The sequence below is a fragment of the Dromiciops gliroides genome, chromosome 3, assembly GCF_019393635.1.
Source record: "Dromiciops gliroides isolate mDroGli1 chromosome 3, mDroGli1.pri, whole genome shotgun sequence".
Classification (NCBI taxonomy): Eukaryota; Metazoa; Chordata; class Mammalia; order Microbiotheria; family Microbiotheriidae; genus Dromiciops; species Dromiciops gliroides.
Window position 1 is genome coordinate 641,967,786 of NC_057863.1, and position 103,720 is coordinate 642,071,505.

At 47.6% G+C, this 103,720-nt stretch overlaps 6 protein-coding genes across 16 annotated transcripts; all 6 read right to left on the reverse strand.

Moving 5' to 3' along the window:
* Nucleotides 1-2,292: 2,292 nt before the first annotated feature.
* UPK1A (uroplakin 1A) lies at nucleotides 2,293-5,185 on the reverse strand. The gene is given in 7 exon segments (XM_043998728.1): nucleotides 2,293-2,337; nucleotides 2,554-2,637; nucleotides 3,321-3,500; nucleotides 3,706-3,813; nucleotides 4,577-4,651; nucleotides 4,906-5,145; nucleotides 5,147-5,185. Coding segments are annotated over 7 exon segments (771 nt in total).
* An 8,782-nt stretch (nucleotides 5,186-13,967) lies between these two features.
* On the reverse strand, nucleotides 13,968-31,521 carry NPHS1 (NPHS1 adhesion molecule, nephrin). Its single transcript, XM_043996506.1, has 29 exons — nucleotides 31,449-31,521; nucleotides 31,158-31,361; nucleotides 30,241-30,363; nucleotides 29,859-29,987; nucleotides 28,100-28,181; nucleotides 27,910-28,013; nucleotides 27,541-27,668; nucleotides 27,272-27,440; nucleotides 26,495-26,652; nucleotides 26,189-26,333; nucleotides 25,169-25,293; nucleotides 24,420-24,624; nucleotides 24,043-24,172; nucleotides 23,738-23,910; nucleotides 23,332-23,472; nucleotides 22,897-23,037; nucleotides 22,686-22,807; nucleotides 22,116-22,281; nucleotides 21,724-21,880; nucleotides 21,173-21,324; nucleotides 20,108-20,219; nucleotides 19,836-20,017; nucleotides 18,078-18,128; nucleotides 15,855-15,977; nucleotides 15,668-15,695; nucleotides 15,470-15,539; nucleotides 14,500-14,593; nucleotides 14,241-14,356; nucleotides 13,968-14,102 (listed from the first exon to the last, which is right to left on the reverse strand). The coding sequence occupies exons 1-29, from the start codon at nucleotides 31,519-31,521 to the stop codon at nucleotides 13,968-13,970; spliced, it is 3,738 nt and encodes a 1,245-aa protein (XP_043852441.1).
* Nucleotides 31,522-39,857: 8,336 nt separating this feature from the next.
* Nucleotides 39,858-42,373, reverse strand: LOC122749176 (cytochrome c oxidase subunit 6B1). 2 transcript variants are annotated; one of them, XM_043995393.1, is made up of 4 exons: nucleotides 42,227-42,373; nucleotides 40,969-41,082; nucleotides 40,441-40,541; nucleotides 39,858-40,053 (listed from the first exon to the last, which is right to left on the reverse strand). In XM_043995393.1, the coding sequence occupies exons 2-4, from the start codon at nucleotides 41,072-41,074 to the stop codon at nucleotides 40,000-40,002; spliced, it is 261 nt and encodes an 86-aa protein (XP_043851328.1). In that variant the 5' UTR covers nucleotides 41,075-41,082; nucleotides 42,227-42,373; the 3' UTR covers nucleotides 39,858-39,999. The 2 variants fall into 2 exon arrangements, with proteins under 2 accessions (XP_043851328.1, XP_043851327.1); XM_043995392.1 differs by having other exon boundaries at nucleotides 40,969-41,087.
* A 13,203-nt stretch (nucleotides 42,374-55,576) lies between these two features.
* On the reverse strand, nucleotides 55,577-58,946 carry ETV2 (ETS variant transcription factor 2). The gene is made up of 7 exons (XM_043998421.1): nucleotides 58,925-58,946; nucleotides 58,448-58,561; nucleotides 58,225-58,317; nucleotides 57,633-57,719; nucleotides 56,731-57,105; nucleotides 56,171-56,283; nucleotides 55,577-56,028 (listed from the first exon to the last, which is right to left on the reverse strand). Exons 2-7 carry the CDS (start codon nucleotides 58,527-58,529, stop codon nucleotides 55,870-55,872), a joined length of 909 nt encoding a protein of 302 aa, XP_043854356.1. The 5' UTR covers nucleotides 58,530-58,561; nucleotides 58,925-58,946; the 3' UTR covers nucleotides 55,577-55,869.
* Nucleotides 58,947-60,791: 1,845 nt separating this feature from the next.
* On the reverse strand, nucleotides 60,792-64,657 carry RBM42 (RNA binding motif protein 42). Of its 6 annotated transcripts, none has more exons than XM_043998673.1 (10): nucleotides 64,474-64,657; nucleotides 63,658-63,772; nucleotides 63,425-63,512; nucleotides 63,261-63,338; nucleotides 62,659-62,721; nucleotides 62,391-62,542; nucleotides 61,710-62,045; nucleotides 61,359-61,476; nucleotides 61,069-61,263; nucleotides 60,792-60,985 (listed from the first exon to the last, which is right to left on the reverse strand). In XM_043998673.1, the coding sequence occupies exons 1-10, from the start codon at nucleotides 64,599-64,601 to the stop codon at nucleotides 60,873-60,875; spliced, it is 1,386 nt and encodes a 461-aa protein (XP_043854608.1). In that variant the 5' UTR covers nucleotides 64,602-64,657; the 3' UTR covers nucleotides 60,792-60,872. The 6 variants fall into 6 exon arrangements, with proteins under 6 accessions (XP_043854608.1, XP_043854607.1, XP_043854606.1 ...); XM_043998672.1 differs by having other exon boundaries at nucleotides 62,391-62,545; XM_043998671.1 differs by having other exon boundaries at nucleotides 62,659-62,724.
* Nucleotides 64,658-65,035: 378 nt separating this feature from the next.
* HAUS5 (HAUS augmin like complex subunit 5) lies at nucleotides 65,036-87,679 on the reverse strand. Of its 5 annotated transcripts, none has more exons than XM_043990517.1 (18): nucleotides 87,543-87,679; nucleotides 84,072-84,134; nucleotides 83,521-83,964; nucleotides 83,055-83,160; nucleotides 82,799-82,958; nucleotides 82,645-82,714; nucleotides 82,469-82,548; nucleotides 82,313-82,370; nucleotides 82,081-82,196; nucleotides 81,938-81,998; nucleotides 81,641-81,774; nucleotides 81,361-81,523; nucleotides 81,206-81,286; nucleotides 80,967-81,112; nucleotides 80,706-80,817; nucleotides 80,473-80,605; nucleotides 67,334-67,466; nucleotides 65,036-67,200 (listed from the first exon to the last, which is right to left on the reverse strand). In XM_043990517.1, the coding sequence occupies exons 4-18, from the start codon at nucleotides 83,098-83,100 to the stop codon at nucleotides 67,089-67,091; spliced, it is 1,605 nt and encodes a 534-aa protein (XP_043846452.1). In that variant the 5' UTR covers nucleotides 83,101-83,160; nucleotides 83,521-83,964; nucleotides 84,072-84,134; nucleotides 87,543-87,679; the 3' UTR covers nucleotides 65,036-67,088. The 5 variants fall into 5 exon arrangements, with proteins under 5 accessions (XP_043846452.1, XP_043846453.1, XP_043846455.1 ...); XM_043990518.1 differs by having other exon boundaries at nucleotides 83,055-83,163; XM_043990519.1 differs by lacking the exons at nucleotides 65,036-67,200; nucleotides 67,334-67,466 and adding exons at nucleotides 75,346-75,443; nucleotides 78,893-78,915.
* Between the last annotated feature and the right edge of the window lie 16,041 nt (nucleotides 87,680-103,720).

Here is a 103,720-nt window from a genome sequence, read left to right on the forward strand (position 1 = left end):
CAGGGCTCTTTCCAGTGCACCTAGCTGCCTCTCCTGGTGGGCCTTACTTCCACAGTCCCAAGGGCCTCTCTCCCAAGTTTAGCAGATGTCGCGGGAGGGAAAGTCCCGTTAACCCGAGGACAGCAGGGACAGTATGAATTCTGAGTCTTCCGGTCGTACAGAAGATCCCCAAGGCCTGGCTAGTGGGAAAGACTGGAATTCAGAGCTCTTCCAGACCTTGCAGCGCCCCCCCCCATTGTTTAGCAAGGGTTAATAGCGCGTATCCAGGGCAGAGACCCTCCCTGCCTCTGCCTGCCTGCGGTCTCTGCGGCCACGTGCTGGCCCGAGAAGCCACCGCCCCCCCAACTTCACCTGCGAGGACGGGGCGCGGACACCCTGCCACTCTCCTTTCCTGCTGCTTGAACCCAGCTCATGCTGGCTCTATAGTCTCCTTCCGCAGCGTCATCTTCACCGCACCGGGCACATTTGGGGGGCCATAAGGAGGGGGCAGTGGAGCGAGGCCGAGAGCCGGGACTTTGGTCGGGAAAGTGGAGTGAAAGCACCCCCAACAGCCATCTCAGGGCCACCCCTGAATCCGTGACTTCTGGCCCAGCTTATTCCCACGTGGTTTGGTCAGGGGCCGGACTGCGCATCTCGGTGTGATGGGGGGACACCCCTCCCGTTAATGACCTATGTGCATAGAGCTGTTTTGAGGCTCGGATGAGACAAGGGGCGCATGATTAGGAAGAGCCTGGATGTAGAAGCTTGGATCAGTTACCTAGGCTGGAGCTGCAGCCAGGTTCGGCTGCCTTCCCGTCCTCGGTCCGAGCCTTCTGGCGTGAGCAGGCTATTCTTGGAAGAAGGGATTTGGGTAACTAGGGCTGCCTTGAAGATGGGATTTACCCACTTGGCTCATCCTTTCCTTTTTCTTCTCTTTGCCCTCCAGCCTCCCCAGCAGTTCTCCCCCGAGGAATCTGCCGGTCTCTGGGCTTTGACATGAGTCAAACGTTTCAGCCTTTTGAGCTGCGTCCTCGGAAATTCCTCTGGAAAATATTGAACCCCATACCAGCCACCCTGGGTTTCAAAAGGAAGGAAGGAAGGAAGGAAGGAAGGAAGGAAGGAAGGAAGGAAGGAAGGAAGGAAGGAAGGAAGGAAGGAAGGAAGGAAGGAAGGAAGGAAGGAAGGAAGGAAGGAAGGAAGGAAGGAAGGAAGGAAGGAAGGAAGAAAAGAAAGAAAGGAAGAAAGGAAGGAAAGAAAGAAAGAAAAGAAAGGAAGGAAGGAAAGAAAAGAAAAAAACTTGCCAAGCTATTTAACCAACCAACTCAATTCCAATCTAATGAGATATAATGAAACCAATCATGATTAGTGAAAGGTCATCTCCCATGTGTCTATCAGCGGGTCATCTGGTTACCCTTTGCCTGAGTTAAATTCCTGTAACTCCCACCTTCTTTGCTGAGGGACGATTCTGAGCTTATTCCAGAAAACGGGGAGATCTGTTTTGAGTGTACGGTTTCTTATTTCAACTCCTCTCTTTTAGGACCCCCTTTCCCCATTGCATAAGTTCTGAGCAGCAATGAATGTACTGCGCTCCCCGCCACACACACACACACACACACACACACACACACACACACACACACACACACACACACACTGGGTACCTAGCCATGACTGACTCTCTCACCTCTGCTCCATTTCCCCTTCTCCCTTACTTCATCTGGTGTGCAGCACCAGTGGGCTCTCCTAACGGGATCAAGGAACAGGCAAACCTGTTTTGCCTGTTAAGGGTGGGTGGAAATAGCCAACTTAGAACAAGATTTCGTTCAGCCCCACTCTCAGGCATGAACATTGGCTGAGAAGGGAATGTGACCAAACTGGAGCCTGAGAAGGAAGTACAAAGGGATGAGGGCAAAGATGAAACTACCACTCCCTTTCCCCTTGCCCTGGACTGCCTGCTCTCCAACCCGGAAGGCTCCGTCCAGAACAAACCAGCTCAGAATGAGAAAAAAGAATCTTTTATTTGACACAAGATATGTGCAGGCAGACAAGGAAAGACTTTACAACTGTTAGTGGGGAACTAGGACTGCCTGGGGTGGAGGAAGAAAGGGAATATAATAGAATCAAAGAGCAGGGAGAGGAAAGGGTAAGTAATTTTGGAGAGGAAAAGAAGAAAAATGGGAAAAGCAAATGTGTAAGAAGGTCTGGGGGGAGCTTTCTTTCCAATGGACCCATGAAACCATCTGTGGGGCAAGGGTAGGCCCAGCATGAGGAGAAGCTTCTTCTGGAAAAGATGGATAGGCTTCTGCGAGGGTCTCAGAGGATGGTGTAGTAGTACATGGCCAACAACAACACAGGGAGCTGAGGAAGGAGAGAGGAGTATACCCATATAATCATTCTCTTGCTCTACCCAGGCCCTTAGACTAGAGGGGTGAGGGGAATCTTCTGCCAGGCTATTGAGTTAATGTAAATGGGGAAATAAGATTAATTCGAACTTCCCCCAATTTCATAAGCACCCCCTCCCAGCACCCTTTGCTATGGGTTTTTGCCTTCCCAGATCTTGGCTTCATCTCTCACCGTCCACATAAGGATGGCAAATCCAAACCAAGAGATACCCCAGGTGTAGCTATCAATGGCATGGCCAATATGTTCAAAGCAGCCCTGCAGGGGAAAGGTACACAGATGGAGAGGTTGGGTTAAGCAATGGTGGGGTGTATTCATAACAGCTAAGAATTAGAAATCAAAGGGATGCTCATCAGTTGAGGAATGGCCAAACAAGCTGTGGTATATGATGGTGATGGAATAATATTGTGCTATAAGAAATGACAAACACGATGATTTCAGAAAAACCTGGAGTTACATGAACTTATGCAAAGTGAAGTGAACAGAACTAGGAGAACAGCAATATTGTTTGATGAAGAACTGTGAAAGACTTAGCTATTCTCAGCAATTCCGTGATCCATGACAATCCCAAAGGACTAATAATGAAACATACTGTGCCTCCCAGAGAAAGAACTGATATTGTTTGAATACAGACTGAAGCATGTTATTTTTTACCTTCCTTCTTTCATTCTTTTCCTTTTATTTGAGTCTTGTACAAAATGACTAACATGGAAATGTTTTACATGATTACATATGTATAACCTATATCTAATTGCTAAACATCTCAGGGAGAGGGAGGGATAACATTTGGAACTTAAAACAAAAAAATGTTAAAAAATTGTTTTGATGTAATTGGGGGAAATTATATGCATACACACATATATAGATATATATGGATATGTATAAATTGGGTGATTAGGGAAAAAAGCAGTAGTCTGATGAAAGGCAAGGTCTGGTGGTACCTTGGTGAAGAGGTAGTCTTGGTAGCCAAGTCGACATCCCTCCTCACTGAGAGGGTTGAAGTTGGCGTCCCTCTGGCAACACAGTGGGGGCCACGGAAACTCCACCTCTGACGTGGCCTCTCGGAAGGCTGACGTGAAGTTCACCCAGTCCAGGGGCCCCGAGGTACCACAGCATTGTTGCTAGAAAGACAGGCCGGGGAGAAGGTGAGGAGAAAATGGTGTAGAGTGAAACTCCTTTTACATAGAACCCAGTATCTGGCTGTCTTGGCTCTGGGTTTCTCTCCTTAGCTCCTGATTGTCTTCACCAACCTAAATGTCTGTGGTTAATATCTCTCTATGGATCCTGCCCATCTCACTGTCTTTGGGAGCCCAAGAACACCCTCACCTCAATCATGACTCGGTCCCAGAAACGAGTCAGCTCCTGGCCCTGGCTTGTGGGGGCATTGTAATATGTCAGCATCTGCTTGGTGATAAGTGCTGGGTTTGACACCATCTGTAGTAAAGAGAAAGAGTCAGAAGAGAGGATGGGTTCTTCCCTAGAACCAAGAGGTGAAAAGTCCTTCAGGGAGATAATGCCAACCCTTCTCCCACTCTCTGCCACCCTAGCCTTCCAAGCCTCTCTAGGGGAGTTCTTTTTTTTAATTAATTAATTTTTTTGAATAGAATTATATTTTCCAAAATATATGTAAAAAACAAATTTTGACATCAATTTTTTAAAACTTTGTGTTCCAACTTCTCTTCCTCCCTCCCTTCCCACCCCCCACCCACAAGAACTCAAGCAATTCAAAATAAGCTATACATGAGTAGTTATGGAAAACATTCCCACATTAGCTAGGTTGTGAGAGAAAACAGTCAAAAACCAAAACTTCAGATTAAGGAATTGTCAAAAACAAACAACAAAAATTTTTTTTTAATTGTTTCCATCTGTTTTCAGATACTATCAGTTCTTTCTTTGCAGATGGATTGCAATTTGCATAAGTTCTAGGGGAGTTCTTAACACTTTATGTCCTGTACCCCCTTGGGCAGTCTGGTGAAACCTTCAGACCCCTTCCTGCCCCAGAATCATGTTCTTAAATGCATAAAATAAAATCCAGAGGATTACTGTGGAAACCACTTTTATTGCAATAATTACTAAAATCTTTTGAAATGCAAGTTCACAGACTCTGGGTTAAGAATCCTTGCTTTGGTCCCATATCCCTCCACAAGCATCCTCTGCCACCTTGCCTGAACCCCTTAACTCCCCCGGGGGTGCTCACATAGTCTCTGTGGGTATATGATGTGATGCACGAGGCACATTCAAACACATAGACAATCAGCATCAATACCAGGTACTAGAGAGGAAAGAGAAGAGGGTCAAATAGGAAGGGGGCAGGATCCATGGTGGTGCAGGGTCGGGGAGGGTGGCTTAGGATCATGGTGGGATGATTTGGTTTAAAAGGGAATGGAAAGGAGTTGTTCATTGGGGTTCAATCAGGAAATTGTGGCTCCCAGGATTTTGGAAATAATCCAGTTGGGAGAGATGGGAAGAACCCAGCTAAAGGTCACTTCTGCTGTCACCCATTTCCCTATCCACCCCACCCCTGACCGTGAGAATCATTCCTCTGCTGTAGCACAGGACTGCTCCTATGCCAAAACTGGCAACCACGAAGAGGGAGAAGCCGGTGAAAATCGCGATCCAGGCCCCCGCGAAGACGTCATCCTTGCCAGAGACCCCGAGCAGAGGGTAGACCCGGTACTGATCCGCCGTCACCCAAACAGTCTCCGCAAACAGCGCCAGGCCTGACAGCTGGACCAAGAGACCAGTCAGGGTGGGGCACACACAGCCTCCTACCCCCTTTGGTACCCTTTAGCCCAGCTTCAAACATCTTTCACCCAGGACAATCTCCTCGCTTCTGCCAGCACCTTGCAGCCCTCCACACCCATTAACTTAAAGCAATTCAACAATTACTGACCGCAAGCCTCACTGTTGCATAATATTCCCTAATCTCCTTTCCTAATACCCACTGCAAAGCTTTGTATCACCTGCCCTGTTTTCGATATGTTCAGACCACATTTGAGTATATATCCATTCTCCGCACTGATTTCATTGCTCTGATCACATGCAAATTAACCATGCAAAACAACCAAATCAATGTGTTTGTTTTTTTCACTCAACTAATCCTGTTTCCCCATTTTTACACTAATTCAAATCCCCTTGCTAGGGATTTCAGCACTGCTAAATGAGGGGTCTGGGCAGATGGGGGTAGGGCTGAGGGATGGTGTACAATTTCCCCTAAACCCAGCCTCTTACTTCTCATCTTTATGATACCATTTCCCCACTAATGCCTGTGCCCTAGAATTGCCTCTTCTCTTTCCCAGAATCCACTCTTAGATCCCTGTGGCAAACTATGTCTTCAGTTTTCTACCTGAGCCCTATTTCCTCTACCCTAACCCCCTGGGAGAAGAGACCCCCATGGAGGCAAAGGGAACTGGGATATGTTACCAGGATGATGATGTTTCCAAGGACCAGTAAGCCCACCACTGCTGGGGATCCTTTCTCTGCTGCCATGACCCCCTGTAACACAAGTGGAATTCCAAGGACCCTCATTCTCTATTTTGTGGCTCAGCTTCTCCCCAGCTACCCCACCCCCAGTCCTTCCAATCCAGCTGTGTCTGTCCCCACAAACCCAGAACTCAGATATTGATATACGTATGTATGTATATTTCTGTTCACTCTGCTCCCCCTCTGCTCCCTGCTCGCCCTGCTCTTACCTCTTTTTCACTCTGGTGATTGTCAGTCAGTCTTTGCTGGGACCCTACCTAGGGCAGCTTTTTATATCACCCAGAGGAGTATGTGTGTGTGTGACCACACCCTGAATTCCCTTTCCTTTGGACAGATTGGGGCAGAGTGCAGCACATTGGTGGGTTTTCTCAAGCGTCTGGAGAAACTGAAATTCCTGGTGTATCTAAGACAATGGGCACAGGAGAGAGAAGGAGTTAGCTGGAAAGGGGGGTTATGGATGATGGGTGTGGAACTGGGAGAGAAATGGGGCTTAAATTCCAAGGGAGCCAGCTAAAATAAGAAAATCATTTTCAGGGAGAGGGGATCCAAGCAGGGTGCATTGGAGAGAAAAGATGGACCTATTTTTAGGGTTTGTCAAGAAGAAACCATTGGCTTTTGGGGCATTGAGGTGGTAAATTTCTTTCTCATTCCCTCATCCCTCCCCATGAACTTTTCATGGACCTGAAATTCTAGTCTGTGCAGCTTAGCTGAGTGTCTCATTGGGCAGGATCTATGGGAATTCAGTGAAGTGCCATAAGATATAGGAAGAAGGCGGCTCTTGGGGAAGGGGCCAAGCCGGAATGTTGGTGGCTTAGTGGGTGGGCATTATAGTTGACAGTAATGATTAAGAAATGTAGCCAGCCATCCTGGTCCTGACCCACAACATCTCCCCCACTGTTACAGATTCTTGACTAGTGTTCCTGCCTCCAGTCTCTTCACTTTCTAATCCATCCTTCCCATAGCTGCCAAAATAATTTCCCATAAACACAGATCTAACATCTAACATGGCTCTGGTAAAACAAAAACCAAACAAAAACCAAAACCAAACCCAGCTAGTCTCCTATCTTTAGTCCAGGAGAGAATAAAATATACACTCCAATCATGTAGTTAAGGCAGGCCATAATCTGGCTTCAAAATACCTTCCTAATTTAATTTATTTTAATTTATTTTTATTTTCCTTTTTTCTTTTGGGGCAATTGGGGTTAAGTGACTTGCCCAGGGTCACACAGCTAGTAAGTGTCAAGTGTTGGAGCCCGGATTTGAACTCAGGTCCTCCTGAATCCAGGGCCGGTGCTTTATCCACTGTGCCACCTAGCTGCCCCTTAATTTATTTTAATTTAATAATTATTTTATTTATTTTAATGTAATTAATTTAATTCCGTACTTAACAAACACCAAGTAAACGAGTGTTTCCATGTACAAAATAAAATAAAAGATTGAACACAAAAGCACCAGATCTGCACCTCCAAATCTTTTCAGGTGTTCCTCCAAACAATTCACCATATTCTTTTTGTTTTGTGTTTTTTTTGTTTGTTTTTGTTTTGGGGGTTAAGTGACTTGCCCAGGGTCATGCAGCTAGTAAGTGTCAAGTGTCTAAAGCTGTTTGTTGTTGTTGTTGTTGTTGTTTGTTTGTTTGTTTTTGAAAATCTGCAGTGCAGTTATCCGCGTGCGCACACACATGTGTGAGGCAATTAGGGTTAAGTGATTTGCCCAAGGTCACCACCATATTCTTTTCAAAGCTATATTGCTTGTCTGTTTCCTACTAACCCTCCTTCTCTTCTATGCACTTTTTAAAAATGCTTTGGTATTCCTCTTTTCTTTATTTTCCTTTTCCTTCCTTCCTTCTAGTAAGTCTTTTATGACCCCCTCCATCTCTTCCCTCCTAATATCACTTATGCATGACCTGGCAAAACAAATCCCAACATTGGTCATATCCAAAAATATTTGTCTCATTCTACACCTTGAGTTCCTCACCTCATAGTCAGGCAGTGGGAAGCATGGGTCATCATGGGATTGTGGTTCCAGACTTATTTCCCTTCTGCTTTAACCAATTTGGACTAGCAGCTCCCACTCAAACTCCAGGCATCATACAGACTCTCTTCCCTCTACCTAGAATGTACTCACTCATTTCAGCTTTTCAGAATCCTTTTCTTTCTTCCAAGTTAGGCTGCTGCTTCCCTGAGTCTAGCTAGAAAAGTTCTCTTTCCTCAGATATCCATAGGGCTTTCTGTCCAGACATCTCTTTTGCTCTCATCATTCCCTTTGTCTCAGTAGACATGTTATATTGTCTGCTGCCCCAACTCCCTGTAGAATATTACCCTCTTGAGAGCAGGGACCATCATTTTAAAATGTTTGCATCTTTAGCACTGAGTCCAGTGCCTTGCATTTAAGAAAGAGAATAGAAGGAAGTTTAGGAAGGGACACAGACAAACAAGGCAATGTTGCAACTAACTATACTAAATTCAAATAATAATAAATAATAAAATAGTGATGATAGTAAAAATAGCCTGCATTTATGTAGCCCATTAAGGTTTGCAAAGTACTTTACAAATATTAGCTCTGATCTTCTATTACTGTTTTGTTGTTGTTGTTTTGTTTTGTTTTGTTTTGTTTTTGCAGGGCAATGAGGGTTAAGTGACTTGCCCAGGGTCACACAACTAGTAAGTGTCAAGTGTCTGAGGCTGACTTTGAACTCAGGTCCTCCTGAATCCAGGGCCAGTGTGCTATCCACTGTGCCACCTAGCTGCCCCAATACTCACTCATATTCCATTCATTCATTCCCTGGGGGAGGGACATCCTTCGGTTTTCAGTTCTTCATTGCAACAAAGAGAGAGTCTCCTGATGTCCTTCCTTGGGGATTTGGATTCAGTTCAAATCCTACCTCTGGAAGGAGGCCTTTCCTACTAGGTCTTTCTTTCTGATATTACTTTCCATTTGCACTATATATATCGTATGTACAATGTCTGCATGTTGCCTCGCCCTTTAGATTGTGGTCCTTAAAGGCAGGGAGCTTGTTTCCTCCTTTCTTTGTATCACAGGTGCTGAGCTGTTAAGGGCTAAAATTCTAGCTAGTCTGTCTAAAATATCTAATGAGTGGTCGCCAATAAATTATAAGCTTTAGCAAGAGTTAGACTTTTAAGCATTTATTAAGGAGAATAAGAGTTTGGTAAAGAGAGAGAAAAAGGCCTAGATTCCTATCTATTAAAGGAAGAGCACATTTCTAGCTCCGCTCTCCACTAGAGTCCAAAGGAAAGAGCGCGCGAGACTGAGCGCCAGTCTCTTCCTTCCTCCTCCCACTAGCCTGCATCACTTCCTGACTCCTGGTCTTGCCCTCAAAGACCTTTGCTTCATGGGCAGAACTCTTCTACAGTAAGTATCCAGCAGGTGGCGTCATTCCAATCGTTACAGAGCACTATTAGTCACACAGTAGGTACTTAATAAATGCTTGTTGACTGGCCATAAATATTTTTGTACAGATGAGATCTTTTCCTCTTTCTTTTATTTCTTTTTTTAAAAATTTCTTTCTTTCTTTCTTTTTTTTTTTTGCAGGGCAATGAGGGTTCAACAACTTGCTCAGGGTCACACAGCCAGTAAGTGTCAAGTGTCTGAGGCTGGATTTGAACTCAGGTCCTCCTGAATACAGAGCTAGTGCTTTATGCGCTGCACCACCTAGCTGCCCCCTCTTTCTTTTATTTCTTTGGGATATAGGCCTACTAATGGTATCATTTGGTCAAAGTGTATGCACAATCCAGTCACTTTTAGGGTATGGATCCAAACTGCATTCCAGAACGTGTGGAACAACTCACAGCACCACCAGCAGATCATAAGAATTCTAGATTTCATGCTAGAAGATACCCAAGAGGTCACTGAGTCCAACCCCCTTTATATACAGATGAGGAAACTGAGGCACAGAAAAGTTAAGTGACTTGCCCAGAGTCACACAACTAGCAAGTGACTGCAATAGGATATGAACTCAGGACTTCTTGACTATAGGCCCAGAGCTCTATCCACCACACCATACTGCCCCACAATGCCTGCAGTTGTCTCACTACTACCTCACCTATTATCCTGACATAGCCACTGCCAGCTCCCCTGTTAGCCTCCCAGAGTCTCCTGGTAAGCCTCCATGACTGTCCTCCCACTCCTACTTAGTGTCCCCATGCACAGTTTATGTGTCCTTCCACAGCACCTCCTATAATTGTCATTTCCCTTTTTGGCCATCATTGTCAATCTGATGGGTTTGAGAGAGAATCTCAGAGTTGTTTTATTTTCACTTCTCTTTTTCTTAGTGATTTGGAACAATTTTTCATAAGGTTGTTTCTAGCTTGCTTTTCTTCTTTTGAAAACTGCTTGTTCTTATTCTTTCAATCAATCGAGAAACATATAAGTGCCTATTATATGCCAGGTACTGAGATAAGCACTAAAGATACCCCCCCAAAAAAAAAGACAAAAGACAGCCCCTGATCGTAAGGAGTTCCCAATCTAATGGGGGTAGAGAGTATGCAAACAAATGTAGACAGAGGAGCTATGGAGAGGATAAATAGGAAATCATTCACAGTTGGAAGGCACTAGAGTTGAGAGTTTGAGAAAGGTTTGCAGTCAAAGGTGGGATTTTAGTAGGGACTTAAAGGAATCCAGGGAAATCAGCAATAGGAGTTGAGAAGAGAGGTGTTCCAGACATGGAGGGCAGCCCAAGCAAATGAAGAGGCAGGGAGTCTTTCTTGGATACGTTTTTGGGAAAGTCCCTTTGACAGCTGAATGGAGGATAGACTGGAATGGGGAGAGAGTTGAGGCAGCGGCCAGGGCAATAGTCCAGGTGTGAGGGGATGAGGACCTGGATCAAAGTGGGGGCTATGTCAGAGGAGAGGAGGGGGCATATTCAAGAGATGGTGCGGCCAGCCGTGAGGGCCCCGGTGAGATTGTGTGACAATAAATTGGTAGTGAACCCAGTCAGAACACTTGCTTATTTTATCTGCCTTTGTTTAGCAGAACTTGTGTAGGAGGGAGGGTGATGAATAGTGGGAGTGATCCAAGGCTGAGACTTAGTTGTAGTCAGTGATATGGTAAGGGTTCTAGGGATTCAAGAAAGGAGAACAGCTTAGAGTTGAATTGGTTCATCAAAGGGTCAAGATGGGGATAAGAGGAGAGAGTGGTCAATGCAGGGGTGATGGCTTGGGAGAAAATTGAGGGGTCAAGGGATTGGAGATAATGGTTCATGGGAAGTGAGTATATTGAGGAACTGAGTGGTTAAAGTGTTTGAAGGAGGGGCAGCTAGGTGGTGCAGTAGGTAGAGCACCAGCCCTGGAGTCAGGAGGACCTGAGTTCAAATCCGGCCTCAGATACTTAACACTTACTAGCTGTGTGACCCTGGGCAAGTCACTTAACCCCAAATGCCTCACCAAAAAATAAAAAAAATTTTTAAAAAGTGTTTGAAGGAGAGACAGAATCTATGTTAAGTTGGGAAGGAGAGAAAAATGGTAAGCTACGTACTGGATGCATTGAGGAAAGAAAGGGAGTCACCTGGGGCTCTGTAGCTATCAGGACTTTGGGTGGTAGATATAAAGAGCATGAGCCTAAAAGGAAGAGAAGTTCCTGAGTGATGGAGAAATGGGGAGAACCTAAATTGGGAATTGGGGACAAGGAGTATTTCCCCTCCCCCCTCCTTGAACAATGAGCTGAGGGGAATGAATGAAGGTGCAGCCAGGACTGGAAAGGGAGCCAGGGAGTTCTTTATCATCAGCGGGAAGCCAGATTTCAGTAATTGCTAGCAGATAGATGGAGTCTGAAAGAAAAAGATTGAAGAGGAAGAGAAGTTTGCTACCTGTGGAACCGGAATTCCACAGGGTACAGTGGAAGGGTTGGAGTGGGAGGGTGGAGGGGGATGGGAATAAGGAATTGGGGGAGGGGTGGGGAAAGGGGTTTAGATGATGACCTATAGGAACTCAGAATCACTAGGATGATTGGTATGGTGGGCGTGAGAATGTTCAACGAGTGGAGAATGCTACTCCTCTTTCCAAAGGAGGCTGGCGATCAGACCAGAGAACAGTGCTGTGTGAAATGAGAGGCCAGGGCCTCCTGTTCTTCTCTTCCCTCTGAAGGCTGGAGATTAGGCAGGAAATCCTCTGACCATTTATGTATAAGGGGAACTAATCATGTTTGTGAATGAATGGATGAAGTAGAAAGGGAGGGAATTCTGGGATGAAGGAACAGTATGAGCCAAGGTCTAGGGCTGGGACCTGGTTCTTTGGCCTTTTGCTAGGGGCATGGATAAGTGAGAGAGAGAGTGATTTGCATTCTTCTTGTCTCCTCTCCACTAGATTATAAATTCTTGGAGGGCATAGGTTATGTTTTACTCATTTCTGGGGGGCAGGTAGGTGACAATGGATAAAGCACTGGCCCTGGATTCAGGAGGACCTGAGTTCAAATCCGACCTCAGACATTTGATGCTTACTAGCTGTGTGACCCTGGGCAAGTCACTTAACCCCAATTGCCTCACCAAAAAAATTTTTAAAAATTAAATTAAAAAAAAAAGGTTTTACTCATCTCTGTATTCCCAGCTGTGCTTTACCAACAGGAGGTATTCCGTAAATATTCAATTAATTTGTAGAGAGCTTTGAGAATATCATAGAGTTCATATATTAAAATAATCCACTGCTAAGTGGAAGACCTGAGTTCAAATCTTGACCTCAGACATTTACTGCCCACGTGACCCTGGGCAAGTTACTTAACTTTTGTCTGCCTCAGTTTCATCATTTGTAAAATGCAAAAATACAGGACCTCCCTCCCAATACTCATTATTATTATTATAAATATCATTATTGTTATTATAAACCATTAACTTCATGAATGTGATACAAAACTACATTTTCTTAGCTTATGTATTTTATTAGAAAATAAAGATCCTTTGTCCTAAAAACAAACAAACAAAAATACCCCTACAAGTTGCAAGGGCTGGTATTGACCTGTTTTGGTAGAGGGAGTTTTTTTGTACTAGTGAAATCAGGTCATTGTTAAGTTGTTTTTCAATCATGCCCAATTCTCTGTGACCCCATCTGGAGTTTTCTTGGCAAAGACACTGGAGAGGTTTGTCCTTTCCTTCTCCAGCTCATTTTACAGATGGGGAGCTGAGGCAAAAAGGGTGAAGTGACTTGCCCAGGGTCACACAGCTAGTAAGTGTTTGAGGCTGGATTTGAACTCAGGGAGACGAGTCTGGCCTGAGTGCAGTTCAGCACGCTGCACTATGGCGCCACCTAGGGGCTCCTGGTGAAATCACGAGTCCAGTCCTTATTTTCTCTATTTACATAGTACTTTAAATGTATTATTGCATTTGATATTCAAAATACCCCTGGGACATATTGTTCCCATTTTATAGAGCACCACACAGCTAATAAATGTTGCACCTACTAAGTGTCAGAGTCTGGATTTGAACTCAGGTCTCTGTACTCCAAGTCCAGTCTGTCTCTATTTACTGCACCGAAAGGCAGGGAGACCATCTAGGGCCCACCTAGAGTATCAGGCAGTGGAGTGGAGAGGAGAAGGAATGGTTCAAAGTGCTCCAAGGTTTCTAGCCAGGGAGTACGGTAGGATGGGGGTGGATAGTGACAAAAATACTGTAGCTGGAGACCAAAGCTGGCCTGATGGGGAAAATTCTGTGCTGGAAGAGCGACTGCAAAGACTCCAGGGTTTTTGTGGGAGGGGAGATGTGGCCCCGCGGACACCAAGCTAAGATGCCAAGGATGGACCTCAAGCCAAGGCCTCAGCATGAGGCTCCCCTCCCTTTGGGGGGCACCTGACACCTAAGGAAGCTGTGCCCTGGCGTCCTAATCCTGGGTTAGGGGAGATCAGAGAAGGAGCGGGGGTGGGGGACGGCGCTAAGTGACCCCCATTTTTCTGAAGGCTCCCCATCTCTTCTGGATTGCTCAGGAAATCTCAGCAGGTCGCATTTTGGTGCACTTTATTTATTGGACAAGCTTAGCCTGTTTGCAAAGTGGGGGGACCGTTGGCTGTTTCAGACACACCTACTTGCTTGAAGCATCGATTGCTATCTTGAGAGTCAACCCAAGGGCAGCATTTACAGCTTCAAATTACTGGATCTTTAGTGGGTCTCACACCAACTCCCCCTGGAGGTCAAAGGGCAGGTAGTGCTGCCCTCCCCCAGGGTGGTCCTCAGGTACCAGGTCATAAATCCTCCCTGGCTCCTCATATGCTCCGTGGGGCCATTCTCTGTGCTGATAGGTTCCCTGGGAAACAGAGAGAAAAGGGAAAAATGGAGAATGGGGGGGGGGGAAGGGAGGCTGAGGACAAGATCCAGGGGAGTGAGCTCCCCATCAGCCTGACAGGGAAGCAGAGGCTGGGATGGGGGCTCCTAGCGTCCTCACCATTTGTGCTACTTTGTAGGGAGCTTCCCACGCACCAGACAGGGGGTACAGCCTTTCAACTTCATCATACAGGGGTCCGGGACCTGGCACCTCTTCATATTCATGACCCCAGAAACCTGGAATGGGGACATAAATCAGGGGAGTCAGCTGGTTAGGAAGCCCATTGCCCTAATCTGCAGGGTTATTTTACTTGCTTAAGGATCGAAAGAAAGAGGCAGGGGAGAATGGGGAGGGGGGGAAGGATGATCTTTCAATTTACCTCGATAATGGGGTTCCTCTTCAAGTGTTGGGGGTAACTGGGGGGTGAAGTCCTTCATGGCATGGTAATAGGGTTCCATCTCTGCTGAACTCTCCTGTTCCCCCCAAAAAAACCCCACACTCAAACCCCCCCGTTCATCGGTAGTCAGAGTCAGGGGGTCTTAAAGAATACCTTCTTCCCTCTCCACTATCTACTTGGGACCTGTAGAACCTTCCCACCATCCCCCCACTTCAATCTCACTCACCCAGATGGGCCCCGGTGTGTGTGAAGCAGCCGGCTAGATACTTCTTTTCCCCTTTCATTACCCACCCCCTAGACCAGATGCTCCGATTGCTATCCCGGAAGGGATTTGAGAAATTCTTTGACTCAAAGGTGCTGCCTCCTTCCTGAGGCCATTTGCTTTGCTTTTTAAAAGAAAGGCTAGAACAGAGAATTACTCCCTAATAATGGAATTCCAAGCACCAGGGACATGTGGATTGTGGAAAATATTCAGGAGCAGGGAGGCCTTTCCTAAACCCATTCAAATCATAGAGGCAGCTGGGGTGCAGTGGATAGAGAGCCCAGTCAGGAAGACTTGAGTTCCTTTTTCTTTTTTTTTTTTTTTAGTAAGGCAATTGGGGTTAAGTGACTTGCCCAGGGTCACACAGCTAGTAAGCATCAAATGTCTGAGGCTGGATTTGAACTCAGGTCCTCCTGACTCTAGGGCCGGTGCTCTATCCACTTTGCTATCTAGCTGCCCCAAGACTTGCGTTCCAATCCTACCTCTGACACTTTCTAGCTGTGTGACCCTGGGCAAATCATTTCACCTCTGTTTGCCTCAATTTCCCCATAAGTTAAACAGGGAAAACAATAGAACCCACCTCCCAGGGTTGTTGGGAAGATCAAATGAGATTATATTTTTTCAAGTGGAATGTAAATAAATACCAGTTGTTATTACCAAAGTAAGCCAAGGCCTCCCCCCCAGTCTCACCGTAGTACTCGGGGTGTGCCTGCTACTCCATCTGCTCTCTTCATACTCATTCCCAGCTCGAGTCTCAGACCTGACATGGGGGAGAGAAGAGTCTGGCAATCAGCTCCCCTCTCCCTTTGCTCCCACCCTCATCTTTCCCTCCTGCCACCCTCACCCATCTCATTGACCCTCCCCCGCTCCCAGGCTACCCTTCCTTACCCTTCCTCAGTCTTTTCCTCTTTGGCTCCTGGGGGCACAGTGAGAGTAAGGGAATTAGGATTAGCCCATGGCAGGGCATCTTTACAGGGGGGTCTGGGGAACCAGATCAGCGCCCTTCCCTTTGCCTGCAGGGTATCTCAGTCAGCATTCGTCTCTCCTCCCGTTTCCCCTGGAAGGATGTCCTTACCATCTGAGGGCTGCCCACGATGTTTCTGCCTCCAGAGGACATAGCCTATGCAGGAGGCATTGGAGAGAAGGAACAGAACTCCCAGGGCAAAGAGTATGGGAAGCAGGAACCACTGAGGGAATTCTGGGGATAAAAACATAGGCTCCTCAGGACAGGTTTCTCCAGAGAACTCTTCTTCCATTTTCACCATCGTCTGAGAGCAAATCCCTATTCTCTCAGGCTTACCTGGGTTACTTCCATTGCCTCCTAAATGGTCTATACACTCGGTTTTTCTCTCACTGTTATATTCTGCACACTGATGCCCAATTCATCTGACCACATTCACTTTCAGTCATTCATTCAGTATTAGTCATTCAACAAGTATTTACTCAGCACGGAACCATTGGGGATGCAAAGGCAAAAACCAGTCTCTTGCCCTCAATGAGCTTACAATCTAATTGTAAAAGCAACTATCAAAAATAAGGTACAATATAGGGTAAATGAGAGGTGATCTCAGAGAGAAGGTCTCAGGATTGGGGGAGGGAGAAATGGGGGAGGCAGAAATGGGGGACAGGGCACCTGGAAAGGGAAGGGGAGATTTGAGCTTTTTGTTTGTTTGTTTTTGTTTTTTGTTTTGTGTATATGTGTGTGTGTCTGAAGCAATTGGGGTTAAGTGACTTGCCCAGGGTCACACAGATAGTAAGTGTCAAGTGTCTGAGGTCAGATTTGAACTCAGGTCCTCCTGAATCTAGAGTCAATGCTTTATCCACTGCGCCACCTAGCTGCCCCCTTGAGCTTTTATCTTTAAGGAAGTCAGGAGGTGGAGATGAGAAGGGAGGGCATTCCACACACCACTGGGACCAGTGAAAACTGTTGGTGGAATTGGATGGTAGATTGTTTTGTTCAAGGGACAGGGAGGAGGCCAGAATATGCATCTGCAAAGAGTGCTGGATTTGGCAGCAGAGAACCTAGTTCAAATACCAGCAACACCACCTGGGTGACCTGGGATAAATTATTTAGCCTCTCGTGCCTCAGTTTCCTAATCTGCAAAATGAAAGGATTAGACCAGATGACCTCTAAAGTCCTGTTGCTGTCTAAATCCATGCTCCTACCATTCCCGATCAGAAACCTGCCCTGGCTTCCCACTGTGTGCAGGACCAACAATGCCTCTGCCTGGCATTCAAAGTCCTTCTTGATGCAACCCCAGCCTTCCCTTCCAATCTTATCTCCCATCACTGCCCAACATGCACCTCTGCTCCGGTCTGGGGAGTCTCAACAGTGTGGCTATTCCTTCCAACTGAAATATCCTGTCCAGGCAAGTATTACTGAATTTTCTTTGTTTTTGTTTTATTTTCTGCAGGTTAAGTGACTTGCTCAAGGTCACACAGCTAATAAGTGTCAAGCATCTGAGGTCGGATTTGAACTCAGGTCCCCCTGAATCCAGGGCCGGTGCATAGGTATTACTGAATTTTTTAAGCCCTACTCAAGGCTCAGTTCTTTCATGACTACCCCCAAACAATTTACTAGCAGTGGGAGAGATTGTAATGACTGATAATAGGTAATAATAATAACTAGCATTTTATGCAGTCATTTAAGGTTTGCTAAGTGCTTTACAAACATTTCATTTTATTCTCACAACAATACTAGGAGGTGGGTGCTATTATTGTCACCATTTTACAAATGAGGAGACTGAGGAAGACTGAGGCGAAATGACTTGCTCAGGGTCATGCAACTAATAAATATCTGAGATCAGATTTTGACTCCAGGTCCAAGGCTCTATCCACTGCAGCCACCTGGTTACCTAAAGTATAGATTTAGTTTAACACTGGATTATAGTGCTCATTGTTCTGTAGTGTTTGCAAAATACCTCATGTCCATATAAATCTTATCTCCTCACCAGGATGGTAAGATATCCAAAGGCAAAGACTATATCTTGCAACTTTCTCTACCTTTCTCTCAATGCCTTGTACTCAGTAAATATTTGGGAAATTAAATTGTGAAAGAAAGGAGAGCATGGAAGGGCTTCTGAGAGGAGCAGAATGTAGAGAAATAAAGGAAGTTGAGTTGACAGATCAAGGGGATAGCAGGAAGTTTAAGGAGATATGGATGGGGCCATATGGAGGGAGCAGGTAGGTTACAGAAAAGGGTTAAGTGGGTGGTGATAGTAAGAAAGACTTTGTTCCTAGGCAAAACAGAATAATGGCGATTGGTTCATGCTGGTTCAAATAATGAAGAAGGCCTCACCAGGTTCTATAGGGAACTGGTCTTCAGTCTTCTCAGATGACTCTTCGACACCTAGTAAAAGAAAATGAAGGGGTTGGACTAATTCCAGGATATCAGGGTGCCCCGCTGATACTAGCTAACTGTGTCTATCCTTTCCCAGCCCAACCCAGATGAAGATTCTCTGAATGGAGTCGATTTCACAGTTCTTATCAATCGCTAAAGTAGAATTGATGGCCAGCTTCATCTCACTCTTTATTAATCCTTTGTTCAGGGCTAAAATTCTAGCTAGTCTGTCTAAAATATCTAATGAGTGGTCGCCAATAAATTATAAGCTTTAGCAAGAGTTAGACTTTTAAGCATTTATTAAGGAGAATAAGAATTTGGTAAAGAGAGAGAGAAAGGCCTAGATTCCTATCTATTAAAGGGAGAGCACATTTCTAGCTCTGCTCTCCACCAGAGTCCAAAGGAAAGAGCGCGCGAGACCGAGCGCCAGTCTCTTCCTTCCTCCTCCCACTAGCCCGCGTCACTTCCTGACGCCAAAGAAAAGACTCCTGGTCTTGCCCTCAAAGACCTTCGCTTCATGGGCAGAACTCTTCTACAGTAAGTCTCCAGCAGGTGGCGTCATTCCAATCGTTACACCTTGTTGTATTCAACATAGCAGATCCCTTCCCCATTCCTTCTTTCTTTCCTAGCCTTCAGAAACATCACTGGGGCTTCTTCTTCCTCCTTCCCAGGCTGCCCAACCTCTCTGTAAGCCGGGGTCTATCCTCACCCCTCCTTTCTTCCCACTCTTCACTCTCCTAGACTCTTGGCATCTCAGATCTGGATGGGACCTCAGACACCATCCAGTCCAAATGATAGCCAGATGGTAATTCCCTCTGCAGCATAGCTAATGAATGCCCGACCAAGCTCTATTGGGAAGGAGAGCCTACGCCTTTGCACGAGTTTGTCAAGAAGTTCTTTCCTTATGGGTTATCTTTGACCCTCCTCCCTCCCTTGATTCTCCTAGCCAAATGGTGACCAAGTTCTGTTGAGTCCATCTCACCCACAGCCATTCCCTTCCTGTCTCTCCCCAACTACAGGCAGACCCTGATGCCCAGCCAGCTGCGTCCCAGCAGGTCTGGCCTCTCTGACCTCTCTTCTCCTGGCCAGAATCGTCAGTGGCCTCTCGATGGCTTCTAAGGCACCTTCTAGCTCAGAGTCTATCATCTTTCTATCCCTCGTGCATCTATCTGGTCATGTCCAATATCCAAGATCTCCCACAGTGCAGGACCACCTAATCTCCTTGTCTTCTCTCCCATCCCAGCTTTCCGTGCTGTCTCTGCCTCAGTCAAACTAGATCACTCTCTGCTATGAGAACATGGCCTTTCATTTCTGGTCTCCCTGTCTTTGTCCACAGTGCTATGGCATCCTATGCCCAAATGTTCTCTCTCCTCCTTCTGCAGTGGGTAGGACAGGGTTCAAATTTGACCTCAGACACTTCCTAGCTGTGTAACCCTGGATAAGTCACTTAACCTCTGCCTGCCTCAGTTTCCTCAACTGGGGAAAATGGAGATCATAATAACAACTACTCCCCAGAGTTGTTGTGAGGAGCAAATAAGATAATATTTGTCAAGTGCTTAGCACAGGGCCTGGCATGTAGTTGGCTCTGAATAAATGCTTGTTTCCTTCCCCCTTCCCTAGGTGGCAATGACTGCCCAAGGAATGGGAACTGTAATTCCTGCTCTATCCATGGACTCCCTAATGCCTAAATTTCGCTAACACCTTTCCCCCAGGCACCTGCAGTGGTCACCGGGAGCCGGGCTCCTCGATCTGCTAGGTCACTGTCCCCCAAGGCATTGGTGGCCAGCAGAGAGAAATGATACAGGGTGAAAGGTCGAAGACCATGCACAGTGAAGGAAGTGGCTTGAGGTGGGAGGACATCCATATACAGGTATCCTGGTGTCTCTGGTGACTCATACCTAAAGGGATCATGGTAGAGTTTGTAGAGGAGTGGGACACTCAACCTCAGCCTGCTTCCTCCCCTCCTCTCTGCCCACTGTGGCCCCTACCTGACTCGGAATCTCTGTACCAGGCCTCCATCAAAGCCTGCTTTCCATTCCAAGCCCACAGAGTGGTGGGTGATATTCATGACCCTTAGGCCCATTGGAGGGTCCGGGCGACCTGTGGAGGGGAAAGGTGAAAGAAAACCCACCCTCCCTAACCTCCATCTTCCACACATGACATTCATTATATGCCCATTGACCAACCTCAACATATGAAAACTTGAATTTACAAAAGCAACAAATTAAAAGAGGGGTGAGGTGGGAGGGGTCTGAATTGCCTCTTTATAAAATGATTGAGGGGCAGCTAGATGGTGCAGTGGATAGAACACCAGCTCTGGAGTCAGGAGGTCCTGAGTTCAAATCTGGCCTCAGACACTTAACACTTACTAGCTGTGTGACCCTGGGCAAGTCACTTAACCCCAATTGCCTCACCAAAAAAAAAAAAATTATTGAGCCTACTTTTTGCTTCTCTGGAAGGGCCATGGGTATCCTTCAAAGATTAAACTCTCTTAGCTCACTGGAAATAGTTTTTGTGTAGCAAAAATTCAAAACACACCTAAGCCCTCTCCTCAGGAATATGTACACTCTAGGAAGTTAAGGATACATGTAGTCCTTCAGGCTGTGGAACAAGAGATTTCCCTAGAGCAAGAGTGCTAAATAATTTTTAGGTATCATGGACCCTTTTGGTGAAGTTTATGGGCTTCTTTTCAGAATCATGTTTTGTAGGCATAAAATATATAGAATGGCAAAGGAACCCAGTTATGATGAAATAAACATTTTCCCCCATTCAAATTTATGGAGTGGGGGCAGCTAGGTGGCGCAGTGGATAAAGCACGGGCCCTGGATTCAGGAGGACCTGAGTTCAAATCTCGCCTCGGACACTTAACACTTACTAGCTGTGTGACCCTGGGCAAGTCACTTAACCCTCAATGCCCCTCAAAAAAACCCAAAAAAACGAATTCAAGTTTATGGAGCCCCTGCAATCTCTGGAGGTCCATGCACCTCGGGTTAAGAACCCTTGTCCTAGAGGCTCTGCCTTCCCCCCTCCAGGCCTTCCCCCACTAAGCCTACTGATGCTGACGATCTGGATGTGGGTGTGGTCGGTGCCCAGGTTGTTGGTGGCCGTGCAGGTGAAAAGGGCATAGTCTTGGGCAGCCGTGATATTGGCGATGGTGAGGACGCTGCTATGAATTGGTCCCTGGTGATAGGTATGTTCGGTGTATCTGGGAGAAATGGGCGGATGAGTAATGAAGTGAGGTTTGGGGATGGTTGTAGTGGTGGGAATCAGAATAGGCTAGATGCAGACTAGATGGGGTTGAGATCAGGGGATTGAAGGAGTGGCATGAGTTTAGGCCGAGTGGAGTGTGGTGTTAGAGGCAGAAGGGTACAGGGCCAGGATTTGTGGGAAACAGTGTCAGGGAACAGGAATGGGCATGTGGAATTAGGAATTGGGGGTGGGGAGACATCTCCATAGTGAAACATTTATATTTCCAGGGGTCAAGGAGTGGTATGATGAGAGACTGAGATCAAGTCCATGCGGGATTCGGAAGTGTAGGGAAAGCAGAGGACATATAGGGTCAGTGAGTCTCTGGAATCAGTGGGGGGGGGGGGCAGGAGCTGACCTGGGGTCTTGTAGATCCAGAGGAACCCCATTCTTGGCCCAGATGAAGGCAACATTAGGGACACCTCGAGCCCGGCAGTGTAATGTGGCTGAGCTGGACCTGTCCCCGGCGGCAGCCACCTTAGTGAGGGGTTGAGGGTATTCAACCTCAGGAGCAACTTGAAGGAGAGACAATGAAGAGTGGGCATAAGAGGAAGAATTTTGCTATCTAAGGAATTATGGGGCCCAGCTGGGTTTCTCTAAGCGCTACGATTCCAAGGGATCAAAGGGACTTCTGAGGACCACGGAGGTATCAAGTTTAAGGTTCAAGAGGGGAGATTCCAGGGTCAAGATGAGCTTAGGCGGAGGAGTCCATATTGGGGTTCCCCTAGTTTGGGAGGGTCTGTGACGTACATCTTACAATAAGCTGAGTGACCGCCTGGGCAGGGGGAGGTATCCCGTTGTCCACAATGCATTGGTACGGCCCAGCCTGCTCCAAAGTAGCCTTGTGGATCTGCAGACGTCCTGTCAGTCCCTGTGATGTCTGCTCCATGTCCTCCATGCCTTGTTCTTCCTCTCCCTGCAGGGACACAAATCCAGTTGAGGGTCAGAAATCTGATTCACCCGGCCGGGAGGCGCTGATTCTGTCTCCCAGTACCCCCCAGACGCAGCGCTGCCCCAACAGCCTCCCCAACTCCCCCCCCCCCCAGCTCTGCCGAGACGCATAGAACAAGCCTATGGATAACTCCAGGAAAGTCCCTACGATCTCAGAAATGATTCCGGTAAAATCTCTGCAAGGAACTAGGTCGATAAAAATGTCACCCTCTGGGCTGGGCAGGGCAGGGCAGGAGACCCTGTAGGAAAGTCCTGCAGTTGGGGAGTGGGGCACGTTGAGGCGGGGCTCAGGGATGGGTAGCCCAGGAAAAGGAGCCGGGGTGAAGGCCAGCCTGGGGCTGGGGCTGGGGTTGGAGGGGAATCCCTCACCAGTCTCTCCCACCGAAACATGCTTGGAAGGACGGGGCTGGCATCGACCACGCAGAGAATCTCCGCTGACGCCCCTACATCCACCTCCGTAACGTCGGGAATGGCGCGGATGGCGGGGGCATCTGAGAAGGGAGGAGAGGTCAGGGACTCAGGCTCGGTTTGTGTGGAGGGGGAAGGCTGGCCACTCTCAGGCAAGGGGGAGGTCACTCACAGTGGACGTCCAGTCTTACGATGGCTTCGCTGACGCCCTCCGCATTCTGACAGAGCAGCCGGTACTCCCCGCTATCTCCCCTTGTCAAATTCCAAAGCTTCAGGGCCCCTCCGGAGAGGATCCGGTGTCTGGGACCCCCATCTGGAAAGCCAAGGGATGCAACTCTCACAAGAGGGGCGGGCAGCTAGGTGGCACAGTAGATATATCACTGGCCTTGGATTCAGGAGGACGTGAGTTCAAATTCGGCCTCAGACACTTGACACTTACTAGCTGTGTGACCCTGGGCAAGTCACTTAACCCTCATTGCCCCACAGAAAGAAAAGAAGGAAGGAAGAAGGAAAGGAGGAAAGAGAAACAAAAACAAGAGCATGGCCTTCCCCTTCCAGAACCCTGCGGGACCATGCTCCGCCTTGCCCCCTCCCCCCCTTCTGGTACCTGGACTTAGTTTGCTTCCCTGGAAACTCCAATTGAAGAACTCAGGGGCTGGGTTAGCAGACACAGAGATGGGGAGCAGGGCTCCCCCGTGTTCCTGGGTTTCCACTTTGAGGACCTGATCCTCCAGGAACTGGGGAGGGTCTGTGGAGACAGGGAGAGTGATTATTGGGCCCCAGGTGTGGCGGGTGGGTCAGAGCTTGGGGGAGGGGAGGATATTCATCAAGAAACATTAGGCCGTTACTTTGTGCCAGTCGCAGTGCCAAGCATGGCTTGGTTGTAAGGGTCTAGTTCCGGCTCATAGTAAGGTTTACAAACGGGGAGTGTGTGATGGGATCAGGGATGAAGTCGGGTTCTGGGCCCGCCCCCCTCCCCCCTCCCCAGCCTGGTACCCCGGCAGAGCACGCACAAAGCACGCGGAGCCGATAGAAGGCGCTCACGGTCTCTTGAAGCGTGGGGCTGTTAGCCCTGCATGTCACTCTGTTCCCGTGGTCCCCAGAAGACACGTGAAGAGAAACGCTCCCCGATGCCTCAGAGCCCCTGAACCGGGCCGGCCTGTACCTGAAGGCCACCGCTTCGAGCCTGGGAAGGATCGGGACACACGGGGGTAGGGGTGGGGGGCCTGTTAGGGGCCGTGGGGACCATTCTGGGGGCTGGGCTTCTGCTGAGCAGGTCAGTCCCAGGGTGGGGGTGGGCAGTGCAAAGTGACCTCACCTCTCCCCTTCCTTTTCCCAAAACAGGTTGGCTGGAGGGTTACTGCTGAGGCTAACGCAAGTGAGGTTTATGGAGTCTCCGGGGCGCAGGATGGAGGCATTGGCTGTAATCGTCACGTTGATGGGAGGGACTGCAGTAAGAAGGAAAGTTACACGTGTGTGGGATGTCTTAATAGTCCTTGTGCTGCCCCCAAATTTCCACCTATAGGGAATGACCTTTCCAGAAACTTTTATCCAACGCCTCCCCTTTCCTCCAGGGGTGAGTTTCCTAAGCCCCATCCCTTGGAGTCTTCCCTGACCTGGGACCCCTCCCTTCAGGGATGTGAGAGCCCACTCCCATTCAGGGCCTTCTCCAGGAGGATCAAGGCAATGTCTCACACTGCACGTGGAACTTGGTAGAGGCCAAGGCTTGGTCACTGGTGGACTTGCAGTTGGAAGTGGTCTTGCAGGTGTAGACTGCCTGGTTGTCACTGGGGTCCAACTTTAGGATCAACTCTCTGGAGAAGGTGTTGCCCGACTTCTCCACGACACTCCTCGACCTCTGCTCCATTCCTGACTTGGTCTCCACCACAAGCTTCTTATCCTTTTTTTTTTTTTCCCGGGGCAATGGGGGTTAAGTAACTTGCCCAGGGTCACACAGCTAGTAAGTGTCAAGTGTCTGAAGCCAGATTTGAACTCAGGGACTCCTGAATTCAGGGTGGGTGCTTTATCCATTGCGCCACCTAGCTGCCCTGCTTCTTATCCTTTTAATCCATTCCCAGCCCCAGTCCCAGAATCCCTTGGCACTGGACTCCCAGTCTGGGATTTCTCTCCTCCCCTTCCCCACCCCTACAGGTGGGAATTTTGATCTTGACTCCCCATCCACCCTTCCTTCCCAAGATGTTCTGGGTTCAAATTCCTCCCTTTATGCATTTAGCTTCCCCACCCTTAGTAAAGTCCCAGACCCCTGATTCTGACCTCCCAGCACAGACAGACCCAAATTCCTGGGATTTTCTAGCAACCTATTCTAGACACCTGCTCCTCCCCTCTCTCTCACCCTGCTTTATACATCAGCATCCCTGGAAAGGGATTTTCTGCTTTTCAAGAATCTTCAAATACCTTCCCAGGCCCTGAGTTTTTGCACTCACCTTGCACCAGGAGAGGGAGGGCTCTGGGTTGCCCCCAACGGCCAGACATAGAAGACGAACCTGGTTTCCTGCTCTGAAATTTTCCCCCTTAGGGAAACTCTCAATCCATAGTCTCTGGATGGGATCTAGTGGTTGGTGGGGGATGGGAGATGAGCCGTATTTCTTTTCCTCTCCCTGCATTTGAGCCAGGGGGTCTGGGATAGGGTCTCTGGGGGAAATGTCCTCAGGGCATAGCTGGGACTATTGTTTTTGTTTTTGTTTTTGCGGGTCAATGAGGGTTAAGTGACTTACCCAGGGTCACACAGCTAGTAAGTATCAAGTGTCTGAGGTCAAATTTGAACTCAGGTCCTCCTGAATCCAGGGCCAGTGCTTTATCCACTGTGCCACCTAGCTGCACCCTATAGCTGGGACTATTGAAATAGTCTCCTAATTGTTCTCCCCACCTCTAGCCTCTCCCATCTCCAATGTCAAAGGAATATTCAGGTTACACAGGTTACTCCTCTGCTCAAGAAACTTCAGTGATTCCCTATTCCCCTTAGGACAAAACACAAACTCCTCTGTTTAGCATCTGAAGCCCTTCATGGTCTGGCTCAGGCCTCTTTTTCCAGGCCGATGACACATGTCTCTGTGACACACAATCTTCCTTCCACCAAAACTAGCCTGCTCATCAGATGGGGACACACGACACTCCATCTCTGTGCGCCCCCAGACTACACCTCTGTCTCTTGGATGCTCCAGGATCACCTCCTTCAAGAGGCCTTTTTGTATTTTCCCATCTGTTGATGCCCTCCCAGCCCAGTTTTTGTGTATTTATTTTGTGATCTAGCTGGTATTTGCTCATCTGCAGAGATTACAAACCTTGCCCCCACGGAATATAAGCTCACGGAGGGCAGGTCAGGCTCCCTTGCCTACTTATTCCCCCAGCACCTAGCACTCAGCCTGGCACATAAAAGCTTGCTGATTGATTGTGGGTTGTGGAAGGGTGTTCTGTTGGTTTTTTGAGGACCTTTGGGGACTCACATTTCACATTGAGGGTGACTGATTTCTTGAGGGTCTCCTTGGCAAAAGCCTCATTAAAGGCCTCACAGGTCAGCATCAGCCCATTGTCCGCCCGTCTCACGGTGTGGGTCACATTGGACATGGTTACTCGGCCACCATACAGGCTCTGAGGATGGAATCAGAGCCTCAAATCTAGGCATCCCACCCCCCAACCTGGGGACTCAATCCCCCTCTCTACCTTGAAGTGTGGGCCAAGTCTTTGAATCCTGCCCCTCCCCTCCAGGGTCCTGTCTCTTCAGGGGCCTTGCTCCAGCCCTCAAACCTCACATCAGTGACAGTCACATCTGTGGAGATGAGCTCCTGCCACCCCAGCCACCAGCGCAGAAGGACTCCCGGGTTACTAGACTTGGTGAAACAGGAGAAGGACGCAGTCTTGTTCTCTTCTAGGTTTGTGGAACCCAAGATGGTGATGGAGCTGGGGGGGACTGTAAGGAGGTGACGCAGGGAGATGTGAAGATGGTACCAGATAGAGCTAGAACTAGGCTGGGGTGACTGGGGCTTTGCCTCAGGGCACTCAAGTGGGGTATATACTTTGTCTCCACTTTTTCTCGACTCTACTAGCACCCCCAAAGTTCCACTGTCATGGAAGTCGCTCTGCTGCCACCTGCCTTCCCCAACCTCTGAGTTGGGGTACTCATTGACTGTTCCTCTAGAGGAAGGGCTGCTCCTTCTCCAAGTGTGACTGCACCCAAGCATATGGGGCAGAGCCATGCCTTTTATGGAAGAGGAAAGTGACATTTTTCCCACTCATCATGAGGAAGCCTGGTGTCTGTGTGTCTCCCTCTTCAAAGGCTGGTGTCCCCAAGTCTCTTCTCTCTCTGAGGCTTAGTTCCCCAAGGTCTGACCCCCTTAGTCTAATTCACCCTGGGCACAGAATTAGCAGTCATGTTTCTGGCACTGGAATTGGAGTAACTGATCAAGGTGCCTGGGTGGGGTGGGGACAGAGAAAGGGAACAGACTGCTTCAGAACAGAAAGTGACTCCAGGGAGACTGTGTGAAAGGAATTAGGCAGGGGGCAGCTCCCAGGACCCCCAGCATCCTCACAGGTGATATGCAGAGTGATCACGTGTTCTTGGGCCTTGGACACACTGTTCTGGGCCTCACAGCTGAGCTGGGCCCCGTTGTCCTCCGACTGGATGGTCAGAGGCAGGATGCTTCGGGCCAGTGCCTGCTTGTGGTCAGTCTCCCAGACTGTGGAGATCACCTTTCCATTCTGGGGTGGGGACAGGGGATGGCAAGGGAAAAGTGAACCAGGGGATCATGGGACTGAAAGCCCAGATTGCCAAGACCCCTCTGTGGTGTTCCCACCTCACCTTTAGCCACTGCAGGGTAGCCAGAGGGTTTCCCCCTCGGGACACGCAGGACACCTCCAAGTCCTGTCCAGCTTTGGCCTTCCCCTCGAGCTGGCCGGGCCACTCAATGATAGGAGGGCCAGGGGGAACTGGGGATAAAAGACCCAGGGGAGACTCAGCAAAGAGGTTCTCCTCAGCCCTGGAGGTCTTCCAAGAGACCCTGACGTTAGTCCCCTTACCATCCCTCCCTGGTCTCCCATTTCCCCATCTCTGACTGATGATATTGAGACTTCCCATCCAAAAGCATGCTAGACACGCTTGGTGAATAGGGCCTCCCCTGGGGCCCATGGCGCCCTCCCCTTCCCACCAAGCCTTGGGGCCCCAGCTCACACAGAATATTCATAGTGAAAGAAGATTTCAAGGACTTCTTCATAGCTGGGTGGATCACTTCACACACCAGGAGCTTCCCATTGTCAGAGGGCTTGGGAATCACCCTGGGAAGAAAGGGATTTAAATGTGGGCCAGGGAGGGGGACAGACTAGGAGAAAGAATTCAGGTCCTTAGGTATCCAAGTGCATACCTGACTGTGGCCTCCGTGATGACAAATTTCTCCTGGGATCCGGGATTTGTGTAGGGAAAGACGTTAGGAACCAGCCAGTTGTCTGGTTAGCAGAGGAAGGGGGGAGGGGAGAGAGACACATGGGAGCTAGATCAGGAGTGAGGGAGAATGGAGGGCCACCTCTCCCACCCAAACATCCTCTCTCGACTCTCTAGAGATACACACCCACACATGCCTATCTCTATCTTTGGTCCCACTTCTGGGGTTCCCCCCAACAATTAACCCAGTAGTCTGCCAACACCTCTAAGCAGCAGTATCCCCAACCAAAATCAGAGCCTTGACAACCCACACCCCTTCTTCTTGCCTTCCCTATTCCTGTTTTTTTATTTTGTTTTGATTTGTTTTTTAGCGAGGCAATTGAGGTTAAGTGACTTGCCCAGGGTCACACAGCCAGTAAGTGTTAAGTGTGTGAGGCCGGATTTGAACTCAGGTCCTCCTGACTCCAGGGCTGGTGCTCTATCCACTGTGCCGCCTAGCTGCCCCCCTACTCCTGTTAATAGCCCTGCCATCTGCCCAGTCACCAGCCACGGCTCCTCTCTCCACTCCTACCTCCAGTCAATCACAAGACGGTGTTGATTCTATCTCAGCAATATCTCCCTTTCTCCAGACCCGCTACCCCCACGCAGCACAAGCAAGCTCAGGCACTCACGGGTCCTGGCCTGGAATATTCCAACATCCTCCTCCTTTGTGCCTTGGCTCTCCAGTCCCGTCCCCAATTTGAGTCTGTCCAGATCTAATCTAATCCTCTGCTTGAAGATTGCAATGGCTTCCCACCATTGCCCAGAGAATAAAGCTTAACATTGAGTCCAGTTGGCCCCCGCATCCTTCTGAGAGCTGTGCTTCTCAGTGCTCCCATTCAAGTTTTCCTCTGCTCCAGCCAAACGGGCTTCCTTGCCTTCTCTCCTCATCCCTTTCCTTGGAATGCCCTTCTGGGCCAAATCGGCCCGTCTAGTGCCCACCCATCTTTCTTTTTTTTTTTTGAGGGGCAATGGGGGTTAAGTGACTTGCCCAGGGTCACATAGCTAGTAAGCGTCAAGTGTCTGAGGCTGGATTTGAACTCAGGTCCTTCTGAATCCAGGGCCGGTGCTTTATCCACTGCAGCGCCACCTAGCTGCCCCCCATCCATCTTTCAATGTCCAGGTCAAATGGTTGCCTGATCCCTTCCAAATGGAAAGAAGGACACTCATCCTTCTCTGAGCTGCACTTCCACAGTCTGTCTCATTGGCTTATTAGATGGGGAAGGGAACAAACATTTGTCAAGTGCCATCTCTGTACCAGGGCCTGTGCTAAGACTGAGACAAATACTCTTTCATCTCATCATACTTGTGAATGTACCTTTCTTACTATGGAATAAATTGGACAGTAGGGGCTGGTCTCACCACTGAATTAATAGAGGTACTTCCTGGATAAGGAGGTTTCCCATATCAATGGAGGTCCTGGTGTTGGGAGATTCTAACCAGGGTCACTGCCAGGGGACAGAGGGGATTGAATGGCACCTGCTTATAGTTGTAGGAGGCTGTGACTTACTTGCCCGGGCAGACTGGGTCAGGGTGTGTCAGAGGTTAAGCAGGAGGGATGTCATTTAATTCATCTTTGGATTTCCCACAAAGTCCTTCCCTCCCACAGTCTTAGAACAGCAGTCCTTGAATTGGTGACTCTGTAATCATTTAATGGTCTCACCAAAAGCCTCAGATGCTTTCAATCACATACACCCACTCACCCTGGTGAAAAATGATTCCGGCCTCTGGTTTAGAGTCTTGGGAGGTGCAGGTGACCGAATACTCCTCTCCAGCAACCCAGGTGACCAAGCTCCCAGCCTCGGGATTCATCTGTATCACCTTGGGAGGCACTATTGGAGGCACAGGGTCAGAGAGTGGAGAATCGTACCCCAGAATCAGAGATGGTGACCCCAAGACTAGACACCTGCATTCCCAAAACATGGAAAGAATGGGGTGACTAATGTGTGGATCCCCAAGGCTTCCCCCAGAATCTGGCTAACTAGGCTCTTAGGAAGATTGGGGGCTGGAGGCTTATCTCTGGGGGTCCTGGAGGGGTGGAAGGGAGTGCCAAGAACTTGGGTCCCTGAGGGGAAGATCTCATACCTAGCACAGTGACTGAGATTCTAGGGGAGACGAGCTCAGGGCTGGTCTCTGACCGGCTGACTTGACATTCGAACTCTGCATCATCCGTGATGTCACACTTAGAAATGTGGAGGTGAAACTCACCTGGAAGAGAGATGCAGGTACAGGCTTCAACAGCGCAGGGTTGGTTATGGGCCAGAGAGGAATTTACACTCTGCTCTGTGGGCTAAAGTTCAGTTCTCACAGAGTCACAGGGTGGGAAGAGCCTTTGGGGGGCCACCCAGCCCCTAACCAGAAAGGAATCCCTGCCTCCTACGAATGCAGACAAGCAGGTCACCATCCCACCTCTCCTAGGAGATCTTGTGAGGGGGTGTGAGACTTCTGAAGTGACCGATTCCATCTTGAGATAGCTAGAATTATTAGGAAGTGTTTTCCTTATGGTAAGCCTGAGTCTCCTTGAGGGCTGTTCTTTCTTGAGACCTCTCCCCATGGGTGGGCAGCTCTAGGCCTGGAGTCAGGAAGACCTGAGTCCAACTTCAGCCTCAGACACTCACTAACTGTGTGACCCTGGGCAAGTCACTTCACCCTGTTTACCTCAGTTCCTTCATCTGTCAAATGAGCTGGAGAAGGAAATGGCAAACCCACTCCAGTATCTCTGCCAAGAAAACCCTAAGTGGGGGCAGCTAGGTGACACAGTGGATAGAGCACTGGCCCTGGAGTCAGGAGGACCTGAGTTCAAATCCAGCCTCAGACACTTAACACTTACTAGCTGTGTGACCTTAGGCAAGTCACTTAACCCCAACTGCCTCACTAAAAAAAAAAATAAAAATAAAAAAAGGAAAACCTTAAGTGGGGTCACAAAGTCAGACACGACTGAACAACTGCCCGTGGAAAGCTCCTCTTGCTAGTTCAGCCCTTTGAGGCTAAACAGAACTCACCTTGATCAGGGTTTCCTATCATGCTATATCTGGGGAACCCTGGGATCTGAGGATTGGGGCCCAACACGAAACCATCTTTCACCCACTGCACGAGCCCTTGTCGGGCTCGGACGCCACATTTCAGTACAACGTCGTCCCCTGCATTGACCGTCACGTTGTCTGGGAGCAGCCAAAAGTCCTGGTGGGGAGGTGTCTGGAGCCTGACTTTGGGGAAGAGAGAAGGAGTTGGACGAGTGGCCTGGTGTCAGAGGCCGGACACCAGGGAGGTCAGAGGCCAGTGGTCTCTCTTACCTGCCACAAGCAGCTGCAGGAAGATTCCAGTGTGCAGGGCTCCCCTGGATATCAGCCTCAAGGCCCAGAACATCTTTGCTCCCCGACTTCAACCCCTCCCCTGCCCCAACTCAACTTTCTACTTAGGGATGTCTTGGAGATTCAGAGAACAGCCAAACTTTGAGGGTCTCAGAAATCACCTAGTCTAACCCCATCACTTTGTCTGGAGAGTGAATTGCCCTGGCCCAAGGTCCCTGGGTGAGGAGCAGAGCAGGGATTGGAAGGAAGGCCTCCAGTTCCCCAGTCAGGCCTCTTTTCATTGCTCTCTCTCTCTGGCTCTATCCCTCCTTATTTCCTACTGAGATGGGGGCAGAGCCCGGGGCCAGGAATCCCCCGGTGTCAGCACATGCCAGGGACATTCCACAGCCCGGCAACCCCTCCACACCCTGGAATGGCCAGCACTTCCACCAGCCCTGTCTCCCACCCTGCACCCTTTGGGAGACTCAGCCTGGGGTAGTCACCAGGGGACAGAGGAGAAGGCGCTTTGCATGGCACCTACAGATTTCAGTCTGGAGTTAGGCGGTGTCCTGGGCAAGAGGGTTGGAGTTGGCATCAGGAAGATCCGAGTTTAAATTCTACTTCATTGACTACTTGTTTAGTGCCAGGCAAGTCATTTAATGTCTTAAAGATGTCCCAGTCTTTAAAATGGTGACAATGAAAAATAAATAAATAAAAATAAAATAAAATGGTGACAATGAAAAATTAATAAATAAAAATAAAATAAAATAGTGATAATGGGAAATATATAAATAAATGAAATGGAATGGTGACAACAAAAAAATAAAAATAAGACCAAATTGTTACAGTATAGAATATATAAACAAATAAAAATATTATGACAATGAAAAATAAACAAAACAAAATAAAATGGCGACAATGAAAAAATATATAAATAAAATAAAATCGTAACAAGATCTCTTCCTTCATAAGGCTGTTGTGACAGTCAAAGGCAATAATACAAAGAAAGTGCTTTGTAAATCTTAAGTCTTCCTATTTTACAGACGGGGAAACTGAAATCCCAAGAGTCTCTGGCTTCAGAGTCAGGGGACCTCAGTTCAAATCACGATTCTTCTTTTTTTTTTTTTTTTGGTGGGGCAATGAGGGTTAAGTGACTTGCCCAGGGTCACACAGCTAATAAATGTCAAGTGTCTGAGGCCATATTTGAATTCAGGTACTCCTGAATCCAGGGCCGGTATTTTATCCACTGTGCCACCTAGCTGCCCCCTAATCATGATTCTGACACTAACGATCTGTGTGTCTTTAGTCAAGCCATTTGGCGTTCCTTGGCCTCAGTTTCCTTGTATGAAAAATTATGGAATTGGACCCCAGTGGTAGCCCCCTTCTAGCTCTAAATGGATGACCCTAGATCTCATCCTTTCCATTTCCTCCCAGCTCTCTCCAGAAGACACCTTATCTCCTGGGTCCCTTTCCAAGGCTAGTTGCTTCTTCTCTCAAAGTCTGTCATACAAATAGGGTGAGGAGTTGGGCAGCTAGGTGGTGCAGTGGACAGAATGCTGGGCCTGGAGTCAGGAAGATTCATCTTCCTAAGTTCAGATCTAGCCCCAGACATTTCCTAGCTGTGTGACCCTGGGCAAGTCACTTCACTCTGCCTCAGTTTCCCCATCTATAAAATGAGCTGGAGGAGGAAATGGCGAACCACTCCAGTGTCTTTGCCAAGAAAACCCCAAATGGGGTCATGAGGAACTGGACATGACTGAAAACAACTCAAACAACTCAACCTTTTTTTTGTTTTGTTTTGTTTTGTTTTGCTTTTGCAGGACAATGAACTTATTTGAACTCAGGTACTTCTGACTCCAGGGCCGGTGCTCTATCCACTGCGCCACCTAGCTGCCCCTCTTCATCCTTCATTCCTTTTTTTTTTTTTTTTTAGTGAGGCAATTGGGGTTAAGTGACTTGCCCAGGGTCACACAGCTAGTAAGTGGTAAGTGTCTGAGGCCGGATTTGAACTCAGGTACTCCTGACTCCAGGGTCGGTGCTCTATCCACTGCGTCACCTGGCTGCCCCCTTCATCCTTCATTCTTGAAGAAGACCGAGGCTTATAGAAATGGACGCATCATTTCTTACTTAAAGATGGGGAAGAATCAGGGGGCAGCTGGGTGGTGCAGTGGATAAAGCACTGGCCCCAGATTCAGGAGGACCTGAGTTCAAATCTTGCTGCAGACACTCGACACTAGCTGTGTGACCCTGGGCAAGTCATTTAACCCCCAATGCCTCACAACCCCCCCCCAAAAAAACCAACAACAACAAAAAAAACAACAAAAAAGATGAGGAAGAATCGAATCATGGATGGGGAAGAGGGTGGCAGGATTTCAGTATGCAAGGTCAGGGCATGGGTAAACACATGGGTATATATTCAGTCCATGAAGCAAAGTCTCACTGGGAAGGTTTGAGTCTCAGCCCTTCCAGATTTGAGTTTGATTTCCAGATGTAGATGTGTTCTCTTGCCCTCTGTGGGCAGACCTGGATATTACACCTGGGGGTCTGTATTGTTTGGTGGTGTTACCTTTCAAGGAGTGGCTGTGGTTAACTGCCCATCCAGTCTTTCCCTCCGTGTGCCCGATGCACCCCCCACCCCACCCCCATAGCCGTGTGATCACAGAATGACAGGAAGTCAAATTGTAAAGCCCAGATAGAGTTTGCATGCACTCTGTTAAACCAACAAGCAACCTCCGGGACACATAGATGAAGAGGGGCAGCATGGGGGGGGAGACAGAAATCCATGAAGACATAAAAGTGCTTTGAGATCCCCCAGATGAAGGCACAGAGCAGAGGCAGGAAGTTTATTCATACACAGATGAGCTCCTGTGGGAGTCCCCAGGTGTGCTCAGAACCATAGTTTCCTTTGGAAGCTGGGCTAGGAGGAGGAAGATGTGGATTCACAGATTATCAGAGATGGCCCGCCCCTTACAGTATCACAGCATGGGTGATAGGTGGCGCCATAGTGCACAGAGTGCTGGGCCGGGAGTCAAGGAGACTCATCTTCCTGAGTTCAAATCTGGTACTAGCTGTGTGCCCCTGGGTAAGTCATTCAACTCTGTTTGCCTCAGTTTCCTCATCTGTAAAATGAGCTGAAGAAGGAAATGGCAAACCATTTTGATGTGGGCTGGAACTAGGGATCAAATTGATTATGAGTCGTCCCAAAAGAATTACAAGACTCAGTGACTCAGTTTCCCAAGTTTTATTGCAATACTGTGGGTGACCACAGGGAGAGAACCAGAATAGTGGAAAGGTATCTCTCAAATAAGGAAAGGAAAGACAGTTATATTTATAGTATGGATAAATTGATTATCAGTCTCATAATAATAATCTCCACCTAGGGGTGTTTCAGGGGAGGGCTTATCCTAATTTGGAGTTCCTGGGGTCCTAAGCCAACCCCCAGGTGGGTACCTTTTTCAGTGGAGGTGTGTTTTTGGGGTTTACACATCATAAGGTGAATCTGGGGACAAACTTGGCCTTTTCTGCACACATCTCTTTCTGATTCCCATGGCTAGTTTCAAAATAGAATCATTTTTCATTAGAATTTCTATAGGTTGTCTTTTCCCTTTATTGTTATTTTGACCTGACCCGTTCTGGTCCTATGGATGTTGATCACTATGGGTACGAGAACCTAACCTAAGTTATCCATTAACTGGGATCTGACTCCCTTTTAGAGCTCATATCTGAATTAGAGCTTGGGTCTTAGGTTTTTCTATTAACCCTTTTTTGCCTCCTACATCAATTCCAGTATCTCTGGCAAGAAAACTCCAAATGGGGTCACAAAAAGTCAAAGTGACTGAAAATGACTGAACAACATGGCATAGTAGTGGATAGGGTGTTTTGGAGTCCAAATACCTGGGTTCAAATCCTATTGCTGACACTGGCTGGGAGATCCAAGGCCAAATACCTGAGTCTCAGTTTTCTCACTTATAACATACACATGGTATTTGCCTCACCGCATGTTTGCGGTGGGACCAGATGAGAAAATGTTTTTTAAATCCTTTACAAACACACTGGTTATCATCATCATTTAGTCCAGTCTTCCTATTTTACAGATAAGAAAACTGAGGCCAAAAGAGCCAGTGACTTGCCCAGGGTCACAGAGCTAAGTGTCTGAGCCTTTTCCCCTGCCCCATTGGTTAGGGGGATCCAGGAGCCTTAGACCCCTTTTAGTTTGAATGGCCAGCCTTCCTGAAGTCCTGCCCTCTGGTTTCCACTGTCCCCAGGGTTAGAGTATTGTGATAATGCTGGACATGATAATAACATGGTATGGACTGGACAAATCTACTAGAAGTGGGGGGCAGGTTGGTGTAGATGTGTAGATGTGCAGAATTCCAACAAAACTATAGACCAAGAGCAGCTAGGATAAGGAAGGGAAGGAGATGGCTGGGGAGAGGAGCACATGTAAGTGATTGATGATAACAGAACTATGAGCAAAAGCAGACAGAGGAACTATGAGAGCCCAGCATTCTGCAGCTCCAGAGCCCTAAAATCCCAGAGTGCCCCTGCTCATCTTTGACCTTTCCATTCATGTACTTTGGTGTAGCTTGGTAACATCTGCCGATTGCTGCACACCGTCTAGTGGTGAAAGAGGGGTAATCTCAAGTAGTAAGGTCGATACTTTTCGTCCAGACTTCTGGGAAACTTCGCAGTCCAACAAGCATTTGAGGACCTACTATGTGCTGAGCACTGCTAGATGTTGGATTCCAAAGACAAAATGAAAAATAGTGTTTGTTTTCTCCCCCACCCTAATTAGAATGTAAGTGCTTTGGGGGCAGGGACCTTTTGGTTTTTATCTTTAGAACCCCAGCATCTAGCACCATGTCTGAATCAGTCCACCAAGCATGTACGAATGTGCCAGGAATTGGGGATACAAAGGCAAAAAAAAAAAATAACCCCCCACTCTCAAGAAAATGAATTCTAATAGGGAAATATGTCCTTATGTAGATAAATATAGTATAAATGAAAAAGAATAACTAGAACACAAGGGATTTTGGGGCAGGGTACTTCAACTGGGGATCAGGAAAGGCTTCCTGCAGGAAGCAATGATCAAGTAAGTAGCTGAGTCTTGAAGGAGGTGAAGAGAGGGTGTATTCTAGATATGGGGTCAGGCAGGACAGCTAGGTAGCACAGTGGAAGGAGCCCCAGCCCTGGAGTCAGGAAGACCAGAGTTCAAATCTGGCCTCAGACACTTGACAATTTAATAGCTGTGTTACCCTGGGGAAGTCACTTAACCCCAATTGCCTCACCAAAAATTTAAAAAAAAATTAATTAAACAGATATGGGGTCAGAAGATAAAGTTTCCTGTGTGAGGAACAGAGAGATGGCTCTGGATTGAAGAGGAAGGAGAGGAATGTCGAAGGTGCCTGGAAAGACAGCTTGGGGTTAGGTTGTGAAGGGCTTTAAAAACTAAACAGGATTTAGTTTCTTCATCTGTCAAATGAAAAGACTGGACTTAAAGACCTCCATTGTCCTTTCCAGATCCAAATCTGTAACTCTGAGGTTTATCATAGGAACAATAAGGAGCCACTGATGTTCACTGAGTGGGAAAGAAACGTTATCAGAGCTGGGGATGGCAACCGGGTGGAGGATGGATTGGAGAGGAAAGAGATTTGAGGCAGGGAGACGAGTTAGGCCATTGAAATAGTCCAGCCAGAAAGGACCTGATGAGGATCTAAACTAAGGCGGATTCTGGGTGAGTAGAGAGAAGGGGTCTGACATCAGGAATGTGGTACAACATAGCCAACGTGGAAATATTTTACATGACTTCCTATTTACAATGGGCATTGTATTTCTTGACTTCTCAATGGCTGGGGGATGAGTGGGAGGGAGGGAGAGAATTCAGAACTGAAAATAAAAATAAAAAAAAATTATCTAAAGCCAATTTCAATTGCTAAAATAAATGTAGCTGGGCAGCTAGGTGGTGTAGTGGATAAAGCACCAGCCCTGGATTCAGGAGGACCTGAATTCAAATCTGATCTCAGACACTTGACACTAGCTGTGTGACCCTGGGCAAGTCACTTAACCCTCATGGCCCCGCCCAAAAAAGATTTTAATTAACTTTGTGTGTGTGTGTGTATGTATGTGTGTGAGGCAATTGGGGTTAAGTGACTTGCCTAGGGTCACACAGCTAGTAATTGTTAAGTGTCTGAGGTTGGATTTGAACTCAGGTCCTCCTGAACCCAGGGCCAGTGCTCTATCCACTGTGCCACCTAGCTTAATTAACTTTTTAAAAATTAAAATAAATGTAGCAGTAGAAATGACAAGGTTTGGCAACTAGCTGGACATGCAATGTTTAATAAATACTTGATCAAAGGATATAATAATTGTAAAGCATTTGGCACAGTGCCTGGCACTATGGGCTATATGTTAGTTACTGTTATTATTAACCCAGGGAGAGCACTACTTGGCCCCCCAAGAGATCAAAGAATGAAGAAAGGGTCTTCCAGGTACAAAAATATTTATAGCAGCTGTGGTGGCAAAGAACTGGAAACTAAGTGGGTGCCCATCAATGGGGGAACATCATATGCATGTGATGTAAGAAAGGAAGAGGTTTTAGAAACCTGGAAAACTTACACGAACTGATGCAAAATGAAGCGAACAGACCAAGGGTACCCTTAATCCCTCAACAGCAATGCTGTAAAAACAAACAAGTCGGGGCAGCCAGGTGGCACAGTGGATAGAGCACCAGCCTTGGATTCAGGAGGACCTGAGTTCAAATTCGGCCTCAGACCCTTGACACTTACTAGCTGTGTGACCCTGGGCAAGTCACTTAACCCCATTTGCCTCACAAAAAAACCCCAAAAAACAAAAAACCAAACAAGTCAGAAAGACTTAAGAACTTTGGTCAACATTAGGGAAGGAGCCAGGAGACAGGGAGAGACAGATAATTAGAGAGATAGAGAACTATGAGGCACTTAGATATAGGACTTGAGCAGAGGCCTAGGAAACTCATCCAGGGAAGGCAGTTCTAAGAGCCCCAGTCCCCCAAATCCTGCTTCATAAAAGTCCTTCCAAACCTTAAAGCGGCAGCAGAACAATTTGTATATGTAAGCAGAGACCCTCTGGATGAATCACATGTATTTACAGATGGTACAACGGATGCAGCTTGGCTGGAAAGCCTCTGGATTGTTAGAAGCAAAGAATTCATTTACCCTTCTGGGGTAGTTAAAACTGAAATCGAGATGTAAATATCACCAGGATCCTAGGAAAGGGTGTTCAGCGAGCCCTGAAGGCATAAAGCTTGGCATACAACCCTAGGTGTTTGCTACTCAGTCCAGGAGATTCAGGATACAGCCCAGGTCAAAGGGGAGCTCCCTAGAGATGGTGAGGGCCTCCAGAGGCTCCTGTTTGATATGGAGCTGACTGCATCCAGTATAAAATAATAACAGACTTAGAACCTTATAGAGCCTTCAGGTTTACAAAACCTTACCTGAATCCAAGACCAGTGCTTTATCCACTATGCCACCTAGCTGCCCCCTAGAAAGTGTAGTTTTTTTTTTAATTAAACCTAATGCAGAAGCTTCTGTCTTATTTATTTTTTTGGTGAGGCAATTGGGGTTAAGTGACTTGCCTAGGGTCACACAGCTAGTAAGTGTTAAGTGTCTGAAGCTGGATTTGAACTCAGGTCCTCCTGACTCCAGGGCGGGTGCTCTATCCACTGCACCACCTAGCTGCCCCTGAAAGTGTAGTTCTTAGAAATTTAAGCTAAATTCCTTTGAGACCAACTCAGGAGGAGCCCAAGGGTGGATCCGCAGAAACGGAGATGGACTAGTGGAGATTAGCCACACCTAGACTTGACCTGCCTTGTCCTTCAGAGATGGTCCTTTTGCACACTTCCCATTAGGTCACAGGTAAAACTCATTTTAATATGGACCACCTTCAAGTGACGTCAATGGCATTGAATGACGATGACCAATTAAGCTTTGATCAATGTGTAGTGACACGCCTCTCTCAAAAGAAGATAAAAGTCAAGCGCGGAGGCAAATCGTAGCCAGCGCCATCTTGGAACTCACTTTTGTTCTGGAGCTGTGGTGGGTTGGTGAGTGCTCTCTTAGAAATATAGTGCTGGGGGGTTTTTGGCTTGGGTTAAATGCCACATGGTCAACTCCTTACTAACATTTAATAGGATTTAATAAATGCTTAATGCCCCAAACTGGTGCAATGGCCATTCAAATGTGTAAGTAGCAGTATTTTAGAAACCCCCAACTCCAGCTTCATGGGTTCCCGAAGTCTAGGGGGCAAGGTCAGGGAACAAGAAGGGGGCAGGTTGGGGAAGGTGAGTAATGTTTCTTCTCTCCTCATACCCATATACCCTCTCCTCCCTGGTCTGCTGTGGACATTTGTGGACATTTGTGGACACTGAACACTTGCTCGATTCCAATACAGTTTATTTTAACATGATTCAGGTCTCCCAGTGCAAGGGCAGTCAAAGATCACATTCCTCCCACTCGGAAGGAAGAAGGGATCCAGCCCCAGGCATCAGGGTGGGGATGAGGGAGGAAGAGAAAGTGGCTCAGATCTTCCCAGGGAAGGTATCTTCTGCAATGCGATCATCCCAAGAATTCACCTAGAGATGGCAGAAAAACACCAACCTCCTTCAGCCAAGTTTCTCCCTTCTGATCCTATTTATTACAGGTGACACACTCACTGATTTCAGCAGTCCCACCCAAAGGCTTATCCTTCCATCCTACAGGAGAGGGAAAGGCAAGGGAAGGAGAGAGGGGCAGAGGTTTTCTCAGGTCACACAAAGAGCCTCCTGGTTCTGGGACACAATGAGGTCCTGAACTAACCCTCACTCCCTAGGGGATTTGACCCTAAGCAGGGCAAGTTTCTGGATAGAAAGGACGGTCCATAAACTGCAGGGTCATGCTGGCATGCCTGGTGAAGGCAGGCATGCATAAGTGGAAGGCATCCCTCAGCCCCAACCCCAACCAAACCTCCCAGGGTCACGTACCCAGGACGCGGGACAGAGGGACTTGTAGACACGCTTGTACCACTGGCAGACAGATGCGTCACCGCCTCTATCGTTCATGGCCTTCTCACAACGGTGAAAATCTAGGAGGTAAAGGAAGAGGGGCTATGGGGATGGGAGAATGAAGCTGGATCTCAGGCTCTCAGACCCCCCAAAATCAATTTAATTCAACAAGCATGTATTCATGTATTGTCTACCCCGTGCTAGGGCCACAGACAAGTCTTTCCTCTGTGAGCTGACCCCCTGCTGAGAAGCCATTTAAGGGCCAGGAAAGAAGTATCCCTTTAATAAGGCAGGGAATCTTAAGCTTTTTTCTATCACATACCCCTTCTCAGAATAACGTTTTAGATGCACAGAAATAAAATACACAAGGTCATGAAAGAAATTCATATTGAAATACACCTCGCATTGCATTGTTTGCATCGGTATTGTGTTGAAGGTAGCCCAGGTTCAGAGTTCATCCTGGTAGAGCTGGGGAGTGTGTGTTGGGAGGGAGGCCCCTTTACGTACCCAGGTAGTTCTGCCAGCAGTAGCGAGTCTGGTTCTGGTTGGGGAAGCGGCTGTCAAATGGTGCCGTGCGGTAGTTTTGGATCTTGGATTTGATGTCTTCAGACATGGTGGCTCCTGGACTAGAGGAACAGCAAAGGGTCACTCGAAGTCCCCTGAGACCAACAGAACCCCTATCCCTGACCTCACTAGGGTCTATTCTAGTGAGCCCAGAGGCAGCAGGGAGAGAGTGAGAATCCTAGGCTGAGGCCCAATGGGAGTAGGGTCTTGGGGGTACTGAGGCTGCGCTATTGGTAGGATATATAAAGCTGGTTGGTGGTGGTGAGGATGGCTGGGCTGCTATGTGACAGATCCAGGTACAATCAATGGGGGAGGGGCTGAAGGAGAGTGAGTGTCTGGTGTGTGTGTGTGTGGGGGGGGGAGGTGGGGCATTGGGGACAAGGGAATAAGGGAGCTGGGGTGAAGGGCATGGTCCTGACATACCAGTGGGGAGGTGGGGTACCTGGAGCATTCTACATGTGTATGTCATACGGGGGGTGCATGGCAGATCTAGGAATACATGGTCAATTGGCAGAAGTAGAGGCTAGAGGTGCTGAGGCATCTATGGGAGGGGTCTTGAGGAGGGGATGTGCCACAGATAGATGAGTGTAAAAGGTGTTTAACATATATGGAAGTGCTGAGGTTCCAGTACATGGGGGTGCACAGCAGCCAGGCTAGTTTAGAAGGGGGCATGTTTGTTATATACAGGGGTGCTACGGGTGACATAGATGGGGGGTGGGCTATAGGGATCTAGGAGGGTACACGGCACAAAAGCGAGTATAGAAGGTGTGGTGTGTAGCGTCTATGGGGGTCCAGAAACTGACATGGGGGCGCGTGTAGAAGGTGGGGTGCACGGCATATTTGGGGGTGTGCAGCATGTAGGCGAGTGGAAGCAGTTCAGCAGGAGGTATATAGTATACATGGAGTTGCAAGGAATGACATGGGAAGGACTACATAGGGCAGAGAGTGGGGCGCGGGGCATCTGGGGGTGCAAAGCACATAATACAGAAGGTGGGGTACAGGATAGCTACTGGGGCACAAAGGCTGCGACACAGAAGGGAATGAAACATTGATGCGAGTGTAGAAGATGGGGTGCGGGGCATGTTTGGGGGCGCAAAGGCTGCGATATATGGGAGCTTACGCAGCATTCAGATGGGTGGGGTGCGGGGTATCTAAGGGGTTAGGGGGCTCAGCACATCCAGGGAGGGGGTGGGGAAGTCACCTGAGATCGCTTCCGCTGCTGTCCTGTCGCTGTGTCCGCCGCTCCTCCGGACGTCGCAGACTCAATGTGACCCCCAGCACAGCAGGTTCGAGACCGGAAGCGGAAGCGCAGGACCGGGACGCTGAGCGTTCAGGGAGGCGGCGAGGCGAAGACTTCCGGCGAGGCTAGAGCGGCCACGGAGCGAGGTGGGGTGGGGGAGAGCGCTGCGCGCCCCCATTGGTCCAGAGGACCCGCCCGTCGCGTCCCGACGAGCCAATCCGCATCGAGAGCGCCCGGCTACCCGATTTCGCCCCCGCCCCTTCCCTCCTCCCTCCCCACTCTTCCAAGAAGCCTGGTTTTCTTTTCTTTTAGAAATAAGTCAATTTTTTTTTTAACATTCATTGAAAAAACATTTTTAGCTCCAAATTCCCTCTGTCGTGCAACGGATAGAGTGCCAGGAGTCAAGAAGACCTGAGTTCAAATTTGGAGTCAGACACTGCCTAGCTGTATGACCCTGGGCAAGTCACTTCACCCTGTTAGCCTCAGTTTCTTCATCTGTAAAACTAACTGGAGAAAGGGCAATACTCTCCAGTATCTCTCTTACACACACACAAACACACACACACAGAGTTTACTGCTTTCTTTCTAATCTTGACTGCACTGATTTTGTTTGTGCAAAAAACCTTTTAATTTACTGTAATCAAAAGTATCCATTTTACTTTCTGGGATCCTCTCTATCTCTTGTTTGGTTATAAATTCTTCCCTTGTCCATAGAATATGACATGTAAACTATTTCATGCTCCCCTAATTTGCTTATATTTCCCATTGTCTAAATCGTACCCATTTTGACCCTATCTTGGTATATGGTGTGAGATGTTGGTCTATGCCTACTTTCTGTCAAACTGCTTTCCAATTTTTCCAGAAATTTTTGCCATATAGTAAATTCTGCCCTCAAAGCTTGGATCTTTGGGCTTATCAAACATTACATTACTATGGAAAATTACTACTGTGTATCATGTACCTAATCTATTCCACTGATTGATCCACCATGCTGTTTCTTAGCCAGTACCAGTTTGTTTATAGTTTAACTCACTTAACTTTTTTTTTTTTGGTGAGGCAATTGGGGTTAAGTGACTTGCCCAGGGTCACACAGCTAGTAAGTGTTAAGTGTCTGAGGCCTCATTTAAACTCAGGTCCTCCTGACTCCAGGGCGGGTGCTCTATCCACTCTGCCACCTAGCTGCCCCCACTTAACTTCTTTTTTTTTTTTTTGTGAGGCAATTGGGATTAAGTGACTTGCCCAAGGTCACACAGATAGTAAGTATTAAGTGTCTGAGGCCAGATTTGAACTCAGGTCCTCCTGACTCCAGGGCCGGGGCTCTATCCACTCTGCCACCTAGCTGCCACCCCCCCACTTAACTTTTTTAAGAATTTGGGTGCTGTACCACTTGGTGCATATGTTTAGTATTCATGTTACTTCATGGTACCCTTTAGCAAGATGTAGTTTCTTCCCTCATCTCTTTTAATTAGGTCTATCTTTGCTTTTGATTTGTCTGAGATAAGGACTGCTACCCCTGTTTGTTTGTTTGTTTTTTAACTTCAGCTGAAGCATAATATATTCTGCTCCAGCATTTTACCTTTACTTGGTATCTGTTTCAAATATGTTTCTTGTAAACAACATATTGTAGGATTCTGTTTTTTCCCTTGTTTATATTTACCCCCCCATCCCTTCCCACCAGTGTTTTGCTGCTTCTTCTTCTTCTTCTTCTTCTTCTTCTTCTTCTTCTTCTTCTTCTTCTTCTTCTTCTTCTTCTTCTTCTTCTTCTTTGCAGGGCAGTGAGTGTTAAGTGACTTTCCCAGGATCACACAGCTAGTAAATGTCAAGTGTAGATCACCTCCCTTAATCTACCCTCCCTTCCATCATCACCCCACCTTTTACTTTTCCCTTTCCTCTCTTACTTCCCTATCGGGTAAGATAAAATTCTATGCCCAACTGAGTGTGTATGTTATTTCCTTTTTGAGCCAAATCAAGATCAGAGTAAGGTTGAAACAATACTCACCCCTCCCTTCTTTCTCTCTATTGTAAAAGGTCTTTTGTGCCTCTTCATGTGATGTGATTTACCCCATTCTGTCTTCCTTTACTATTCTCCCAGTATAATCCTTTTTATCATTCCTTAAGTGTTTTTGGGGGGGGCGGGGCAATGGGGGTTAAATGACTTGCTCAGGGTCACACAGCTAGTGTCAAGTGTCTGAAGCCAGATTTGAACTCAGGTCCTCCTGAATCCAGGGCTGGTGCTCTATCCACTGCCCACCTAGCTGCCCCAAGTGTTTTTTTTTTTAATATCATCATATTGAAATAAATAAACAGTTCTCAAGAGTTACATGTATCTTCTTCCCATATAGGAATGTAAACATTTAAACCTTATTGAATAACATGTATATTGGCTCAGCCTACTGTGAACAACAAATATTTTAGATCTTTCTTTTATTTGTGTGAAGTATTTTGTAATTGTGTTCATATAGTTCCTGGGTTTGTTTTGGCCTGTGGATTCCCAAGTATTTTATGTTGTCTACAGTTATTTTAAATGGAATTTCCAAGAGCCTGAATTTTCTAATGCTGCATATATCAGCCTGGATTCTGGCCTAGGCCTGCTGGAAACAGTCCCAAGGCAACAGGGTCTGACCTTAGCACAAGTTGGCCTGCATTCTCTTTTTTTGTTTGTTTGTTTGTTTTTGTTTTTGTTTCTGGTGAGGCAATTGGGGTTAAGTGACTTGCCCAGGGTCACACAGCTAGTAAGTGTTAAGTGTCTGAGGCCGGATTTGAATTCAGGTCCTCCTGAATCCAGGGCCAGTGCTCTAACCACTGTGCTACCTAGCTGCCCCCTGCATTCTCTTTTGAAGAAGAGATTAGATGTATTGTGTTTGGGTAGGAGCTCCAAAGTAGCCAATTCAGGCCTGACTTTGGGGAAAATTCAGCAGAGACCTGAGTGGAGTGGTGTAACGATTGGAATGACGCCACCTGCTGGAATGACGCCACCTGCTGGAATGACGCCACCTGCTGGAGACTTACTGTAGAAGAGTTCTGCCCATGAAGCGAAGGTCTTTGAGGGCAAGACCAGGAGTCTTTTCTTTGGTGTCAGGAAGTGACGCGGGCTAGTGGGAGGAGGAAGGAAGAGACTGGCGCTCAGTCTCGCGCTCTTTCCTCTGGACTCGGGTGGAGAGCGGAGCTAGAAATGTGCTCTCCCTTTAAATAGATAGGAATCTAGGCCTTTCTCTTTACCAAATTCTTATTCTCCTTAATAAATGCTTAAAAGTTTAACTCTTGCTAAAGCTTATAATTTATTGGCGACCACTCATTAGATATTTTAGACAGACTAGCTAGAATTTTAGCCCTTAACAGTGGGTTGCTTCCCAAAGGAGGCAGTAAGCCATCTGTCCTTTGAGATTTTCAAGAAGAAGCTGGACGACCACTTGTCCAGGATGTGATTTTAGGGATTCCTTTCCTTATGGGCTGTATTCTAGATGGCCATTGAGGTCAGTCAGTCAATAAGCATTTATTAAGTACTTAGTATGTGCCAAGCACTATACAAAGAAAGGTAAAAGACAGTCCCCTGGGTTCACAGAGTCTGAAACAACTGAAGAACAACAACACAGGCATATGTGTGTGTCTTTGATTTTGTATTGTAAGGGGCTAAAATTCTAGCTAGTCTGTCTAAAAGATCTAATGAGTGGTTGCCAATAAATTATAAGCTTTAGCAAGAGTTTAGACTTTTAAGCATTTATTAAGGAGAATAGGAATTTAGTAAAGAGAGAGAGAGAAAGGCTTAGATTCATCTATCTATCAAAGGGAGAACACATGTTTAGCTCCACTCTGAACCAGAGTCCTCAGGAAAGAGAACGAGAGCACCAGCCTCACCCCCTCTTCCTCCCACAAGCAAACGTCACTTCCTATAGGGGGCAGCTAGGTGGTGCAGTGGATAAAGCACAGGCCCTGGATTCAGGAGGACCTGTGTTCAAATCCAGCCTCAGACACTTGACCCTGGGCAAGTCACTTAACCCTCATTGCCCTGCAAAAAAATAAAAAGAAAGAAAGAAAGAAAGGGAAGGGAACATCTGAAACCTAGAATGTCTTTAGACTGTACCCACTGGGAGGGGTATGTAGCAGATCTGAGAATCAAAGGAATTGAAAGGCCAGATGAGATGAATCTAAACATGTGTTCAATCATTTTCATCATTTCTGACTCTTCATGACCCCATTTGTATTTTCTTGGCAAAGATACTGATTTTTCATTTCCTTCTCCGGATCATTTTACAGATGATGAAACTGAGGAAAATACCTGTGAAGCCACTTGCCCAGAGTCTCACAGCTAGAAAGTATCTGAGGCTGGATTTGAACTCAGGTGTTTCTGACTCCAGGGTTTCATCCACTGTGCCACCTAGTGGCCCGATGTAAACATCGCTTTAGATCTTTTTCGTGGGAAGAAATGCTAAGCTTTATGTTATGGCCTTCCATTTGTTCCTCCCACAAGCATCATTCTGAGTTCTGTGGGGAGGATGTGGGTGCCTACAACTGTTGCGGATTCACAAGATAAGAGGTACATACACTCATAATAAAATTCACATCCACTCTCCAATAGGTAAAGCAATACTTTTCCTAGGAGGAGAAGAGAGTAGGGGGAGGTATGTACCTCTGGGCAAGTGGGTTAGGTTCTGATAAAGAGCAAAGGGGGAAATTGGAAAGAATTCATGGATTGTTACTTAATCCCAGGCCGCATCATCCAGAGTTTGGTACAATGTAAGGACTGAATCTTAGCTTGGTCATTTATGACTTGTATCACCTTTTTTTTTTTTTTTTTTGGTGAGGCAATTGGGGTTAAGTGACTTGCCCAGGGTCACACAGCTAGTGAGTGTCAAGTGTCTGAGGCCAGATTTGAACTCAGGTCCTCCTGACTCCTGGGCCGGTGCTCTATCCACTGCACCACCTAGCTACCCCTATGACTTGTATTTTTGTCCAAATTCCCTAACTTCCTGAGCCTCAGTTTCCTCTTCTGTAAAATGAGATTGTTGAACTAGGCTTCCAAGGTCCCCTCCAGCTCTTATATTTGTGTTCCTCTGTAACCTACATGGCCTTGAACGAATCACTTTAACCTTTCTTGCCTCACTTTCCTCAGTCTGTGTAACGATTGGAATGACGCCACCTGCTGGAGACTTACTGTAGCAAAGCTCCACCATGAGGAGAAAGCCTCTGAGGGCAAGCCATGTGGTCAAGGTCCTTAGTGTCAGGAAGTGACATTTGCTCATGGGTACTGTCTATCAAGGCTACCAGCCAATCAACTTGAAGAGCCTCCCATTTCTGGGAGGAGGACACAAAGTAGGAAGCGGACGCTGGCGGAGGGGTTCTGTCTCTTTGGGTTCCTGACCTTGCCATGGTGGGTCAGATGATAGGGTCTCTTAGAAGTAGCTAGATTTTTACCTTTCTCTCTGATCCTAATGCTCTTTAATAAATACTTAAACATTTAAATACTCTTGCTAAAGCTTATAATTTATTGGTGACCACTCATTAGATTTTAGATAGTATAGCTAGAATTTTACCCCTTACATCTGTAAAACGAAGGGATTAGACTGAATGACCATCTGTATGTCCTGTGTCCTACTTTTTGCTCAGAGGAGAGTTAGTCAAACTCTCTAGTGAGCAGGTAAATAAGAGGAAAGGAGTGAGGTGCATAGTTAGCCAAGAGGACCCTTAAGAGAGCCTGGCCATTACCTACAGAGAGACTCAGCTGAAATAGCAGCTCAGAAAATGATGCTTGGGATGAGGAAAACTCTCTCACTTACTGGGGGAGCCAACCAACTTTGCCTCTTCTACCGCCATCTTGGTCAAGTCGGCTAGAGGAGAACTGAACGGAAAGACTGACTCATTCCTGCCTAATTTTTAAACAATTTAAACACTTCTTTTCCCTCATGCCCCCCTCCCCCACCCCACCCCATCCTCCATCCACAGAGTCTAAGCGAGCCAGCTTGGGTCATCTACCACCTCTGGGCTGTAGTTGTTGGCAACCCCTGAGTCATCCATCTGCTCCATCTGGGGAATGCAAGTCAGTAGATCTGAAGACGGTCACTGTCAGTTGAGGAAAGAAGCCTGTGTTTTTGTTTTTTACAATATTTGATCACTGTCTTTCAATATAATTGGCTTCCTTTGTGATCTTATATATTTTATTTTACTCATTGAAAAACATTATTCTGAAAAGTCAGTCAATAAACATTTATAAAGGGCCTGCTGTGTGTCAGGCATTGTGCTAAGTGCTGGGGACACAAAAAGAGGCAAAGGAAGGACCTTTTCCTCAAGAGACTTACAGTCTAATAGGGGAGATGAGAAGCAAGCAAATATATACAAACAAGCTATAAACAGGATAAATAGGAAATAATTAAAAGAGAAGGCTTTAGAATTAAGAGGGGTTGGGGGGGCGCAGCTAGGTGGCGCAGTGGATAGAGCACCAGCCCTGGAGTCAGGAGGACCTGAGTTCAAATTCGGCCTCAGACACTTAATACTTACTAGCTGTGTGACCCTGGGCAAGTCACTTAACCCCAATTGCATCACTAAAAAAGAGGAGTTGGTGGCAGCTAGATGACGAAGTGGATAGAGCACCAGCCCTGGATTCATGAGGACCTGAGGCTGGATCTCCAGCCTCAGACACTTGACACTTAACTAGCTGTGTGACCTTGGGCAAGTCACTTAACCCCAATTACCCCCCCAAAAAAACCAAAGAATTAAGAGGGGTTGAGAAAAGGGGCCCATAGGCTTCACCAGACTTTCCAAGGGAGTCAGTAACACTGGTTTAGAACCTCAACCAGTTCAGATACGACTAAAGAAAGGTGAGAAGAGTTAAGACCAAGCAACAAGTAATTGGACTAATTAATGAATTTGTAAGACAAATAAGAAAAGTGCACACATATCACCAGACAAGCAAGAGGCTGGTATGTATAGTGCATGCTTTGGATTTAATATTTCTATATGTGGTTGTATGTGTAATATCAGTTCATATCAACAGGGAAGATTTATAAACAAAGACTCATATTAATAATTCTTCACTTGGAAGCAGAGTCAGGAAATAACTATTTTCTTTTTCTTTCTTATTTTTTTGGGAGGCAACTGGGGCTAAGTAACTTGCCCAGGGTCACATAGCTTGTAAGTATCTGAGAACAGATTTGAACTCAAGTCCTTCTGACTCTAGGGCCAGTGCTCTATCCACTGCGCCACCTAGCTGCCCCACACTCATCCAACAATGGACTGGGGGTTGAGTTCCCAATCCTGCTCTAGGAGAGGTCCCTTTTTGTGACTCCTATTGCTTCTTCATGCTGCAAAAGAAGGAAAACCAGATTACATGAGGACAGAGTCAACCACAGGGTGTTTATATAAGAAATGTTAAATCAGAAGAATGTTGTTTTTTTGGTTGGGGCAATGAGAGTTAAGTGACTTGCCTAGGGTCACACAGCTAGTAAGTGTCAAGTGTCTGAGGCCAGATTTGAACTCAGGTCCTCCTGAATCCAGGGCCGGTGCTTTACCCACTGCTCCACCTAGCTGCTCCTGACAAATATATTTTTTTTTTTGCAGGGCAATGGGGGCTAAGTGACTTGCCCAGGGTCACACAGCTACTAAGTGTCAAGTGTCTGAGGCCAGATTTGAACTCAGGTCCTCCTGAATCCAGGGCCAGTGCTTTACCCACTGCTCCACCTAGCTGCCCCTGACAAATGTATTTTTAAAAAATCTTACACAATTAAGTGGAAATAAGGCAGAAACATAGTAGGACCTTTCCTTTCTTCCTGACTGTGATAGGATAAAAGAAGTCACACACCTCCCAGCTTGTCCATTTAGATGCAGGTCCTTTCTCATGATCTTGAAGAAGGAAACTGTACATGTGGTAGACACCAGGTGCTGCCATGGAATGATCATTACTTCTCTCTCCTCCTCTTCATTCTCCAGAGTCCCAAAATTCAAGCTATAGACTACATGTGAAAAACTTTCCCATCTGAGGGCCTGATCTTCTGTTAGCTTCCTCTCTTTTCAAACTGGAAAGAAGTCCAAATCCTAGGTTTTTTGGTGGCCAGCCAACCTCTTGCCAGGCATTGTTACATTCCTCTCCAGAGTCTGGAATTTTGCAGTCCCTTGCAAAATCAGCTGCAACAGGCCTAGTACATATCCTTATACATGATACAAACAAAAGTAGCAGAGTAAAAATTAGTAATCAGGGGCAGCTAGGTAGCGCAGTGGATAGAGCACCGGCCCTGGAGTCAGGAGGACCTGGGTTCAAACCCGGCCTCCCTCCCTAAGACAGAAAGCAATCTGATATAGGTTATATATGTAGTAGGCTTCCGCCGGTCACAGACGACCATGGATCAGCGCCTTAAAGAGCCACAGCCCACAGTGTGGCTATTCGGTCCAATACAGGAGCCACAGCTCCTGCCGCAACGAGGACATCGGAAAACTGCGCTCTCTGTTGCCCGTCGGTTCCTGCGTCTCATTTGTTTTTCTTCCTCCGGAGCTTGGAGGCCCATCTCAGCTGCGGGCAAGCTGCTCCTGAGTACTGAACTCCATATGTTATATATGTACAATATGTACAATCACATTAAACATATTTCTGTATTAGTCATGTTGTGAAAGAAGAACCTGAACACAAGGGAAAAACCTCAAAAAAAAAACCATCAAAAAAGTAGAAACAGTCTGGATGTGGAGAACATTTTCCATCATGAGTCCTTTGGAATTGTCTTGGATCATTGCATTGCTGAAAAGAGCCAATTTTAGGGGCAGCTAGGTGGTGCAGTGAATAAAGCACTGGCCCTGGATTCAGGAGGACTTGAGTACAAACCAGGCCTCAGACACTTAACACTTACTAGCTGTGTGACGCTGGGCAAGTCACTTAACCCCCATTGCCCTCCCCCCCCAAAAAAAAGAGCCACATCTATCACAGTTGATCATTACACAATGTTGCTCTTACTGTGTCCAGTGTTTTCCTGGTTCTGCTCACTTCACTCAGTATCAGTCCAAGTAAGCCTTCAGGAAGACTCATCTTACTGAGTTCAAATCTGACCTCGGAAATTTACTAGCTGTGTGACCCCACTGGGCAAGTCACTTAAGCTTTTTTGCCTCAGTTTCCTCACCTGTAAAATAAGCTGGAGAAGGACATGGCAAACCATTTCAGTATCTCTTCCCAGAAACCTCTAATGAGGTCACGGAGAGTGAAATGTGCCTGAAAAATGACTGAACAACAACAAAAAGTATACTTGAATAAACATACTTGAATCCATGAACACAGGTAATGATATACAAGGCCAAAAGTACAAGAGAAAACAATGGCTGAAGCATTATCAGCAGGCTTTATCACCCACCCATTATCACCCACTTTCACCTACAACATCGTAATTCAATCTAGTTCCTGGGAAGAATTCTGACCTTTCTGTGACCTACTGATTTATCTGCCGATGCCCTCTGCTAGGTGATGGTATGGGCTGATCAGAATCCTCATTAAAACTATCGTCCTGGGGCAGCTAGGTGGCGCAGTGGATAAAGCACTGGCCCTGGATTCAGGAGTTCCTGAATTCAAATCTGGCCTCAGATACTTGACACTTACTAGCTGTGTGACCCTGGGCAAGTCACTTAACCCCAATTGCCTCACCAAAAAACAAACAAACAAAAAAACTATAGTCCCTGTATAGAGATCCCCTACTGGACCCAGGCTGGCTGGTAGTTACTATGTTCTGATGGAATTATCTGTCCCCAAGGAATCTCTGTGGTTGAAGTATCAGGCAGATAAAGGGGTTACTGTGGGATTCAGTTGTCTCCCCTCAACTGAATTGATTTTGGAGTCTGAATCAAGACAGTGTATGTATGTGACTGGAAGAACTCTTTTTCTTAGGATCCACTGAGGGGAATGTCTCATGCCCTCGACCTGACAATCTGGAAAGTCAACCATCTCACCAAATGGCAAGAAATCATTGTGATGAATTGGCTTTCCATGGGCCCCATGTGTCTTCTATTTTTATTATGCATATATATATGTACGTGTCTTCTTTTTCTATATCCCATTTGGCTAGACCTTTTAAAAATCTGTTTTATGCTTATTTAGGGGCAGCTAGGTGGCACAATGGATAAGGCACCTAGAGTCAGGAAGACCTGAATTCAAAACCAACCTCATACTTGCTGTTTGCACAACACTGGGGCAGTCACTTATTCCCTGTTTGTCTCAGTTCCTTCACCTCTAAAATGAGCTGGAGGGGCAGCTAGGTGGTGCAGTGGATAGAGCACTGGCCCTGGAGTCAGGAGTACCTGAGTTCAAATCCAGCCTCAGACACTTAACACTTACTAGCTGTGTGACCCTGGGCAACTCACTTAACCCCAATTGCCTCACTAAAAAAATAATAAATAAATAAATAAAAATAAAATGAGCTGGAGAAGGAAATGGCAAACCATTCTAGTATCCTTGCCAAGAAAATCCTAAAATGGGGTCACAACAATTCTTATTTCCCTATAGAGGGCATGAATCAACCCTGGCTATGTGTGTATTCTGCACAAGGGGTGTGCATGGGTGTTCAGAAGGACTAGCACCTGCCCCCTTGGAGTGTACTGGTATTCAAAGAGGACTAACGCTTCTGGTGGGAGGACTTCCTGAGCTCTTTTTAGGGCTGCTCACCTACCTTTGGTGTCCACCTGGCACTAAACTCTCACCTTTGACTCCAAGAACTTGTAGCATGCCCAGCGATCACACCCAGGTAAACCATCTTGGCAGACAGGCTAAACCAGATTGAGGGTAACTGACGGGTTTCAAACCCATTGGTGAGTGAGGGGGTGTCTACCCCAAGCATATAAAGATTTCTCCTGGTGGAATGGGCAGGGGGAAACAATTTGTTCCAAAGGCTCTGAAGATGGCTGAAGGAGGGGCTATGGAGTGCTTAGAGCTTGGTCAGACATCAAGGATACCAAGGTCTCCAACTGCATCTGGTTAAGTTACTTGCCCAAGGTCACAGAGCCAGTATGTGTCAGGGGTAGAACTTGAAGGCAAGTTGTCCTGATTCTGAGGACATCTCTCTACTCCCTCTGATGTATTGCCTTCTCAGTCTATTGGATTCTTGAGCTTTTCCTGATAAATATTTGCAAATGTTCTTGTATACCCCTAGTCACTTTATTTATTTACTTTTTTGTGAGGCAATTGGGGTTAAGTGACTTGCCCAAGGTCACACAGCTAGTTAAGTGTCAAGTGTCTGAGGCCGGATTTGAACTCAGGTACTCCTGACTCCAGGGCCGGTGCTCTATCCATTGGGCCATCTAGCTGCCCCTATATTTCCTTCTTTTCTGAATCTTAACTCCTTTCTGTCACAGGCAGCTAGGTAGCCCGGTGGATAGTGCTGGACTTGGAGTCAGGAAAGCCTGAGCTCAAATGCTGCCTTTGATCCAACCTCTTAGTCTGTTTCTTCCTCTGTAAAATGGGGTTAATAATAGGACCTATGGGTGGCGCAGTGGATAAAGCACTGGCCCTGGAGTCAGGAGGACCTGAGTTCAAATCCGGCCTCAGATGCTTGACACTAGCTGTGTGACCCTGGGCAAGTCACTTAACCCCAATTGCCTCACCAAAAAACCCAACAACAACAACAAAAAGGCAAACAGGTTTAGGTGACTTGCCTAGGATCACACAACTTGTGTCTGAGGCTGGTTTTAAACTCAGGTCCTCCTGACTCCAGAGATGATGCTTTCTCCACCAAACCACCTAGCTGCCCACAACTTCCATTTTAGATCTTTGCCCAAATCTTTCTCTCTCTCTCTCTCTCTCCTCTCTTTTTCTTTCTGTCCATCTTTCTCTCCCCCTCCCTTCTCTTTCCTTTCTCCCATCTCCCTGTCTCCTCTTTTCTGTCCTCTCTCCCTCTTTCTCTTTCCCTCTTTCTCTACCTCTCTCCTCAGTTCATTTCTCTCTCTCTCTTCTTCTCTCCTCTCTCTCCCCTCTTTTTCTTTCTGTCCATTTCTCTCCCTCTTTCTCTTTCCTCTCTCTTCCCTTTCTCTGTCCATCTCTCTTCTCTTTCCTCTCTACCCCCTCTTTCTCCGTCCACCTCTCTCCTCTCTCTCTCTCTCTCCCTCTCCTTCCTCTCTCCCCTCTTTTTCTTTCTGTCCATCTCTCTCCCCCTTCTCTTTCCTCTCTCCCATCCATCCCCCCTCTCCTTCTCTCTCCTGTCCTCTCTCTTTCTCTCTCCTCTCTTCCCTTTCTCTGTCCATCTCTCTTCTCTTTCCTACCTGTTTTTTCTGTCCACCTCTCTCCTCTCTCTCTTCCTCTTTCCTCTCTCCCCTCTTTTTCTCTGTCCCCCCTCCTCTTTCCTCTCTCCCATCTCCCCCTCTTCCTCTCTCCTCTCTTCCCTTTTTCTGTTCATCTCTCTTCTCTTTACTCTCTACCCCCTTTCTCTGTCCACCTCTCTCCTCTCTCTCAGTTCCTTTCTCTCTCTCTCTCTCTCCCTCTCCTTCCTCTCTTTTTCTTTCTGTCCATATCTCCCCCTTCTCTTTCCTCTCTCCCATCTCCCCTCTCCCTCTCTCTCCTCTCTCCTGTCCTTTTTCTCTCTCCTCTCTTCCCTTTCTGTCCATCTCTCTTCTCTTTCCTCTCTACCCGCTCTTTTCTCTGTTCATCTGTCTCCTCTCTACCTCTCTCCCCTTCCCCCTTTCTCTCAGTCCATTTCTCTGTCTCTCTCTCCTTCCTCTCTCTTCCTCCTCCGACCCCTCCTCTCATGCTCAGAATGCACTTCTTCCCCTCTGCCTCTGGTAATCCCTACTGGCCCAGTCTTCTTCCAGAGGCCTTTCCTCATCTGTGTACCTGCTTGGACACTCCCCCTCCCTCATTCTGTACTTTGGCTCATTGGTTAGTCCCTTTTACATTCCCAAGTCTTCTCTCCTATTGAATGTTCCTAGAGAACACGAACTAAAATTCACATTTTTCTTTGTTACCCCAGAGTTTATCGCAGAGTAATTGCTTAATAAAATGCTAGTCAATTGATACAGAAAGGAGATAGTGCAAGTATTATTGTCATTTACACAGAGGGAATCTGAGGCTGAGGTTTAACGGGGATTTTTTAGAATCAGTCAGTCCATCAATAAGCATTAAAGCCCAGTTATGTGTCAAGTGCACTGTGCAAAAATACAACACTTCCTGCCCTCAAGGAGCTTACACACTAGGTGGGCAGAATAAACTGGGGCCGGTTCCGGCAGCCTAGAACATCCCTTTTCTTGCCCATCCTCTCACTCCTACTTCCTGCTCTCAACACCTCAGAGCTGGACAACAGCCCCCCGCCCCCCCCCCCCCAAGATCTTGGGAGGCAGGACGATGGCCAGCGGGAGGATGCAGACCCTCCAGAGAGCGGCCCTGGAGGGGGCGTGCTCCGATTTCTCAGGTAACCCTCCCACCATTTCCCCTGGGGTGGGGGTTGGAAGCCGAGGACCGCAGAGGGAGGCAGGGCTCAGAAGGCTGGAGTCGGAAGATCGGAGGCCGGAGGGAAGGCCTGAGATCAAGGGAGCTTTGGAGTCCGAGGCGCTCCCCTCGGGACAGAGACACTCGAAGAGGCGCATGGAGGAGTCCGAGGCTTTATTCCTCCCGCGTGTGCCCCCAATCCCCCCCCCGCGCATGGTTCTCCCCGGTCGAGTCAGGGCAGGTCGGGGACGCAGCCCCCAAATCGATAAGTGTACTTTCGGCCACCGCTCTTGTGCACGATGTCCCGGCGGTAATAGTAACGCAGCCCCCGGCTCAGTTTCTCGTAGTTCATTCCTGGCTTCTTTTTACGCTCCCCCCACAGACGGGCCACCTGCGGGGAGGGAGGGCAGACGAGGCGGGTGAGCGCCTGGCCCGAGGGCACCGAAGCCCAGGGTAGGGGGGAGGAGGAGGGGAAGGCAAGGAGGCAGGTGCGGAGCTCTGCAGGAGGACGGGGAGGGCATCTGGGCGCGTACCTCCTTCGGGTCGCACAGTTGGAATTCTCGGCTATTCCCGGTCCAACGGATGCAGCCTTCGCCCGCGCGGTCCCGGAGGAGTTCCAGCAGGAATTGCCACAGCTGAATGGGACCTGGGGAGAGGGTCGGAGGGTGAGAACCCAGCTGTATAGCCTCCCAGCTCCTCCGGCCCGGCTCTTTCCCTCAAAACCGCTCCCCGCCCCCACCTCCGTGCTTAATGCGGGTCCCGAGTGTAGGTGCCCCATTCATACAATTATCATTCCCCTCAGCGAGCCTCCTTCCCCAGAACTGCCTCCTCCGGTCTTCCACCTCCCACTTCATCAGGGCCCCAGGCCCCCCTGCCCCCCAGCTTCAGCGTCCTATTTACCTATAGCTGCCCCCCCCCCCCCCTCTCTCTCTCTCTCTCTCTCTTGGCAATGAGGGTTAAGTGACGTGCCCAGGGTCATACAGCTAGTATTCCCCATCTCTTAACTCAAGAACGACAGCCTTCTATTTCCCCAGAGCTTATCTCTAGCCCCCACAATCCTCCCACTTCAGTGGGGACTTAGGCATCCACTTACCACGGTGTCCGGTCCTGGGGCCTCGGGTAGCGACAGCACGGCCCGAGCGTGGTGCTGAGTTAGAGGTGACCGGGCATCCGCTGGAGGGAGCTGAACATTCCGAAGATTGGCTCAGCTCCCAGGTGGTGGGATATTCCGTGGCAGCAGCGCTTCTGCCCTCCCAGCAAGGGCCGGTGGGGCAGTCCCAGTGGGTAGGACCGCTTGAGGCAGGGGGGGTGGCCCACGAGGTGAAGCTGGTCTGGCTAGTGGTAAGGTCCGCGATCCCCGCGCTTTCAGAGTAGGTGAAGGGGGTAGGGCCATAGGGCTGGGAGACTGGGTTGATCCACGCCGAGTCCGTCCAGTCGCCAGACCACTGAAGGTTCAAGGCGGAGGTGTCTAGGAGAGACGCGTCGCGGTCAGGAGGTGCCAGAGGACCCCTTCTTCCCCCATCCCAATTGCAAGGTCCCAGGTACTCTAGAACAGGGCTTCTTAAACTTTTTCCCACTCGAGACCCCTTTTCACCCAAGAAATTTTTACGAGACCACAGGTATATAGGTATATAAAATAAGTATAAATAAATAAATAGATAAATAAATATATATAAAAACATCTATCATTTATCTATATCTTCTTTTACTGTCGCCAAATATTCAGTTACACGACCCCATACGGGGGCGCGACCCACGGTGTAAGAAGCTTTGTTCTAGACTCCCTTCTCCCTCACTTCGGGGACCCAAGCTTTCGAGTCTTCTAGTCTCAGCCTCCTCGGAGACCCAGGAATTCGAATCCCCTATGCAGGTCCTGAATTCACTGGGAAGACATTCGCAGTGGCTCTCCCTCCAGTCCGTGCCTTTCCCAGAAGCCCTGACTCCCTAATCTCCTTTCTTCAACTACGGTCCTAAAAGCAGACTTCCAGTACTTACCAGTCCCCCACGGAAATTCAGGCAACAGGAAATCGGAGCCGCATTCGTTAGCTGGGAGCCCGGCAAGGTGTGAAATTGATGCAGAATCTGGGGAGGAAGGAGAGAGTAACCATTGCTCTGTGGCGTCAGGGACCCAGGACGATGCTTCGCATCTTCTGAAAGCCTGGCTTCCAGCATATACTCCCTGCCTCCCCCCCACTTCCCCAATTCCCTGGAGCAGATCTTCATCATTCTATCTCCAGCCTCCCTGCATTTGCAGACTATGAAGCTCCATTCCCGTTCACTCCTTTTCTCCCCTTTGCCCATTAGGATATTCTTTCTAGTTCAGACATCACATTCTCCAAGTGGTCTTTTTTTAAAAAATTCTATCAGCTGCCAATGGCTCCCTCTTGACAATCCCCGTGTATTGATTTTATTTTTTTATACTTATACAATAAGTTCACGTTTCTCTCTGTGGAATATAAGTTCCCAGAGGGCAGGTTCATAGTAGTCGGTGTCCAGGCCTCCATTACCTGCTCTCTTAGGGACCAACATGTCCCACTACCCCCAGCTCTTGCCCCCAAACAGACCTAGGCAGCCGATCTTTTCTTACCTTTCCATCCAATTCCAGGGGTCCTAGGGTTCAAGTCTCTGGGGTCTGACAGGGTGGAAGCTTTTGAGTTGTAAAAATCTGGTTCACCTGAGGCTGGTGAGGGAGGCAAAGGACAGGGGTCAAGGCATCATGAGAGTGCTCGGGAGCACGAATTGAAGGTTAGGGTTAGGGTCCAGCTCGACCGTAGTGCTCTTCTTCCCCCCCCTCCCCCGTAGCCTCATACCCAGGACTGGGTGCTCCATGCCAGAGCCCAGGGGCACTTCCTGCAGCGCCAGCTCATCCCAGCCAAACCAGCTTAGGTCCATGGTCTCTTGTGGTTCACGGCAGCAGCAGGGTGCTAGGAGAGGAGAGAGGCACGTGTGACATGGGTTCTCGAAGGACCCAGGCATTCAGGTGCAGCCTTCAGAGATTCAAACACCCGGGGTTCAGAGACTTATAGTGAATGATCCAGAGTCCGGGGCACCCACCCTGTCCCACCTCATCTGAGACACCTTCCCCAGGAATCTGGCTTCTCCACCCCAAAGAGACTGGAAGGGCCCTTAGTGGCATTCTCGAGGACCCAACCAGTCCTGGAAATCCTCTCTCTGCTTTCTCAGGGGTTTAGGAATCTGGTGCCCTAAATCCTAGTCACTTCCAATCGGCCCTCAAGGATCCAGGCATTGGCCATTCCCGGAGTCCCAAACCCCAGTGGTGCACTCACCTCTCTGGTGTTCTCTGTTCTCCTCGCCCCGGGGTCCTCAGCCCCATTTCATACACAGGACCCCCCCCCCTCTCCAGAGTCTGGGGAGGGGGAATATTTTCCGACACGTCAGAGACTCTAGGAATGGGGAAGGGGTCAGGTTGCAATTATAGCAGGGGGCGGGGTTGGGCCGGACACCGATCCCGAGCTGTGGATTGATCATCTCGAAAGCTAGCCCTTTCTTGAGGCGCCCCGGGACGCCCCCTTTCTTATCGCTTTCCCCCATGTAATCAACTCCAGTTTGGGGCCTAGTTTCGATAGCACTAGGGGCAGTGTGTGGGTGGGGGGCGGAGGTCCGATCCCCCCAGCACCAGCCCCTCACCCTCAACGCCCCGGAGTCGGAGTCAGGTGGGTTTCCTGGAGGTGGTGGGATCAAACGAGCTAGTGACCCCCAGCCCCTGGCCACCCCCAGCCCCGCCCTCAGGGGCTTGGGCGCCTGGGACTGTCGCAGTCGCTGGGCGAATCCCGCAGCACGAGGGATTTGCGGCGGGTGGGTCTGGAAGGTTTGGGGGACGGAAGGCAGGTTGTAACGGGGGCCACTGTGGGTTCTGTGAGTGACTTGAGTAGGCTTGAGCTTGGGAAATGGGGTTCAGCGGCAGGTCGGTTAGACATGGGGATCTGGAGAGGGGTCTCTGGGCAAGGTTAAAGGTCTCAGAGCTGGGAGGGGGCTGCGGGCCGACGGTCTGGCGGGCGACGGCGGGGGCGGCTCGAACTCTTATCTCCGGAAGTGGAGGATTTCCTGCTGGGCCCCCCAGGGGCTGACGTCACAATCAGCGAGTGTGACGCTCGGGGTGGGGGTTTTGGTGTCTCCGTCTGTGCTCCGAGTTCAGACATCCACGCCTTGTATCCTTGTCCCTTTAAGGGGTAATGGGCGCATTGCCTCTCCGGTCTCCGGGAAGCCCTTTGGCCGCCCCTCCACCAATTTCCCAACTCCCCACACAAGGTGAGCGAGCCTCGCCTTGCAACTGTTCCTCTTCTCTTCCCGTCCTGAAGGCGTGGGGTTAGTCTCACCTCCCCAGCCAGCTAGCCAGCGGCCTGCAGGAGACACAGGGCCATAGCCCTAAGCCCTAAGCGAAGGGTCCTCCCTATTTCTGCAGCACCGCTTCCAAGGGGCCTCCTCCATTTCTCTCCCCCCGTCCCCCATCTTAGCCCCAGAGCATGTCTTCCTGCCTCTGTATGTCTCCGGGACTCAGTTTCCTCTTTTGTAACGGGCAGCAGTGCTGGCAGGCCCTTAGCCCCGCAGGTTCCCAGGAAGGATCAAAGCAGCACATGGGGAGGACTGCGTAAATCTCGGTGTCAGAGCATTGGCAGCTGCCACTGTTCCTGAAGCCCTCCTGGACCGAGCCTCTCTCTCTATCTCCTTTCTCCATCTGACTCTTCCTGTTTCTGTCCCCCATCACTCATCTGTGTTTACATTCATCTTTGAGTTGGTCTGGTCCCCTTCCCCCCACCCAAGACCCTAGAGAATGCCCCTGGGCTGGGGGATTGAGCCCAGGAGAGGAGGGGGCCCCCCAGGTTGTTTCCTGTTGGAGGATGGGCCCCATCCTGACCCTGAGCCCCCCTCTACAGCATAATGGAAAATATGACATCAGAGAACCCAAGGGAGGAGAAGGTGGGACCAGAGCCGCCACTCTTTTGGGGCTTTTCCTGGGGCTGACCCCTCCCCCTCAGCAGCTGCCATCCTTCTCTTCTACAACAGGGTGATCTTTAGGGAAGAGGTGTTGGGGTCTCATCTTCCCAAACGTGCCCCCCCCCCAAGAAGCTGGTAGGCCTTGAATGCCTGATGTGGAGGGAGGATCTAGATGACAAAAAGCTCTAGAGTGGCAGATGGAAAGAATTCAAATTTATTCTGACTGGGGACAGGGGCAAGGGCAGCACAGGGGATAAGGGGGAATCTTGGGGGTCTGGGCTATCTAAGCCCCAGCTTCTTCTTCTCCTTCTGCTTCTTCCGCACAACATCCAGGTTGCGGTCCTTCCACATGCTCTTGCGTAGCTTGATGGGGCGGGAGCCCACATACTTCCCTGGGAGGAGAGGAGAGAGCCGGGTCAGTCTGGGCAGCTGGGCGCCATGGTCTCTGGCCAGTGGGACTCAGGATGCCACTTACCGTTCATTTCCCTCATGGCCCGCACATAGTCACTGGGGTCCTTGAAACTGACAAAGCCATAACCCTTGGTCTTGCCTGTGCGCTTATCCCGGATGACTTTGGCCTTGAGGAAAGAGGGGAATCGGCTGAAGGCTCGGGCCAAAATGTCATCGTTCACCTCGTTGCCCAGGTCCCCGCAGAAGATCCGGAAGTCATCTAGGCCGCAAAGGGAGAGTGAGAACATGGTCTCTGCTCGACCTCTCTGAGCCCGCTTCTCCTCATCCCGGCCCCAGCAGCCTGTGGGCCCTTACCGGCATCCCACTCCAGGAGGCTGGGGTCTTCCCAGCTGCTCCCGGCTGCTGTTCGGATGCACCGCTTCAGCTTCTCTGGCTTCCCTTTCTTCTTGTCTTCACCCAATGGCTCTGGCACCTGGAAGGAGGGGGAAGGGGTGAGGACTGCAGAGTCTAGGGGACTGGGGTGTACCTGGGACAGACTCCAAGGTCCTCAGATCTCTGGCCCTCCCCAGCAAACTCTCCAACGCAAAGGCTATTTACTAAATACTCACTGTTGGGAAAGAATCCCCTGATACTTTCCAAATCACCCTTCCCCATCCCAGGCCCACCCCAATGCTGCTCTCAAGGGAGAGCCTGGCCCACACTGACCTCGAGGGCCATGAGTCCTGGGGGTGGCTGGGGCTCAGGCCGGGGCCGGGGCCGGGGCCTCAGGGACAGGAGCTCAGGGATTCGCAGGGGTGGAAGCAGGCCCCGCACGACTTCCAAGGGCAGAGGCAGGGGCTCGGGCTCAGGCAGGGGCATGGCCAAGGGCAGGGGGAGGCTGGGTCCAATGACTGCAGCGGCTCCTGGGCCCCCCACAGCCGCACCCGCTTCTTCCAAGCCTGCAGCCGCGGCCGCTGCCACTGCCACGGCAGCAGCTTCCTCTTTCTCTTTCAGCCCCAGGCCCAGGCCCAGGCCCAGTTCCCGAGGGGCTGGAGGTTCCTCCTGCCAGAAACAAGGAGATGAAGGTGTCAGAGAAATCGAGGGGAACCAGGTGTGGGGAGATTGTGGAGAGCTGGCCACGAAATGCCCAGAGCGGGCCTTTACCTGCACCTCCAAGGCCATCAGGCACTCACAGCTGAAAACATTAAGTACCTGAGTGCGTACTTGGGGGGGGGGGGGGGAAAGAGAAAGGGATAGAGATGCAGATGAGCAGAACAAGACAGGAAGACCCAGAGAGGGATGCAGAGACCCAGACGATACTCTCCAGCTGTGGGACTGGACTCCAGGGTTTATGACAGACGCACGTATCCCCATGCATTCCCTTCTCAACATGCCCTGCACACTCACTGGGGGCGGCCTCAGGGTCGCCATCGTGCCAAGTGGGGGTCCGGGTGCCCGGGCCATAGGTGGCAACATCATGGGAGGTCCAGGGGGACCAGGCAGGGGAGGCCCAACCAGGGCCTGATGAGGGGGCCGAAGAGCCATGGGGCGTGGACCACCTGCTAAAGAGAAAGAGAACATGTATGGTGAAGGGGGTCCTTGGGTCTTTAATGTGCCGGGACGCCAAAGAGGGGATGGGGCCGGGCCAGGAACATTCCCTGAGCCCTTCTCTCACCCGCTCTCTGCAGCACATGGGGGACGAAGGCTGGGCGCAGGATGGGGGGACGCTGCGGGGGCACTGCTGAGAGAGACAGAGATGGAGACAGGGCGTGAAGGGCCATGCCTCAGGGTCTCTGAAGAAAGGCCCCAGGGGTTCAGGGCTTGAGACATTTCTCAGGGGTGCTGGGATCACTGCTTGTGAATCCCAGGGAGTCCTGGGATCATTGGGATGTCTGTATGTGGGAGGAGGAAATGGGTTTCTAGGGGGTTAGATGATTTTCTGAGGGGCCTGATAGTATCTTTTGGGGTCCCTTGGGCTTAGGGGGCACTGGAAAGGCACCAGGGTTGGGAGAAATGTCCCTGAGGAGGCATTGTAGAATTGTTGGGGGTTTCTAAGGGCTTGTGATAAAATCCTGGGGGATCCTCAGGATTTTGTGATCATCTTAAAGGGATTTCCTAGGTAGGTTAATTTCTTTATGGGCAGTGGAGGGAGGAGGGGCTAGGGTGTGTGTGTGTGTGTGTATGTGTGTGTGTGTGTGTGTGTGTGTGTGTGTGTGTGTGTGTGTGAGAGTGAAGGGCAGAGTGTTGAATCCTAGGCTTTGGGTCCTGGGCACTGACCCGCCCGTCGAAGGAACATGGCATCTCGGGCCTCAGGGCTGTCGAGACGACCTCTATCTCCTCCTGGGCCAAAACCAACTGTGGGGGGAAAGAAACTGTATTGGTTTGGGGACCTTCTGGATTCCTCTTTCTTGACCCACTCCCATACTTTCTTCCCAACTTACCAGGACCCACAAAGGGGCCAGGGGGACCTACAATGGGAGCAATTACTGTGGCTGCTGCTGCTGCCCGGGCCTCCAGGCTCTGTTGGACCTGACCAAGGGGGAGGACAAGAGAAAGGTGGTCAGTGAGGGAGTTCAGATTCCTTCTTTCTTGGGAGCCTGGGCTAAGAGATGAGTGTGATATAGAACAAAAGCTGCTTTGGAAGTTGGTTGAAAGGCACATCATAGCCCCCTACCTGCTGGTAGGTGTTGGTGGCAATGATTGGGCGGATCACAGGTGCAGGCTCCACAGCTGGTACAACTGGGGCTGGAAGCCCAGATATCGGAGCCCCCAAGACTTCCTGCTCAAACCTGTGGGACAGAAATATGAAATGATTCAGAGACAAAGAAGCAGTACTGGGTTTGGTGCTAGAAAGGATCTCAGAAGCCACCTGCTCCGACCCTCTCTCTCTCTATGGACTTGGAAAGAGGGAGACTTGGGAATACCAAGGCAGAACTGAGGAGAGACAGAGGCTCAGAGATAGAGGGAGAAGCGTGTGGAAGAGAGAAACACGGATACTGCGTCTTGAGAAGTCAGACTAAGAATAAGAGATACACTGAAAGATGGAGATAATAGGATGGAGAAAGAAATACTTAGAACCCGCCTCCCCCCAGCAGGCATGGAGCCAAGACCAAGATGAGAACATGGACAGGGAAAGAGAAGGGGAGAAAGGCCTGAGCCACATCCACAGAGACAGCTCGGGATGACAGCCCAAGGGAGACAGTGACAGAGACAACTGGACAGAAGGTAGGAGAGGCTCGGGGACAGACCCAGGGAGGAGACAGAAGGGAAAGAGGGACACTCTTGGGTGGGAGGTGAAGAGAGGCGGGGAGACAGGCAGCCCCACCACCGAGCAGGGGGCCGGAGGCAGCAGGCAGGCGGACCTCCCCCCTCCCTTTTCCCTGCCCCGCCCCCGCGAGATCGCCCCTCCCCGATCCCGAGCTCCCCCGGCACGGAGGCAGGGGGACGGCCGCCCTGGCCTCGGGCGCGGCGGGGGGAGGGAGGGGCTCACAGCGCCATCTCCGCCTCCATCTCTTTCAGTCGCTCCTCGCCACTCTTCCCGGGCACGCCGGGCCCTGGGCCCGAGGGCAAAGCTCCTCCCGCACCCGGGAGTCCCGGGGGAGGCCCCGTCCCGGCCATCGTCGTCGCCAAAGCCGCTTCCGCCGCGGCCACCGTCTGGTTGTCTGTGTAGGCGCACGCCGATGACGCAAGGATACACGTGCTCTACAGGAACCAACCAGCTTCGCTTTGTGCGGGTCGGCGGGTGCGCAAGCGCAGTTGCTTCCTCGCCAATGAGCGCTCAAAGAGCCAGAGCCCCCCCCCCCCCCCCCCGCCCCCAAGCCTGCAACTTTGTTTCTATCTGCCCGCACAGTCGGGAAGGGTTTGTTTTTCCGTTGGGAGAGCGGAGGATGTCCCTTTTGCCCTACTCTGGGGTCGGGTTTCAAGCCGTAGCCCGTTTGTAACTGGCCCGAGTGTTGCCTGCACTCGGTCGAATGCCCGTTCCTCTGGCCTTTCCCCTTGGAAAATGCAGGGGCTGTGGTCTGAGAGCCCAGGAAACCTTCGGGGATCGGAGCCTTGAAGGCCGGTTTTCAGGAGGTGCTGACAGTCTGGGGCTATACCCCCACTGGGGGCAGAGGGAGCCAGTTTTAAAAAATGATCCAGGCTCAGCGATAGAGGTTGGGAAGCCTTTTATTATTATTTAGAGATTGGGGAAAATTCGAAGAGTGTGAACAGATGGGAGGGGGAGTAACCCATTTCTTCGCTGTGAGCACGCGCCGAACACGCCAGTAAACCTTGGCGCCTCAGTTCCTCGGTCTGTAAAATATAGCCTGCCCCCAGGATCGTTGTGACGTGGGATGTCTGCCGAGGGTATGCAGTCTAAAAGCCCCCCAGAAATACAACCGTCTGCTGTTATAACCGAGGAGGGAAGGATTAGTGGAAGGAAGATGGGATGGGTGGGGGTCATCTGTGCCAGGGCAAGGGAGCAGCGTCTCCGGCTGGCAGCCAAGACAAACCTTTTCTATGGCGAGGCAATGGCAGGGTGAGGCCGAGGTCCGGGGGGCCTCGGAGAACTGTCCCCGGGCCCCGGCCTGGGACAAATGGCATCGGAGGCCAGAACCCTTGGCCCATTGAGTGCAGGCTCCTCCAGGAAGGGACAGGGACTGGCCCACTGCGTCTGTGCATTTCTAGTTTGCTGACGGTTAACTGAAGAGCCCTGATTTCTGAGGGGGGAAGGGGCAAGAAGCGTTTACAGCACGAGACGCTTTGGGGAAGGAGACTGTCGGGACCTCTGCTCCCACCTCCCCAAACCCAACCTGGAAGAGCTCCGTGGGCATCATCTGGTCCAGTTCTGGTCCTTGGTTTGTTGAGGCCACAGAAATGGCAAGTGACTTGTCTAAGGTCACATTCAACTCTTATTAATATGAACTGAAGAATAAGAAGATAGAGCCCAAGTCTCACACTCGAAGGAACCTCACAGACCACCTCCTCTGCCATTTAAAGGGAAGGAACCAGTCTCAGACTTAGGGTCAAAGTTGCACTGGGTGTGTCAGAATGGGGCTCCTGTCCCTGATTTTTAAGCATCGTGTCCCCAAGTTCATCCACACTACCCCCAGCTTTGATTGACAGCAAAAGACCAGGGCTGGAAGAGGCAGCAGCATTGCCTCCCAGAAGGTAGGGGTAGCCAGCAGGAGTTCAGGGTCTGGCTCCTTCCCCTGCCTTGTCTCCACTCCCTAACAAATACACTTCTACTGTCCCAGGGAAGACCTGGATGAGAAAATGGGGGCTCAGCACCCCAAGGCCTGGGGAAGTATTTCCCTCTTTCTGGGGAAGTCTGACCTCTATGGGATCAAGGATAACCGAAACATCTGTCCCATGACCTGCTCTGCATGCCCTACACATGGAAGCAGGCCCTCCTTGCTCGGACCTTGAACACTGGGAAAGTTTAAGAAGCCAGACAGGCTAAAATTTTATGAGCACAGGGTCGCCAAAAAGATGGGGCCCTCCACCAGGGGCATCTTAAAGCCCCTGTATCCTCCCTGGGAAGAGGCCCCCCCCCCCAGCCAAGCCTAGGTGGGGGTAGGCACCTTTCCAGTCTGCTGCCAGTCCCTCCCCATGTGTAACATGTGCCATGGGGGAACCAGGGGCACACTGAGAGTGCCAGTGTCAGGTGCAGGGATGGCCCCTCAGGCCAGGCCCGGGCTCAGTTTCACCCTCCACTCACTCCCATGCCTGTCGCTGGTGTCCCATGGTGCAGATCTGCCTCCTCCTGAACTCCATCCTTAGAGGACTAGCTTGAGCCTTTGATTTCCCGTCCTTGGGGAAATATCCCCTAGTGGGCAACATTTCTCCTGGGAAAGCTCTGAATGCCTCTAGTTTGGGTTGAGGGGTTTGTAGAACCAGGGGCTTCAGGAACGTACCAGATAGGTCAGGGGCCAAGGGGCCAGGAGTTGGTTCAGGGGCAGTGAACTGGAGGGTCAGAGGTTAAAGGCACGGAGAACAGCCCTGATCCCAAATCTTTAGGCACTTTACTGAGAGGAGTTGTCATTTTAACAGTGAAAGGATTGATGCAATTCTGTTCCCATGCAGTGTCCATATCTGGCTGTTTCCACGCCCAAGCTTCACCATTCAGGCTCTCCGTCCTTGGGCCCTGGCCCAGCGAAGCTTCCACTGCTGCAGGGAGAGGCCACCCTGGGCCTGAAGATCTCCAGGGAGTGCATTTTGCCCTGGCTGGTCCCACCTGGGGGCAAGGTAGGGAGAAAGGCAGCAGGATGGCCAAGGTCTCTGGGCATCCCTTCTCCCTCTGCTCCCCTCCATGTCAGAGCCTTTCCTCCCACCCAAGGTCTCTCAGCCCCCAGGACCGCCCCTCTCACCAGTCCCCCACAGCCTTCAAGAGCTGGGGAATGTGCTCCAGGCCCTGCTCCATCAGCTCCTCCAGGCGGTGCAGGATGGGGCCCAAGTGCTCCTGCTGCTTCTTCTCCTCAGACTCCTGGATCTGAAGCAGTTCTGGGGGGGAGGGGAAGGGGAGCCAATTCAATGTGACTCAGTGAGCATCCACCTGCTGTACACGACTGTGTTTGGTGGGGGGAGTTTAACATATAGGACACAGTTCCTGTCCTCAAGGATTTCTCCATTTAAAGGGGGGGGGGAGGTCTTACACAGAAGTATGTTAATAAGGGAGAGTGAAAAGGGCAGAAAACAATAAGATGCAATGTTTTAGGAAAATTGGAGGATACAGATAACTTGGGGTTAAGTGACTTGCCCAGGGTCACACAGCTAGTAAGTGTTAAGTGTCAGAGGCTGGATTTGAACTCAGGTCCTCCTGACTCCAGGGCTGGTGCTCTATCCCCTGCACCACCTAGCTGCCCCCAGATAACTTTCAGCTTCAGGTTTGACAAAGGAGATGGGAGCTGAGATGAAGATGAGAAGGGCCAGTCTCTTGAGGTACAAGACAGCATCCAGTGAAGTCCAGTTTGGCCACAGCCTTGAGGCCAAGAAGTCCAAGGCTTGCTCTGAGCCCCAGAATTTCGGATGCTTCATTGTTCCCCTCCTCCAGGTTACATTGAAAGGTCTAGGCATTCTGAGCTCTGGGGGGGGGGGGGGCACTGCATGGGCCACTCTTGCCCATGAAGCTCCAAGTTCTTTGACTCTTCCCTTTCCTCTACCTCAAGCATCCACCCAGTTGCTGGGTCCTATGCATTCTGCCTCTACACTATCCATACCCGCACGTCTGCTGCCAAGAGATGACCATGTGGCAGAAGGAGAGGATGCAGAGACCATGAAGGTGATGGGGGAGGGGGGGCAAGATGGCCACCTGTCTGTACAGCAAAAACCTGAAATTCACACCAGACTGAATAATGAGAAACTGACCGAGAAACTACAAGGAACTACACAAAAAGCCATCAGCCCACAGGCCACAGGAAAGGGGCCCAACAACAAAGCAAGCAAGGCTATATACATGGCCTTCTAGCACAACCAAAAAAGGATGAGGGCCAAGGGCAGCCTGTAGGGGCAGCAAGAATGAAGAGCTCCCCTTAAAAGCTCCAGAGGGGGCAGCTAAGTGGTGCAGTGGATAAAGCACCAGCCCTAGATTCAGAAGGACCTGAGTTCAAATCCAGCCTCAGACACTTGATACTTACTAGCTGTGTGACCCTGGGCAAGTCACTTAACCCTCATTGCCCCATCAAATAAAATTAAAAAAAAAAAAAGCTCCAGAGGAATTTCAAAACCCAAAGAGGAAGGGCCCTGATCAGGGTGAGTGTGGTCCAGACCAGGACATGCAGGGCTCTGGAGGCCTAGCACCTTGTCCTGACTTGCCAGAGAGGGCCTGGAAGATCCAGAACTCTGGACCTTGGAAGGGCAGAGGGCTTTGCAAGGCAGAGGTTAGGGTGGGAACCCAGATGATGCAGGGTAAGACCAGGCAGGGCCAAACACCCCACCCACAAGCACAGAGTTGGGGCAAGTGAGTATCCTGAGCCTCCCCCCCCCCCCCCCCCCCCCCCCCCCCCCCGCGAGCTCCAGTTCAGGAGTTAAAGCTGGAGAGAGGAGAAGAATAAAGCAAACAACTGTTATGACATGTTATGACAGATTACTACCAATCTAAAGATCCTGCTAGAAGAGAGAGTAAGTCTGTTAACAACTACAGGTCAAAACTCAAGGAAAACAATGGGTTTTCTACAAGGACTACTTCAACAACTAGTAGAAGTGAAAAGACAAAAAAATGAAATCAAAGCTCTCGAATAAAGGATTGTTAAGTAGAATAAAGAACTTAGAAGGGAAAGCAGTAAATCTTATACCTGGAAACTAAAAGAGCTCAAAGAGAAATTCATGACTCCATGAGACAGAAACATCAGAACTAAATCAAGAGATTTAAAAAAAAAATGTGGATTGCAGATAACACAAACTAATGGTTTGAAGAACAAATCAAGGAGAGATAATTTAAGAATCACTGTACTCCCTGAAAACCATGATATATTTAAAAGTAAAAGAAAGCCTGGACCTGCTATTTCAGGAAATCATAAGTGTAAACTGCTCACATCTCTGAGAACCAGAGGGTGAAGTGAAAATATAAAGAATCCATCAATTGTCTCTTGAAAGGAATCCCCAAAAGGAATGTTCCATATCAAAGAAAAACTACTGCCAGCATGCAAAAGGAAGCAGTCCAAGCAATCCAGGAAACCACAAGCAGGATCACACAAGCAGGGCAGTAGTTGTAAAACCAAGAGATCTGGGAACTCTATGTTTCAAAAGTCAAAAGATAGGTTTACGACCAAGAATAATTTACTCAGCAAAGATGAATATAATCCTGCAGGGAAAAAAATGGATTTTAATGGAACAGAGAACTTTGAAGTATTTTTGTGCTAAGGATTAGAGGTGAGTAGGAACCCGAAAATACAAACACAAGAGTGCAGAGAAACTCGGGAAGGTAAATGAATTTGAGGAACTGAAAGGGGCCATATGATATGGTGCTAATCTTTAAAAAAAAATTTTTAATTATAAAAGTATTTTATTATTTTCCAGTTACATGTAGAGATAGTTTTCAACATTTGTTTTTATATAAGATTTCTAGTTTCAAATTTTTCTCCCTCCCCTCCCTCCCCAAGACAGCAAGTAATCTGATATAGGTTATATATGTACAATCACATTAAACATATTTCTGCATTAGTCTTGCTGTGACAGAAGAATCAGAGCAAAAAGGAAATACCTCAAAAAAGAAAAACAACAGCATATGTTGCTAACATTCTAAACGGGAAGAGAAACAAATGATCCTTCAGGACTTAATTTCACCAGACGGAGCTAGATACAAATGGAGGAATGAACTGCTCCTGTTCTGAAGAGAAGAAAGAGAAGGAAGAGCAAAAGGAGGAAGACATCAGTGCAGACAGAAAAAAGTAGGGGCTGTTGTTTCTCATGATTGGGGTGGATGAAGAGAAGTTTGCAAACATGGCAGAAGGGATAAGGAAGCAGTGGCAGATGAAACTCCCTTCTATCAGAGGTGGACAAAGAAGGGTTGACCATGCACATAGTTTGTTGTAGAAATAATCCAGACTCGACAGGGGAACAAATGGGGATGGGTGCAGGGGGATGGGATAAGAGGGAGGGAAGTTCTGTAAACAAAACAAACTTCCTGACTCAGAAGGGGAGGAAACAGGAAAAAAAGAAGAGAATCAAGAGGGGGCCTACTCCCTGGAGAACAGCTGGACAAACTGTGGCATGTCAAAATAAGGAGATTATTACTGTGCCTTTAGAAGTGATGGAAGAGGATCACAGGGAATCCTGGGCAACATGAACTGATCAGAACCAGAGAACAATTTACACAAGGTTTGTCAGAACGAAGACTGGCTAACTTTGTCTTTGGAGGGTCTAACCTGCCTCCTGGCAGGGAGGAGAGGGGTTCAGGGTGAAAAAGACAGTCATTTTTGGAAGTGGCCACATGGTGTGGATTTGTTCTGCTTGACTACTTTTATTTTTGACAAGGTTTTTCTTTTTTTTTAATTGTGTGGGATTAGGAGAGGAAGGGTGACCAATACTGATTTTCCCCAAAGAGGACAACTGAAACTTTTTATAACGTATAGGAAAGAACAGAAGGAAGTCCATAGGGAAACTCAGACAAACAGGAATTTTGAGTCAGGTAGAGGTTTTAAATAGAGGGTCAGTGTTACGGAAACAATCCTCTTCGTGGATTTTGTTGTGAGTATGAAAATACTTTTGGGGTATTACAATTTTTTTTTTAAAGAAAAAAGGGTTGATTGGCAGGGATTTGAACTCTTGAATTCCAGAAACTGAATTTTAGGAGGAAAAATAACTTGGAGCAGAGGAGAAAAAGGATAAAGGAAAAAGGACCTGAGGATTCCTGGGGGGAGGAGAAAGGAAGTGAAGGCAAGATTAAGGGTCAGAGGGTGAGTTATAAGTCAAACAAATTGGGAAAACAAAAAAGGTAAGAGAAGGAAACAAGACACAATAAAGAATAATAAATGGAGAAAGAGGTGGAAAAAAGTACTTCAGAGGGAGTTGTGACCATCCACAAACAGGGTGAAAGACAAAGATGAGGTTCTCAGTCACTGAAGAGCCTGGAAAACCTGGCCAACCCCGTGCCTGCAGCGCTTGGGTTTCTGAAACTGGTAAGTTCCTAGGTTCAAACTGCAGGCTGCTCAGGCACTATCCTAGAACTAGAGAGAATGAAGGTGAAAGTCACCTCTTGGTAAGGGGTTGGTAAACTGCTTGTTTTTGTAATGCCTAGAGAGCTAAGGGTCATACTTGTAAATGAAATTTTATTGTGTTTACAAATGTAAAAACCTGTTCTTAGCTACAGTTTGGTAAAAGAGGTACAAAACCTCACTAAAGAAAATAACTCTTTAAAAATTAGAATTGGTCAAGTGAAAGCTACCATGAGACAGCAAAAAACAATAAAACAAGGTCAAAAGACTGAGAAATATTAGAAAATATGAAATATCTCATTGGAGCAACAAATGATGTGCAAAGTAGATTGAGGAGAGATAATATAAGAATTACTGGACTACCTGAAAGGCATGATCCAAAAAAGAGCCTGGACATCATCTTTCAAGAAACTATAAGGGAAAAGTAGCCAGATATAGAACTAGAGGACAAAGTAGAAGCTGAAAGAACCTGATGGTTACCCCCTTAAAAAGATCCTCAAATGAAAACTCCCATAAATATTATAGCCAAATTGCAGAACTCCCAGGTGAAGGAGAAAATGCTATAGGCAGCCAGAAACAATTCAAATAGTGTGAAGCTACAGTTAAGATACAGCAGCTTCCACTATAAAGGAGTGGAGGGTTTGGCATATAATATTCTGGAAGGCAAAGGAGCTAGGATTACAACTAAGAATAACCTACCCCCTAAAATTGAATATAATCTTTCAGGGGCAAAAGTGGACATTCCAATAAAAGAGGACTTTCAAACATTCTTGATGAAAAGACCAGAACTGAATAGAAAATATGGCACTCAAATACAAGACTCAAGTATAAAAAGGAAAACATTTAATAACATTTAATAAAGTTAAAATGTTTACATTCCTATATGGGAAGATGGTACATGTAACTTCAAAGAACTTTATCATTAGGGCACTTAGAAGTCTACATAGACAGAAGGCATGACTCTATTGCATTGGGTTAATCTCAAAAAGAATGGATGGGTGAGCAAGAGTAATGCACTGGATGGGGCAGCTAGGTGGTGCAGTGGATAGAGCACTGGCCCTGGAGTCAGGAGTACCTGAGTTCAAATCCAGCCTCAGACACTTAATGTTTACTAGCCGTGTGACCCTGGGCAAGTCACTTAACCCCAATTACCTCACCAAAAAAACAAAACAAAACAAAACAAAACAAAAAGAGTAATGCACTGGGAGAAGGGGGAAAGGAGAAAAAGAATGGGGAAAATTATCTCAGATAAAAAAGGTGTCTAAGGAAGAGTTTTTACAAGAAAGGAGAAAATTGGGGGGGTAGGGAGGGGGAGAGGAGTGTTTAAACCTTCATCTCATCTGAACTGGTTCAAAGAGGAAACAATATACAGACACACAATGGGGTATAGGAATTCATCTTACCCAATGGAGAAGTAGGAGGGGAAGGAACTAAGAGAAAGGGTGGTAAAGGAAGGGTAGATTAAGGGATGCAGTGATCAAAAGCTTAAATATATTTCTGAGGAGGGTCAGGGTAAAAAAGGAAAAGGATAGGGGGCAGCTAGGTGGTGCGGTGGATAAAGCACCAGCCCTGGATTCAGGAGGACCTCAGTTCAAATTTGGCCTCAGACACTTGACACTTACTAGCTGTGTGATCCTGGGCAAGTCACTTAACCTTCATTGTACCGCCAAAAAAAAAAAAAAAAAGGAAAAGGATAAATAGAAAAGGATGGAGGGAACACAGCTGGTAGTCTTAAATGTGAATGTGAATAGGATTAGAAACCAGAATCCAACAATATGTTGTTTATAAGAGACAAACTTAAAAAAGACACACTCAGAATAAAAATAAGGGGCTGGAGCAGAATTTATGCTCCAACTGAAGTAAAAGGGACAGAGGTAACAATCATGATCCCAGACAAAACAAAAGCAAAAAGAGAACTAATTAAAAGAAATAATCAAGGAAAATACATTTTGCTAAAAGACAATGAATTCATATCAATACAGAATATGTATGCACCAAAATTACATTCCACTAAGGGCTTTGGAAGCATAGATTAAAAGAAGAAATTAAAAGTCCCTAATTAAACACCAAACTAGAAATCCTGAAAATCAAAAGAGATTAATAAAATCGAAAGTTTTAAAAAATTGAACTAATAAATAAAACTAGGAGTTTGTTTTGGGGAAAAACTAATAAAATAGAAAAACCACTGGCTAACTTGATTTAAAAAAAAGCGGGGGGGGGGGGAGAGGAGGCCCAAATTACCAGTCCCCAAAATTAAAAGGGTAAATGCACAACCAATGACAATGAAATTAAAGCAATTATTGGGAACTATTTGTTGAATAAAACTGACAATCTAAATGAAATGGATGAATGTTTTTTGGAATTTATTTAGTATTTTATTTTCTGCAATTACATGTAAAAAAACCTCTTAACATTCATTTAAAAAACTTTGAGTTCCAAATTATTTCCCTTCCGCCCTCCCCACTCCCCCGCATTGAAAAGACAAGCAATTCGATATAGGTTATACATGTGTAGTCATGCAAAACATTTCCATATTAGTCGTGTTGTGAAAGAAAACATAAACAAAAAAAACCCCCTCAAAAATAAAGCAAAAAAAAAATGCTTCAATCTCTATTTAGACACCATTAGTTCTTTCTCTGGGGATGGATTGCAAAATGGATGAATGTTTTACAAAAATATAAACTGGCCAGATTAATAGAAGGGGAAATAGAATACTTAAATATCCCTACCTTAGAAAAAAGAAATTGAACAAGCCATAAATTAGGTCCTTAAGAAAAAAAAACCCAGGACTAGATCAATTTACAAGCAAATTCTACCAAACATTTAATGAACAATAAATCCCAATACTATATAAATTATTAAAAAAACAAAACAAAACAGTCCCACTAAATTCTTCCTATGATACAAATAAGATTTTGATACTTAAACCAGGAAAAGCAAAAATGGAAAAAGAAAAATATAAATCAACTTTCCTAATGAATATTCATGCAAAAATTTGAAATAAAATACTAGCAAAGATCATACACTATGACAGGATGTGATTTCAGTATTAGGAAAACTATCAGTTTAACTGACCATATTAGTAACAAAACAAAAAAAAGGTATGATATATCAATAGATGTAAAAAAAGCTTTGGACAAAATACAACACCCATTCCTATTAAAAACACTAGAAAGCACAGGAATGGAGCTTTTCTTTTTTTTTTCCAGGGCAATGAGGGTTAAGTGACTTGCCCAGAGTCACACAGCTAATAAGTGTCAAGTGTCTGAGGCTAGATTTGAACTCAGGTCCTCCTGAATCCAAGGCCAGTGCTTTATCCACTGTGCCACCTAGCTGCCCCCTCTGGAGCATTTCTTTTCTTTTCTTTTCTTTTTTTTTTTTAGCAACAAACATTTATTTTATTTTTTCCAGTTACATGTAAAGGTAGTTTTCAACATTCATTTTCATAAGATTTAGAGTTCCAAATTTTTCTCCCTCCTCCCTCCCTTTCCTCCCCCCTCCACAAGATCGCAACTAGGTTATATATGTACGATCCACAAGTGTTTTTTTGTTATCAGTTCTTTCTATGGGGGTGGATAGTAAACTTCCTCATTAGTCCCTTGGGATTGTCTTGGATCATTGCATTGCTGAGAGTAGTTAAGTCATCCTGGAGCTTTTTTTTGCAGGGCAATGAGGGTTAAATGACTTGCCCAGGGCCACACAGCTAGTAAGTGTCATGTGTCTGAGGTCGATTTTGAACTCAGGTCCTCCTGAATCCAGGGCCGGTTCTCTATCCACTGCACCACCTAGCTGCCCCTGGAGCTTTTCTTAAAGTGATCAGTAGCATCTGAAATGGGAATAACCACTAATTTTTCCAGTAAGATAAGGAGTGCAGTAAGGATGCCCACAGTCACCATTACTATTCAAGAGTGTACTAGAAATGCTAGCTATAGCAGTAAGACAAGAAAAATAAATCAAAGGAAGAGGAATCACAATGAGGAAACAAAATCATCATTTTGCAGATAATAGTATAGAGAACCATAGAGAATCAATTTAAAAAGGGCTGAAACATTTAACAACTTTAGCAAAGGTTCAAGATATACAAATCACCAACTTTTTAATATATTACCATAAAATTCAGCAGGAAGAAATAGAGAAATTCCATTTAAAATAACTGGGTGACTGAGAAATAAATGGTCAAAGGATATGAACAGGCAGTTTTCTGATAAAGAAATCAAAGCTATCTTGCCATATGAAAAAATGCTCTGAATCACTATTGATAAGAGAGATGCAAATTAAAACAACTCTGAGGTACCACCTGACACCTATCAGATTGGCTAATATGACTAAAAAGGAAAATAATAAATGTTGGAGAAGCTGTGGAAAAACTGGAACACTAGTGCATTGTTGGTGGAGCTGTGAACTGATCCAACCATTCTGGAGAGCAGTTTAGAACTATGCCCAAAGGGCTATAAAGCTTTGTATACCCTTTGACCCAGCAATACTACTATTAGGACTTTTTCCTAAAGAGATCATAAAAAAGGGAAAAAGACCCACATGTACAAAAATATTTATAGCTGCTCTTTTTGTGGTGGCAAGGAATTGGAAATTGAGGGTATACCCATCAGTTGAGGAATGGCTGAACAAATTGTGGTATATGAATGTAATGGAATACTATTGTGCTGTAAGAAATGATGAGCAGGCGGATTTCAGAGAAACCTGGAAGGACTTGTATGAACTGATGATGAGTGAGATGAGCAGAATCAGAAGAACATTGTACACAGTATCATCAAATTGTATGTTGATCAACTGTGATAGACTTGATTCTTTTCTCAGCAATACAATGGTCCAAGATAGTTCCAAAGGACTCATGATGGAAGATACTCTCCAAATCCAGAAAACAAAGAACTGCTGAATCTGGATGCAGATTGAACCATACTATTTCTATTATTTTTGTTGTTTTTCTTTTTTGAGGTTTTTCCTTTTTGCTCTGATTCTTCTCTCATTACATGACTAATGCAGAAATATGTTTAATGTGATTGTACATACATAACCTATATCAGCTTACTTGCTGTCTTGGGGAGGGGGGGAGGGAGAAAAATTTGAAACAAGAAATCTTATAAAAACAAATGTTTAAAACTATCTCTACATATAACAGGAAAATAATAAAATATTTATATGGAGGAAAAAAAACTAAACAAACAAAAAATAACGGGGGGGGGGGGGAGGGAAGAGGGGGCAGCTAGGTGGTGCAGTACATAAAGCACCAGCCCTGGGTTCAGGAGGACCTGAGTTCAAATTTGGTCTCAGACACTTGACACTTACTAGCTGTGTGACCCTGGGCAAGTCACTTAACCTTCATTGCCCTGCTCCACCCCCATAATAACTGCAGACAGTCTAATTGTAGACAGTATAAAATACTAGGGAGTCAATGTACCAAGACATGCACAGAACTATATGAACACAATTACAAAACACTTCATATAAAGACATCTAAATAATTGGAGAAATATTAATCTCTCATGCTGAGCCAATATAATAAAAATGATAATGCTACCTACATTAATTTACTGATTAATTTATAGCATCATACCAATCAAACTATCTATGAATTATTTTAAAAAGCTAAAAAAAATAACAAAATTCATCTGGAGGAACTAAAGGTCAAGAATACCAAGGGAATCAATGAAAAAAAAAAGTGAAGCAACACAGCCTAGCAACCAGATCTCAAACTATATTACAAAGCAGTAATTATCAGAACAATCTGGTATTGGCTAAGAAAGAGTGGCTGATCAGTGAAATAGATTAGGCACATAAAATACAGAAGTAAATGAACACAGTAATCTAATATTTGAAAATCCCAGAGATCTAGGCTATTGGGGCAGGTACTCACTATCTGACAAAAATTTCTGGGAAAACTGGAAAGCAATCTGGCAGAAACCAGGCACAGACCAATATCTTATACCATATATCAAGATAAGTTCAAAATGAGTACACAAATTTGATATAAAAGGTAATATCACAAGCAGATTAGGGAAGCAAGGAAAAATTTATCTGTGAGATATATGGATAATGGAAGAATTTGTGACTAAACAAGAAATAAAGAGGATCATGGGAGATAAAACAACTAATTTTGATTACATTAAATTAAAAAGGTTTTGTACAAACAAAACCAATGCAGCCAAAACAAGAAGAAAAGCAGGAAACTGATAATTAATATTATAGCAAGTTTCTCTGATAAAACTAATTTCTCAAATATATAGGGAATGGACTCAAATTTATAAAAATAAGAGTTATTCCCTAACTCATAAATGGTCAAAGGATATGATGAACAGGCAGTTTTCAGAAGAAGAAATCAAAGCTATCTATGGTCATATGAAAAATGCTTTAAATTACTATTGATTAGAGAAATGCAAATTAAAACAACTCTGAGGTACCACCTCACACTGATCAGATTGGCTAACATGACAGAAAAAAAAAATGACAAATGTTGGAGGGGATGTGGAAAAACAGGGACACTAATACATTGTTGGAAGAGTGGTGAATTAGTCCAACAATTCTGGAAAACAATTTGGAGTTAAGACCAAAGGGCTATAAAACCACGCATACCCATTGACCCAGCAATGCCACTACTATTACAAATCAAGGGAAAAGGAATAGGATCCATATATACAAAAATATTTATTGCAGCTCTTTTTGTGGTGGCAAAAAATTGGAACCTGAGGGGATGCTCAAATGGGGAATGGCTGAACAAGTTATGGTATATGATTGTCATGGAATACTATTTATTATGTTATAAGAAATGATGAGCAGGATGCTCTCAGAAAAAAACCTAGAGTTACATGAACTGATGCAGAGTGAAATGAGCAGAACCAGAACATTGTATACAATGACAGCAATAATGTAACAATAAGCAACTGTTAAAAACTTAGTTACTGTGATCAATACAATGATCCATAACAATTCCAAAGGACTCACAATGAAAAATGCTATCCACCTCCAGAGCAAAAACAAACTGTGCAGTTTGAAGAATGCAGACTGAAGTATACTTCTTCCTTCCTTCCGTCTTTCTTAAACATGGCTAATGTGGAAATGTTTTGCATGCTTTCATATGTATGATGGGTAACAGATTGCTTGCCTTCTGAATGGGTGGGGGAGGGAGTGGAGGGACGGAGAATTTGTAACGGAAAATTAAAAAAAAACCCCAACCTGAACATTTGCCAGCTCCCTTACCAATCTAATCAAAGGGGCCTTAAACTGAAATGGAAAGGGGAAAGAAAACTCTTTTATACTCACTAAGCAGATGCCAGAGCGGGTCGCTACAATAAAGAAAAAGAAGCGACTGAAACATGGAGTACTTCCCTGGGGATGAAACTCCAGAAGGGAGCCCTGAGGACCAATCATGGCCTCTAACATCTACACACAACCATGCAAAGTCCAGGCAGTGAGCTAGACGAGCCAGACCACTTCTTCACAGTCCTTCTGATGCCTGATATAATCTCCTGAGGCGTGTTCTCAGGTCACATAACTGTGATGCCCAGCTTCTGGTCATCCTATACCCAGTGCTCTGGAAACCAGAGTGTGGAGGATGTTGAATGCCAGGCTAAGGAGTTTTTATTACATCCAGCCAACTTGGAAGCCACCCCTGCCTCTTTGCTTTCCCTCATCACCGGTATCTGATCAGTTGCCCAGTGCTGATTCTACCTCCATATTATTCCCTCCTCTCAGCATTTTACATGGGAAGAAAGACAGCAAGCAGAGCAGCTCTTAACTAGTGCAGGCAGTGCACCCCTCCAGGGCTCCTCTATTTCCCCTTCCTAGGCCAGACTCCTCCCTGACACCTGCCAGCACTGCCTTCAAGTCCTAAGTCCAGTGCAGCCTCCAAGTCTTCTCTGCCCATGTGGCCTCATCTCTAGTTTAAGTGAAGGCTCTATGGCCTCTCTAGCCTTCATGCCTAGCACGTGCCTTATGTATAAAGAGGCTTAAGGAATGTTTGCTGCATGGACTGAATTCCTGTGGACAACAGGCCACTGCTAAAGGCTCCTAGGCGAGAAACCTGGAAAGACTTCCATGAATTGATGCTGAGGGAAATGAGCAGAACCAAGAGAACATAGCACACAGTATCAACCACACCATGTGATGATCAACTGGGATAGAGTTAACTCTTCTCAGCAATGCCACGATCCATGGTGGAAAATGCTCTCCTCATTCAGAAAAAGAACCATGGAGTCTGAATGCAGATTGAAGCATACCGTTTTCACTTTTGTTGTTGCTTATTGGTTGTTATTGTTTATTCTTTGTCTTTTTTCCCCCTTTTGTTCTGATTCTTCTCTTACAACATGACTAATGTGAAAATATGTTAAAAAAAAATCCCAACCCTTAAAAAAAAAGGGGGGGGCCTGGGGCAGCTAGGTGGCACAGTGGATAAAGCACTGGCCATGGAGTCAGGAGTACCTGAGTTCAAATCCGGCCTCAGACACTTAACACTTACTAGCTGTGTGACCCTGGGCAAGTCACTTAACCCCAACTGCCTCACTAAAAAAAAAAGGGGGGGGGGCAGCTAGGTGGCACAGTGGATAGAGCACTGGCCTTGGATTCAGGAGGACCCGAGTTCAAATCCAGCCTCAGACCCTTGACATTTACTAGCTATGTGACCCTGGGCAAGTCACTTAACCCCAATTGCCTCACCAAAAAAAAAAAGGATCCTGAGCTTGAGACAGGCCAGATCTGAGCTCTTTCTCAAATGGACTACAGAGGGGAGAGCCCAGAGGTGGACGGGGCCCTGACCAGGATAGGGGATTCCCATGGCCAGTGTTTGGGACCCAGGAAGCTCCTCATAATGCTCAGTCACTATCCCTAGTGCCTGCCCCACTCACCCTGGGTGGATGGTCCTGGGGGCAGATCCCTCTGTAGACGCATCAAAATCCCACGCCTGTGACTCAGCTGGTCCTGGAGAAAGAGCCATTCCTGACGCAGGGAGGCTGCCTGATGCAAGAGGAATTCTGGGGCCTGTGCAGGAGAGGGCTCAGTGAGGCTGGGAGGACACGGGGGAAACATGGGCAGTCAGGGAGTGGGGGTGGGAATGGGGAGCAGAAGAGGCTAGACCCACCTTGCCTGAGGGCAGCCCCAGGTCCTGGCTCAGATGGCTGAGGTTCTGGGATCCAGGACATGCAGGATGCAGGGAGTAGACAGATGGGAGGATGGATGGAAGGGGCTGTGGCCTAGAGGGGGAAGGTGATGAGATGGTTTACAGAGACCAGGTTACCAGGGCCACCCCTGGGTCATAGGTGTAGGGGAGAGGGGGTTTCTGCTCCCAGGAATTAGCAACTGGGAAGCAGCAAGGAGAGGAAGAAATCTGAGACATTCTCACCCCCCAGGATGGCGCCTAAGCAGGGGGTTAAGCTCCAGGCCCAGGAGCCACTGGGCTTCCTCCTCCAGTCTGCCCAGCAGATTCTGGGCCTGTAGCCCCACAGCTCCTGCGGCCGGAAGCACTTTCCTTTGGGCCAAGGCCTGTACCTAGAGAGGTAGAAGATGAAGCATCAGAAAGGCGACCACAGGGTCCCAGCCCTGGCCAGCCCTCCAGCCCCAGGGCTGTGGCCCCTCACCTACCTCTCCAGGGCTCCTCTGAAGGTGACTCTTGCTGACAGAATTCCCCTTGATCAGCACCCGGATCCGCTCCTGGGTCTCCTCCTGGGGACACACACAGACTTAGAACAGAGTGGGGGGCCTGCTCCTCCTGCCCCAGCCAGGCCACATCTGCTCACCACTTGTTGCCGCCAGCTCACAATGCGCTGCCGTTTGGCCTGGAGCTCCCAGAGCTCCTGCTGCCTCCGCTCGGCCTCCTCCTTCAGGCTCTGGCTCTGAGCTCGCAGAGAGTTATGGGTGGCCCTGAGCGCAGCCACCTGCAGTTCCAGGGACAAGGCTTGGCTGAAAGAGGAAGGGAGAGAGCATACAGGGTTAGTGGCTCAGATGTGGGGACAAGAACTACACACACAGAGACAGACAGACAGACAGACAGACATACACAGAAGGCTGTCATCTCACCAAGCCTCTGGGGGCCCCGTCACTCTCTGCACCACTTCCTTCATTAGGCACTGGAGTCTCTCAGACAGCACTTGACCTTGTTGCAGGAGAGGGCCCCGCTTTGAGGTCAGTGCCCCTACAGCCTGCCAACCCTCCTGAGGGTGGGGAGGAGAGAAGAAAGCCCTGAAGTTAGGGACATCCTAGGGAATCCCAGGGCTCTAATAGCTCAAGCCTGCCTTGCAAAGAGGAGGAGACAAAGCTGCTAACCCTCCCCTCCCCCCACAAACTGGCCACCTTTGCGTTGGGTCACGCTGTTACCTGGATGAGGTGGGTCAAGGAAGGCAGCACTGGAGACTCCGATAAATCTTCCAGGTGTAGCCTATAAGGGACAAGGGAGAATCAGGTGCCCAGAAGGAAACCCTGGGCCTCCCTCATCCTGTCCCCTTGCAGGTGGCTCATACCTATGAGTCTCCCCATCCCACTGATCTGTCAGCAACTGTAGCTCAGTGGTCTGTCTTGAAGCTAGGTGCTCCAGTGCCCCCAGGATGTGTGCAGGAGGGTAGGAAGCCATCAGGCCCTGGTGGGGGGAGGGAGTGATCATGGGGCATAGCGAAGAAGGTTGGGGCATAAGCATGGCCCCTCCCTTGGGCTAGGGACATCTCCCAGTCTTGGGTCCTCAAGAATCCTCCTCACCTCCATTTCACTGAACCACTGCCTGTGGGTCGTGGCAAAGAGGTCATCCTGGGTGGTCCTGAGAGGAGATGGTGTTTAGAGGAAGGAGGAAGGGGATGAGGCCATGCACAGGCCATCTCTAGGGCTTGGGAGGGGGGAAGGCAGGGGGTAACTCACAAAGTCCTTGGATCAGAATGAGGGGTCAGCAGAGCCTGGAGGAACTGGGTACGCAGGGCACAGACCCTCATGACCTCTTGCTAGAAAGACAATGAGCAGGGGTGAGGGGAAGCTGCTGTTTGGGAGCACAGGCCAGCACCACTCAGGGGGTACCCCTTGTCTCTGAGGACACTCACCAGGACATTAGGCTCCAGGCCCAAGGGCATGGGTGTTGGAGGTCCAAAGGCCACACTTGCTTTTGCCTTCCTGAGGAAGAAAGGTTTCTGTTGATTTGTTTTTGTTTTGGGGGTTTGGGGTGAGGGGACAGTGACCAGTTACACTGGGGCCCACCTTGCCATGTCCTGCAGGTGGCTGAGCTGGCCTTGGAGCCGCTGGGTCCGGTCCCTGAGGCCCTGCTGCTGACGTCGGGCAGCCGCTGCTCGTGCCCGGAGGAGCAAGGTCTTGCCCTGGGCATCTCGTATCTTCTTCAGGGTGAGCTCCTGGGCCGTGTCTGCAGGGGGAGCAGGGCCCCAAGACAGTTAGTTAAGGAAGCTGAAGGACCCTCTCCCTTTCCCAGACCTTCCATAGTCCCCATATGGTCATTTACCCTGGACTACAGCCTCTCGCTCGGCCAGCTCCAGGCTCAGGTCCATTTCTTGAATCTCTGCCTGAACCCTCAGCAGAGCTGCCTCCAGCTCTCGCCTCCGGCCAGCCTACTGAGCAACAGCAATCTGATCTGGTGCTGCCCCCCCCCAAGCCTGTTGGGTGCCCCCCCCCCCCCCGGGCACTAGGCTTTGTTCAGGGTCAGAGCGCTGCTTTGGAGAAGGGCAATGTTCACTCGCCCCCAAGGTCTCTGTGGAGCTCTTCACATCTCGTCTTCATGCACCTGGCTCCACTTGGTGGACAGGGACTATTTTGCTGTCTTGTGATTCTAGTGCCTGGCACATGGCAGGCGCTTAATCAATACTTGCTGAATTGAATTGGTCCCTGCAGAAGAAGGGGAGGGCAGAAGACTTTTGTCCCCCCCCCACCCAGGGGTGGTACCCAGCAGAGACCTATCCCTGTCCTCTCACCTCTGGGCTTTCCTGGTGGTTGTACCTGCAAGGAATCAGGGGGTTAAGGAGTCAAATAGGGATGTGCTGGAGTGGGGCAGGGTCATAAGACAAGGGCAGAGACAAAGCAGGCTCACAGAAAGGGGAGGCTGGGGAGGGGCTGACCATGGGAGGGCAAGTTGAGACACACTCCCTGGTCAGGGGAAAGACCAAACCAGAGAGGGAGGCAAACCCCAGGAAGTGAATGGGGGGGACTCTGCTCAGCAAGACTTCATCTGGGGTACCCTGAGGCCTACCAGCCTCCCCCATTTCATGCAGAGGCTGCCCCCCGGCCCCTGACCCAAAGGCTCCCTTCCCCTCCCCCACTCTAGGTGCTCCAGACAGGGCTGCCAGGACAAAGGGTCAGGGAAGCCAGGCCAGCTGGGAAGATACCACGAGAGGTTCCCACGAATCTTCCTCACGGTCCTGGAGCAGAGCAAAGAATATAAAGGAGAGGCCTGGCATGAGACTTTTCTCTCCTGGAGAGAGACCCCTCCCCAACCCGCCTCCTCTCCCCACTGTGTCTCTCTCACCTCTGGCTGTGGATCCTCTGTGTCAGAAAGGCCCAGACGTCAGCCATGGGGCCCGTACACATCCTGAGGAAGGGGGGGTGGAAAAACAAGGTGTGAGGCTAGAGAAGACTGGGATATGGGAAGATCGAGGGCCTGATGGCAGGAGTCGAAGGTGCCGAAAAGGTATGAGTGACAAGGAAGGTTAAGATCCAAATCAGAGGAGACAAAGCTGATTTTTTTTTAAAGGCAATCGGGGTTAAGTGAATTGCCCAGGGTCACACAGCTAGTAAGTATCTTTGGCTGGATTGGAATGTGGGTCCTTCCAATTCCAGGGTTGCTGATCTATCATCCACCATGCCATCGAGTTGCCCCCAAAGCTTATCTTAAATGTATCACTGGAGCCAAGGAACAGATGAGGAAAAGCACTCAGGCAGGGCTGGAAATAGCATTGAATAATGCAATGTATGTATGGGAGGAAACGAAGGATCCAGACGGGGTAGTGGAGAACATCTTGGGTATAGGCCACCAGAGGAATAAAGATCACCCAAGCATACAAGCATCCATACAAAGAGGGCATACTTGGCACAGTGCCTGGTACATAGTAGGTGCTTAATAAATACTGACTGACCTAAACAGGGAATGGCTCACAAGTCTGGCCCAGGGCTCTAGCATAGTTACCCAGGGGGAAGTTTGTTTGCCTTAATGACAAATTTATCCTTCCCAAAAGCAGAGGAAGCTACAAGGGGAACGGTTTATTTTGGGTCCAATTATCCTTCTCAAGGAGGGAATCATGGGAAAAGCATGCGGAATGAATGACTATTGTGCCTCAGACTCTGCCCAACCTTCCTTCTTCTCCCCCATTACAAAATCTAACAGATACTCTACATTTGGGGAGAATGGATTTCAGTTATACAGGCTATCAGATTACACAGGCTGATGTCCTATTGGGGAGGTACACTTAGTGAAGAGAGCGAAGGACATTTGGTTTTCTTCTTTTTGTAGGGCAATGAGGGTTAAGTGCCTTGCCCAGGATCACAAAGCTAGTGTCAAGTGTCTGAGGCAGGATTTGAACTCAGGTCCCCCTGAATCCAGGGCTGGTGCTTTATCCACTGCTCCATCTAGCTGCCCCTGGTTTTCTTTTTCTTTTAACACTATATTGCAGAAAGGAGGATCAAAGAAAGAACAGGGCCCATTCCTTGGAGTGATGGGATAATGAAAGTGGGCGATGGAGAGAAGGTAGAATTACTTAAATCTTAATTTACTTCTTCTTTTTTGGCCAAAGAGAATGATCTTTGGACTTGAAAGGGGAGAACTAACATGACTAATAAAGAACTGATTCCCCAGACAGGCAAGGAGCCAGTGAGAAAGCCTGGATTGTAGTTGCCAGGCTCAGAGGAATTACATCTCAGTGTGGTTAAATAACTGTTGAATGGGACAGCTGAGATGGCAACACCGCTCTGGGAAAGGTGCTGTTGGGCTAGAAACGGGAAAAGGCCTCGAATGTCATGAAAGGGACAAGAAAGGAGTCTGAAGATTCTGCACTGTATCATTCATTCAAGGGAAGGCTTGTTAACATGGAGAATGAAAAGGAAGCTGGCTGAATTGAAAGCCAACGTGGCGCCGTTCAGAATAGGGCAGGCAGGGATGACCTTTCTGACAAGGTTGTGGGTTGTACCATCAGGAGAGCGTTGTGGGGATATTTTACCCACATTTCAGTAATGCACTGAACAAAACCTCCCATGCTGTTCCTGTAAACAAGATCAATAAATGGGGGTTGAACAGTACCACATTTCAGTGGATTTCAAACCAGCTGAATGACTAGACCTAAAGAATAATTATTAATGGTTCCATGTCACTCATTCTTCAACTGTAAGATGATGGGACTGGCTAGATGACTTTAAAGTTCCATCCCAATGAACTTGATCTCCTGGGGGGAGGGGGAGTGTGTTTCAGGGACTCTTCCTTGAGCTTAGATAAATAAATAAATGGCCTGCTTATCCAGTCTGCAGATGGCACAGAGTTAGCAAGGAGAACCAACATGATGGATAATGGATCCAAACATCCTGCCCAGTTCAAAGAGGTTTGTAAAATAAAGGGCTTAGATTAGATAGCTTCTAATGTACCTTAAGGCTCTTTTCTTGTGAGCCTATTTCTTGTTTGTGCTTATATGGCTAGTAAACATCAAAAGGAAAACTTGAACCCTGGCCTTTTGGGTCCCCAAAATTCTTAAATGCATGGTTAACAAGATGAGATGAGGTGGCTAGAAATCATTTTGTTTGAAAAAGATTTGGGGGTTTTAGTGGACCACAAGATCAAGAAGCAATAACGGAACAGAAAAAAAAAGAAAGAAAGAAAAGAAAAAGAAAAACAAAAGACAACCAAACTCAAGCTTAGGCTGTATCAAAAAAGACAGACATCTTTAACAAGGGAAGTGACGGGTTCTGCTCAGACCACAAATGGAATATTATTAAACTTCATTTGAAGGACAGTGAATAGCTGGAATCCCTCCAGAATGGTAAAAGGCTATTCATTTGTTGCAATTTTCCCCTCCACTCCTCAACATAATTAAATTCGCCAAAATCTATTGAGGGCTGTCTGTCTCCCTTGCTTAGCACAATAATGAATATAGAAGATTTCCTGTTTATCGAATTTACATAACACTCTTTGAGGTGCAAAGCAGTTTAAAGAAATTGTTTCATTTCTAACTATCAACAATCAGCCATTTATTACCAGGCTGCTACGAGACTGCCCCTGTATTAGGCAAGAAAACGGATAAAAAGAGAAGCTTATATTCAGCCAGGGACACAATGTATCCACTAATTAGCACGTAAAAAGTATGCACGAAGGGAACTGCGGGGAGAAGTGGGGAGTTTAGCCTGAAGAAGGGAAGGCTCAGAGGGAACAAGGCAGCTGTCCCCCAGTATTTGAAGGGGTCCCAGACGTATGAAGGATTAGCGTCCCTGGAGGGCAGAACCAGGAGCAAGGGGTGAAGGCCACAGAGACACAGATTCAGGCTTGAGACCAGGAAAAGCTCCCTGACGCAGAGCTTGGCTAAAGAGGAGTGGGCCGGAGGTAGCTAGGTGGCAAAGTAGATAAAGCACCAGCCCTGGATTCAGGAAGACTGGAGTTCAAATGCGACCTGGGACACTTACTAGCTGTGTGACCCTGGGCAAGTCACTTAACCCTCAATGCCCTGAAAAAAAAGAGGAGTGGGCCGCACCCCTTGGGAGGTGGTGGTGAGCTTCCCATCAAATCAAGGTTGCTAAGTCAGGGGCGAAGGGGAAGGGGGTTCCTGCAGGTCGGGTGCTGGACCCCCCCCTCCATGGAGATTCTGCGAGGGGTAGTGCTGATGGCAGGGGGAGGGTCCCCGCTGCCGAGGGTGGGGCAGAGAGGCTGGGGAGGGTCCCTGCTGGGGGGGAGGGGTGCTAGGGGCGGGTCCGCGCTATGGGCTGGTTGGGGGGCACACGCTGCCGAGGGAGGGGCGGCTCTCACCTGCGCAGCGCAGGCTCGGGGGGCAGCAGGGCGGCCGGGCAGCCCATTTCTCGGCCCGCCCAGCGCCCCACCTCCTGCGCCAGGCTCGCGGGGTCCATGGCGGCGTCGCTCCCGCTCCCGCACTCGAATCCCGGGCGCCGGCGGGTGACGTCACGCGCAAAAAGGGCGGGGCCGGCGGAGGAGACTCTCCCGGCTGGCCCAGGCGCACTCATGACGTCACCGGTTGCTAAGCAATGCCTCCTCCCAGGTCTAGTATCACGGCTGGAAAGCAAGAGTGCTTTAGTTTCGTATTTCCCGGAGAAGAAGGTGGGAGGAGGGAGAGGAGAGAGAGGGTTAGAAGGGGGAGGAGCAGGAGGGGATGGGGAGAGGATGAAGAGGAAAGGGAGGGGGAGGAGCAGGAGGGGATGGGGAGAGGATGAAGAGGAAAGGGAGGGGGAGGAACAGGAGGGGAGGGGGAGACTGGTATAGGAGAGCATCCTCTGGGAGGGAGCCCCCATTTTTCTATTCCTCCACCCTACTAGCCTCCCGCCAGTGATTCAGCGGTGCCCCTGTCCACACGATGGCCTCCATACCCTCCCCACTTCCGACCATTTTCCCTTCTGCTGCCCAAGTGATCCTCTCAGATAGAGCGAAGGTCTGGCCAGGTAACCCCCCTACTCAATCCACTCCCGTGGCTCCCTTATTACTTCTGGGATATCTGACATTCAAAGCCACAACCAGGCCTCTTCTTACTTTTCCAGCCCTTTTAACATTCAATCTTATTTTAACAACTTCAGATATTCAAAGATGTACAATAGAATAAAGCAAAGAAATGAGAAAAAATACATTTTATTAAAGAAAATAAATCACCAAGGGGTGGTAAAAGATTGTACCTGTGTCTGTAAACTTCCTTTATTAATTTGTGTGTGTGTGTGTGTGTGTGTGTGTGTGTGTGAGGCAATTGGGATTAAGTGACTTGCCCAGGGTCACACAGCTAGTAAGTATCAAGTGTCTGAGGCCAGATTTGAACTCAGGTACTCCTGAATCCAGGGCCGGTGCTCTATCCACTGTGCCACCTAGCTGCCCCGTCCTTTATTAATTTTTAACCCCAAACACAGTAATATCTATATGGTTGTCTTCTTTCTTTTGATCATTTCTTTTTTACCTTTTCAGTCAGCATAATTTATTTAACAAGCATTTATTTTGTCTTCTTTCCATTCATCCTTCTCCCACTGAACAAAAGGAAAAAAAAGGAAAAATAAAATCCTCTTGACAAATATGCAAAGTTGATCACTGCAAATCCTTCATTGGCCATGTCCGCAAATGTCAATCAATAAACAGTTATAAATCACCCACTATGTGCCAAGCACTGGGGATACAAAGAAAGCCAGAGGACCATTGTGCTCTCAAGAAGCTCCCAGTCTAATTAAGGAGACAACAGGCAAACAACTATGGACAAAACTTTGCAGAATAAATTGGAGATAATTGAGGGAGGTGAGGCACCAGAATCAAGGATATTGGGGGAAGCTTCCTGTAGAAGGTGGTATTTTAGCTGGGATTTGAGGGAAGCCAGGAGGCAGAGATGAGCCAGAGCATTCCAGGCATGAAGGACAGCGGCGAAAATGCCTAGAGACAAGAGGTAGAGTGTCCTGTGTCTTGTTTGTGGAACAGTCGAGGCCAGCGTCAGTTGCAGAGAAGAGGATATAGCAAAGGAATAAGGTGTAAGGAGACTGGGAAGGTAGGAGTAGGCTAAGTTATGAAGGACTTTAAATGCTAAGCAAAGTGTTTTGTATATGATCATGAAGGCAATAGGGAGCCACTGAAGTTTATTGAGGAGGGGGTGATTTGTGCTTTAGTACAATCACTTTAGCAGCTGAGTGCAAGATGGATAGGAGTGGGGAAATGATAGATATGAGGCAGGCAGGCCCATCGGCAGCTATTAGAATAGTCCCCGTGGGAGGTGATGAGGGCCTGTACCAGACTAGTTGTTGTTTTGTCTTTCTGTAAGTAATGTCGGTGGAGAGAAGGGACTGTGGGTCGGAGGTGTTTGCAAAGGTCAAATCAATAGGCCTTGGCAATAGATTGGATGTGGGCTGGGCGGGGTGGTAAGAGAGTCTGAGATGACACCCAGGTTTTGAGCTTAGGTGACTAGGAGGAGGGTGGTATCCTTTTGGTAATGAGGTTTGGGAGAGGGAAGCTTTGGAGGGGAAGATAATAAGTTTGGAGTTGGGTGTACTGAGTTTAAGATGCCTATGGGATATTCCAAGATGTCTGAAAATCACCAGCTAGAGATAAGTGACTGGAGGGCCATCTGAAGAGAGATGAGGGCTGGCTAATTATATAGAGATGGTAACAGAATCTGTTGAAGTTGGTGAAAAAAACAACTGAAATAGTGTAAGGGAGAAGAAAATAGGGCCCAGGTTTAGAGCCTTGAAGGCCACTCACCTAAGTGGTCATTGACATCCCTTCCAACTGTGGAATTCTGTGAGTTTGTGATTCTGTTGTTCACCCTTCATTTTTTTTTTTTAGTGAGGCAATTGGGGTTAAGTGACTTGTCCAGGGTCACACAGCTAGTAAGTGTTAAGTGTCTGAGGCCGGATTTGAACTCAGGTCCTCCTGAACCCAGGGCTGGTGCTCTATCCACTGCGCCACCTAGCTGCCCCCACCCTTCATTTTTGAAGAGGACCAGGGACATCATGGGTGATGCCATGACTTGTACGTGCATTGGATTTAAGTGAGGCAGATCTGCCACCTCCTCACTCCCCAATGGGATTGAGGCCTGTCAGTTACCCTAACCTGGTTTAGCCCATCTGCCAAGATGGTTTACCTGGGTGTGGTCACTGGGCATGCCACAGCTCGGAGCCACAGGTGAGAGTCGAGTGCCAGGTGGATGAGCAGCCTTTATTTAAAAAAAAAAAAAGTGTACAATCCACAAGTGTTCTTTTTATCAGTTCTTTCTATGGGGTACATAGTAAGCTTCTTCATTAGTTCCTTGGGATTGTCTTGGATCATTGCACTGCTGAGAGTAGTTAAGTCATTCACAATTGCTCATTAAACAATACTGCTGTCACTACGAACAATGTCCTCTCAGCCCTGCTCACTTCACTATACATCGATGTTCATTAGTTCTTTCAAGGTTTTTTGAGGATCATCCTGTTTGTCATTTCCTGTAGCACAAGTCCATTCCACTACAATCATATAGCACAGCTTTTTCCATCATTCCTCAATTGATGGATATTCCCTTGATTCTCAATTCTTAGCCTCCACCAAGAGTTGCTATAAATATTTTTTGTACAATTTTCCCCCTTTTCTCTTTTTCATGATTACTATTGTTAACTGTTTCCCTTCCATCCTATTCCCCTCCCCATGATATTTATTCTATTATCCATCTTCTTTCATCCTATCACTCTTCAATAGGGATTTGCTTCTGTCCGTCCCCTCCCTGATTCTGCCCTTCCTTCTTTTGCCCCTCTCTTTATCCCCTTCCCCTCCTATTTTCCTGCAGGGTTAGAGAGATTACTCCACCCAACTGAGTGTGTACATTATTCCCTCCTGGAGCCAATTTTGATGAGTGTTAGGCTCATTTACTGCTCAGATTAAATAGATTACTACACCCAGTTGGGTGTGTCTGTTAGTCCCTCCTTGAGGCAGCTCTGATGAGTTTAAGATCTTTGAGCCTTTTCTGATGAGTGTAAAATTCATTTACTGCCCTGCTCCTCTCCCATCTCTTCCCCCACTCCATAAGCCTTTTCCTGTTACTTTCATGTAAGATTTCACTTCTGCCCTTCCCCCTCCACCAGTGAATTCCCTTCACCCCTCAATTTAACCCTAAAGATGTTATCATCTAGCTAAGTAACACATCATCACCCTTGGACCCAGGGGTATCCCAGCCAAAACCCAGCCTCAGACACAAGACAGTCGCCCACTGTATGACCCCAGGTATATCCCCTAGCTCCAATTTTTTTTTTTTATGGTTCTCTAGGGTCTTGTATTTGAAAGTCAAATTTGCCATTCAGTTCAGGTCTTTTCATCACAAATATCTGAAAATCTTCTTTTTCATTAAAGTCCCATTTTTTCTGCTGAAAGATAATGCTGAGTTTTGCTGGGTAGGTGATTCTTGGCTGTAATCCCATTTCCTTTGCCCTTTGGGATATCATATTCCATGCCCTCCGGTCCTTTAATGTAGAAGCTGCTAGATCTTGTGAGATGAGCAGCCTTGAAAGGGGCTCAGCAGCCCTCCCACCAGACATGTTCGTCCTCTTTGAATACCAGTTCACTCCAAGGGAGCAGGTAGGTGGCACAGTGGATAGAGCACCAGACCTAGAGTCAGGAAGACTCATCTTTCTGAGTTCAAACCTGGCCTCAGACACTTCCTAGATAAGTCCCTTAACCTTGTTGGCCTCAGTTTCCTCATTTGTAAAGTGAGCTGGAGAAGGAAATGGTAAACCACTCCAGTATTTTTGCCAAGAAAATCCCAAATGGGGTTACAGAGAGTTGGCTGTGACTGAACAACAAAGGAGTCAGAGGATTTGAGTTCAAATCCTGACTCTGCTGCTGATTGCTTCTGTGACCTTGGGCAAGTAACTTGACTCCTCTGGCTTCAGTTTACTCACCTGTTCATTGAGATGGCTTCAAAGGCCCTTTCTGGCTCTGTGAAAGTTGAGCATTTTCCGAAGGGCAATGGAGAGCACACAGGGGACATGAGTAAAGTATCAAGTATCACCAGTGAAGAACTGTATAGGAAGAGAAAAATGCCTGGGGTGGGGAGCTGAGAAAAGGGGGGTCTGCGTGCTTCTTTGATATCCAAGTGATGCCATGGTCCAGAGGAAGACTACTGCCCCTCTGGCTGAATGTAGAGTCAGAGGAATTTGTCTCTAGACCTCCCACTTCCTCTACTGCATGCTTCAGGTGCAAACATTTCTCAAGGTGGTTCAAGGATAGTGAGGTTCTTCAGAGACTCTGGTCAGGGTCACACAGTCTGGTGCTTTATTCACTGTGCCACCTAGCTGCCCCCAGATACTCTGGTTAATGGATGACTTCACCCTGGTTACTTTGGGTCCCAAAGTGGATCAAGATCTGTCATCCCTGAAAAGATTTTAGCCTGACCATCTACACAGGAAAAATCAAATGGATGAATAATTTCATCCAGATTATAATAGGCAGTTAGATGATAACTAGTAGAGTTCATCCTTCAGTATAATTAATCCACAGGCTCATTTTTAGAGCCAGGAAAAATCAGAGGCCACATGGTCCAAGTCCTACATTTTAGAGAAGAGGAAACTGAAGCTCAGGGGGCTAAAGTAGCTTGCTTAAGGTCACAAAAATAGTAAGCAGTAGAGGTGAGATTTGAACCCAAGTCAAGTCAATAAGCATTTATTAAGAGTTTACTATTTACCAGGCACTTACCTCAGTGCTAAGGAGACACACACACACACACACACACACACACACACCCCAGTCCCTGATCTCAAGGAGTTTACATTCTAATGATTGAAGACACAGGGAGCTGAAAAGAGGGAAAGAGTGGAGCTACCCCCTCAGGTGAATGGCAGAGAAATTGCACAGAATCAAGAATGGATCCAGGAGAGGAATGAAGACACCACTGTTCATCACACAATGTAGCTGTTATTGTGTACAATGTTCTTCTGGTTCTGCTCCTCTCAGTCAGCATCAGTTCATGTAAGTCCTTCTAGATTTCTCTGAACTCCCCCTGCTCATCGTTTCATTACATTCATATACCACAACTTATTTAGCCAATCCCCAATTGATGGGCATTCCCTGGATTTCCAATTCTTTGCCACCACAAAGAGAGCCACTATAAATATTTTTGTACATGTGGGCCGTTTTCCCTCTTCTATGATCTCTTTGGGATACAGACCTAGCAGTGGTACCACTGGGTCAAAGAGTAAGAATAGTCCCACAGCCCTTTGGGCATAGTTCCAAATTGCTTTCCAGAATGGTTGGATCAGTTCACAGCTCCACCAATAATGCATTAGTGTTCCAATTTTTCCACAGCTTCTCCAACATTTATTATTTTCCTTTTTTGTCATATTAGCCAATCTGATAGGTGTGAGGTGTTACCTCAGAGTTGTTTTAATTTGCATTTCTCTAATCAATAGTGATTTAGAGCATTTTTTCATATGGCAATAGATAGCTTTGATTTCTTCATCAGAAAACTACCTGTTCATATTCTTTGACCATGTCTCAATTGGGGTATGACTTAGGTTCCTTTTTTTTTTTTTTTTTGCAGGGCAATGAGGGCTAAAGTGACTTGCCCAGGGTCACACAGCTAGTAAGTGTCAAGTGTCTGAGGCTGGATTTGAACTCAGGTCCTCCTGAATCCAGGGTTAGTGCTTTATCCATTGCGCCACCTAGCTGCCCCGACTTACATTCTTATAAATTTGATTTAGCTCCCTGTATATTTTAGAAATGAGACCTTTATCAGAAATACTGGCTGTAAAAATTGTTTCCCAACTTTCTGCTTCCCTTCTAATTTTGGCTGCATTGCTTCTGTTTGTACAAAACCTTTTTAATTTAATGTAATCAAAGTCATCCATCTTGTATTTCATAATATTCTCTCTCTCTTGGGGCAGTTAGATGGCACAGTGGATAGAGCACTGGCTCTGGAGTCAGGAGTACCTGAGTTCAAATCCGGCCTCAGACACTTAACACTTAGTAGCTGTGTGACGACCCTGGGCAAGTCACTTAACCCCAAATGCCTCACTAAAAAAAAAAAATTAAAAAAAAATTCTCTCTCTCTTGTTTGGACATAAATTGTTTTCCTCTCCATAGATCTGAGAGGTAAACTACTCCTTCTTCTCCTAATTTATCTATGGTATTACCCTTTATGTCTTTTTTTTTTTGTGAGGCAATTGGGGTTAAGTGACTTGCCCAGAGTCACACAGCTAGTGTCTAAGGCTGGATTTGAACTCAGGTCCTCCTGAATCCAGGGCTGGTGCTCTATCCACTGCGCCATCTAGCTGCCCCTCCCTTTATGTCTAAATCTTGGACCTATTTTGACCTTATTTTGGTATACGGTGTAAGATGTTGGTCTATGTCTAGTTTCTGCCATACTATCTTCCAGTTTTTCCAGGAGTTTTTATCAATTACTGAGTTCCTATCCCAGAAGCTGGAGTCTTTGAGTTTATCAAACAGTAGATTACTATAGTCATTCACTATAGAATCAAATATTGTTAAATCCAGCAGGAAAAGCCTGCTGGAAGACTATTGCTATAGTCTAGTTAGCAGCTAGATGGTGCAGTGGCTAGAGCACAGGGTCTGGAATCAAAAAGATTCATCTAATCCATCTTTCATTCACTTGTTAATGTGGTCTGCCCATGTCACCCTCCCCCATCTCCCTTCGTGATCTCTAATGGCTCCTTATTTCTTCCAGGATCAAATATGAAGTCCGCTAGCTGACATTTAAAAGTCTTTATAATCTAGCCTCCTCCTACCTCTCTAGGTTTCTTCCACATTATTCCCTTCTATACCCTCTACAATTCAGCAACATCTGCCCCCTTGCTTCTATCTCCTGTCTCAGTGCCTTATCACCTGATTGTTTCTCTTACTTGGAGTGCTTTCCCTCCATACCAATAGCTCTCATCTTCCTTCAAGATAGAGGCGTGATTGCTCCATCCACTCTAAATATCTTGTGTTGTGTAACGATTGGAATAATGCCACCTGCTGGATACTTACTGTAGAAGAGTTCTGCCCATGAAGCGAAGGTCTTTGAGGGCAAGACCAGGAGTCTTTTCTTTGGCATCAGGAAGTGACGCGGACTAGTGGGAGGAGGAAGGAAGAGACTGGCGCTCAGTCTCGCGGTCTCTTTCCTCTGGAGAGCGGAGCTAGAAATGTGCTCTCCCTTTAATAGATAGGAATCTAGGCCTTTCTCTCTCTTTACCAAATTCTTATTCTCCTTAATAAATGCTTAAAAGTCTAACTCTTGCTAAAGCTTATAATTTATTGGCGACCACTCATTAAATATTTTAGACAGACTAGCTAGAATTTTAGCCCTTAACAGTTGTTAGTTGTTTGCATGTTGTGTTCCCGATTAGACTGTAAACTCCTCAAGGGCAGGGACTATTTTTGCCCTTCTCAGCACAGTTGCCTGACATGTAATGAGAATGTTGATTGACTGACAACCTCAGTGCTTCTAGGTCAGGGCACCTTTTTTTTATTTTGGTGGGGCAGTGGGGGCTAAGTTACTTGCCTAAGGTCACAGAGCTAGTATGAGTGAAGTGTCTGAGAATGGATTTGAACTCAGGTCTTCCTGAATCCAGCGCTGGTGCTTTATCTACTGTGCCACCTAGCTGCCCCTAGGTCAGGGCATTTTAAAGTTTTCCCACGAGCCACCCCTTTTTGCCCCAGACAATTTTACACAATCCCAGGTATATAGGTACACAAAATAGGTATACATAATCTTTTACTGTTGCCAAATATTTTCATGACACCCAAATTCAGTTATGGGACCCCATATGGGGTTGGGACCCACAGTTTAAGAAGCTAGGCTCTAGGAGCACAATGGATAAATCCAGCCTCAGACACTTGACATGTACTGGCTGTGTGACCCTGGGTAAGTCACTTAACCCTCATTGTCATTAACCCCGCCAAAAAACAAAACCAAAAAAAACCCCAAACCAAAACAAACAAGCGCCAAACCCTCCCCAAACCCCCCAACAACAAGAAGAAGCTAGGCTCTAGGCAACTGTCTAAGGCTAGAAGTTGCTGACCTGCCTTGGTAGAAGCATCTTTACCACTGGCATCTTTCCCTTAAAGTTTTCAAAGCTCTTTACCTGCATTAAGCCTATGGTGTATGACTTGATTAGTTCCAACTGTCAAATAGGTTAAAATTAAATCACCACATTAAATATATATATATATATATATATATATATATATATATATATATATATATATTTTTAGTGAGGCAATTGGGGTTAAGTGACTTGCCCAGGGTCACACAGCTAGTAAGTGTCAAGTGTCTGAGGCCGGATTTGAACTCAGGTACTCCTGAATCCAGGGCCAGTGATTATCCACTGAGCCACCTAGCCGCCCCTAAATATTTTTTAATAAAAATAATTTTTTGTTCCTAAATTTGGCCATACTTTCCCCTCTGTATCCCTCCCTACCTCTCACATCCTTGAGAATCATTTCAATAGGTTTTATTTCATGGAGCAACTCAGGTCTATATCTGGATTAGCCACTAGGTGGTGCCTGAGAATTTCTTTTCCTCAATGGAAGCTAGTTGGTTTTTGGCTTCTCACTTTTTTGGCAGAAGTTGCTCCTTGTCTGCTTTGATGGTTCCCTAGTTTATGGTTTAGGGTTGTGTCAGAAGATAAAAATGTAGAATTTTTATGTTTATCTTACTTCTGTCCCTACCCCTTGGAATACTTGACCCTCTCAATTTCTCCTTTCTCTGTATTTATTGATTCAGACACAACATGGATTTTTGCTGTTTTAATATATGTAAAATTAGAGTGATGTTGTTTGTTCTTCATTCTCGAAGAGGACCATGACAACAGGGTGATGGCATGACTCAGTGAATTGAATTTAAGTGAGGGCTGTGCAAGGTCACCAACCTCACTCTCTCCTTCAGAGCCATCTGAGTCCAGTGGCAAGATTTATATCAGGATGACTGGAGATGGCCCTGGATGTCTACGACAATTGGGGTTAAGGGACTTGCCCAGGGTCACACAGTTAGTTAGTGTCTGGGAGGATCTGAGAGTGATTATGAAACGGATCTATTCTCCTACTCCCCTACTGACAGAATCACCATATCTTTCTTATCTTCCTCATTCCTCCCCTCCTGTTCTAGGCTGAGAAGTCCCCAAGCACTTTTGACCACGATGGGTGGGGTTGAGTGGAGGGAATCTCAAAACATTCTTCAAGTACAAAGCAAGGGTGAGGGGGCAGAGACCTCCACAGCTCTGGAAGTTCCATCACGAAGAAGGATTTGCAACAGCTTGAGTCTCGAAATAGGCTCTGGGAGACCCTGCACCAGGCATGGTACCTCCTCCCTTTGACCCTGCATAGACCTGGCATCCCTGTATTCTCTCAAACCCATCCCTGAAATTCCAAAAATTGGCTGTAAATTACAGCAATCTGTTTTTAAAAAAAATAATGTTCTTTGATGCAGAGTGGGCTCATAAGATCCCCAAATAGTTCCTCCATAGCAGAGAGGTCTCTGAATCAGTTCTTACTTCCCCTCAGGATGCTGAGAAATTCATAAAGCAAAGACAGTGGAGCAAAATTCTCTTGGGGTTACATCCCCTTTGAACTTCAAAGGAACCCACAAGTGTTATTCCCCCATTTTACATATGAGGAAACTGAGGCACAGAAAGGTGAGAAGGCTTTCCCATGGTCACAGAGCTAGTGTCAGAGGTAAGATTTGAACCCAGGCCTTCCTAAGTCCAAGTTTAAACATGCCCCATGCTAGCCACATAACTTCCTTCATTAACTACTTATTACAAGGGGTGTAAGTGTTTGGTATTTTTGGTCACCCAGGTAAGTGATGTTTGCCATTAGGTTGTATTCTATCAACAAAACAAAACAAAACAAAACAAAACAAGTTAAACCGTGGGGCAGCTAGGTGGCGCAGTGGATAGAGCACCAGCCCTGGATTCAGGAGGACCTGAGTTCAAATCCGCCCTCAGACACTTGACACTAGCTGTGTGACCCTGGGCAAGTCACTTAACCCCAATTACCCCACAAAACAAAACAAAAGGTTATATTCTATCTGAGCTGTTCCCTCTTGGCCTGGAATGTGGGAGACTTTTCAGCAGGCCCCCATATATGCCCTCTGGCCTCTCCAAACCGGATCTGCTCTCCCACAATAGCCCTGATTTTTCTGAGGCTCCAATGAAGCTTCATCCTGAGCTTCCCGAGGTCTATCTGGGAGATGAAACATAATATTACAAAACAGAAATTGTTGCAATTACCCGGACACAGCTCTCCCCCTCTGAGGATCAGCTTTCAGTTGTCTTCCTTCCATCCTGGCATTGATTTCAACTGTAACATTGTCTTCATTTCAGCCTTGATGAACATAGAATGAAAAGGAAAATACAGCATGCAAACTCACTTTCCCCCATGAGAGAGAGTCATTGCTAACTGTCTCTTCCTCTTTGACATCCCTTTCTCTCCTTGACCTCTTGGAAGGCCTGGAAAAGTCTCTGAGCATCCATCTCCAAGGCTCATAAAGACTGGGGCCAGTGGGGAGGTTTTTTTTTTGTTTTGATTTTTTGGTGGGGCTAGTAAGTGTCAAGTGTCTTGAGGCCGTATTTGAACTCAAGTACTCCTGAATCCAGAGCTGGTGCTCTATCCACTGTGCCACCTAGCTGCCCCAGTGGGGAGGTTTTAACCCTTCCTCTGCCTCAATGGTCTGACCCTGCACGGGGTTTATGCCAGAATGGGGGTGACCAGAGCCAGGTGACTCTTCCACATCCAGGCCAGATTGGCCCTGGCTGTTCCAGCAATCCCATTCCATCACAATACCCCAGCTGGACAATTCTCATTTCTCTATCCCAGAAGTCCTAATCAGAGAGAGAGAGAGGCTGTAAGCTAAACCAGTGATTTTGTCTTGTTTTGTTTTGTTTGCAGATGGATTAGGTGCAATCTTTGGGGCAATCTCATTCTGATAGAAGGGTCTCAAAATCTCTCCAGTTTGTCCTCACCTCCACCTTCCCCCATCCCCAATCATCCCAGGAACCATGGAAAGATTCACACAGGGAATGGCTAATGTAAATGAAATAAAAGCCCCCTTCTACCCACATAACACTCATAATTCCCTTCCCTCTGAGCTAGGGGTTCTTACCTTTTTTTGTGTTCCTGGAACCCTTGGGCAGTCAGGCTGAAGCCTATGCAACCCTTCTCAGGATCAGGGTTTTAAATGCATAAAATAAGATACATGGAATGACAAAGGAAATCAATTATAGTGCAATACAGTCAGTCAAATAATTTTTTTTTTGGCTGAGGCAATTGGGGTTAAGTGACTTGCCCAGGGTCACACAGCTAGTAAGTGTCAAGTGTCTGAGGTCAGATTTGAACTCAGGTCCTCCTGAATCCAGGGTCGGTGTTTTATCCACTGTGCCACCTAGCTGCCCCTTACTTGCTTCTTCAAAAAGTATTTGGCTGGGGCAGCTAGGTGGCACAGTGGATAGGGTACCAGCCCTGGATTCAGGAGGACCTGAGTTCAAATCCGACCTCAGACACTTGACACTTACTAGCTGTGTGACCCTGGGCAAGTCACTTAACCCTCATTACCTTGCCGAAAAAGAAAAAAAAAAGATGTTACCCAGATATCCATTTCAAGATGTCTGAAAGGCACTTGGAGATGAGAAATTGGGGGTCAGCAGAGAGTTTGGGATTGGATAAGTAGATTTGAGAATTATCAGCATAGGGGGCAGCTAGGTGGCACAGTGGATAAAGCACCGGCCCTGGATTCAGGAGGACCTGAGTTCAAATCTGGCTTCAGACACTGGACACTTACTAGCTGTGTGACTCTGGGCAAGTCACTTAACCCTCATTGCCCTTCAAAAAAAAGAAAAAAAGAAAAGAAAAAAGAAAAGAAAAAGAAAAAGCAAGTTCAAGGACCCCAGGGGAGGAACCCTACTCTCACCCTCACATGTATGCACAAAAGTCCACACTGTCACATATACACAAGTACATCATAGAGATCCATAAACATATAACACAAAATCTACCTAGAAATTGGAGAATTGGAGAAAAGGTATAAAATTTATTGAGTAAAAAGGGAAAGTTGTTGGGGAAGGAGGTAGTGGGGTATCCTTACCTATATCTCAGGTGAGTCTGGGGAGGGAGAGTTAGGGTCAGTGGCTGTGCAGGAGTGAGGCATGAAATAATTGGGTATGGGAGTCTCTGTCCCCTAGCTCCAAGTGAGGCAGTGGAAAAGGCTTTGAGGAATTAGCTGTAATACAGGGCATCAACTTGGGGTGAGGGGACAAGGGGAAGAGGCTGTTTGGTTTCTTTTTTTTTTTAAATAATAAACATTTTTATTTAAAGTTTTGATCTCCCTTCCCCTCCCCTCTTCTCCCCCCTCCCTGAGGTTGTAAACAATCAGATATATGTTATACATGCGCAATTATGTAAAACATTACCATATTAGTCATTTTGTATAAGAAAACAAATAAAAATTAAAAGAGTGAAAAATAGCCTGTTTTGTTTTGTTGATAGAATACAACCTAATGGCAAATCATGTACTCATTTTGGCCTTATTTTAGTATATGGTGTGAGATGTTGGTCTATACCTAGTTTCTGCCATACTATTTTCCAGGTTTCCCAGAAGTTTTTGTCAAATAATGAGTTTTTTGTTCCCAAAGCTTGGATCTTTGGGTTTATCATACACTAGATTAATATAGGCATTCACTATAGTGTAATTTGTACCTATTCTATTCCACTGATCCACCTCTCTATTTCTTAGCCAGTACCAGATTGTTTTGATAATTAGCTGGTTGTTTTCTGGGTGATCATGTTCCTCAGTCATGGCTGGGATGAATAGACCATAGATAGGGAGAATGCAGTAAGTAGTGATGCCTAGGATGAAGGGTGAGATGGAAAGCTAGAAAGCACCTTGCCTGTTGAAATGTCTTGTCTAGGGAGAGCAGAAAGAATGCCTCAAGAGAGGCTGTATGTGTGTTTGTGGAGGGGGAGACTGAGCCAGGGGCAGGACCCAGGCAAAGATCCTGCCAAACTCAGGGGGAGTAACCAGGGAAGGGGAAGGTGAAGAAAAGGACAAGTTATAGAGGGATTTGGGGTCTGGTAGTCTGGGGAAGGGGCAAGGTGGTCAAGAAGGGGTGCCACCTAAAGGGAACAAGCCACAGTCATGATGCCAAGGGGCAGACAGATGAGGAGGGTGCCAATGGAGTAGAACAAGTTGTCCTTCTGTGGTGGTGGTCCCATCACCACCATCAAATCAATTACCTGGAGCTACTCCTTCCCCACCCTGAATAGGAATGGTCCAGTAGGTGTGGGAGAGAGGCAAGGAAGGGAAACACACACAGCTAAATGAACACAGTCCCCACACTAGTATCTCTGCACCAGCTAAAGGTCTCCTTCACAGAGCCCTTGTTTCTGAGCCTGGATTAGTTGATGACCTGCAACCCCAATGGGACCCCACCAGGCTCTCTATTACCCTCTTCATCCTAACCCTATCTCCTCATAGCCTCCCCTCGATCTAGCCTTCTCACTCAAATCTTCATTCCCCAAAGTCCTCATAGTGCCCCATATAACACCCACTGTAATCCCCTCTGTGTTTTCTTCTTTGCTCTGTCATTTCCTCTTATCCCCCCATGCTTCTTCTCACTTGAACCCCCTATTATATTCCTAACTCCTGCCCCCTCATATCCTTCCTAACAATCTCCACTCTAACCCCCCACCCAACTAATATACCCATTCATCCTCTACAGTTTAGCTCATGCTAACCTCCAAATCATTGCTCACTCCCTCTCTCCACCCACTGTATCCCCCCAAAATGCCAGCCTTAACATAGGCACACAGATCTACCCAGAATCCTCAGTCTAGAAGCTGGGGATGGGGGAAAACCCACATACAATTTACTGCATCACAAATTAAAGTGTGTGTGTTAGTGATCAGGAGACCAGTTTGCTGGTCTTTGATAAGGGAAAGAGAACTTTAAGGGGCCTATAGTCTGGAACCACAATGGGAGGGGGGAGAAAAATTGGGCTGCTTTGGTGTGCTCCAGGAGGTGACAGATGAGGATCTTGTGGTGGCCCAGTGGAGGGGCAGGGGAAGCTCTCTCCCCAAAAAAGTGGGGAAAGGACTGGGTCCAGTAGCATCTATTTCTCTAAAGGAAGAGGGGGACCAAGGTGATGAGCAATACCAGGTTTCTGGTGAAGTAGGAGAGTTTCTAGGTGGGGGAAGCTATAAGCATGTTCACTGAATGCTGAAGGAATTTTAGAATGAAGGAATGAAGGAAGGGAGAATAGAAGAATAGGAAATGCATATTTAGGGGGGAACAGAGATGGGGCAGGACAAGGTTAGAAGCAAACTGAATGAAATTTGGGGATGGGTGGAGAGCTCAAGATCTTAGAATGAGGACCAAGGAAGCTAGGAGCTTGAAAAATTGTGGGGACATTTATTAAGTACCTACTATGTGTCAGGTACTGTGTTAGACTCCGAAACAAAACAAAATCCAAACAGATCTTCCATTCCATTGGAAGTTGGAAAATTGTGATGAATGAATGGGTGGAGATTGTTTGGTCTGGAGTCCCAACTAAATGAAGTAACATAGCAAAAAAATAGCCTAGGAAGGATATCTTATTGTTGTTGTGGCTTTCTTTGCAAAGATACTGGAGTGGCTTGCCACTTCCTTCTCTGGTTCACTTTACAGGTGAGGAAACTGAGGCAAACGGGGATTAAGTGATTTGTCCGGGGTCACATAGCTAGGATCTGAGGTCGGATTTGAATGGTTGGCTCTGCGCAATATTCACTACGACACCCAATTGCCCTGAGACCTAGAGAGGTCAGGTTCAAGGTCAGGAGTTAACTACCCTAACTGGGGGGGGGGTCTTTCCACCTTACTGACAGGTGTTAGTGGGAGGAACTAAGAACCTTTCGAGCATTTGCGCCCCCTCCCCTCCCCGTTTCAATGTGGCCACACGGGCCCTGGGCTGTTCCTCGCCCCTCTGGGTGCCTCCCGGCCGGCGGAGACTTATAAACCTACTCGGGAAGCGGGGCAGGAGGGGATGTGCGTCACCGGTCACCGGGAGGGGAGCAGCAGGAACTCCTCCTAGGTCCGGGACTGGGGTCGGGGAGCCCTGTCCAGAGCCAGTGGCGCTCCCGGGAAGTCACCCTTGCTGTCTGACCACCCTCCTTCGTGCTCCAGCGTCGCTTCACGTAGCGGGAAGGAAATCCTGGGGCGAGGTGCCTGGGCGACTGCTTCTCAGGGTCTATTCTTAGTATCAGCCCTGTGACCACCGGCCTGGGACCCCCGCCCCAGGACCTGCGCCCGGAGCCATCCTTCCGTCTAGTCAGTCAGCCCGAGGAAAGGATAAATGGATGCCCCCCACCTTCCCCCCGGGACCCCAGGTCTGTCCTTTCAGAGAGAACCCAAGCATCCGAGGTCCGCTCACTATGACCCCTGCTCTTTCGTGCCTTCTGTTCCTGGCTTCAGCCGCAGGTGAGCGGGGCCCGGGAGTGGCACTGCCTTGGTTCCCTCGGATCTG

Excerpts from the sequence above, each read along its gene's own strand:
- RBM42 (XM_043998670.1), bottom strand. The coding sequence starts at position 64,601 with ATGGCCGGGACGGGGCCTCCCCCGGGACTCCCGGGTGCGGGAGGAGCT. Across the intron at positions 61,477-61,709 it reads CAGGACTCATGGCCCTCGAG|GTGCCAGAGCCATTGGGTGA; the intron begins GTCAGTGTGGGC and ends CCCTCCTTCCAG. Across the intron at positions 60,986-61,068 it reads GGCCATGAGGGAAATGAACG|GGAAGTATGTGGGCTCCCGC; the intron begins GTAAGTGGCATC and ends CTCTCCTCCCAG.
- LOC122749176 (XM_043995393.1), bottom strand. The coding sequence starts at position 41,074 with ATGTCTGAAGACATCAAATCCAAGATCCAAAACTACCGCACGGCACCA. Across the intron at positions 40,542-40,968 it reads CTGCTGGCAGAACTACCTGG|ATTTTCACCGTTGTGAGAAG; the intron begins GTACGTAAAGGG and ends TTTACCTCCTAG. Across the intron at positions 40,054-40,440 it reads CCCTCTGTCCCGCGTCCTGG|GTGAATTCTTGGGATGATCG; the intron begins GTACGTGACCCT and ends TGCCATCTCTAG.
- ETV2 (XM_043998421.1), bottom strand. The coding sequence starts at position 58,529 with ATGGACCTAAGCTGGTTTGGCTGGGATGAGCTGGCGCTGCAGGAAGTG. Across the intron at positions 57,106-57,632 it reads TGAATTTCCGTGGGGGACTG|ACACCTCCGCCTTGAACCTT; the intron begins GTAAGTACTGGA and ends CGTCTCTCCTAG. Across the intron at positions 56,284-56,730 it reads CCCCAGGACCGGACACCGTG|GTCCCATTCAGCTGTGGCAA; the intron begins GTAAGTGGATGC and ends CCCTCTCCCCAG.
- NPHS1 (XM_043996506.1), bottom strand. The coding sequence starts at position 31,521 with ATGTTCTGGGCCTTGAGGCTGATATCCAGGGGAGCCCTGCACACTGGA. Across the intron at positions 26,653-27,271 it reads GATCACTCTGCATATCACCT|TCCCCCCCAGCTCCATCACC; the intron begins GTGAGGATGCTG and ends ACCTCCTTACAG. Across the intron at positions 22,808-22,896 it reads CGTAAGACTGGACGTCCACT|ATGCCCCCGCCATCCGCGCC; the intron begins GTGAGTGACCTC and ends CTCCCTTCTCAG.
- HAUS5 (XM_043990517.1), bottom strand. The coding sequence starts at position 83,100 with ATGGACCTGAGCCTGGAGCTGGCCGAGCGAGAGGCTGTAGTCCAGG. Across the intron at positions 81,775-81,937 it reads CCTTGACCCACCTCATCCAG|GAGGGTTGGCAGGCTGTAGG; the intron begins GTAACAGCGTGA and ends CCCCACCCTCAG. Across the intron at positions 80,606-80,705 it reads TGGGGCTGCCCTCAGGCAAG|GCCCCAGAATTCCTCTTGCA; the intron begins GTGGGTCTAGCC and ends TCTCCTGCACAG.